Source organism: Oryctolagus cuniculus, chromosome 14 (assembly GCF_964237555.1).
Source record: "Oryctolagus cuniculus chromosome 14, mOryCun1.1, whole genome shotgun sequence".
In the NCBI taxonomy this organism is placed as follows: Eukaryota; Metazoa; Chordata; class Mammalia; order Lagomorpha; family Leporidae; genus Oryctolagus; species Oryctolagus cuniculus.
Window position 1 is genome coordinate 19,109,239 of NC_091445.1, and position 144,179 is coordinate 19,253,417.

At 43.8% G+C, this 144,179-nt stretch overlaps 1 long non-coding RNA gene across 1 annotated transcript; it reads left to right on the plus strand.

The window, feature by feature from the left end:
- Positions 1-56,119: 56,119 nt before the first annotated feature.
- Positions 56,120-110,601, plus strand: LOC138845144 (uncharacterized). The gene is made up of 3 exons (XR_011381937.1): positions 56,120-56,213; positions 92,137-92,187; positions 110,475-110,601. It is a non-coding gene; the product is annotated as an uncharacterized lncRNA (long non-coding RNA).
- Positions 110,602-144,179: the final 33,578 nt, after the last annotated feature.

The window sequence follows — 144,179 nt, forward strand, 5'->3', positions numbered from 1 at the left end:
TCCTCCCAGGTCTCCTATGTGAGTGGCAGGAACCCAGGAACTTAAGCCATCTTCTGATGCTTTCCCAGGTACATTAGCAGGGAGCAAGATTGGAAGTGGAGCAGCTGCGACTCAAATCGGTGCCAGCCCTGTATATTTTTGTAGTTTGCATTTAGATTCCAAATGCTCTTGGAGCTCATTCTTGTGTATAGTTCTAGTTTTTATAAGTGTTCAAATGTCCGCCCAGTTTTCTCAGTGCCATATATTTACAAGTCCACCATTCTGAATGTGGTGTAGTATCCGGGACTGGATCCTAAGAAGTAGAGTCTCAACCATCACATCATCTTTGGTGACGTGTAAATAATATCTTTTGAAAATACTGATATAAAATTTAAATGATGTGACCGATACATGACTGTGGATCCTTAATAAATACTAGTTTCCTTCTTAAGCAATCACTGTTTGCTCAGTGTACCAAGATGGAGTATGCCTGTCTAGGGCAGCAACTCCCAAATAATAATGTTCATAAAAATTGCCTGGGCCAGCGTCGTGGCTCAATAGGCTAATCCTCCGCCTGCGGCGCTGGCACACCGGGTTCTAGTCCCGGTCGGGGTGCTGGATTCTGTCCCGGTTGCCCCTCTTCCAGGCCAGCTCTCTGCTGTGGCCCGGGAGGGCAGTGGAGGATGGCCCAGGTCCTTGGGCCCTGCACCCACATGGGAGACCAGGAGAAGCACCTGGCTCCTGCTTTTGGATCAGCAGGCTGCGCCGGCCGCAGCGGCCATTGGAGGGTGAACCAACAAAGGAAGACCTTTCTCTCTGTCTCACTGTCCACTCTGCCTGTCAAAAAAAAAAAAATTGCCTGGGAGGGCTGGCGCTGTGTTGTAGCGGGTAAAGCCACCACCTGCAGTGCTGGCATCTCCTGTGGGTGCCAGTTCAAGTCCCAGCTATTCCACTTTTTTTTTTTTTTTGACAGGCAGAGTTGTCAGTGAGAGAGAGAGAGAGAGAGAGAGAAAGGTCTTCCTTTGCCGTTGGTTCACCCTCCAATGGCCGCTGCAGCCGGTGCATCGCACTGATCCAAAGCCAGGAGCCAGGGTATTAACCAGCTGCACTACAGAGACGGCCCCAAGACCCATCTTTTTATTCTAAAGCTAATTGAAGAAAATAAGGGATACATTGGATCTCTTATACATTATGTGTCTGTGAGCTCCAGTTAAACTAACAATAATATGTACTTGACTTAGTCATAAACTTGAATTTTCTGCCAACGAATCTCTCCCTGGGTACTGACTTCAGTAAATAGATTGATGGCTTCAAATGCACTTGGTGTTTAGAACCCATTACAAAGAACACTGTCTGTGTCTCTTACTCCAGTACTGAAATAGGCAGCAGGTGACAGGGAGACCACGGCTATGATTCATTTGCCAGTATTGTGTCTAAAAGCAATTTTTGTGGCAGCTCAGGCACCGAGTGATTTCACATTTCTAATAGATGGTAAAGTACATCGGCGTGATCAGATGCACTCCCACCAGAACGAGGGTTTGTTCTCCATCTCATCGTGTAGCCTGCACAACTCTAATTTGAGAATCTAGATGTTCAAAAACACCTGTCACACTACATTGAGTATGATTATGTTTTGAGCAATGGGGTGGGGTCTGAAAAGTGGTCTTCTTCCTCCAATAAGGATTCAACTGCCAAGGCGACATTTTCTTTTCTATTGCTTAGGAATTTTTAAGGATCCGAGATCACTAGTATGTATATTTTAAAAACTTGGCCATTCTATTCTAGTTGGGTTATCTCTCGGACTAGCTGTTTTGAAGAGTCAATTTCAAATTGAATTAAGAACTCCCCTTGTCTTGTGCCCATGGGAAAGGAGAATACATTAAGAAATAACTGTAAAGTGATGGACAAATAGTATGTGCATATGGACAAACATGTATACCTGATTTACATCAGATACTGCTTTCTGGCTTGCTGATTACATGTGGTCTTTTGAGAAATACCTCTATTGTGTAGCATCCTACACAGAGTAGAAAGGGAGACAAGGAAAAAGAGAGATCTGTATTTCATGCTCACAGAAATCTTTCAAGAAAGATGCTTAAGGGGAGGTGTGAATTACAAGGTAAGATGTGAGTTATTACGTGTTTTATGAGTCAGTGTTTCATCTTATATGTCAGATGTTTGATATCTTATGCATTTTTTAACTTTCTATTTATGGTCCTTTTTGGCAGGACCTGAGACCTCCCCACCTTCCGCTCTCATTTCTACATGCTAGGGGAAAAACTAAGTAGGTGAAAGAGAGGAGGTATCAGAATATAAGCAAACATGCACATGCACAAATACCCACTGAGAGAAAGACAGGGAGCTTGGATTTTACAAATGGTGGAATGGATGACTCATGTTTAAATCGTGTAACATAGACAAATTTGCAGAAACTATGGGACAAAAATATTGTTAGTGCCTCTCTGCATCACCATGTACTGTAGCATTAACCAAACTACCACAATAAATAAGCAGATGACTATGTAGCTGAAATAATAATAAATGTAGTCATTTACAGAAATTGTGGAATTAGGATAAAAATACTATTGATGTATCTGTGCATCACCATGTACTGTAGCATTAACCAAACTGCCACAATAAATAAGCAGATCATGATGTAGCTAAACTACTAATGAATTACAATGGAAAGACAAGGACAGAATCTGAAAATAGCATCTGTTTTAAGAAAACACTGGGTCTGTATCAATACCAGATTTCTGGCATTCAAGTTATGTATATACATGGACTATACATGAAGCTGCATGTCAGCTGGCCTTCAAGTAGAATATGAATTATGTTCTCAGTAAGCTTGGTTAATGTGCTAACTTATTTTATGAATATCAAATGTAAGGACCTCTAACAGCCCACCAGTTAACTTCATTATAATAGCCCTGAATCCTATGTGAAATTAAAGGTTTATGGATTTGCATATCTTTTCCATGTAAGAACCAAGAGGAGGCTCACCTTTTGTGAGAGCTGTAAGGTCCATTAGCAGCCTGCTTATGGTCTTGGAGCTTCCTTTAGGAGTCATTTTTCTACAGGGACAACAGAGGAAAGGAATAGATTTTAAGTAGCCATACTTCTAATGCATGTAGATATCACAAACTGATCGACTTGATAGTTTTACACTCTCAAGAGCTTAATGAGATTGAGTGCTTGAGTTTCATTTATTAAACTGATCTCAGGACCTCTTCTCTACAGAATTAAGAAGGATTCTGAGGTCGTAGAGAAGGGACATTCATTACAATAGCCCTGCAGCCAAATTAGACAAGCTCAGAGACCTTTATGACTGCATTAGGACCAGAGGGTCACAGTAGCTCTAAGGAACATGGCTGATGTCCCTAACCAGATTGAAGGCAGGTCAAATTTGCACAGCTCCATAACTTCCAAACATTGATCACTAGCTCTCAGAGCCATATTCTGCAGGTATCAGCTGATAGAGAGTAAAATATTTTCCAGAATATTTCTCATGGTCCACTTCATTGTTTTGCTGTCAAAATACAATGACAACATTAATTTTGTTTGAACAATGTGAAAAATTACCATAGGTATGGTTAGGGGAGATAATGGGATATGAACTGATGTGACATTAATATAAAAATCCCTGTTATACACAAACTGAAGAAGGAGTTAGGGTTTTGCTAGACACTGAAAACATAATTAATATCAAAACTGATTTGCTGTAGAGCAGCTGTTTCCATTGCATTCCTGACTCTCATCAAATTTTAGAGCTGGCTTGACTGCAAGCAAAGAACACTTAAATCATTAACCCTCATCATTCAAGACACTTGTCTTTTTTCAAATAAATTATAAGATCTTAATTATCCTGTCTTTTGCCTAACCAATTATTTATTACCTTTTAATAAGTCAGAAATTTATTCTTTCAGATGTTATGTATGAGTATCTGTACATGTGGAGACTCAATATATATATTTATATATATATGCATCTATATATTGGACTGAATAAGTTTAAATTTAGCTTATATTTTCTGTTCATAAACAAAGCTAAAGATATGTTTAATCCTGTATCAGCCTTATTCCAGCTAACTATCCATAGTTATTATTTTTTAATTTCCTGTAATACCTTCTAACCTCTAACTCTTTCTCTCTAAAGGCAAATGAATCTCTGATTCATAGCTGTATTCTCTGAATTTCTCGAGATTCTGATTCAGGTGGGATAATGTCCTTAACTCTTCACCTGAGCTTCAGCAGCGTTTGGTGTAGCAATGAGACAGTCTCCCTACGCAACCTGGGCTCCATAACTCCCATGGTCCCTTAGCAACAAAATGAGAAAGTGCTGTCTGCAGATGTGTGTGGCACAAGCTGTTTATGTGAAGGCCAAGGAAGAGATACACACCAATGTGGGACTGCCTGAAAAATCCAATCCTATGACCAGATCTAATCTGGAAGAATATTAAAAATATGAAAAGCTTTCAATTCCTCTATCCTGTGTTTAGGAAAGGCATGGTTAACCCATCTTAGCACTCTCCCCACTGTCAACTCTTAGGTGGGTAGAGTTCAATTGTCCACTAATTTATCTTGTACTTTCGTGTGTCACTTTATTTCCAGGACCCAGAATAGTATCTAGCATATCACATGGTAAGCATTCACTAAATAACTGGTGAATAAGTAGAATTAATAACTCAAACAAAGCTTCAGTATCCTTTGCAACACAACAACGAGATGAAATATGTTTGCCATCCTTCGATTCTGGGTTCTTACGAGCTATCTTGTGAGGAATAGAACTTGGAAGCAGCCAATTATTGGTTTGCAAAAACAAGCATACTGTCTATTCTGGTTCTGATCTACCTGCACAGTTAGGGGATCTGTTCTGATGGAAATACTAAGGTTGGGGATTCCAGCACTAGAAGGCTTGGTGCAGATCTAGGCAATGTGGGCATGCTCATTATGTTAGATTCCCAGGGCTGCTGTAACAAATCACCACCAACTAGCACGGCTTAAAATCTTAGAGATATGTGTTATCCTAGCTCTTGAGGCTATGAGTCTGAAATCAAGGTTTCACCAGTACCATACTTTGTCTGAAGGCTCAGAGTGAGAATGGTTCCTTGGTCTTTCCAGTGTCTAGAGGCCTGTGGTGTTCCTTGGCTTGTGTGAACTCTTCCTCAATAGTCATGTGGTCATCTTCACAGTGTAGGTCTCTCTCTGTCTTAGTCTCTCTTTTCACATACACAGACACCGGACGTTGGCAGCAGGGTCCACTCTAATTCAGTATGGCTTTGTATGAACTTGACCACTTCTACAAAGACCCTGTTTCCCATAAGTCACTTTCACAGGTACTAGGGCTTTGGATTGGGACATATCTTTCAGGGGGACATCCACTCTAGTCATAGTACTCATGGAGCTTAAAACTGGGAGTGAAGCTACAAATAAGGAAACAGAAGTCCATGACCAGGTGGCAATGTGTTTTCCCAGAGGAAGTAAAGATGCCGGGAGAAAAGCCAAGAAGAACATCCAATGAGATTGCCTAAGGGGCTCAGACTTGGACTCAATGGCAGAAAATGGAAATGTGACAATAGGTCATCTTAAATGACAAAGTAGACCCTTTATGTCTGGTGCAACCATGCCAGGACATCATCAAGGCTCAGCCTCCCTCTTATTCTCATGACCACACACAGACTGCTTAGACGCAAGACATCAGGTGAACAATCCATAGATAGAGACAGTGAAAGGCACAGGTGACTGTGTCCTTCTTGACTGTACAATAGGAAGCCGACTGTGTCCTAGAGGTCCCCCTGGGAGACTTCTACTTTCAGCTCATTGGCCAGAACTAAATTCATGGCCATTCATAGTTGCAGAAAGAGGTAGGGAGTGTATCTTGCTGCCTGGGCACACGGCCAGTCTGTACAACATTGAGCTCTCTTAGTAGAGCAGAAGGGACAGGAGAACTTAGGAAGACAACTAGAAGATTCTGCCACAGAAACTGCCCTAGTGGTTGTGACACCGAACAGACTCAGCGGTTAAGGCCATCCTGGTTTAAGAAGCTGAGAGCGAGCAGCTGGTGAAGGAAGGTCCAGAGGCGAGGAAAAGCCAGGCAAGAAAAGATGAGAGACTTTGCCTTCTGCATGGCTGCATTGCAGGGTGAGGAGATGCACCAGGCAGGGAGGCACGCCCCTGTGAGCCGAATGTGTCAGTCTGGGCTTTTAGATGTGATGAGCAATGAAGTTTGGCCATGGTAAGCACAAAATGAACGTATTAAAATATTCCTGATGGTGGGCATTTGGCCTACCAATTCAGATACCCACATCCCGTATTGGAGTGCCTGGGTCCCAGTCCTGGCCCTATTCCCAATTCCAGCTTCCTGCTAAAGTGCACTCTGGGAGGCAGCAGGTGATATCTCAAGCCCTTGGGTCCCTTCCACCCACATGGAGAGGAACGGAGCACAGGGCTGAGGGAGGGGACAGCCACCCAGCCTGGGGTCACGCCTCCCTGGCTTTGCCTCTCGTGGTGGCATCTTCATCTAAAAGGAATTAACAAGGATTTATTTCCATGGTGCTTTCCTCTCTCTGTACCTCAGGCACTGAAATCTCTAAATTCCACTCAGATTAAGCCCCAGCTCTGGTTTCAGGGAAACATAAATAATGAAAACCTCTGAAAATTCTCCTTGCGCCTTGCACCAGCGCATGAGACAGGAGCCTGGGTATGGACTTTGTAGCAGTTTTTCCTGTCCAACTGTAAGAGCAGACAGGAGAGCAGGTGAGATGGGTGAGAGCCAGTGCTGCTGGCTAGAACAGCCCCTGGGTTGAAGGTTTGTGCGGTCCAGTGCCCCGAGGGAGCACTCAGTTTCTGTCGGTGAATTCAGAGTCATGTGTGACAAGCAGGGCCCTGGAAGTTCCCGCACCCTCTGGTGAAGGGATGAGATACAAAGGCTGTCGGAAAAGAGCCTCTGAGATAAGGGACTAGGGGGCTTCCAGAATGGCCACACTGCACCAGCTCCAGAGTCATTTGTGCAGGGACAGAGCAGACCTGCTGTCTGCAGAGAGAAGTGAACAGCCAGAGGGTGCCTCATGCATCTAAGGTTCTGGGTGCTTGGCCACAGGGCACTGTGTTTGCCAGGACTTCATACACCGGGACTCTGCTGCCCGATCCTAAGCAGGAAAAAAGGAAGTCATCCAAAGGAGTCCATGGAGACCGTTCTCTGGGAGCTTTTGAACATCAAGGGAGGTGACCGTTTAAGCTCGGAGAAGTGGAGATGTTGACTAGCACATCTTCTCTCTGCTGCTGGGGGCTTCCCAGGTAGGATTCAGTACAAACAGCCAACAAAGAAGCCAACGTCTGAATGCAGTGTTGAAGTTAGCTACAATTCGTTTTGCACTTGAATTTATTTATATTGGTTTTTCATATCAAGAGCTTTATGTTTTCAAATGGCACCACATATATTTTGTTCATGTTTCTGCTGGCTTGCATGGCTTTAGCCATTCTTGACAACATTCACTTGGGAAGGTGCCATGTTTCTGTACTGTTGGAGCCACCACTTCCAAAGGGATGCCAGGATTGTCCAGGAAAACGTCTACCCAGAACCATGGCCAAGGATTCCCTTTACAAAACCAGGACGAAACAGCACCATGCTTGGCTTCCTTTCATCTTGTTCCTTACTTTTACACCCAAATGCATGAAACATTTTCAAATGTAAGCTCTAAGGAAACTCATAAACATGTTTCAAAAGCATCCAGTTCCTTAGCCGGCCCCTTCTCACTCCTCAGTCTGAAAGACTGGCCCTATGAGACTCCCTTACCACAGGCGTCTCGTGCTTGGCAAAATATTTAAATGCCCAATAAAGAGAAAGGTAACTATGAAATACAGATGCTTCTTTCTCGTCCTTTCTCTGAAACACACACATTCTCCAACACATCCTCCTGCATATACACTGCATGGTCACCTCAACAGGATCCGACAGCACTTGTCTTAACGTAGCCAGAAACACGTCTCACACCAGTCCTGACAGGGATGGCTAGAAATGTCTATTCTCAGGGCCTTTTTAATTAAGTCCAGGTTCTCAGCTAGAGAGCAATTCTCAATTTCCTTCAGACTTGTTGATCCAGTAAACCAACTGGCAGATCAATATGCCAAAACCCACCAAGTTTTCACTGTCTTAGCAAACCAATAGACGACTTTTATGTTTTGTGAGGCAAAAAGCAGCCAAGCCTGCTCAACTTCTTTGACCTAGATGGGATGTTTATTTTACTAGTTTAACAAAAAGTCATCAGATAATATAGAGAGAAATATGAGCAGAGTGAAATAAAGATGGAGATATGTGTGCACGATTTAGGGGTTTATGGACTCTCCTATGTGTGACCCAGTCATTTCTTCTTTTTACTTTCCTATTTAATCCATCAACCTTGGTTAACTGGTGCATTTGTAAAGCTTTCTTGTACAACAGTCACTTCTCAGGCTAATCCCACACCCACTTCACAATTCGCTTTCACAGTTATTATTATCAGCAATTACTCTGACAATAGCCATCATTATATCTTGACCCACAGGGCTTCAACATCAAATAATGGTGTCTGGGGCTCCCAGGTCAGTGGTACAGGTTATATATATTTTTGCTGCAATTCCTGGGCTACCTTAAGAGTTAACATAAAATTCTGCATGTCCTTTTTTTCCAGCTCATCATTATCCCATCATTTCTCTTGCAGATGAGAATATTCATTTTCTTGCCACGAATTGACTCAATTATCCAGGTTGCAAGTGCCAGGTTGGAACGTATAATCAAGGGCTCTAAAATGAGGATGAAGGGTGTGGAAAGGATCAGAAGTGGGAGGGCAGAAAGGCTTGCTGATTTCTCTCATCTAGCAAACCTTGGTGAGAAGGCACCTTCAGATTCCGAGGCTAGGAATAACAATGAGGCAAGAAGGCAGACACAAAAAAGTGTGCTACCTGGAGATGCAAACTAAATGTTCAGACATCCATTTTCTTTTTTTATTTATTTAATAAATGTGAATTTACAAAGTGCAACTTCTGTATTGTTGTGGCTCCCCACCCCCAACCTCCCTCCCTCCTGCGGCCCTCCCCTCTCCCACTCCCTCTCCCATCCCGCCCTTCATCGAGTTTCATTTTCAATCACCTTCATATACAGAAGATCAACTTAGTATACACTAAGCAAGGATTTCAACAGGCTGCACTCACACAACCGCACAAGGTATAGGGCATTGTTCGACTAGTAGTGTTGTTTTCAAGTTTCATAGTAAAACACATTAAGGACAGAGATCCTACATGGGGAGCCTGTACTCAGTGACTCCTGTTGTTGATTTAACAATTGGCACTTTTATTTATGACATCAGCAATCACCCGAGACTCTTGCTATGAGCTGTCTAGGCTATGGAAGCCCCTTGAGTTCACCAACTCTGAACTTGTTTAGTCAAGGCCATATCACAGTGGAGGTTCCTTCTTCCCTTCAGAGAAAGGCGCCTCCCTCTTTGATGGCCTGTTCCTTCTGCTGGGTTCTTGTTCACCAGGATCTTTCATTTAGATTGTTTTTTGCCACCGCAGACATCCATTTTCATGCCCCAATTCATACTCCTCATTTAAGCATTTCCTTTTAAACAGAGATATGTTGTCCATATAATTGATTGCATAGGGGAGCCAAAGTCTTGCTCTTCTTCTTAATAAACTTAGATCATTAATATTTGCTGAAAACTCACCACTTCTATGATTTATTGCAATCTGTCAAAACCTAGCATTAACATGTCATGCATTTTTTTCTGCATATAAATGAATGTGTTATCTATCCCAAGAAAGTTCCAGCAGGAACCAACAGTATACAAAGTAATAAAGATAGTAAGTCCTTGCTGTGAAAAATGAATACAATTAAAAATGGATGCATTTTTGTGCTTATCTTTACCTCTCGTCAAATGTATGCATCTTATGCATGCCACATCATTTGAACTGAAATTAACATTGTTGAAGTTATAGAATTTATATGCAAAGTGGAAATTGTACAATTATTTTCAGTCTTCCTGACACATTGCATTTTTGTCTTCCTGTGCTATCACTTTTCTGGAAGGTCAACAATGCTTACAATTTGTCAAAGAAAGCTTCATACCCTTTTACTCTTTGTTATTTTAACTGGTTAATTCTTTGGCTGTGAATGTAGGTGGCACTCATTATATCTTCACACAGTCTTTAAGAAGCCACATCAAAAAGACTAACCTAGGAAATGATATTCCTGCTTGTTTCCAACATCTTCATTGCTTTACCAGTTACTTATGCTGTGAATGGTGCTGAGTGTTGACTACATGTTCTGACAAGATGTATAGATGGGTCTCCACACTCCAGAAGCCATGAAATGAATGTGGACTCTGGAGGTCAAAGCACAACCTCTCCACTGAATATCTTTATGGACACAGAGTAGCCTCAGCCTCTTTCCTGTCAAATAGGCAGAGTGATGACTACTTCCCAGGATTGCTGTTGGCATCAAATGAACACATGAAGTCGTGCTCGATGTACAGTTGGTGATAATAATAGAGTCAAAAATGAAATAGGTGCTAATTCGGTGTAACTGTGCAAATAGGACTATAGTGGAAATTGAAGCAATAGGGAGTAAGCCCTGAGGAAGAACCATATAAAGCAGGATTGTGACTGACAGCCCAAACTGCTTGGTTTTCAAGTTACATAGGAGGAGAGGGTGTTAAGAAGCCTGCACGTTGCTGTGACCTTGTACAGTCTCCTTCCCAGGTGACTTGAAGACTCATTGCTGTCATCCATTGAAAGCTCAGAGGTCAATGTTAACACAAGGTTGCTGGTGGCTGTTTCTGGATTTGATTATCTGTTGGATTAAACTAAAGGAAAATCAACCTAGCAACACCAGTTCAACACTAGCAGAAGTATGCATACAGAGGACCCTTGGAAGGCAAGTTGCTGTGAAGTTAGCCTTTGAAATATGTTGAATTATTTACCAATATTTAGGAGGAACTCTACTATGGTTGAAATATGTTCCCAAAGTTCATGCTTTGGAAATGTACTCCCCAACATTGTTGAGAGGTGGGACCTATAAGAGATCATTGAGTCATGTGAGTTCTGTTCCCATGAATGGATTAACAACATTCTCATGAGAGTGGGTTAGTTCTCTCAAGAGTGGGTTCTTGATGAAAGGATGAATTTAGCCTGCCTCTCCCTCGCACTCCCTTGCTCTCCCTCACTCTCCTTCTCTCCCCCTTCTCCCCCTCTCTTCCCCACCCCCCATGCTCTCTTGCCTTTCCACCTTCTGCCATGGGATGATACATCAGGCAGGCCCTTGCTGGATTTCCAGCACATGGATATCAGTCTTCCTGATCTCCAGAACTATGAAAATTAAATTTCCTTAAGGGTTAGTCAGTGATATTTTGTTATAGCAATGAAAACTGAACTAAGAAAAGCTACCATTGGCCAGGCACACTTAAGGGTGGATATGTCCCACCTAAATGGTTCTTACTGTCTATAGAGGGGGAGGTGATTTACAATAAATTACAATAAGCTATAAGAGCAAAAATACTGAGTCCCAAAGGAAAAGCAATGGTTTATCAGACAAAGGAGGATAACAATGGCACCCCAGGCAGCAGAAACAGCACATGCAGAGACTCTGAGATAAAGCAGAGAGAGGTCTTTGAAAAAATTGTGGGGAGAAGTGATTCTGGGTTCACCAACCAAATAGGCTAGAGCAGAGGTTAAGATGTCACTTGAGACACCTACATCTTGTATCAGAAGAGTTTGAATCCCAGCTCTGATTTCATCTTCCTTCTAATGTGTACCCTGAGAGACAGCAGGTACACATTAGTACAGCTCAAGTACTTAGGTTCCTGCCAACCATGTGGGAGACCTGAGTTCAGTTCTTAGCTCCTGGCTTTGGCTTAACCCAGTTCTGGCCATTACAAGTATTTGTGAGAACCAGTGGATGTGGGAGATTCATTCTCATTCTCTCTCTCTCTCTCTCTCTGCCTTTCAAATAAATAAAATCTTTAAAAAGGGAAGGAAGATGACAGCTGGAGAATAAAAAAGCAATCAGAGCAAGTAGGTGATTTTAATTCTTGTTGTAGAGATTATATTTTATCCTAAGAGCTTTAGAAAGGCATTCATGGTTTAATGGTGAAAATAGCACAATAAAGTCTGCAATAAAGAAAGATGATCCTGGTTGTAGTGTGGAGCACGGGATAGGACATTAAGACAAGTGTTACAACAACTAGGGAACCATTGGAGGACCCCAGGTAGGGAAATCTGGCATACTGGACAACTACAGTACAATGGAGATGGAAAGTAAGGAATTAAATGCAGAAATTAAGTGCATAGGACTCCAGATAGAATCAGTGATCTGTTTTGAATTATTGTGGATAAGAAACATAGGGAAGTTGAGTGTGGATGGTTAGGGGAGACAGGATGAATTCAATTGTAGGCAGGTTGACTTTGGACTTACAATGTATCCAAGTAGGTTTGTCTAACAGGTCATTGTATCAGGGGGTCTGATATGCTAGTGAATAGGCTGAACTAGAGATAGGGAAATGGAAATTTCTTAGTACTTAATAGGAATGGAAGTGATAGAGGTAAATGAGCTCTCCCAGAGGAAGTGAGAAGTAGCCTAGGAATGAACTCTGAGCAGCAGTGACACACAAGAAACAAGCAAAGGACAAGGCTTCCACAAGAAGAGAAAGGAGGAGTAACAGTGTAGAAGGAAATCCGAAGATGGCAGTACTAGAGGAACAAAAAGGAGGAGGTATTTTAGGAAGGAGTGAATGGTATACACTGTCAAGGTCACGGACAAGAGATCGGTGGCCTTGTGAGAGCAGGTTCAGTGCACTGAATGGGCCCAAGCACAGGGAGAGAAAACAGATGAGAGAGGACAGCGAGCAGTTGGAGACAGATGGAGGAACTCTTCCAAGAGCCATGGCCATGAAGGAGAGGAGAGAATCCGGGAGGTGGTTAGAGGGGGACCGGATTCTAGATCCCAAAGAATGAGAATGTCACTGAAGCTGAGGCCATTGGGCCTAATGGATGCCTTTCATAGTCTTCTTAGCATGGAAGCAGACAGCTAAAGTGGCATGTGGAGAGAGGTTGTCAGACAAAAGGGAATACTTGGAAAGAGCAAGGTCATTCTCACCATTTCATACAGAAAAGGGCAGGTAAACTTACTTGTAAATTAGTATAGCCCCACCTTTCAGTTCTAATTTAGATAACAGCCTCCTTTTAGGTCCTTTTAGAGTAGTTCTGAGGGGCCAGCACTGTGGCATAGTAGGCTAGGCCTCTGCCTGTGGCCCCGGCATCCCATATAGGTGCTGGTTTGAATCCCAGCTGCTCCACTTCAGATCCAGCTCTCTGCTATGGCCTGGGAAAACAGTAGAAGATGGCCCAAGTCCTTGGGCCCCTGTACCTGTGTGGGAGACCCGGAAGAAGCTCCTGGCTCCTGGCTTCATATTGGCACAGCTCTGGCAGTTGCAACCAATTGGGGAGTGAACCAGCAGATGGAAAATCTCCTTTCTCTGTAACTCTGCCTCTCAAATAAAAAAAAAAAAAAAAACAGAATAGTTCTGAGAATATCTTGTGACATTTTTTGTTTGTTTTAGATCTAATTTCTATTTATTTGAAAATCAGAGTTAGAGAAAGACACAGGAAGAGGGGTCTTCAATCTGCTGGTTCACTCCCCGAATGGCTGCAATGGCCAAGGCTGAGCCAGAAGCTTCTTCTGGGTCTTCCATGTGGGTGCAGGGGCTCAAGAACTTGGGCCATCCTCCACTGCCTTCCTAGGGATATAAAAATATCCCCTGGAAGTGAAGCAGGTGGGACTCGAACCAGTGTTTATATGGGATGCCGGTGCTGTAAGTGGTGGCTTAAACCGCTCCGCCATAGTGCCTGCCCCTATCTTCTGATAGTTTATTTAAATATATTGATATCTAATTCATAACCTGAGAAAGCCAGATTTAAAATGCATCCTTGCTCACTCAGTGTAAGAGTCAGGTTGAGGTGAGTCATCTGTGGAGCTGGACTTAGCCTTTGGTTCAATCACAAACAGGTAAAATGGAAGTGGGGTGTGTGTGTTCATCTCTAAAGCAGCATTACTTCAGTCTAGCTGCAGTGAAATATTTTAGTAAGGCTATTCAACTGATTGCTCCCTTGGAACAAAGCGTTTTTTCTCATAAAAAAAAATCTGTGTAAGATCCTCGGTTTCCAGATAGACACAAACAGCTTTCCTACCTGGAGAATACATGGAAAGGTAAATAAGTGGAAAAATGCTTTTGAGATTTTCCATGGAGACATATATTTTCTGGAAGTTACAGGAAGGATGTAAGCTGATGGTGTTAAATGACTAATGACAAGACCCTGCCAGTTAAAAATTACCTGCTCATGTCTAAAGAGGAAGTAATGAAGTATTACACCCATAAAAGTGATCATCGCAATCACTGTGAGTCCACAGAACATTATTAAATATCCCTGGACAACTCTGCAAAAGCTCTGAGTAATTATCAAGCCTCACTTTAAATTAAACCCTGGCCCTGGCATCCCACGTCACTCTTACGCAGGTGTGGCAATGAAGAGACTTAGAATGCCTGTGTGTATATCGCTGCAGAAGTAGCTGGCGAGCCACCCTTACGATTTAATCTTTTCCCGCTGCAATTTAATTAAAACAGCGAAAGATCTGACCTTTGCTGGAGATTTTCTTATCCATGCCACTAAAAATATCCCCTGGAAGCAATCTGTCAATGTGATCTTTCAAACACAATCCTGCAAGTTCTGGAGAAGAGAAAGGAAATGAACACTAAAATCCAAAGAAAAGGGAGTCAGGTTAGCCCACGGTTGGTTGTCACGAAGCCGGAGTCACATGGTTCTCTGCAAGGAGAGTAAGCGATGACTTTAGCCCACTTAATTACATGAAGCAATGATGGAAAGGCGCCTATCTAGTATCCAGCATAGGATAAAGGTACAACCAATGTGAATCGCCTCCCATTCCACACCCCTTTTCCAGGAATTATCTTTGTGCCTGTTTTGGTTTGGATGACACTTAGAAGTTTTATCAATATCCATGGGCAGCTTTCTTGTCCCCATAACCCCTAAAATTCTCTGTATTCTGTAGCAAAAATGTTTAGCAATGAAGAAAGAACCAAGTTGAGGGTAACAGTTCACTATATACTACATTGTGATGATTGACATGTTCCTGTCTGATCCCAGGATAAACACTATTCATCTTCATAGCTGTGGTGAAGAAGGAGCTTTCCTCCTTTTCCCCATGTGAATGTGCATGTGGACTTCCAATCTGAACTAGAATTTGATGAATGAGGAATGGACGCACTAGAGAGAGAATATAGCTGAAGGAGAAAGAGCCAATGAGAGGCAGGAAGTCCATTAATGCCAATCACTCAATATGAAATTGTTAAAAGACCCAGATTTGAGGTCAGACAGACCACTTTCTAGTCATCAGTGCATAGAAAATTTACCAATCACTTCTGAGCCCCAGAACTGGCCTATAAAATGAGAAAAGTGTTATTGATTTTGCAAATATTTCAAGAACATGAGGACACATTTGGTACATCCTGTTTCACATATTTGATGTGAATAGTTAGCAAGGGCTTTCAACAGTCAGTAACACTAAAGAAGCACTACAGAAACCCCATGGATCAAATGAAGAAGCCACAAATGCCCCCAATGAAATATAAACTCAAGTTAGAGTCTATCAGCTAAAGTCCTATTTTCAATCAATTGAATCAAATAATAAATACACTTCAGTCAATAAAATATCATTTGTCCAATAACAAACTCGAGTCTACTCCAATTTATTCACTGTGCATTCATGCATTCTTAGCCCTTCGTGTGTGTTGACTAGGACTTCAACTATCTGCTTTAACTAGTGCCCCATACTAGTGCTTTTGAGAAATGGAGGTAAACCCAAGACTTGAGCAAGCCAAGGTTAAGAGAAAATGCACTGGGCCAGCGCCATGGCTCGCTAGGCTAATCCTCCACTTGCGCCAACAGCACACCGGGTTCTAGTCCTGATCGGGGCACCGGATTCTGTCCCGGTTGCTCCTCTTCCAGTCCAGCTCTCTGCTGTGGCCCGGGAAGGCAGTGGAGGATGGCCCAAGTGCTTATGCCCTGCACCTGCATGGGAAACCAGGAGAAGCACCTGGCTCCTGCCTTTGGATCAGCGCAGTGTGCCAGCCGCAGCAGCCACTGTGGGATGAACCAACGGCAAAGGAAGACCTTTCTCTCTGTCTCTCTCTCTCTCACTGTCCACTCTGCCTGTCAAAAAACAAACAAAAGAGAGAGAGAGAGAGAGAGAGAGAGAGAATGCACTTTCTTCGTTCTTTCACTAATAGCTGATCTTCAAAACTTATCAACCATTATGAAACAGCATCAACCCATGGGAATGGATGGTGACTGTAAATAGGTGAACTAGTGGTGACAGTGTATATTGAAAGAATATTAGTCCTGTACTGTTCTGTGATGTGTAGTGTTACACGTTGTGCAGAGTAAGTGCTCAAATAATATTATCAAACTGATTCATGCTACATTAACCCAATAATCTCACAGAAGTGAAGTTAATTAGAAAAAATTAACAATCATCTGTTTGAAGAATTATGAAAGATTAATTCTGAACTTTTTCCCAGGAAGGTTTTTTAGTGTTTATAGATGAGTTTTGATATATGTTGCCTTTGTTAAATTTGGTATGTTATAATCTTCCTTTTCATAAAACAACACATTGGATACTTTAAATGAGAGGCTTATTGTTATTGATTTATTTTTTTAATTATTTTTATTTGACAGGTAGAGTTATAGACAGTGAGAGAGAGACAGAGAGAAAGGCCTTCCATTGGTTCACTCCCCTAATGGCCACTACAGCCAGCACTGTGCCGATCTGAAGCCAAGAGCTAGGTGCTTCCTCCTGGTCTCTCATGCGGGTGCAAGGGCCCAAGCACTTGAGCCATCCTCCACTGCCCTCCTGGGCCACAGCAGGGAGCTGGACTGGAAGAGGAGCAACTGGGACTAGTACCTGGCACCCCAACCGGGACTAGATCCTGGGTTGCCGGCACCACAGGTGGAGGATTAGCCAAGTGAGCCACGGCGCTGGCCTGTTATTGCTTTATTAAAATTCATTTGTATCTTAACTCATTACATAGGAGTATGAAATAGTTCTGTCTTGATTCATAGTTTAAAAAGTGCTCTATTAGAATTCTTATGACAACTCTTTAAATTGACAGGCTTAAAGAGATTTAGAGACTAGCCAAAATCAGACAGTTTATACAGTGCAGAATCAAGACTCACAACAGAATTCTACAGTTTTAACTCCAAAGCCATGTCTCTGTGTACCATGCAATCCCTTAGCTACCTATGTGAATGCCACACTAGGCTTTATTTGGGGCAGGTTCAAGCCTTGCTTATAATGAATTCTCCTTAGTGTTGTGTCTGCCTCCCCATATTCCAGGTTTCAGGACCTAGAACAGCATCCGCACAACCATGTGCTCAAGAAGTCAGTAGATGACCATTAGTACAACTCCTGGTTCTGATGAGAGGATTGAGTTTTTCCAGGCCTGCTCCTCTCCTATGCCCATTACCTCCCAATGGCTGTGCCCACCATCTCAACTGTTTCCTGATACTCTCCAGTTATCACTCTTAAACACAACTTTAGCCCTGCTAATGACTCCATATTAATAGATTAGAGTTGTCAGAAAAGTGAAAGCCATCACATCTTCAATTGTGATGAAACACACATACTTTGCCCTTCTACATCTGTTCTTAAATCAAGTGCAGACTTTAGTAATTACACGCAGCACAGGCATCTGGAAGATATGTTGATACTAGTTGACAGCAGACACCAGATGGGTTAGTCAATCTGGAACAGATGGCAAATTGATATTAACTAATTCCAAACCTGGACTTTTCCAGCATTCATGATTCTTAGTTTCCATGAATAAGTTTGCCATTTTGTGTTCATCGCAGTTTTCTGAATTCCTCTTTCTAACCTGTATGGTTTTAAGAGGAAAAGAATAGCGATGTTTCTCTGAGGAGAAATTATCTCGAGCCATCAAGACACTCTGGAGTTGAAAAATGAACGCTGATGAGCTCATGATATCAAGGTAGAGCTGAGAGATTTGTCATTGCAATCATCAGACATAAGATTTTTCTATTTCTGCTCTTCCAATTAATGTTACCTTCTTCCCACAATCCTCCTCCCCCATCCTACATTATCAATGAAATGTGCAAAAGACAATAGTCAAATGGAAATGACGTATAACTTTATTCATAGCTGCACACATACCTAACATTCAAATATACAGCTCCCTTTCCGGCAAAGATTGTAGAAAACAAGGGAAAGTGAATCCAGAGCAGAACTTCCACCACTTTGAAAATTGAAATCATGAAGTATATGTGTGAGGTGGGGAAGTCAAAAGAGGGAAGGAGTCAGTTTTCTGTGGTGTAGCTACTGCCTCGTGTTAAGAGAAATGATTACAGAGATGGACCATGGGTCGACTAAGTCTCAAGGAGAGAAGAGTGAGAGTTGCCTTGGAGAGGACATGCTTACATGTAGAGACAACAAACATGGAATGGTCAGCATTGCCCAAGCTGACTGAGAGAGCACAAACTCCTCCTTCAAGAGTGGGAAAGAAGATAGATGGTAAATGTCCACATAGTAGTCGGCCAGGGTTCGAGAAACCCGCTACCATCCCCATAATTCTTAGTCAAATCCAATCCCATGGAATCAGGTCACGGCTTCATTTTAAATATTTTGCAGCTAATTTTTGTTAGAATTTAAAAGTAAAATTAAATGTTCAAAAAATTATCAGGAATTGATTTGGTAGCTTAAACATGAGAGTAAGGAGGCAATGGGTACCCAAGGAGGGGTATCTGGGAAAAAGAAGGAAGAGATACCAAAATCCAAACAGTTCAAAACCACTGGGAAAAAAACATGCTCTGCCTTAGGCTGTCCTCAGAAGTCTGATAAGATACAGCAGAATCTTCTTAGCAACAAACATTCTTACCAACTATTTAACTTCTCCTTTTCCTATGCAAAGTGCAGTCAGGTATTAGCAAACCGGTCCCATGGAAGGGGGGAGAGAGCTCAGACACAGTTAACCTTCAGCTCCATCCCAGCCAAGGGTTTTCACTTCTGTGTTGGAAACAGACCTTTTGGGACTGAGGGAAGTATCCTCATGTGTGACCTGATCACCTTACCAATCACTGGCCATAAACAAAGAGCACATGCAACTGAAATTACAATCTCCTTGTGCTCTCTGGGATCTCACTGCACATTTCCCCTCTAGTTTACCCAGACACAACCACAGGGGTTGGATGGGTGGTTCCTGGGCACAGCGGAGTGCCCAGGACTTGCAGAGAAGCCAGAATAAAGCAGACTGCCTCTATGAAGTCGGACAACAAAATCGGTCAGGACAGACACACTTAAAATCCACCTTAAAATAGAGGAGAGAGACAGTTAAAGATGCTGCCATATCCATTCCGGGGGTGTGGGAAGCACAGTCCAGGAAAGTACAGGCACTGCTTTCCATGCATGGAGAAAGGGTCTCAATTTCCAAGTTGGGGCATCATTCTAGCATCTGGGAGCACACGCTCAGCACAGACACATGGTGTTCTGAGACAGAGCTTGGGCCTCAGATCCACGTATGACTCTACCTGAATGAGCAGGACCAAGCGAGGCACGGGCCTATCCAACCAGCATTATTCACTATGTTCCCTAGGGTCCCATAACATCATCTCATGGTTGCTCCGAGGCGGTTAAGAACTTGAGCTGGCAAAGCTTCCCCCTCAATCTGAATCCTACCCTCTGCCTGCCCCCATCACCATTTGTAACAGTGCCACTCATTTTTAGCTTCGTACTGCCCCTGAGTTCTGTGTGGTGTCTCTTGGGGACAGATTCTGCCACCAAAACATACTGGCATGAGATGTGTAGACTTTTAGGGTCTGCTTCTTCTAAGGACTCTGTCCTGTTCCCTAGGTGGCTTCCTATGAGAAGTTCCTGGTTACAGTATCTGTGACATGGTCCTCTAAGGAAATGTCTAGAGCAAGAAGCACAATGCCAAATAATTGCAGAAAAAAAGCCAATCAGAAAGTGAGCAGCTTTTTTAAAATTTTAATCCTTGACCTTTTGTACCCAAGGCCCTCCTGTCAGTCTTAATTAAGTGTGGACCCTTCCTTCACATGGAGCATTGAAAATTAGATAAGGGTGCCTCGGCCTATCATAAGCATTGACAGCATCTTATAATCTGTATGATAATCTTGTGATATGTGGGATGGTTCTGCAGGAAGACATGATGATATGGGACCCAGGCACCCACCACCAGACTAACACCACACTTGTTCAACAACTCTACCGAGCCGTGGTCTGTTTCACAACACGTCATGACGTTTCCTTGGAGGTAGAAAGTGCACATATCTGTATTTTACAATAATGCATATGTTATACTATCACAACATAATAAAGTTTACCATATAATTAAGCCACTGCTTCCAATTCCATATGTTCTGAGTATCACTTCCCACACCACTGAAGTCTCATGATAAATTAATATGTTAGCCACTTAGTTTTGAGCCAGCTGTCTGTTTTAGACTGGAGTTAGCATGAGCTGGTCCACAAGCCATGTTTGTTCTCAGACACTAATTGAATCATGCTTCAGAGGACCACCAGCTCAAAGACAAGGATAATCCATGAAGTTTAAGCCACTGCACCGGGCTGTGGACAGCCTACTGGCCTCAAAACTTCTCAGTCCTTAACACGAACATTGCTCTTGAAGGAAGTACTCAAACAAAAGAAGATTGAAAATTCGATTCCAGGGTATGGTTTCTGAAAGTGTGTGAATGAAACTCAAGTCAGATTCTTTAATTGCTGTAAATCAGAGGGCACGAGAAAATTGCATCAAACACTGACTGCTCAGCAAAGGATTGGGATAACAACATACATTAGCAACAGAAAATGGGAACATTTTTGTGTAAGATTTGTCTCTGGCGTTCCACTAATCATCAGTAACTTTCTCCATTTATCTTAAGGAGCTATATTACTCATGGAGGTTTTATACAATATGACTAACTCATAAAATTTTAATAGAAATGGACACATAGCAAAAAAAATCACGTGTGACTGTAAGTGCTAAGCAAATTTATGCTTCCAAACAGAATCAAGTGAGGTTAGGAAAAATAGTTCCTTGGAGAAAAAGTACTCATTTGTTAATTCATTGTTTTGGAGAGTCAACCTTAACTCAACAGAGTAACAAATGGTTGTATTGATTACAAGAAACCTGGCGAATTTCAATCCCTTTTCCTAGGAATTCAGAGTTCTGTAGCATATAGAACTTATATATTTCTTCCTGAATTGTAATTATCAAGAGCATTTAATAATACCAGCATTTTAAAAAGTGACAGTAAAATCTGAGCTCTTGTAAAATGTAATTGGTGAAATAACACTTCACTCATTTTCTTTTTGTTGTTGTTGTTGTATCCTATAGTATATTTCTAATAGGAAAAAAATTCAGGGCCCCAAAATAATTGCAGCCTAACCATGATGGCCAGTTTTTTAAATTATAAGTTTATTTTCTTAGTTTTAAAATTTAACAATTTTTTTAATATTTTGCCACATTCAGTTTGAATGTAGACATTATACACCTACACATATATACACATTTGTCTTTAAAACAAATATTAATATCACAAAGTGAGGGCTTCATGGCAATGATCATAATACAGGTAAAGAAGGGTATATTGTAATTTACACTGTAAATTCAGTGAGGCAATATTTATAACTACATACCAAGAATTTATAGCATAATTTTTATATTCTCTACACATTAATTTCTACAAACAAGCCAACCTAGATGTTCATCAACTGATGAAAATGTGTAGACACACCATGGAATATTATTTAGCCATAAAAAAGAATGGAACCCTGACTCCCGACATCTGGAATGATATGGATGAACCTGGAGATCATTAGGCTAAGTGAAATAAGCCAGACTCAGAGATGAACCTCACACAGCTTCTCTTATGTGGGTGGCCAGTTTTAAAATGCTGCATGTGAACAAGACACATTGCCAAATGCTGAATGTCCGGCAGCCTGCCTAAGGAGGTGTGGTTTTTTCAATACAGAGAAGCATCCAGACTGCATGTCCAGGAGAAGGCAGCAGATCCCGCTGAGTAGATCTTCTTTGGGGAGGGAGGGGGATTCTCCTGGGCTTTGGAAGGGAGGAGAACGCACAGGGAGGGTGTGGTGACCATGGTCTTGGTTTTTCTCCCAGTATCCTGGCCCCAGGAAATGATTAGAAGTTTACCTAGAGAATAAATTATGCTCTTTTGGGGGAGAAATAAAAACAAGACCCCCCCCCCAACTCTCTCCTTTTCAGGTTCAACTCGTACATTCCCACAATGAGTAGAAGTGACAAACCAAGGATTTTAGCCAGGAAAAACGTAAAGGACCCCAAATGGCAATCTGGCTTTAAGGAGGGGGACATTAAATAAAAACCTGAATTCAGTATCAGATCCAGCAGCCTTTGTACAAACTTTGCCTCAGAAGAGGCTAACCATCTGCCAATAATTGGATGCATAAAACTCCTAGAAAACCCTTTAGCTGACATGACCCATACTCAGCTATCTGAGGCTCTTAGGGCAGACCGAGCACCCGAAGCAGAGGTTTTGAGTGGATAATTACAAATTCATGCCTTGTCTTTGCAAATGTTGATCTAGGTTTCAACAGAGACTCAGGCAAAATAATTTCTGTTCTTTTTAATGCCAGATTGAGACAGATTGGAAATGACTGGGGAGCTACTTGGGTTAGGTTTTTTTGAAGTTGATTCTTCCTCCAGGGATGAAGAAATCAGTGTTGCCATTTGCAAAACTGTGTGGACTGGGTACCGCAAAACCCCTCGTCGATTACAAAGCCAGTGGTTCTCCTGGTAGATAATTGTGTATAATTCACTACATTTTCCAAATTACATACATTATTTCTCTCTCTCTCCCTCTTCTCTCTCTCTCTCCAAACACTCTTGATGAGAGCAGAGGACCCAGAGATTCATGAATCTCCTTGGTGTACACAGTGTTAACACAATGTGAGCCCGTATGAGTCACACCTGGTGCAGATATCAATCCTAAGATCCAATTTACCAACTTCCCTTCCCCCTTCCTGTCCTTCCCAGCTTCAGCCCCTTCCGTAACCCAAGATCATTAACAGCAGCTGTCCAAGGGGTAGGGCCCTGCCTGTTTGCCAGCAGGCTGTGGAGATACCACTTAGATAACAGAGCCCACAGCCTCATGGCTGGGCTTTGAGTGGCTTGACTGTCACTCAGAGACAGAGGCAATTAAACTGTGACTTGCTAGTGCTACTTAGTTTCTGAGCAGTGAAATCAAGGCTGCAAATAAGAAAGAATGTACGTCACTGAGGTGGACTTGATGGCTTCCGAGCTCACTGCTATGTCACTTTGGGTAGCACCAACAGGAAAGTACAGTTGTAATCAGATGTGATATGAGATGACAACTGGACTTTTGTCCTCTCTGCTACTTTAGGCTCTTGCAAAGCAGGAGTGCATCCTCACAGTGCCCAACCATTAATACCTCCCCCTGTGGCAGCTTCTTGTTGAAGCAAAGCTAAAGATGCCTTATGTATTCGATTGCACCTTGTCTTATTCAAGCCCTCTTGCCTGTCCAGCCTCCTCTCTTGCCTTTCTTCCACTTGCTATACACAGAGAGTGACTATCTCCTACATGAATGATCCAGATACCCAATTCAATCCCAATCAAAATATCAGAAGTGCACATGTGTGAACTACAAACAGACATGCAGGTCCAATAGACATGTGAAAGGCAAAAGACCTAGGGGAGAGCAAGGTGGGGTCAGCCTGGAAGAACAAGCTGGCTAGAGGGGGAGTCCCAGCCACTCTCAAGCATTTCACAAAGGTACAGTAACAGTGTGGTACTGGCACAGTCATCTACAAATCAGCCAGTGAAACAGAAGTAGGGAGTCCAGAAACAGACCCACAAATACAGGGCTACAGCTGATCAGGGAAAGCACGCCACAGTGCAGTAGCACAAGACCATAATGACAGCAAACTGCTGAGTCAGTGACATACCCATATAGGAAAACAATATATCCAAACTGCTCCCCCATCCTATTCATGGAAATCAACTCCAGAGGAATTGTAGATCTAAATAGGAAGTCGAAAATAATGAAACTTCCAGAGGCAAATGTGGGAGATTATTTTGAAGAACACAAGGATTTCTTAAATAGGATACAAAAAGTATCCGAAATACAAAAATGGCAAAAACCATGTCTGTTCATCAAAAAATACCATTAAGATAGTGAACAGGCAAGTCATAAAGTGGGAATGATATTTGCAACACAAATGTGTGACTAAAGACTCCTATACATGAAAAATGTGTAACTCCTTTAAGTTAGCAATGGAAAGAAACACAAACAAGTAGAAAAACTGGTAAGAGATTAGAAGAGACACTTTTACAGGAGTGAATACAGACACATATAGAAAAGTACGCAACATCATTAGTCATCAGAGATGCATGAATTAAAATGACAATATGATATCTCTGGACACCCACCAGAATGACTAAAAGGAAAAAGCCTTGACAATACCGAATCCTGGTGAGCCTGTAGCACAACTCAAACTTTTATGTGCAGCAGGTGGTGATATAAACAGAAACAACCATGTCGGAAAACTTTTTGGCAATATTTACTTAAATTGATTATACACAGAACCTGTGACACAGTAATTCCATTTTTAGATATAAACCCAACAAGGATACAGCTATAGGAATATGAGTATAGAAATATTCACAACAGCAGAATTTGTAATAGTCTCAAACTAAAAAACAACTCAAATGGCTAGCTGTGGAGTGGATAAATAAATTGTAGTATGTTCACACAGCAGTACACTATATGCAATGAAGAGGAATAAACTAAAACTATGCTGCATAAATTGGGTGCATCTCTCAAATGTCATGTAGAGAAACAGTAGCCAAACACAAAATAGTATGCGTAATAGGATTCAATCTCATATAAAAAGTTCTACAGCAGGCAAAGCCCATGTATTGGGACAAAGGCCATGGAATGCTCAACTCCAGAGGAGCTAATGACAGAGAAAGCACAGGGGGATCCTGGGATGCTGGTAATAGTTTGTTTCTTGAGCTGAGGCTTAGTTACAAACTGGGATATACACTTATAATAGACCATTGAGGGGCTGGCCTGGTGGCACAGCATTTTAAGTTACTGCTTGGGACACCCACAAATCCCATATCAGAGTGACTAGGATAGAATCTTCCTTGGCTTATGATCCAGCTTCCTGCAAATGATACCCTGGCAACGGATGATGGCTCAAGTACTTGGGTCCTTGGTACCCAGGTGGGAGACCCAGATGGAGTTCCTGACTCCTGGCTTTGGCTTGGCCAATCCTGTCTATTGAAGGCATTTGGGAAACCAACCAACAGATAGAAACCATCTCTCTCTCTCTCTCTCTCTCTCTCTCTCTCCCCCCCTCCCTCCCCTCCCTGCCCCGCCCCGCCCCGCCCCACCCCTCTCCTTCCTCCTTTTCTCTTTCTCCCCCCACTCCCTTTCTCTCTCTCCTACCTCCCTCACTCCCTCTCTCTCAAACTCTATTGTGCTGCTTTTCAAATAAATAAAAATATTTTTTAAAAAGACCATGGAGTTACACATTAGATATGTGTGCTTTATTTATGTAATGTTTGAATAAAATTCACTTTTTCAAAAAAACATTTTTGGGAGGGATCTTCAAGGGGCTCACTTACTCTTGTTTGAGGGAGGCTTTGGCTATCTTAAAGCTTGGCACATGGAAGCTGCAGGCAAGTCGTGTTTGCAGAAGGAAAAAATAGTTCCCTGGAGAGTGCTAATTAGGTTGGGTGATAAGCACGTTTCATTCTTTACTTTTAAAGTTTTAGTTATTTATTTGAAAGGCAGAGTTACAGAGAGAAAGGGAGAAATGGAGAGAGAGAGGTTTTCTATCTGCTGTTTCACTCTCCCAAAACGGCCACAATGGCCAGGCTCTTCCAGGCCGAAGCCAGGAGCTTGGAACTCCATCCAGGCCTCCCACATGGGTGCAGAAACCAAGCAGTTTTGCCTATCTTCCAATGCCTTCCCAGATGCATTAGCAAGGAGCTGGATCAGAAGTGGAGCAGCCAGGACTCACACTGGCTCCCAGATGGGATACCGGCATGGCAGGTGGTGGCTTAACCTACTATGCCACAACACAGGCCCCTCATTCTTTGTCATATATTTCATTCTATCATTCTTTCTAGTTGTAAACATGTTTTCCAGAATAAAAGAATTTTTCTAACAAATCTATGGATTGCAAAAACCTGATTCCTATCCGTATCCCATCAGCCTCTGCAGTCTGTTCCTACTCGGTCTCTTGTGTGAATCCCCTGAGGAAGCATGGTCCCTAAAGCTTTTACTCACACGGGAAACTCGCCACTGGCCACTTGAGTCTCTGGAAAGTTCCTTCTGGTGTCTTCTGTTTCTGTCTCCTTAAACATAAAGACATTGGTTTTTCCTCCTGAGCAATCTTCCACTGACCCCAATGTTATCATCTAATGCATGAGTGCATGATGGAAATTTACTTCATTGGAGAATACACAGGAATGCAGACAAAAGCAAAACCTGTGGCTTGAAAGGCAAAGACCAGATATCAGACTGACGAGAGTCCCCATGCCAAGCCAGCTGAAAAGGAAATGGCTGATTATGAGAATGTAGCAATCGAGATGCCCCCCAAGCATTTCAGAGAAATTGGATGACTCAGGTTCGAGCCCAAAGTAGCAGGACAATTGATTTGAGAGTGTGGAAAATACTTTTTAAAACTCTGTATGTCACATACAGATGGCCCTGTTTCTACAAAAAAAATTAAGAAATGCTTTAAAAGACCAGTACCAGTAAAGCTTCAGATAATTTTGTTTTCTATATACCAAAATGTTCTTTTTAAACTGGAGGATAAAAATAGTGCTTTACAAAGCTGTCTTTTTTTTTAAATTATGGGGAAAATAGTAGCAATTCAGGAACTTACAGTTCCTGTATGTGAATCACCTGTGATTTATTTTATTTTGAAACAAACATTGTATATACTATTTTATAGCATTTCAAATGTTTGAGACACACACACACACACACACACTGAAAGAGATCCCATCCTCTTGTTCACTTTGCAAATATTACTAATGGCCAAGGCTCAGCCAGGGACATAATACAGATCCCCCACGTGGGTTCCAGTAACCCAATTGCTTGAGCCATCACCTACTAGAGTCTGCAATGGAAGAGAATCAAACTTGGGCATTGTGATGTGGCATTTGGGCATCTTAAGCTCTAGGCTAGATGCCTTCTCCTGTTTCCTAACATTTTATATCAACCTTAGTTTTTATCAAGTTGAACAATTGCTAACTTTTTCTCTTCGTCAGCCTGAAGTGCCATGTTCTCCCTGGTATGGAGCAGAGTAAAGTTTCCCTTTGTCAGGCAATCTAGTTCTGTCCACTTGCCCTTTTACCAGCAAGAGAAGAAGAGGCAATTGGGCTCAGCTTCCTCACTAAATTGCAACTCCCCAACTGGAAGTCAGGAAAACTGGAAAAATAAAGCCTTGATCGTAGCTGAGTCTCTTGGAAATTCTACGCCAGTAATGACACCCAGCAGTCCAAACCCCATGCTATGCCGAGTATTCAACAACAGTCCAGGCTTGAAACGTGACAGGGAGGAGCAGGGAATCCTTGTTTCTTTGCAGCGAGGAAATGGAGCAAAATACAGTGCAGTCTTCTCTTCTTTAGCAGCACGTGGACCTCTGCTGATCGCCCACGGCACAGGCCTGGAAGACAGAAAGGAATTGAGACTAGTCGAGAAAAAGCAAGTCCACCCAAACAGGCATTGAAACACTGGGCCTAAAAGAACAAGGAAGCCTCACGGGGGTTTCCTAGAGGTTGAATTACCCTGCAGCACTGCAGGGCAAGAAGTACAGTAACTTGTGGTAGCCAGTTTTCAGGATGTGTGTAGGACAGTTCCTTAGCTGGACTTGGAAGATATCGAGCTCTTTAAATGAAAGGTGAAGTGAGGCCAAGATTATTTTTTTTTTTCTGCAAAGGGCAGTAAAGGAGTCCTGAGATAATGACCTAGTGGTAGGAGCAGCATGGAACAACAACAGAATCAAACTGGAACTAGTCCTTTTAACTTAACCTGTCTTCCCTTTGTAAGCAGTTCCCTAGTGTGGAGGAATTATGTAAAATCAACGTCAAGGGACCAGCGCTATGGCGCAGTGGGTTAAAGCCCTGGCCTGAAGCACCGGCATCCCATACAGGTGCCAGTTCTAGTCCCGGCTGCTCCTCTTCCCATCCAGCTCTCTGCTGTGGCCTGGGAAAGCAGTAGAAGATGGCCCAAGTCTTTGGGTCCCTGCCCCTGCGTGGGAGACCTGGAGGAGGCTCCTGATTCCTGGCTTCCGATCAGTACAGCTCCAGCAGTTTTGGCCACCTGGGGAGTGAACCAATGGATGGAAGATCTCTCTCTGTCTCTACTTCTCTCTGTAACTGTCTTTCAAATAAATAAAATAAATCTTAAAAAAAATCAATGTCAAAATGAACAACTCTAAGACACTGTGCTTTCCTTTAAGTAATTATTTTACCAGAAAATGACGTTATCTGCAGTGGGTGCTACGACTTCTAAGATACTTCATGTGTGTGCTGTAGAGGACACTGGTGTATACTCACTGTAAGCAACAGCTGGGTTTGGATGTATTGCTTCCAGGACTGGCATCATCAACTAAGCTTCTTCCATAGCTCTGCTCCTCAGCGTGTTGGCTTTCACCTTCAAGGGTGTCCCCTTATGGTCACAGGATGGTGGTCACAGTTTCAGGTGTCACTTCTTGTGTGTCATCACATCCCAAAAGAGCAGGGACAATTTTCTTCTTATGTGTGGTCCCTTTTCTCAGATAAAAGTTTTCTAAAACTCCCAGAGTCACTTTGTCTAATCTTGCATTGGTCAGAACAAAGTTATATGCCTAAATTTAACATTAATAGCCAGCTTGGAGATTGGATTATAATACCTGGTCTAGACTAATTATGAGTTGTTCCTGAAGCCTGGGTCAGCTTCCTTAAACACTATGCTTTCTATTATTTAGATAAAACAGGGGATCTGCTTATCTGGGAGAAAGGGCAGTTTGTGGAGTGGGAACACACACTATATGCCACAAGGAGCATCCTAAAGCTCAGGACTAAGGAATCTACTAGATACGGTTGCACTGAGATTTGGAGACTGGGTAATAAACATTGTTTATGTCAGTGATGGTCCCATCTCCCACAGTGCAGCAACACATTCTTGCATATAAGCATTTTTTTCTGAGTAACTACTATGTTCCAATCACCCGTCTAGATAAAACAGGAAGAAGCCAGCATCTGGTCTCAAGGAACTCACAATCTAATTGAGATTTTGATCAGCAAGAAATCAAAGTGATAAAACTGTGAAATTAAAAACTTTCACAAGCTAGAATCCTCTGATCAGGAAGCTAGGGACAGCACTGATGCTAACAAATCAATTGGAAAATAATTAGATAATGCTGAAAATGAAAGATCAGGATGCTGTGGAATGCTCCACAGAGGGAAGTTTTAACTTGCTTAGAGACTTAATGGAAGATCTGAGTGCAGTTGTTATGCAACCAGATGCCTGTGGCAGAAGATGTATGACCAGGGCCTCCAGGAGATAAGCACTGTCCAGCAGAGCCACTATGGTAGCTGTTATATGTGTGACTGCAATGTGCAGAGAACCTGAATGCAGGTTGTGATGTTGTTATGGAAGCAGATGTTGGAAGAGAAACACATTTTAAAGGAACAATCAATGGTCAAGGTTTGTTGACTATGAAAGGCAGGAATGAAGAGTTCAAGGAACAGAGCCTGGATGACAAGGAGTACCTGATGACCCCTCCCAGAGAAGAGAGGGCCCAGGTACTGAATCCGACCTGGCTGCATGAGGTCACTTGGGAGAATTGGAATCAAGTGGATTGGGATGAATGGTGTGGCACTGAATGGAAATATAAACAAAGTTGATAAAAGGTCGAGTGCCTGACCGAGGTGTCAACCTGAAAACCTAGGCTGAGAGGCTGGGTCCAGACAAAGGAGAACAGATCACTGGGGTGAAGGGTATAGAATGAAAGAGCCTAGGACACATACAGAGTATGAAAGAATATGATAAAAAGCAGACCCGTCGACCACACAATAAATGTACATGGACTAAACTTATCACTTAAAAATAAGGACTGGAAGTACAAATGATCTAATCTATAAGCAATTAAAGAGACATTCCTGAAAAGTGATCAGGCTCAGATTTGTCATGCCAGTCAAATATAAATTGAAAGAACACTTGCAGAACAACATCAATGTCTGACAAACTTTAAGACAAAAAGCACCATGAGAGGTAGAAGTATAACTATATCATCATAATAGGATTAATTCAACAGAAAGGCATAAAAGTTCTTAATTTGTAATACCCCAAAAAGTGGCTGGAAGAAAATTGTTTTTTGTTTCACATCAAACAATACCAGAAGTTTTTAAATGTGTAAAGTATAGAAATTTAAAAAAAAATGCACAGAAGCCATCCCCTAACATGTCATCCAGCTCAGGTTACATTCACAAAGAAATGGGTCAAAATACCCTTACAATAAAAAATGTCGGTATACCTCTCTCAGTATTTTTTATAATCAAGAAGAATTTGGAAATTTGAGAGAACACAGTTGGCAAGTTGATCTAACAGTCCCACTCTGTGTATATAACTTTTTTCCTCCCACAAATCCTCCTCTTCATATCGATGTCACTGCCTCCTTGTCCACCAAATAAAACTGACACACAGCTCTCCAGCCTTGTCTAGCCTCCAAGGAGCAGAATATTTGACATGTATTATATTTATTTTGTGCCACTTATTTTTGTTCATATTATCTGGACCAGGCTGTAAGCTGTTTGATGGCAGAATCCTGGTTTTAAATTTGGCAGAATCTCAGCCCAGGACTGAGATTTCTTTTTAATTGAAGAGATTCCATTTTTAACAGATTCTATATGATTTTCAGATACAAGTCTAAGAATATAATGATATTCCTTTCTTTCCTCCCTCCCTCCCTCCTTCCTTCTACATTTCTATTTTTTAAGCTTTTGAGATAATGTTTTAAATTTATATTGCAGTAAAAAGATTTAAAATTTCACCAAATAAGAAGATTAACATGGAAAAAAGTAAAAGGTTCCTAGTTATTGGGGATATAGACAATTTTTATAAATAATAATTGATTGGAATATGACCATTTCACTCATATATAGTTTTTTGGTCTGACATTCATCATTTCTTTCAATGAAATAGAACCAATGACAATTTAACATCTAAATATTTCCTGTGTGGTTATAAAATAATAATTAACTCATTTAGACTCTAAGCCATTGCCTTTCAACAGTTTATGCACAGGAATAATTTTATGTAGATTTCAATGCAAATAACTATACATTACATTTTTTATACTCTATAAATTTCCAGAGATCAGGGAAAACATATGGTATTTGTCTTTTTGGAACTGGCTTATTTTACTAAGTATAATCATTTCCAGTTGCATCCATTTTGTTGTGAAAGATAGGATTTCATTCTTTTTTATGGCTGAGTAATAGTCTATAGTATGTGTGTGTATATATATATATATGTATATATATATACACATACACATGTATGTGTGTGTGTGTATATATATATATATATACCACATTTTCTTTAGTCATCAGTTGATAGTCATCTGGGTTGATTCATTTCTTAGCTATTGTGAATTGAGCTGCAATAAACATAGGGATACAGATAATTTTCATATGCTCATTTCATTTCACTTGGGTAAATTCACAAGAGTGAGATTGCTGGATCATATGATATATCCATTTTCAGCTATCTGAGGAATCTCCATACTGTCTTCCACAATGACTGTACTAGTTTACATTCCCACCAATAGTGGGAAATAAGGGAAACTTTTTCCCTTCATTCTCACAAGTATTTTTTTTTTAATTTCTGTATGAGAGCCAATCTAACTGGGGTGAGCTGAAACCTCAATGTGGTTTTTATTTGCATTTCCCTGATGGCTAGTGATCCTAAGCATTTTTTCATGTGTCTGTTGGCCATTTGAATTTTATCTTTTGAAAAATGCCTATTCAAGCCTTTTGTCCATTTCTTAAGTGGATTGTTTACTTTGTTGTTGTTGTTAATTTTCTTGAGCTCTTTATGGATTCTGGGTATTAATCCATTATCAGTTGCACAGTTCACAAATATTTTCCCATTCTGTGGGTTTTTTATTCACTTTGCTGAGTGTTTCCTTTGCAGTACAGAAGCTTCTTGGCTTGATGTAATCCCACTCCTCTATTTTTGCTTTAATTGCCTGTGCTTCTGAGATCTTTTCCAGGAAGTCTTTGCCTATGTCAATGTCTTGCAGAGTTTCCTTAATATTCTCTAGTAATCTGATGGTATTAAATCATAGATTTACATCCTTGATCCATGTTGAGTAGATTTCTGTAGAAGGTATAAGGTAGAGGTCTTGTCTCATACTTCTGCATGCAGAGATCCAATTTTCCCAGCACAATTTGTTGAAGAGTTGTCCTTTCTCCAGGGATTGATTTTAACTCCTTTGTCAAAGATTAGTTGGTTATAGATGTGTGGATTAACTTCTGGGGTTTCTACTCTGTGCTGTTGGTCCATACATCTTATTTTTGTGTCAGTACCAGGCTGCTTTGAAGACATACTGCAGGCCAGTTATAATCAAATCCAGTATTGTGATGCCTCTGGCTCTGTTTTTGCTGTTTAAGGTTGCTTTAGCTATTTTGGGGATCTCTTGTATTTCCATTATAAATTTTAGCATCATTTTTTTCTAGATTTGAGAAGAATGTTGTAGGTATTTTGATTGGGATTTCAGAGAATAGGTAAATGCTTTCAGTGACATGGACATCTTGATGATATTAATTCTTCCAACCCACAAGAGTGGGAGATTTTTCCATTTTTTGGTGCATCTTCTTGTATTCCTTTCTTTAATGTTTTGTGATTTTCATCATAGAGATCTTTCACCTCCTTAGTTCAATTTATTCCAAGGTACTTAAATTTAGATTTGAGGAAGGGACTGGGAGTTTATTTATTTGGTTTTTACTAAATGCTGGATCTACTACACACATGACTCAGAAACATTATTCACATAACAACTTGGGTAAATATTTCCAGATTAACAAACATGGCTGCAACTCATCACTTTTAATATTTACAGGACACTGTACCAAGCGAATGCACCATCACTCTTCACCCTTCCTGGATGCATGGTTTTAGTTTCGTTCCACTTTTTCTGCTGCCCAACGTGCTGATGCTTTACATTTCTGTAAGGTAAGTTACCACAGGGCGATTAGAAGTCTTATTTTTCAAACTTTAAAAAGTTGCCTACCTAAAAGACTGCTGCAATTCACGTTCCCACATGCAATCAACAAAGGGTAGCTCCCTCCCTTGTGAGTATTAGAGCACCTTTAAATTTTTATCCATCAGAAATAGAATCAGAGGCAGGTGTTTGGCTCAGCAGTTAAGATGTTGTTTGGGATGCCTGCATCCTACATTGGTTCCATTCCCAACGCCTCTGCTTCCATTCCATCTTCCTACGAGTAGGTATCCAGGAAGGTAGCAGGTGATGGCTCAAGCTCTTGGGTCCCTTCCCCCTGCACAGGAGACCTTCAGTCCCAGTGGTCACAGGCATATGGGAAGTAAACCAACAGTTGGAAGATCTCTCTCTATTTTTCTGTCTCTGCTTTCCAAATAAAGTGAAAAGTCATTAAATTTTTTTAGAAAGAAAAATAAATGTTTAAAAAGATTTTAGGCCAGCGCCACGGCTCACTAGGCTAATCCTCCACCTTGCAGTGCCGGCACACCAGGTTCTAGTACCGGTCGGGGCGCCGGATTCTGTCCCGGTTGCCCCTCTTCCAGGCCAGCTCTCTGCTGTGGCCAGGGAATGCAGTGGAGGATGGCCCAAGTGCTTGGGCCCTGCACCCCATGGGAGACCAGAAGAAGCACCCGGCTCCTGCCATCGGATCAGCGTGGTGCGCCAGCCGCAGCGCGCTGGCCGTGGCGGCCATTGGAGGGTGAACCAATGGCAAAGGAAGACCTTTCTCTCTGTCTTTCTCTCTCTCACTGTCCACTCTGCCTGTCAAAAATAAAAAATAAAAAGATTTTATTTATTTATGTGAGAGGCAGTGAGAATGTAACAGCTATTATATTTCATCCACTGGTTCATTCCCCAAATGGCTGTAACAGCTGAGCTGGGGCTTTCCAAAGCCAGGAGCCAGGAGCTTCTTCCGAGGCTCCCATGAGTGCAGGGGCCCAAGCACTGGGGCCATCCTCCATTGATTCCCCAGGCTATAAGCATAGAGTTGCATGGGAAAAGGAGCAACCAGAACAGAAACCAGCGCCCATATGGAATGCCAGCGCTACAGGCAGAGGCTTAGCCTACTATGCCACAGAGCCAGCCCCAGAAAAGGAAAGTTTAAAACTGGTATCTCACTGTTTCTTTGGTTTTTGTTTTTGGTTTTGTTTTTTAAAGATTTATTTATTTATTTGAAAGGCAGAGTTATAGAGAGGTAGAGGCAGAGAGATAGGGAAAGGTCTTCCTTCAACTGATTCACTCCCCAGATGACTGCAATGGCCGGAGCTGCACCAATCCAAAGCCCAGAGCTTTTTCCGTGGATGCAGGGACCCAAGGACTTGGGCCATCTTCTACTGCTTTCCCAGGCCATAGCAGAGAGCTGGATTGGAAGTGGAGCAGCCAGGACTCAAACTAGCGCCCACATGGGATGCCAGCACTATAGGCAGAGGCTTTAACCCACTATGCCACAGCACTGGCCCCTGTTGCTTTGACTTGCATTTCCTTAGTAACCAGTGGGTTTGAGGCTTTTCCTATGAGAGGACTCAGAAGTTCTTGGGAAAACTAAATTAAACAACAAGTTTCTTTGGGGACAAAAACTTTTGAAACCCATGCATCGTCTTTTCACAGTACATGTTTTGTTTACCCCATTGTACGCTGAGTCTGACTTACCTGTCCTTGTTGGTGAGTTGTTTCTTTACATTCTGGGCTCATTTTTGCTGCCTTTTGTCTCAGAAACACTTGCTCTCAACACATCATCCTGTGCAGGTAGAGGAGAGAGAGGGTGACCAGCGTGGAACCTCTGTGGGCTGAGTGAGTCGCTTTTGCCTCCAACCCCCCTGCCTTTTTTTTTTTTCTTTGACTGTGAAGATGTGACTCCATTTCTTTGGGAGGCTGGGTGCTTCCCTTAAAGGGAAAACGAAAAGAGAAGAAAAGGGAGGCATGAACAGTCCTCCCCCCTCCCCATAATCCTCTTTGCTCTCCACGAAGCCTGCCGCTGCGGCACAATTCAGGTCGGATTGATATTCCAGACAGCAGCGAGCACCGCATAATACCCGCCTGCAGAGAGCCTGCAGGCTGGAGTGCCGGTGTTCGGGAGCCATCACTTACAGTCCCGCTGCTCTATAGAAAAGCCTGGACGTGTTCCGATAGTCTCACCCGAGGGAACAGAAGCCCCAAGCGTGGCAGCCCCAGGCCAGGGCCCACGCCTCGCCCTGCACGCTGCTTTCATCCGCCTTTCCAGACACTTCCACCGCCGTTTGACTTCCCTTCACTTGCCCTGCACCCCAGCTGTCATATCTCACAAGAGGGCCTCACGCATACACCTGACAATAATGAGCTTCAAGCTGGCTTTAAAAAAAAAAAAAAAAAAAAAAAGGTACAAGAGGCAGAAGAAGCAAATAGAAAAAAGAAATCTCTCACCAGGCAATATGCATCTAGCAGGTTTTGCCACAGAGGCTCCAGGCGGCAGGGACCCTAGCACGTGGGGAAGGAGGCAGCTGTGTGCTTTTACGAAAATGCCACCTTGAGCACAATTGGAGTTCTTTGCAGGCCACTTGAAGATCATTCAGACATGGGACTGGGGAGCGCCTTCAGCATGGGTGTGGGGAAGAGAATAGAAGGCTTCCTGCCTCTCATCCTCTCCCCCACGCCGTCCGGCCCCCACCAGCTCCTGCAACGGCGCCTCAGCCGCACACGGCGTCCAGCACCGCTTCTGGTCCTCCCCTTTCACATCTCCCTAGCATCCGGGCCGTTTATCCTCCGATCCTGCCAGAAAGAGTCCTCCAGAGAATTCCGAGAGGAGGGTGACACGGCTGTGCTTGCGTATTGCAACCCACACAGGAACCAGCTCGAAATGTCAGATGATAGCTGTGTTTGAGCAAATATTAATTTCTTCATAAGCAGATTTTAAATGCTCAGTCATATCCCAAGAACATCGTTCATGCTGGGAATACATCTTTTTCTTTAGCTTCATGCATATTATTTTTAGCTTACAAAAAGACCACTGCATGAACACCTTATTCCTCTTCCCCTTTTGGTTTGGGAAGCATAATTTGTTCATTAAAATTCACCCATTCTAAGTGTCCCGTTTGGCAAGGTTTGGTAAATGTTCACAGTTGCCACCAGCACCACAATCCGGTTTGTGGAAAAGCCCCTTGCATCAAAATTTCCCCCTTGATTTGCTGTCGAGCCTTGCTCCTTTTGCTAGCCCGGGCAACAACCGATGTGCTTCCTGTCTATGTAGTTTTGTGTTTTCTGGAAATTTCATGCCAGTGGAATGACGCAGTACATCGTCTTCATTTCTGTCTTCTTTCACTTAGCTTCATGTTCGTGAGGTTCATCCATGTTGTCGCACGTGTCAGCATCTTGTTCTTTTCTTTTTTATTTATTTATTTTTTTAACTTTTATTTAATGAATATAAATTTCCAAAGCACAGCTTATGGATTACAATTGCTTCCCCACCCCATAACTTCCCTCCCACCTGCAACCCTCCCCTCTCCCGTTCCCTCTCCCCTTCCATTCACATCAAGATTCATTTTCAATTCTCTTTATATAAAGAAGATCAATTTAGAGCCGGCGCCGCGGCTCAATAGGCTAATCCTCCACCTAGCGGCACTGGCACACCGGATTCTAGTCCCGGTCGGGGCGTCGGATTCTGTCCTGGTTGCCCCTCTTCCAGGCCAGCTCTCTGCTGTGGCCCGGGAAGGCAGTGGAGGATGGCCCAAGTGTTTGGGCCCTGCACCCCATGGGAGACCAGAAGCACCTGGCTCCTGCCTTCGGATCAGCGTGGTGTGCCGGCCGCAGCGCACCAGCCATGGCAGCCATTGGAGGGTGAACCAACGGCAAAAGGAAAACCTTTCTCTCTGTCTCTCTCTCTCACTATCCACTCTGCCTGTCGAAAAAAAAAAAAAAAAGATTTCAACAGTTTGCACCCACATAGAAACACAAAGTGAAAAATACTGCTTGAGTACTAGCTATAGCATTAAATCACACTGTACAGCACATTAAGGACAGAGATCCTACATGAGGAGTAAGTGCACATGACTCCTGTTGTTGACTTTACAAATTGAAACTCTTGTTTATGGCGTCAGTAATCACCCTAGGCTCTTGTCATATGAGTTGCCAAGGCTATGGAAGCGTTTTGAGTTCGCCAACTCTGATCATATTTAGACAAGGCCATAGTCAAAGTGGAAGTTCTCTCCTCCCTTCAGAGAAAGGTACCTCCTTCTTTGATGACCTGTTCTTTCCACCGGGATCTTACTCGCAGAGATCTTCCATTTAGGTCTTTTTTTTTTTTTTCCAGATTGTTTTTGCTTTCCATGCCTGAAATACTCTCATGGGCTTTTCAGCCAGATTGGAATGCCTTTAGGGCTGATTCTGAGGCCAGAGTGCTATTAGGACATCTGCCATTCTATGAGTCTGCTGTGTATCCTGCTTCCCATGGTGGATCGTTCTCTCCCTTTTTTATTCTATCGGTTAGTATTTTCAGACACTAGTCTTGTTTATGTGATCCCTTTGACTCTTAGTCCTATCATTATAATCAATTGTGAACAGAAATTGATCACTTGGACTAATGATATGGCATTGGTACATGCCACCTTGATGGGATTGAATTGGAATCCCTGGTATGTTTCTAATGCTACCATTTGGGGCAAGTCAGCTTGAGCATGTCCCAAATTGCACATCTCTTCCCTCTCTTATTCCCACTCTTATATTTAACAGAGATCACTTTTCAGTTAAGTTTCAACACTTAAGAATAACTGTGTATTAATTACAGAATTCAACCAATAGTATTAAGTAGAACAAACAAAAAAAATACTAAAAGGGATAAAGTATTAAGTTGTTCATCAACAGTCAGGGCAAGAGCCAATCAAGTCACCTTTTCTCATAGTGTCCATTTCACTTTAACAGGTTTCCTTTTTGGTGCTCGGTTAGTTGTCACCGATCAGGGAGAACATATAATATTTGTCCCTTTGGGACTGGCTTATTTCACTCAGCATGATGTTTTCCAGATTCCTCCACTTTGTTGCAAATGACTGGATTTCATTGTTTTTGACTGCTGTATAGTATTCTATAGAGTACATATCCCATAATTTCTTTATCCAGTCTACTGTTGATGGACATTTAGGTTGATTCCAGGTCTTAGCTATTGTGAATTGAGCTGCAATAAACATTAAGGTGCAGACAGCTTTTTTGTTTGCCAATTTAATTTCCTTTGGGTAAATTCCAAGGAGTGGGATGGCTGGGTTGTATGGTCTTTTCTTTAATGACCAAGTGATATTCTGGCCATTGTGAGCTGATGAGCATTTGGGATGGGTCTAGTTTTTGATAAGAGTGTCCCTTCTGTGGACATGGGCTATGTCCTTGTGTGGAGATATGTTCTCATTTCTCTTGGGTGAATATCAAGGAATGGAATTACTGGATCATACAGTCATTTTTTGTTGAGCTTCAAATTCTTATGCAAAATATTTACTTCTCATGTTCAGGGTTGTGTTTGCCATGAAATCATCCGACCTGAATGAATAAATGAACATTCTCAGCATCCTGTAGCAGAGGGTTTAGAACTAGTGTTACAGACAAAGAAAGCAAAGGAAAGGAATATTCTTGGATCCTTTTCCCTCCTTGCCCTGTCTTCGGCCCTGAGGGAGGGGCTTTGTCTGGAACTGGGTGCCCACATAAAACTCCAGAACCCCCCCAGGCTCTCTGCTCTTGTGCTACCCTTTCAGGCCCTGCTTCCATGCCTCTGGTATTCAGTTCCCAGGACCCTGCTGAGGTTCCCCCCGCAGGGAGGGAACGGAGGCATCCCAGACGCACTGGGCTCGCCAGTCACACAGCGGATAGCTGGATGGAAGCCTCTAGTAGACTCTTCATCCACGGGCCCCCTGTGGGCTTGCCACAGCTCCTGCCAACAGCCTTTCCAACGTCTGGGAGACAGCACAAGGTGCCCCTGACCTTGTAGCAGCTGTGGAATCTGGATCCGTGGGATCCGAAAAGAAGCTAAGCTCGGCCCTCGTAGTTTGGGATGACAAGGCCGTGGCCCTCTAGGAAGGAGAGCTTCCTTTAAAACTCCATTTCTGCTGCTTTCAAGTTTTATGACTTCATACAAATGATTAACCTTCATACTGTTGTATTTCTTCTGGGCATGATTGCCAAGAGGATGAAATAATGCAGAGAACGTGAGCTCTTTGATGCCAATGATCTTGGTGTGGATCCCAAGAGCCCAGAACAGTGTAGGGTGCACAGTAAGTGCTCAATAAATGTTTATAGAGTGACTAAAGTACTTAGCATAATGCCAAGAGAGCTCCTTCGTTAGTTCATCTCGGGGGGGCAGATAGGTCAAGGGCTAGAAGTGGAAACGAATGGAGAGTAAGGAAAAGCATCTTTCCCTTACGAGGTCTCCAAATAGAGATGGTCTGGGCAAGGAATACTGAGACCTGTGGGAACCTGGCCAGCCAGGGGAGCTGCACCCTGGCTGCACTGCCCTCAGAGGCTGCTGTCGCGCTGCGCCCACGTCTGGTGCAGTCTGGAAAATTGCACAGAGGTTTGTAATTAGCAGCCTGACCCCTCAGTGTGGCTGTGACAAAGAGGATACAGCCTCTGCCCTCACCCAAGTGTTCCGACTGTTGATGAGGCAGACCTAAACAAAGCAATAAATATCCTGAATCATGGAAATTGGGACAGGAACCAGAGCCACCCGGGAGAGAGAGTGACCAGGTGTTCCCACAGTGTCTCCTGGGCTCTAATCGCATCCTCAGGAGGAAGTCCGATGGGACCGAGCCATGGGGAGGGCAGGGGGAAGAAGAAGGAGGGGAAGAATACAGAAGCTGCACGGCCTCTGCCCATCCCACCCTCTTCCACCATGCTCGGCCTGATTAGAACAGCAGCCCTTCAGGGTGGCAGTGTGACTTATGCCGGAGTTCTTCTAAATTGGGTAATAATCCCTGACTTGATAACAAGTTTTTCTTTGATGTATGAAGCCAGTGATTCCAGTTGAATCTTATCTGTGGTCATGCAGATCACAAATACATATGAGTCAGATGTTCCCAGGATCTAAAACAATCTGCTATAAATTGGATGAACCCACAGGGCACAGCAGTATGGGAGCGCTGAACGAACAGGCTTAGCTGAAATACCTCGGTCTTCCTGGACACGCTGCAGACACCAGTACCTGCGGTGAGCATTTGGTGCAGCACTCACGAGGCTGCTAGGGATGCCCACGTTCCATATCGGAGTTCCTGGTTTTGAAATCCCAGTTCTTCTGACCCCAGCTTCCTGCTATTGTGCAACCTTGGAGGCCACAGGTGATGGGCTTAGCTAATTGGGTCCCTGCCACCCCCATGGGAGATTCATGCTGAGTTCCTGGCTCCTGGCTTTGCCTTGGCTCATACCCAGCTATTGTGGGCAGTTGGGGAGTGAATCAGCAGGTGGAAGACCTTTCTTTCTTTCTCTGTCTCTCACTACCTTTTCAAATAAACAGATTGAATGAATAAATAAAGAGAAACCAGCCCACACTTGTGACCTTTGGGGACAAAAGACATACATGTCTGTGCCTGGGTCCTTGCTGAAGGAGGCTCTGGACACTCCTCACGGTGTCCTGCCCTCCTTGACCGTACCACTTAAGCCTCAGACACAAAGTTCATCATCAACAATGGGCTGGGAATCCCAGTAAATTATGAAAAGTCATCGGCACACAGTGAAAAGAGACCAGCAGTTATTGTGAATTTGGTTGTTTCCCACAATGTCTTCTGTGCTTTTCAAACAACAACAACAACAACAACAACAAACAAACAAAACAAACAAACAAAAAAAACACCACCTACTCCTTCCTTTTCATTGTTCTTGGTCAATTCAAAGGTGCCCTAACATTGCACACCTGCATTTTCAAACCTTTGTCTTTAGAGCTGCTTTGGGACTTGATTGGATTGAGGTGCTGTGTTATTTACATCCTTGTTTTATTATTTGCTTAAAAGAAAAGGATGCTAGGGCCGCCACTGTGGGCAGTAGGTTAATCCTCTGCCTGCAGCATCAGCATCCCATATGGGCTCCAATTCTAGTCCCGGCTGTTCCACTTCCGAACCAGCTCTCTGTTATGGCCTGGGAAAGCAGTAGAAGATGGCCCAAGCCCTTGGGCCCCTGCACCTATGTGGGAGACCCAGAAGGAGCTCCTGGCTCCTGGCTTTGGATCAGCTCAGCTCCAGTCATTGAGAGCATTTGAGGAGTGAACCAGCATATGGAAGACCTTTCTGTCTATCTCTCTCACTGTCTGTAACTCTACCTCTCAAATAAATAAATAAAATCTTAAGAAAAAAAGAAGAAAAGGATGTTATGAAGGGAAAATAGACTGAGTTCCTTTTTTAAAAAAAGATTTATTTATTCATTTGAAAGTCAGAGTTACACAGAGAGAGGAGAGGCAGAGAGACAGAGAGAGAGGTCTTTCGTCCGATGGTTCACTCTCCAGTTGGTTGCAACGGCCGGAGCTGCGCCAATCCGAAGCCAGGAGCCTGGAGCTTCTTCCAGGTCTCCCGTGAGGGCGCAGGGGCCCAAGGACTTGGGCCACTTTCTACTGCGTTACCAGGCCATAGCAGAGAGCTGGATTGGAAGTGGAGCAGCCGGGACTAGAACCGGCGCCCACATGGAATGCCAGCACTTCAGGTCAGGGCATTAACCCACTGCACCACAGCACCAGCCCCTAGGCTAAGTTCTAATCTAGACTCTGCTTCTTCCCGGCTCTGTGGCTGTGGGCACCATCCTTGCCCTGATCTGCATTGGTTTCCTCTTCTAGGATGCTGTGAAGATGAAAGACAATTCACTCAGGGGCCCTGGCACAGAGTATGTGTTAAATAAATGTAGCTACTAGAGTGAGTGAAGTAGGGTGTTTCTCACCCTCCTGCATCTCAAAACAAAGTAAATTCTCAGCATTTTAAAATGGGAGGTAGTGAGCTGCAGGGTTAAGCCACCACTTATAACCCCATCCCATATTGGAGCACCAATTTGAATCTTGGCTGTTCCGCTTCCTGTCCAGCTCCCTGCCCATGTGCCTAGGAAAGCAATGAATAATGGCCCAAGTGCTTGGGCCCCTGCCACTCATGTGGGAGACCCCAGTGGAGTTCTTAGCTTCTGGCTTCTGCCTAGTCCAGCCCTAACTATTGTGGCCATTTGAGGAGTGAATCAGCAGATGGAAAATTGCGCACGCTCTCTCTCCCTCCTCTCTCTCTCTCTCTCTCTCTCTCTCTCCTCTTTCTCTGTAATTCTGCCTTTCAAATAAATAAATGAATCTTTAAAAATAAATAAAATTTGATGTACCAGGTTAAACTTGGAAGAGTCCAAGTTTCTGGAATTTTATTTAATTCTCTTTACCTTAATATAAGAATATTTTAAAATTTCTGTAGAGAAGTAAATTAAAAGTTTATTTGGGGGGCTGGTGCTGTGGTGCAGTGGGTTACAGCCCTGGTCTGAGGCTCTGGCACCCCATATGGGTGCCGGTTCTAGTCCCAGCTACTTCTCATCCCATCCAGCTCTCTGCTGTAGTCTGGGAAAGCCGTGGAAGATGGCCCAAGTCCTTGGGCCCTTGCACCCACATGGGAGACCCGGAGGAGGCTCCTGGCTCCTGGCTTAGGATTGCGGCCCTCTGGGAAGTGAACTAGCAGACAGAAGACCTTACTTGCTATCTCTACCTCTCTCTGTAACTGGCTTTCAAATAAATAAAATAAATCTCTAAAAAAGAAAGAAACTGTAAACTTTATAAAAATAAAAAATAAATTGAAATATCTTATAAAAACATTTATTTGGAAGCAAAAATTTCAAAATTTTGGGTTTTTCTTAAAATACAATTTCCATTAACTTTTTGAAGACCCCCTTATGTGTGATTAAGATGCCACAGTTGGAAAGTAAAAATTCTCCTTGGTTTGGGGGGCACTTGGCCTAGATGTTAAGATGCTGTTAGGACACCCACATCCCATATCAGAATCAATACCTACGTTTGATTCCTGGCTTCAGCACCTGATTCCAGCTACCTGCTAATGTGGACTCTGGATGACAGCAGAAAGGATTCAAGTCATGGGGTTCTTGCCACCCACATAGGAGCCCTGATTTGAGTACCCAGCTCCTGGCTTCTGCCTGGCCCTACTCCAGCTCTTGTATGCATTTGGGGAGCGAAGCAGCAGATGTGAGCGCTCTCTGTCTCTCTGTCTCTGTAATTCATTAGTTAATTAAAAAGGACTTTTAATTCTCGGAAAGGCCCATGGATGGCCTGAGGTGGGACTACTGGTGTAATAAGAGTTAGAAGGTCCAAGAAAAGTGTGATCTCCTGCCATCCCTTCTGAGAACTATGCCTCCTTCGGGCCTGCCTGTGTCTTAACCACAATCTTCTAAAGAGGCGGGCATGTGGCCTGCAGTTAAGACAATGCATTCTGCATCAGAGTGCCTGGGTTCTCCGCTTGGATCCAGCTCCTGACGCCAGCTTCCTGCTGATGCAAACCTGGGAGAGAGCAGGTGAGGGCTCAGGTAACTGGGTCCCTGCCAAGCAGTTGCATGACCTGGATGGAGTTCCTGGCTCTTGGCTTTGGCCTCAATTAAGTCTTGGCTGTCATGGGTATTTGGGAAGTGAATCAAGAGGTAGGAGTGCTCTCTCTCTCTCTCTCTCTCTCTCTCTCTCTCTTTCCCTCCCTTTCCCTCTCCCCCCCATCCCCTTCCTCTTCTCCCTCTCCCACTTCCTATCATATAAACAAATAACTAATTTTTAAAAGCGGAAGCTGGCAGAACAGCTAAGAGTGCAGACTTTGCAGTCAACTGTCAGAATCAAAATCTGCCTTTGCCTCTTACTGGTCACGTGACTTGGACTAAGTTGCTTACCCACCCTGGGCCTCCCTTTCTTTGTCCATAAAAAAAGGATCCGGGGTGGTAACGTCTTCTACCTCAGAGTATTGTTTTGAGAAAGCCCTGGCTTAGTTAGTAAATGTGCTTAACCCTCTATCAGCCCCCAGGAAAGTACTCATATTATCACAGTACCAAATTCCCCTTCCAAGCGAATCCCAACAGGTTTCCCACTGAAATTTTGCACGTTCTAAGTGTGAAATTTACAAGGCATCTCTATCAGGCAAAAGCGCAACAGCAGCAAGGCCAGTGAAGAAGGGGCTGAGGATGGGGCCACGCGGGCTGTATCCAAGGAATGACTTCCCTGCAGGCGATGGAGACCGGACCGATCCACACTCGCAGGGAACACGGAAGTGTCGGGGTTAATGCCTGTGTACCACCTGGTGGTGGAAATCCAATTTGAAATGTTCTGGGTGCTTTATGAAACCTCAGTTTTTAATTTGTCTCTGAAGAAGTGCTATCTCAATTTTTAAAATCCCCCTGAGCTCTGTGACTCATATCATCAGAAATCTGACCTTTCAACAGAAGGGGGAAAATCTAAGTTGTTACCTTGACAACAGAAGGTAAGCAGGATGCTTTGAGCTCTGGTGCTTCTGCTATAAATAATCCATCCTTGGCCAGTGAAATACATCGTGAGCAGGGCTGGCGACGGCGAGAGTCTGCATTTCAAGAGATGGTTTTCATCCCCACTTTTAGGACTCATTCCCAGAGGCACTTTTGTAGCAATTAACCAATAAACCAATTAGACCGAATGATCTCAATTTCTAAAAAGGAGAATTTACACAAACGAGGCCTGATCCTGCCTTTCCAGTGAGACATCTCTCTCCACTTGTTTGTGCCATTGTCCAAATTCAGTTGCTGTCCTAGAGAACATCCTATGCTGGTTTCCCAACAACCTTTGAAATAGAACAAAAGGAAACTGCACCGTGAACTTTGGACCTTTGACCATAATTTCCATGGTGCTATCCTGAGCAGGAGCAGGAAAGGAGGAGCCATACAACAGGCTGACTTTGAAGACATTACAGAGTATTAAAAAATGAAAACACAAACAAAATCAAAGTCCTCTCTGGGTTGGAAGTAAGAAAATACTATTGAATTTTTTTTTTGAAGCCAGCTTCACTCATGGATAGGTTTAAGATTTATGGCTGTGATTATCGTTTTGCTTGCTGACGTAAATTAGTCTTCTGGGAAGTCCAAGTTATTTCTCAATAAGCTTTAATAGTGTGTGAGTCAGAGGAGGTGCCGCTGATAATGAGCCTTGCAGGATTTATAGGAAAGGCCGTGAGGACCAGGTCCACACAGTGGCCTTTGGCAATAGTGCAGGACCTTATTTCTTGAATAAAGCCTCCACTCCAGTAGGTTCTAGCTGCTTTTCAGTAAATAGAATTCACCGAGGAAATTTTCCTAAAACAACCTTCCCATCCAGGAACCCTCCACATGTCTTATTGTTCTGTTGGGGTTGGAATGCACGCATGTGGAGCCAAGGAGCACAAAACTCAGTGGCTGGATTTCTCTCTTCCAAACACTCTTGTTTTGTTCTTAGGCTCCTGCTCTCTGCAGGATTGCAGGACTGCTGCAGACCAAGTCACGGAAGAGACTTCACAATCCAAGGCAGTGCAGCGTGCCTATCAGGCCCCAGTTCAAATAGCCAGTTCCAGAAAGGCACTTTGAGGGCGTCAGAGACTTCCCATGCGCACTGCATGGTGGATAATCCCTGAAATGCTTTGAGATTGTTTAAGGTGTGATGAGAGCATTGTGATAGTAGATGAAGTTGCCTACCTTTTTTGATATGAGTACTAAAGTCTGTAGGGATAGAATGACATTATGTCTGGAATTTACCATAGTTTTGTTTTTTTTTTTTTGTTTTTTTTTTTGTTTTTTTTGAGAGGTGGAGATAGCAACAGAGAGAGAGAAAGAGAGAGGGAGAGAGAGAGAGAGAGACTCCTAAGCACTGGTTCACTTCCTAATGTCTGCAACAGCTGGGTCTGGGCCAGGCTGAAGCCAGGTGCCAGAAACTCAGTCCAGGTCTCTTGTGTGGATGGCAAGAATACAGTGTCTTTAAAAAAAAAGATTTATTTATTTATTTGAAAGGTAGAATTACAGAGAGGTAGAGGCAGAGAGGGATGTCTTCCATCTGTTGGTTCACTCCCCAGTTGGCCACAATGGCTGGAGCTATGCTGATCCGAAGCCAGGAGCCAGGAGATTCTTCCAGGTCTCCCGTGAGGGTGCAGGGGCCCAAGCACTTGGGCCATCTTCTACTGCTTTCCCAGGCCATAGCAGAGAGCTGGATTGGAGAGCAGCCAGGGCTCAACTGGCACCCATATGGGATGCCAGTACTGTAGGTACCCACTACGCCATTAGCAGGATGTTGGAGTTGGGAGCAGGAGCTGGGAATGAACCTCAGGCACTCTAATACAAGATCCAGACATTTTAACCAACGTCTTAACCACTGAGCCAAACACCTGCTCCTGCTATACAATATTTTATCAAAAAAAGGAAAAAGTGGGCTGTAAAGGAAGCAAAAGTGACAATAGCCTGGAATGTGAATGACAAATATAGACAGTTCATGATACTATTCCATTCTTGTGCATGTTTGAAAATGTTCATAGGTTTTCAAGTCTCCTCCAGCCGGAAACAGTTCTCTCTCCTCTTTTGCAAGGCACCTGTAAGGCAGGGGTGAAGATCCCTTTTGCTGCCAGGGGCTATTTGGATATTTATAACATCATGCACTAGCTGTACAAAAGTATCACCTTAAAAATTAGCCTGCTGTAGAGTTATTGAATTTCTTTCTCTTTAAGCTTTATTTATTTGAGAGGCAGAGTTACATAGAGAGAGAAGCAGAGACAGAGGGAAATGTCTTCCTCCGCTGGTCCACTCCCCAAATGGCCACAATGGTTGGAGCTGAGCCAATCCAAAGCCAGGAGCCAGGAGCTTCTTCCAGTTCTCCCAAGCAGGTGCAGGGGTCCAAGCACTTGGGCCATCTTCAACGGCTTTCCCAGGCCATTAGCAGGGAGCTGCATCAGAAGGGGAGCAGCCAGGACACGAAGCAGTGCCCCTGTGGGATGCCAACACTGCAGTTGGAGGCTTAGCATACTATGCCACAGTGCTGGCCCCAGATTTATTGAATTCCAAGTCCCCCCTGCAATTGCCTTGGCCAGCCCAAATCATTTCACAGGCCTTACAATGCCCATAGGCCAGATGTTCCCCACCCCTGCTAAAGGGATGAGACAGCAGGGGAGGCACAGAGTGTGCTCCCCATGACGTTCCCTGGGCCCTCAGTGGGTCTGCCTCTGACCTGAGACAGGTTAGCCCATCATGGTTGAGGCCCCAAGGTCCTCTTGTGCCTATTTGTTTCTTAGCTTCTGTTGGTACCACGGCTGCTTTGAGGCCTGGTTCTAATGCGTACTACATCCCTGGCTTGGATGGTCCCTCTGTGCTTCTCAGCTACAGAGTCACATGGCCCCTTCCGCAGCGGCCCCGCCTGTGCAGTGAGCTCGCAGCCATCATGCCAGCCCTCCCTAGACACACGGGACTTCTAGATCCCCAGCGCTCCAGGAGACAGCCATGGAGAATCAGTGGGGCAGAGAAGACGTTCCACAGGATCCTTCAAGTGTTCCTCTCTGCCACCTTGCCTTTGCTGCCAAGTGACTCGGTCAGTGTACCAGCGACTGCCGACCTCAGAACTTCTCCAAGAAGCAGGCGGTCTCTTTCCAGAATGAGCCTAGAAATCACCCTGGACATACGAGAGCACTCCTCTGCCCCGTCTTCCGAAGCTTAGCCCTAGGGTAGGGGGCAGCGAAGACCCTCTCACATCTAATTTCTGGACCTTCTCTTTTTTTTCTTCCCAGACAGGTTACTTGGCATGCAAAGGCTCCCAGATGGAAATGGCACTTAACCATATGACGCTGTCTCACTTGAGTGTATGCTTACTGTGTTTTTCCCACCAAAACGAAGCTTCTTTGAGGACAGACACCTGACTGCTGTATCCCTAGCACCAACAGCAGTGTTTGTCATACCTTAGGTGCTTAATAAATACATATTGAATAGTGGGCCATCAATCACTGTATACAGTTTTCCATAGTATGTAGTTTGCAGAATATACACACATAGTGTAAGCACTTAATGGCAGTCTCGCCTACTAAAACGTTTTCTGATGCTTGCCTAATAAAAATGAACCTGAGCGTTTGGTAAACACAGGATTCTGGATTCTTTCCTAAAGACTCTGATTCTGTAGATTTGATAGTGTACACACTTTGAAAAGCATGGTTCTAACACATAGGCTGTAGAACAGTAACTACCTTTTCTGGTTTTAGCATCAGAGAGATCAGACACACAATAGGACTTCATTACATTTTTGTTGAGTCAATGAAAGTGGCAAACATGGGTTAACTTCTCCATGACTTGATTTTCTCTCTTTTCCATAATCAGAGAGAAATTTTCTACTGAAGCTGTATGGGTTGGTTAATGAAAAACTATCATTTGAATTCCCAGCCTCATATTCTGTTCCAAGCCTTGTGGGTACAATGTAGTTGGTTTTATTTTACTACCTCATTAATAAGAAACATGAAATGTGCTTTCAAGAAATCAGATGCTTCCAGGCTAAAGTCAACAAGCAAACTTAGTAAAGGTAACAATTAACTCTTTAGTCGGAGGAATCACGAAAGGGCCAGTAGATCTCCTGTCACATTCTCAGATATCAGGAACATAAGCAGATTTTTTTTTCCAATTTTGTTCTGAAAACATGGAGCAGATAAGTAATTAAATTTAACACATAAAAGCATTTCTCTGTTACCATGTTGATGCTTTAGATCAAAACATTAACTCAGTGAGCAGGGAGGCAGCCTGGAGCCACAGAGTGTTACTGCAACAGGGGGCCAAAAATCCTGGGTCCTGATCCTGGCTTACTGAGCTCTCATGGTCCTTTGACCTTTGTGAGGTCACGCTCCCTCTCTCTGCTTTGTTAGTTTCTGGCAGAGTTGAAAAAAGGGAGTTGGGGCAGGCATTCAATGCAGCAGTTAAGAGGCCACTCAGGATACCTGCACCCAGGATTAGAGCGCCTGGGCCTGAGGCCTGGCTCTGCTCCTGATTCCAGCTCCTGCTAATGCACACCCTGGCAGGTGGCCAGTAATGACTCAAGTATGTGGGTCCCTGCCACCCACATGGGAGGTCTGCCTTGAGTTCCTGGCTTTGGCTTGGTCCAGCCTCAGCTTTCACATACATAACGGTGGAGGGGGGTTGAATTAATTGATTTCTTGGATCTTTCGCCTATTATTTCTGTATTCACAGGTGAGGTACTGCTCTAGGCATTGGGGCACCACAATGAACAAAACAAACATCTCCCCTGTGGGGATTCATAACCTAGCAGAAGGAGACAGACGGTAAAAGTAAAGAAGTTAAGGTAAATAGGCAGACAGACGGGCAGAGATGGATACTATGGAGAGAACGAATGCAGAGGAAAGAGTGTGAGGTTGCAAAATTCAATAGAACGTTCAGGAAAACTGCCCTGAGATTTGGTTAGAAGACCCGCTGTCCTTTGACAACACAGAATTCCTTGGGGAAGTCCATAGGGGAAGTCTGTGATCAGAAGCACAAAACAGCAAGAGATAGAAGTGCACATTCTACTTTGCTGGAAGAGCCACGGGGAAGCAAGCTGGGCAGTGGCTGTCCCTGGAGAACGGAGCAGTCACTGGGCTCTACCTTCGCTGTCGTCTGAGATGTGTGTCCCACATTGCCAGATCTGCTCTCTTCCAAGACAAAATGAAAATCTGCATTTTGACATTATAGCCTGACCCTCCTCCAGTACATCCTCACCTTGACTGCACCTGCTATGACCCTATTCTGAAATAACGTCTCCTTATGAGATACTGGGGATTAAAGACTTCAACAGGTATTTTTAGGCACAATTCCACCCCTGATAACAGCTGGCAGCCAGTTTGTGTTTTCTTCACACTGCACAAGTGAACATTCTACAGGGCAAATCATGTATGTAGCTCATGGGTTGTTCATTTGTGATTTCTTGCCAGCAACTGAGGAGTCTGCAGAAAGCAGTGGAAGCTTGGTGAGAGCTGATCTGGTTCTGTCTGTTCACCCCTGTGTCAAGCAGTACCCGCCCAAGTATTTTCTGGAAGAGTGAATGAATGAATGGATGGATGATGATATTTCTATTCTGTACTCAGATATGTCTCTATTTTATTTATTTATTTTTTATTCTTTTTTTTAGAATAATAAATTTTACTGTGAAAACCAGAGCAAAGGGCCTTCCGGGCCAAGGTCGAAACTGGAAGCAAGTAAGTGAACGACTCATTCCACGGAAAAGTGCCCCAGTTCTGGCTCTAGTTCTCCGAGCACCGTAAAACCAGATCCTTAGCAATCACAACGGAAAAAGCAGTGAACTTGAAATAAATGATTCCCAGCTCTGTCTTAATCAGAAAACATGATGCAACCCCAAAGCCCAGATGTGTCTCTGTTACAGGAGAGAATCTGACCTTACCTTCGTTGATTAGAACTACACTTCAAGTTCAGTTCTTTCCATAGGATTCTACTCAAATTTGAACAGGGCTACATAAACAGAACCACCAGTCCACCTACCTCTTCCTGGGATCTCTCTGCATTGTGTGACACAGGCTTGTTTCTGAGATGCTACCCAATCACTATACTGTCTGTGCAGATTTTTAAATGGGTCATTGGATCCATTGTTCTATGATAGAGATTGCCTGTGATTTACCCAGTCCTCAAGCTTCCAATTCCTTGATACCAGGCCAATTTGCTCCACTGAAAAATAACACTTTTAACCTAGTTTGTCAACAGGAATAGCTCATCAGATCTAAGTAGTAGGCCTGGGGCAAGGCTTGTAGGAAGCCCTTTTTATCCTGTCCATCTAGCTACTTCCTGTTCGAAAGGTGAATGTGATAAGTGAAGCAACAGCAATCATTTTGAACCATAAAGTGACCTTGGCAGTGGAAGCTACACACTAAGAATGGTAGAGCAGAATGGCTTCTGCTAGTATCTTGGAGCCGCAGTCTTAGTATCAGCTTATTCGCGACTCCCTTTGGGTGAGAGGAAGAACAAGCCCCCTCATCTGTTTTAGCCACAGTGCAGGTAATATTTCTGTTTTCTCCTGGTCCCACTCCTGCCATTTTCAGTTCGATTCTGTATTTTAGGAAATGGCATTTCCCAGGCTGCTTTGCCTTCTGCCTTCCACTGACAGTCAGCTTATGGGCTGAAGGCGAGAGGACAAGAAGGGGACCCAGCACTCACTTTGTCTCTTGCAAAGCGATGACTGTGGCTAATCAACAGGCTTCCTCCCTGAGTCATGTTCAGCTTCTCAGCTCTTTCTCAAATGCGGAGACTGGTTGCCATTCCCAACTGGCCCCCAAAGGACACCATCACTGAATTTTGCAGAAGGAAGGGAACGTGGGTTTCTCCCAGCAGCACACAGGGCCTGACTGGTGCATCTTCCTTCTGAATTCACTGGGATAGCAGTGAATGGATGGTTCTCCAGTTTGGCCAGGATCCTGACCCTTGATGTCTTCTACCAGCCAAATTTGAGCCTTCTCTGCTCTGTGCCTTATTTCACAAAACAAAACTGAAAGGTCTTTCATCTTGTCTCAGCTGCCTAAGTGCTTATCGCTTGCTTCCTTGACCATTATATCTCCACCCACGACTTCCTTTGGGGGTCAAACCACCCCATGTGCACCCTGTTACTCAGATTTGCCCCTTGGACCAAATGGACAGTGGGGCCCCTCTGAGCTCACCACAATGTTCTTGGAAGCTTTACCTGCTACACCACAATGCCAGCCCCATCTTCTTGTTTTTTTATATGCCCCAGATTGTCCATTACCACAGCAATGCCTGGCTGTATTCAGATTCTTCCTCTAGTACTTGATCTACAGCCGCTACAAATGTCACCATCTTGTATTTTCTGAGACCTGATGCTCTGAAGCAATCAGTTTTCACTGATTTCCAACTTCTTGTCCTGGAGTCCTGGCACACATGAGCTACAGGAGGGAAAGCGGATTTGATGGTGATGGTCTCCTTCCACAAAGTCCAGCATTATTCCTCTTGGACGTTTTCCATCCTACCCAAGGACCAATTCAATCTTTAAATTCTGTATTCAACTACACAAGGTCTGTAGTCCCCATTCCTGAAATATCTTCTGTAGGAACTCTCTGGTGGAATCACTGGTAAGCCCTCACATGAAAGCCTTGCTCCAGGTCTCCAGCGAGACATGGTCTATGCTGTCATCCTTTAGCCTCATACCACAGGCTGGGCTTGGTCACCTCTGTCCTCTTGAAGCTGTTCACTTTGTAAGATGATAAGAGCCCCAGTAACTCCGACTAGGACTGAAGGTAATTTTTCTGCAGTGGCACGATGACCTTGACTTTCTTCATCTGGCATGGTCAGTTTCTGTACTGTAGCTCACTGAAGCTCCCCGCTCCCATTTGTAAGATGGAATCAGTTTGCAAGCATGCACCCACATTTACTAGCAAGTGATCGTAAGCATATGTGGAGTTCAAAGAATGGTTCAAAATATCTTTATTAGCCCCCATGGAGGGTCACCTTCAGACTAAACAGAATTAACCAAGCTGTCCACTATAAAGTTCTTTTTCCCTTTGCCACTCTCTGCTCTTTCCTTGGGCAATGGGGCCATCCTTTGGGATTACAGCCAGCCAGGCCTGTCCCTGTTTCTAGCCCAAGAAAACAAAGATGCAGCCTTGAATTCTTCAGCTTGTAGCACCTACAAAAGAAAGCTCTTAACTGATATGGATCTCTTCTCCTCTGACATAACCACATGTATGCATGCTCCAAAGACATCCTCATCTCTCCCAGAACAATAATGGGGAGAAAAACAGAAATTAAAGGAGACAAAGACTCCATCCTGCACCAGAAAAGAATAAGCAATGGACTGATTTCATAATAGTGAAGAAAAACCAGTAAGGTCAAGTTTGTAAGCCTTAGGGAGGGGTAGACATTTGACCTAGCTGTTAAGAGACCAGTTACGACACTTATGTCCTCTATCAGAGTACCTAGGTTTGTTCTTGACTCCAGTCTGGCGCCTGACTCCAGCTTCCTGCCAATATGGACTGTGGGAGGAAGTGGTGATGGCTTAAGTGGAGTTTCTGCCACCTACGTGAGAGACCTGGATTGATTTCTGGCTCCTGGCTTCAGCCAAACACCCAGCCATTGCAAGTATTCTGGAAGAGAACTAACAGGTAGCAGATGTGGTTGGTTTCTCTCTCTCTCTCTCTCTCTCTCTCTCCCTCTCTCCCTCTCTCCCTCTCTCCCTCTCTACCTCTACCCCTACCCTTAGCCCTACCCCTACCCCTACCCCACCTCTACCTCTACCTCTACCTCTACCTCTACCTCTACCTATCTACATCTCTCAAGTAAATATTTTTTAAAGTCTTACAGAAAACGGAATTGGAATAAACAAAGATGACTAAGTTAAAAGGATTTCTAAGAAAAATCCTTATAACTAAGGAGTTTTTTCTCCTTTAATCTTTTGTCTGCATAATTGTTGTTTTCTAAACAGTATTGTTCAAGGCTGTTGTGCCACAGTGGTTTTTAAATAATTTCTCTGAAGATAAATAATGGAACAAGGAAATGGTGATAAGTAGACAGCCAGGTGGATAAAACAGCCATATACTCCCCAACATAGTAATGTTAACTTCGCATCAGTTACCAAGTTTCATAAGAATTATTTGTAAAGAAAAAAAGCATCTTATATGATGGCCATGCAGACCAGGGAACAGAAATGATCATATATACCTTCTATACATATATATTTACTTTCTACAGAAGCAATTACTTTTCTTCAGCTAGAAATTGTTGCAAGAGGCCTACAAATGCTGTGAACCAGAACAGCACAACCAGTGTTCACAATATCTCTGCTGAACTCAATCAATCTCCCACACTCTTGAATAACATGGTGAAACTCCCAGTTATGTGAAAACAAGAATTCAGACTTGTTGGGAGCAGTTCCTGACATTTTTGGCATGTTGCTTCTCCTTTGCCATGGAACAAAGAGCTACATTAATGCATCTTCTAATATGCATTCTCATTTCTCATGCAGAATAAAGAGGGTGCAGAAGCCTGCACGTTAGTGAGCTGCTTAATGGTGGTTAGAGAAGTTTCCAATGGCAGAATGATATGCCCTAAATGACATGTTTTTTTTTTTTCCTTTGGGAAAAGAAATGCAACTCACTCTCACCTCCTTCCCTGCCAAATTTCTTTGCTTTGTGATAATGTTGGGGTAAGAAAATAAGCTGCATGTGTGTGGTTAAGTCAGTTGCCCGGAATTCAAGACTCAACAAGTCACTGATTCAATTGTTTCTAAGCATAGTTAACTCTAAAAGAAATGCCCTCTTCTTCCCAACATGCTTTGTATCTGGGAAGCGAGAACAATATAGCTTCCTCACTATTAACCAGGATACTCCTGGGAAAACATCCAGCTCGACTCTAGTCACAAAATAGTTCTGATTGTCTTTAACTCTCGGATGAATAAAGGAGATTAGGAGAGAGGCATCAGTGATGGCTTTATGTTTGCACACTAGGGTAACCAACCATCCTAGTTTCATCACGTTTGGCCTGGCTTTAACACTGAAAATCTCCTGTTCCAGGAAAACCCTCAAATTAGGTCCGGATTCCATGTTTTCTGATTACCAGCCCAGTGATTGGGTGTTATCATATACCTTTGCTTGTTACTAAGAATTCAGTTCTACTGAGAACAGATAATTTATAAATACTAAGTACACATTCCCTATATACTTAGATATGAATCTAAACTTTTGTTGTTTTGATTTCCCACCGAATTTTTAGAGAGTTAGTTTAGATATGTCCCAAATATTGTTTTTAAAAGGTTTTGTTTATTTGAGGGGTAGAGTTACAGACAGAGAGAGAGGGAGAGACAAAGGGAAAGGTCTTTCATCTGCTGGTTCACTTCCCAAATGCCTGCAATGGCCAGAGCTGGATAAATCCGAAGCCAGGAGTCAGGTGCTTCTTCCAGGTCTCCCATGCAGATCCAGGGGCCCAAGCGCTTGGGTCATCTTCCACTGCTTTCCCAGGCCACAACAGAGATTGGAAGAGGAGCAGCTGGGACAAAAATGTACCCATATGGGATGCTGGTGCTGCAAACGGAGGCTTGGCCCACTACGCCACAGCACCGGCCCTATCCTAAATATTATTTTACTTCATTCTCTCTCCTGTCTCTCCTTTCCTTTTATTCTTGGAAAGAAGTAGATTTATGTTGTTGTGCACAGCTTAGGCTGATAAATCAAATCAGCAGACATTTCAAATAAACAAACAAAATGAATTTGAGAGGTTATAAGTGTTTGCAAGTGTCACCGTGGAGACCAGAGAATGGATTGTCACCATGGAGACTTACATAAACACTCTGCCTATGACTATCATTTCCATGTGAAATCAGATATGGAGATTTGGGAAGAGGATATATGAGATGGAGCTGGCATTCAGTGTGGCTGGAGACGAGTTATATAAAAAGCCTGAGGGAAGCCATAGCAAGTTGACAGTCTGAATGTGTCTGGTTTCCACCAATGCTCCTTCTATGAGCAGGAAGAAACCTTCAGGGAAAAATCTCAAAGTTCAGAAGGCCAGTAGAGAGTGCCTCATCAGCCCTGAAATACTACAGGATTGGAGATGATTCCCAACCCCTCTTCCACTCTCTTGTTCATGTCGGCTGTCACTGTTAGGGGAAGGAGTTCTATCACACTGCAAGGACTAGGATAAGTCCTTTATGGATATGAAGTCATTGAAGTGGACCAATACTTATAAGGAAATGTAAATATTATTCCCAGTATACCAACAGAAGAATCAAGGCACAAAGAAATTATGTCGCTTGCCCACGGTCACATGGCTAGAAAATGGTGAGGCCAAGATTCAGTCTGGTGGTGGAGCCTTCATTCTTAAATCCTGCACTCCGACAAGAAGATGATCTCCTTATCTCTGAGGTATTTCCAGCGTAAATAAGGAAATAAGCAGAGCTATGAAGAATTGGAGCAGCCTGCATTTCTAGTACATACATGCATTCTAGTTAGTATTTAATTATATGTCCGTGTCAGCGTTAGCCTAGGACTCTTACCTCTTTTTTTTTTTTTTTTTTTTTTTTTTTTTTTTTTTTTTTGACAGGCAGAGTGGACAGTGAGAGAGAGACAGAGAGAAAGGTCTTCCTTCGCCGTTGGTTCACCCTCCAATGGCCGCCGCGGCCAGCGCACTGCGGCCGGCACCCCGCGCTGATCCAATGGCAGGAGCCAGGTGCTTTTCCTGGTCTCCCATGGGGTGCAGGGCCCAAGCACTTGGGCCATCCTCCACTGCACTCCCTGGCCACAGCAGAGAGCTGGCCTGGAAGAGGGGCAACCAGGACAGAATCCGGCACCCCGACCGGGACTAGAACCCAGTGTGCCAGCACCGCAAGGCAGAGGATTAGCCTAGTGAGCCATGGCACTGGCCAACCTTACCTCTTCCTCCTCTGTAGATCCTTGAGATTCTTAGCTACAGAGAACAAAAGCCACATTAACTAACAACAAAAAAAGGGAGATATTACAGGATGTCTATTAAGTTATAGAATATCTGGGAGCTCAGAGTCCTGTTTAAAGGGTCCAGAATTCAAATGACACCACCTTTGTGATCCAATGTATACACAACTAATAGCAGAAATTCAAGTACAATTTACTCAAAATGCATATTTAAGCCTTCAGATGAATTGACTCAAATACCTAGGTTTTCATGGCATGTTTTTTTTTTTTTAATTTTTTTTTGACAGGCAGAGTGGACAGTGAGAGAGAGAGAGAGAGAGAGAGAGAAAGGTCTTCCTTTGCCATTGGTTCACCCTCCAATGGCTGCTGCAGCCAGCGCGCTGCGGCCAGCGCATCACACTGATCCGAAGCCAGGAGCTAGGTGCTTCTCCTGGTCTCCCATGCGTGTGAAGGGCCCAAGCACTTGGGCCATCCTCCATTGCACTCCCTGGCCACGGCAGAGAGAGAGCTGGCCTGGAAGAGGGGCAACCGGGACAGAATCTGGCACCCCAACCAGGACTAGAACCCCGTGTGCCAGCACCGCAGGCAGAGGATTAGCCTATTGAGCCATGGCGCAGGCCAACATGATTCTTTAGACATTGTATGCCCAGTTTCATCTTACATTTGAATCCCTATTTTCTCTTTCTCTCTTTTTAAAACTATCAACTTGTATCTACTATATGGATGTTTGATGTGTGTTAAGTCTTTGTCTTTAAAGAATTGGCCCTCTTACTTGGCTACCCGATGACACCCTGACCGACCCTTCGGATGCTGGAAGTTCCCTCTTGGTCTCCATGTTTGCAGGTTCTGGACTTGAGGCTCTCTCAAAACCAACTCCACTTTTGCCTGGGTTTTAGGGTGGCTGGCGTTTTCTTCTTCATCTTTCTGAGACTGCTCATGATTCTTTGTCACTGAGATTCTCCCAGCCTTTTCTGAAGTTGATTTTTTTTACCCTGGAACATACCCTTCTAGAAGTGGGAGGGGGAATAGAGAATGAGATCACTCCTCCATCTGCCTATGGTGTCCCCTGCTCCGTTCTTCCATGCACGTCTCTGTGTCCAGTAGTCCTCTGAACGTGTGCTCTCAGATACCCCATAGGAGCCTCAACTGGTATTCCAGCAGAATTTATGTCGGCTAAACCTGGCTCTGTGTGGGTGTCCTCCATAACCAAGAAAGAAACATATTGTATCTTGACTCCACCCACTCTCATATCTCTCATGCTTGATAAATACCCAAGATTCCAATTACCCAGCATGCTCAATATTCAGATCCATCCATTGCTCAGCATCTTCTCTTTGTTTTCGTTTAGCAGAATCCATCTACCATGCACAGACACAATTCCAGACACTGCAAAAACATTACTCCATGCTCTCATTAAAAAATATGTATTTCATTCAACAAAGACTTGTATAGTGGGTACCGCATGTCAGGAACTCCTCCAGACCTCGATGAGACCCTTCTGCCCCCCAGAAGGAAGCACACACTAGCTCTGAGAGTCCTTAAGGTTCAACTTATGTACTCATGGATCCTCTCCTCAGTCTTCCAGGCTAAGTCCAACACATCCTGTACAGATTTTACCCATGTGTATGTGGCTTGTTTGTGTATGTGGCTGCCGTGACTTGGAACTGTCACTTCTCCAATCTGGGCTCCTCCTTTTATCCCTGGACTTGTGTTTGACACCAAATAGAAGCTTGGTGGAAAACTGATTGAACAGCTGGTAGACCAAGCCACTTTGCTCGTGCCATGAGGCTTACGGAGTTCCTGCTACTGAGAGTTGGGTCCACATTCCTTAGTAGGCACACCGTGACTCTCCGGCTCACCTGCTACTCCTTCCAGATTCACTTTTCCCAGTCCCAAGTTGTGCCCCTCTTGCTTCACCCACCCCAACCTATTCCTCATATTCCCCAAAGAATGTTCTCTCCCAAACAAGTACCAACCAGGCCTGACCCTGCTTAGCTTCCAAGATCAGACGAGATCAGGCATGTTCAGGGTGGTATGGCCATAGACACCCAGATAATGTTCTTCAGGATTCCTCAAGCTAGAAAATACTAGAAAATACTATCCCTGGGGCCAGTGCTGTGGCGCAGTCGGTTAAAAGCCCTGGCCTGAAGTGCCGGCATCCCATATGGGCACCAGTTCTAGTCCAGGCTGCTCCTCTTCCAATCCAGCTCTCTGCTATAGCCTGGGAAAGCAGTAGAACATGGCCCAGGTCCTTGGGCCCCTGCACCTGCATGGGTGACCCAGAAGGGGCTCCTGGCTTCAGATTGGCTCAGCTCTGGCCGTTGCAGCCATCTGGGGAGTGAACCAGCAGATGGAAGACCACTCTCTCTGTCTCTACCTCTTTCAAATAAATAAATAGTATAGAGAATAAATAAATAAAAAGAAAATGCTGTCCCTGGCTTTTATGCCTTCAATAAAGTCTTACTCATAGTTCACGATGGGGCTAGCTCCCAATACCTCAAAGCAGTGTACTTGGTCATGCTGAGTCCTTTGACCTAAAGAGATTAGAAGGGCAAGGAAGCAAGGTCTGTCTAATCTCCTGTCCTGTCTCCTGCCTATCTTTCTCCCCCTAAAGAAATTCAGAGAAACTGGAAACCCTTTAGATCACTCTCTCTCTTCTCCCCTTGACCTTGACACTGGAGCAGTCCTGCCCCATCTCTGAGAGGGAAGAATGTTAGAGAGAGGCCAAGAGGAATCTGAAAGAATAGGCCTTGCCCTATCCCTTCCACCTTCCCTCTGGCCTGTGACCATTAGATTATAGGCTTTTGTCCAATCAAATTTCTACCCAGCTGTCCATCCTTCATGGAACCTAAGAATAAAAAGAGACAGTTTTCCTTGGTTCTTTGAGTCTTCCTTTCCAAAGGCTCTTGTGTCATGTAAAACTTTGATGGAATAAATCTTTATGGCTTTTCTTTCTGCTCCATCTTTGTTAGCAAGACTATCAGCCATGACCCATAGGACAGGTGAGAAAGGCATCACACTTCCCCACCCCTGCCATGACCAGACTCTAAGGTGTCATATCCCCACGTGGAACATGTCCTCCACAGGACTTGTCACTCTGGAACCCACACAGTGGCTTAGACTCACTTATCACATAACACAGCAATGATTGATCTATGTGTGTCTATCTCCCTCCTGATTTACGCTATGGGCTTTGAGCTCTTCAAGGTCAGAGCTCCATTTTCCTCATCTTTAAGTTCTCTCTACCTCCATACAGCTCCTGTCTCAGCCCCTAGAATATAGCAGATGACCACATAACATTTGATGGAATGGATTTATGATGAGTGACTGGATTCGTGCAGCTCCTCATTGGACTGTGTGGGAAGGCTTAAAAAGCATTGACCTTCTCTTCATCTGATGTTTCTGCCCAACGTAGGATCCAAGGTCTTATTCTCAAACCAAATTAGAGACCTTTATTTTCAAGTGCCTTTTCTACATAAAAGCACTTGTTTACTGGTTGGCCACCCACTCTCCATTTGCGTTCCCTTTCAAATATAAAATCGCATGTGTCCTTGGAGTGCTTACCATTTCTGGTTACGTTGGATGTCAGTGTCATCAGCTCCTTATTATCTCCTACACAGCGTATACATTAGACAACATTTGTTTCTTGATGGTAACGCGCTACTATCCAATTTAAAATAGCTTTAGGTGATGGTTGGAAATTGACCCTTTTAGCCTGTGACCGTTTTTCTCTGACTCAAGCCCATTACATTGTTCAGACGGCTGTTACACAGTGAAAAACAGCCGTAGTCATCTCTAAAAGGACTTAAGGATGTGTAACCTGTGTTTCCCCCAGAGCCACATGAACCCCAGGGTGAAAAGGAGTCCCATTCATCCTAACTTTCCCCAGCTGTGACCCTCACTTAATATTGCAGGAGTTCTAACACTTCATAAAACTTTCTATTCCATGCTCAGCTACTTCTGAAAGGCACAAAGAAATACCTGAAATATTTAAAAATGAATATCCGTGTGGCATCTACCATGTTTCTGCTGCCACCCACCCCCACCCCACTTCGACCTGGCTCCTGTTGTCTGGGTTGATGATTAAAGGACAGCTGTGCCGCCTCCATCACTCCCAATGCCACTGCAAACCTGCAGCCGCTAGCACCGCCTCCTTGCTTTCCTCGCAAGTGAGCGTTAAGGATGCCTTGAGATTTCACCTGGTCAGCACGCTGGCCCAATGCCGCTACGGCCGTGGTGCTTTGCTATAAGCCATATAGGATGTGGTCCCAATCTCACCCCGTCTAGTAAGGGGCATAGCAATTTTCATTTTAACTTTCAGACTCTTCTCATCTTGCTGCTCGAATCCAAGCAAGTCAGGTTTGGAAGCAAGCTGAGTTTGACATTTTCACCATCCTTCACCTGTGCCTCGAGCCCAGGGACCTCTCTAGGCTTCTGCCTCTGACTCCCTCTTCACTTAGCATGAGTTTGATCCCAGAGGCTCCTCAGTCACTTGTGCATGTGAGAGTACTTCAGAAATTTATGGAAAACTGGAATTGATAAGGTTATTTTGATGCAAAAAAATGAAATTGTGCATAATATACGTGTTGCATAAACTGTTTGAGGTCCCTCATATGCGCTGGACCCTACCTATGGCTGCACCCTGCAAACTCCCTTTTGTTTGGCTTCCCTTCTACAAACATCAGTAAATGCATGCAAACATACATTTCATTATTGAAAATAGCAGAACCTGAGGCTTACCTGTTGCCTCTGTTATGATGGAGTTAATGTACTTTTCTATGGTATTGTAAAATTCTTCTAGAAAGATAAAGCTTTTTACTACCTTAATTGCCTGAGGACCACCAGCTGGGGCAGGCTTACAATAACACTGTATTTTAAAGATTTCCAGGGGAGGTCACTTATGTCTTGGAGGCAGAAGCCAGGAAGTGGCCAGTGCAAGGCTGCTTGTGATGCTTTGTGAGGTAGTCGGGGTCTTGACTATGTCAGTCTTGCTGATTTCCCATCCTTACTTAGCCTGCAATAGCCAGCCACCTCAAGGTCCTGGATGGCTGCTGAAGCCCCAGGCACTCTAACTGCATTCCAGCCATCAGGAAAAGAGAAGGATAAAGGCCATGCCTCTTGGACTTGATGACACGTTATGTACATAGAATGTACATACTTTTCCACTTTCCTTCTGTTGGTCAAAACCCAGCAACAAGGCTATATTTAGGCCAGCACCGTGGCTCAATAGGCTAATCCTCCGCCTTGCAGCGCCGGCACACCGGGTTCTAGTCCCGGTCGGGGTGCCGGATTCTGTCCCAGTTGCCCCTCTTCCAGGCCAGCTCTCTGCTATGGCCCAGGAGTGCAGTGGAGGATAGCCCAAGTGCTTGGGCCCTGCACCCCATGGGAGACCAGGAGAAGCACCTGGTTCCTGGCTGCAGCGCGCCAGCCGTGGCGGCCACTGGAGGGTGAACCAACAGCAAAAAGGAAGACCTTTCTCTCTGTCTCTCTCTCTCACTGTCCAGTCTGCCTGTCCAAAAAAAAAAAAAAAAAAGGCTATATTTAGCAGTAACAGAAGTTGGAAATGTAGTCTTTTTTCTAACTATCCAGATTTTCAGCTTAATCAGCAGTCCTGCTAGCCAGCAAGAAACCAAGACTATTTCTGAGGATAACTGGGCATCACTCCAGCAAAGATACGGCTTTCTTCTGTCCCATCTTTTTATGGATTTAAACTGGTACATGGAACAGGAACAGATTGCTGAATTTCTTGTGCCACCCACACCAATGTGTTACAGGACAATGTATTGAGAATTTAATTCATGTTTCAGTCCCACCACTGTTAATGCGTTTCCTTTCTCCATATGGGAAAGAGATAGCTAAGTCTTTTGTTCCCATGCTTGATGGGTTCTTGTGCTATAGGGTCAAAAACAGATGTCGCCAGGTCCCCAGAAGGCAAATCCAGCCTCACCTTTTGTTTTCAACTCTTAAATTCAGTGGCAGCAAAGTATCTGAAGAGGAAAGGGAGCTCCAAAGCTTGGAGAAAATGGAATTGGGTTAACATGAGGAGAGCAGCTTCAAGGCTTCCTTGAGGCTGAGGGGCACCTGCTTTGGCCATTACCGGGCAGTGGGGACAAGTGTCAGGCTCATTCACAGAACCGTGGGACACACACGTGTCTTGCTTGACAATGGCCATGTGTTGTAGCTCAAAGAGCTTACATGGGCCTCAAAGCACCTCCCAACCTTGACAATGTTCCCTAGGCCCAAGTTGCCCACTTCCTAGAGAGCAGAGCCAAAGTGACGCCAACACCAGTATGAGCGTCCCTGTATTCTGGATTCACCAGACAACTGAGACTACAGTTTAATTCTGGAGAAGTAGAAGTGTCTCCCCAGAATAAGACCCTAACCCTAACCCTAACCCTAACCCTAACCCTAAGACCAAGAATGTATTCCTGACTTTCACAGGCAGACAGAATCTTCTAGAAAATCTTATTTTCAGTGTTTTTTTTTAAACTCAGGTGTTGTTGGTTAATATTTATTCCTGGGCCGGCGCTGCAGCTCACTAGGCTAATCCTCCGCCTAACGGCGCCGGCACACCGGGTTCTAGTCCCGGTCGGGGCACCGGATTCTGTCCCGGTTGCCCCTCTTCCAGGCCAGCCCTCTGCTGTGGCTAGGGAGTGCAGTGGAGGATGGCCCAGGTGCTTGGGCCCTGCACCCCATGGGAGACCAGGAAAAGCACCTGGCTCCTGGCTCCTGCCATCGAATCAGCTCGGTGCGCCGGCCGCAGCACGCCGGCCGCGGCGGCCATTGGAGGGTGAACCAACAGCAAAGGAAGACCTTTCTCTCTCTCTCTCTCTCTCTCTCTCACTGTCCACTCTGCCTGTCAAAAAAAAAATATTTATTCCTGCTGTGAAGGGTAGAGTTCTCAATAGAGCTCAGGTCTCCTGGTATCCACCTTGTGCCCTATTCATGTGTAGCATTGCTGTCTCTGAGGGTCAAGGGTACAAGTGGGAACAACACTGATTACTAAGGAGTGACTCATCTCAGCCCCTCATCCAGCTTCCTTGGTGCATCATTTATTTTGCCAGATGGATTTAATACTATGCAGCCACTACTTAGGCTCTCAGCTCCTTGAGGACTGGTATCTGGCTATTCTGTGAAATGGGCCGCAGGTGTGTTAGGTGGTTCATAGATCGGTTATTTCATCGAACTTTTGTCAGAGCACCAGGGCTGCTGAAATGCATTAGCCAGGATTTTTTTTTTTCTGGGGGAGCTGGATTACTCAGAATTCAGACCCAGGAAGAGAGCTCTGTCGGGCTGTGGGTGGTGTGAGCAGGGGGATTATTTCCTCCTGGCTCTCACCATGGTTCTTTCTCTGTGGCTGAGGCTTGTTACAGATTCATTTGCCAGGACCAGGTCTCCAAGGAAAATCCAAGGTGGTACAGCCTGTGATACTGATGATTTAGTCGACAGTGTTCTTTTCTGAACTTCAAATGAAACCAGGGGTTTATGAGAAACAGTCCTTCAGCTGAGTCATAAAGGCGAGTTCCTGCCCTGTTGCAGTTAAAAATTCATGAAACATTTTCCAAAGGGCTGTTGTGAGCCAGGCTTGGTTGGGTTCTCTCTCTGTCCCTACCTAACTGTTACAGATCCGACGAGCACCTTTAGAGGGCTTCCTTTTGCCAGTGAATTGTGGTCTGGTGTTTTCTGGTTAGTCAAAAACAAATGTTGGGCCTGGTTAGTTGAAGGATGCTCCAGAAAATGATAAGCATTGCAGAAACCCAAACAAGCTCTAAAAGCCAGTTAGCTTTGCTGAAAAGCTTGGCACCCTTTGGAAACTGGCACACCAGGGTTGTCTCCCCAAGGCAGAGACACCTCGCTGCCAACATGAGGCCAGAGACACTTGCCAGCTGCTGCTTCTGTTGTCTGATGACAGCTCTTTCAATGAAAACAAAACTGTGGTCAGGCAGTGGGCTGAAGGGACAGGGAGTAGCTGACAGTGGACACCCTGACGATGAGATCTTGTATGTGTTAACGTGACTGGCCCACATATCATTGGTTGCTGGTGTTGCATCAGTATCTCATAATGAAACGGAACCCTACACTGTGCTTTAAATGTGGAAGCTGCTTAACCATCAGGTCCAAGCCTCCCAGTCCCCCAGTCTCCCTCTCATAGCTTAAAGTCTCCTTGTCCTGTTTATGGCTGCAAATCAACTTCTTTAAAATAAGCTCTCTGAATTGAGGAAGTTGTGCAGCTGGCCCTAGAATCACTGGACTCATGGGGTCACTTAGTCCCCTTTAGATAACATCTTTTTTTTTTTAAGATTTATTTATTTATTTGAGAGGCAGAGTTACAGAGAGAGAGAGACAGACAGAGAGGTCTTCCATCCTGTGGTTCACTCCCCAAATGGCCACAACAGCCAGAACTGAGCCAATCCAAAGCAGAAGGTAGGAGCTGCTTCCAGGTATCCCTTGCAGGTATAGGGACCCAAGCACTTGGATCATCTACTGCTTTCCCAGGCCATCAGTAGGCAGCTGGATTGGAAGTGGAGCAGCCAGGACTCAAATTGGCGCCCATATGAGATGCCAGCACCACAGGCAGATGCTTAACCTATTACTCCACAGCACCAGCCACTATAGATAACATCTTGATGTCAGACTTGTCTTGTGTAGTTTCCGTTCCAGGAACCCCAGGCCCAGAACAGAAGTAACTACTGGCGTAAACAGAGCCCACTTTGCCATCCTCAAAATTCCCTGCAAAACACCATGTAGCCAACCAGCTGGAGGACCATGACCACTGCAGACCAAAGAGGAACTTGGCCATGAGCTGAACTGGCACCTCCCAGCCGTAACTTCATTCTGTAAGAACCTTCACCCCTGACCCCTCAGGCAGCCTGTGAATTCTCATAGCTGCCTGGCTCCTTGCTCTTCATGTTGCAATAGGTAACCTACTTTCTTTTACCACCTCAGTGTCATCTGTTGGCTTGCTTTGTGTCGAGAGAGTGGAGCCAGTTTTGCGGTGATTCTAAGCAATCCCTCCAACCCTTTAGGGAGGTGCCCTAATAATAGCTGGGTTTCAAACAGCAACTGTTTTGCAACCACAGTATTCTCAGCGATGCTACCACTTTTGCTCTTAGGAATGTATGAAGTCACTAGACCATCTCCCTCTGTGGTGGCCTCATGGTTGCAAGAAAGTCAGGAACCTTCCAGAACTTGCATTTTCCAGATTATTAACGTGATGGGGGGGCAGGGGATGTTATTACTTCAACTGCCCTTCTAGGTGCTGTGGCTCCTTTCAGAATTGACATAAGACAGAGTAACCGAAGACAAACATACATCACATGTGTGTGCCAGGAGTCCACAGATATATGAGACTCCAGGAAGCACTGATGACTGAAACTTACACATCGTCCTGAGATACAGCAGGGAGCAGGGGTTTGGGATTTCTGGTGGGTGTGGAGAGTAGAAAAAATTATTGGAAAGAGGGGGCAGAATATGTGTGGTGAACAAAGGCTGCTTTGATACCCAACTAAGAGCCACTGCATTGATAAATGTCTCCCAGGAGCGCTACTCCTATTAGAGATATCTTTACTAATACAAATGTCCTGTTCAATGTAAATTTCCTTTACCAAGGGAGAAATTTGTATCTTATTTTAAGCAGTTGAAGGAGGAGAAGACATGAAAAGCTTTTCTGCTTGGCTGGTTCTTAAACTCTCTTAGCTCTAAACAATTGCTATGCCAAAATGGCGTACTTGGGGTGGCGTGTTCTGAACCCCTTCAGTCACATGACTTGTTTCCCTCTTATAACTGAAAGTTCAAGAAGCACTTTTAAAAGGTCCCTTTTAAAGATTTATATTTCATTGAAAGGCAGAGTGACAGAGAGAGAGGGAGGGAGAGACAGAGAGAAAGATAGCTTCTATCTGCTGACTCACTCCCCAATGACCGCAGCAGCCAGGGCTTGCGCAGACCTTCTCAGGGTGGGTTTGCAAACCCAGACAAGAACAGGGTAGCTTCCAAGAGAAGGGGAGTGAGTGATGGGAAGATGGCCACAGTGTCCATAGCAACTGTTAATATATGTGGACTACTCACATCTCCATGGTTTTAAGAACATGTTCATTTTCTCTTCATCAAAAAACCCACAAAGAAAGATTCCAATCTGAGGCACATTTTCAGATGAGAATACTGAAACTCAGAGAGGCTACATAACTTGTTAAAATCACACAGCTAGGGGTGGGCTTTTGGTCCAGCAGTTAAGATGCCAGACCTACATGGGGGTGCCTGACTTCAATATCTGCCTCTGGCTCCAGACTCCAGCTTCATACTAACACACACCCTGCAAGGCAGCCATGGTGGCTCCATGGTTAGGTCCCTGCCACCCACACGGGACATTTAGATTAGGTTCCCAGATTCCAGCTTCGACTTTAACCTGGTCTCAGCCTTTGCAGGCATTTGGGGAGTGAGCAACAGATAGGATGGATCTCTCTCTCCCCGCACTTAAATCACACAGCTAGAAGCTGCTATGTGCATCTAGGTAGTCTGAATTCAAAGTTCAAATGCATCAGTCACACTGATGGAGGCAGGTGTCATCCTGGGCTCAGGAGACCAAGGAAGATGCAGTAAGAGCCAATTAATTAACATGGCTTCTTCCCTTCCTGTCTGTCAATAGCCAACTCTCCTGGCAACCATTGGCCTCCCCTCCACTGGGCCCCTTGATTTTATTTAAACTTCCCCTGAGACCAGAGGAAAGCAGTGCAAGTTGAGTATAATTTCTTGAGACCCATTTTACATGGGACAGGAGCAGCCTGCAGGAAAATGATAAAAATGCTTCAAGCGTCTTACCAGAAGTGGGGGCCGAGACCTGATAGCCTGCCCTAGCAGCTGGTTTCTCTTGGATGTGATAAGACAAGCTCTTACTACTACGCCAAATATCAGCGTATGTCAAAAACTTCTTGGAAGAGTGGGCATGGTGATACAGTTGCTTCAGCCACCACTTGGGCTACCAGCATCCCATACTGGAATGCCAGTCCAAGTCCTAGCTCCTGCATGTCTGATGCAGCTTCCTACTAATGCCCCCTGGGAAGCAACAGGAAATGGATCAAGTGCTTGGATCCTTGCCACCCATGTGGGAGACCCAGAAACAGTTCCTGGTTCCTGGCTTTAGGCATTTGGGAAGTGAGACAGCCAATGGAAGATCTCTCTCTCTCTCTGGTGCAAAAAACTTTTAAAATCCATGCATACAAGATATCTTCTAAATCATGAAAAATATGTGATATGCCTGGAGCATGCATGAGTTTCAAAAATATTGCACCAATATAAACTTGTCTTTAAGTCCATTTTCCATGAACTTTTCAAAGAACATGTTTATTACTTCAGAAATTAAGTAAAATTATAATTCCTGAGACCTTTTCCACTAAAACCGAGAATTACAGCATTTAAGACATAAGCTAATAGCATTCATAAGGTTGGCCAGAGTGACTATTTCTGTTACCAAGAGACATTAGATGGCTGCACTGGGCCACATGACACATCCTAGTCATTAATAACATCCTATTCTGTCTGTCATTCTCAAGTGTTCGCTCTCCACACAACCTGGTTTGCACCTCTGTTTCTTCCCTGGAGAAGTAGGTGTTGGGAGACAAGCCAAGAATCCACAGCAGGACAATTGACATATACCCGATGAACGCGGCTCCTCTTGACAGTGAGATCTTTGCGATTCGTCTGATCTATTTTTTGACATTCGATTTGGCAAGCTTACAGGGGGGAAATAGAGCTGTCTGGGCTTAGCAGGAAAGTCTTGCCTCTTTATTATTCCTGTGTTCTCAGGTGGTGTCACGATTCATAATTCATTTCGAACTGCATTTTCTTGGCCCTTATCAAACAAATCATGTTAATTTCATGAAGCTGGGTCAAGTAAGGATAAAGGGAAAGGTTGAGAGAAAGATTATTTGGTGTTACAAGCCTACAGATGGTTAGAAAGTCCTCCAGGCAAGGACCTAGGCCAGGTAAAAGCAACCCACACAAGGGGGCTTCGCAAGGTCCATGGAAAATTCTCTTTGAAATCCACTCTTCCACACACTTTTTGAAACCCCAGCAGGTGTATTACTTTCTGTATGAAGCCATGTTCACAAGCATAATCGTCACTAAACCTTCCATTGTGCTCGTTGGTTGGCCGGTTTTTTGGGGTGTAACTGACAGATTCAGACGTTAAGCTCGCGTGGGGCTGTGTTTTCAGGTTTCATGTACCTTTTTAAAATTCAGTAAGCGGCCAGTTGTTACAGTATTTCAAGGTAAGGCATTCTTCAGCTGGTAAAATACAACAGCTTTTTTGAGGTGCCAGCTTCCGTTTAAAAGGGTGTTGATCCATTCTGTGTATATTTGATAGTTACTTCCATGTGTGGATAGCAGTGCTACCCACAGAATTGGAGCAGCAATAAACCAGGATGGCTCAGTCCCCACCTGCGGTGGCCCTCACTACCTAACAGGAAAGAGAACATTAGCAGAAGGAAGACGTTCAAGTTTGAAAAGCCCTATGAGCCTTATTAACAGAATGCCAAGGGAAAGAACAGTACTTAAAAAAGTTTGTGGAAAATGAAATTAAAAGTTGAATTTATTTTGTTGCAAAAAAAAAAATTGAAATCTATACCTACAAGAGCTCTTCAAAAAGTTGATAAAAATGCCTATCATGAAAACAAAAAAAACTGCATGGATTCCAACAGTTTTCTGCATCCCAGTCAAGTTGCCTTCTAATTCTGCTTTCTGCCAACGTTTTGAAGTTTGGTTCCCAGGAGAGAGGCTTGAGGGCGCGACTTCGGGAAGGGCTGTCAGGGACGGCGTCTCCTGTGAGCAGGCTCTTGAAGGGAGGTCACAGGCAGAGCGGGAGGCGAAGCCACGCAAGCAGAGAGGAAAACACGAGTCCCCGCGGAGGAAGTCATGCAGAAAGGCCTGGCGGAGAGAAAGAGCCCTTTCCTGTGACTGGGAAGCGAATTGCGAGGGGGTCGCTGGAAACGAGTATCTGAAGCGCCAGGGAAATGCTGAAGTGGAGATTTCAAGTAGGCAGGCGGATGAAGAGCCGGGCGTCCAGTAGTGGGCTCAGCGCGGGAGGCGCTTGGGGTTTCAGCATGTTTGCAAACAGCACGGTGCTTCTGGTTGCCTAGGATAAGAGGGAAGCGCGAGCCTCCAGCTGTCCCTGCAAAAAAGAGCCCACAGAGAGAGTAGCCCAGGGGCAGGAAACCGGGGACCAGAGAGAGGGAGGCAAGTCCCGTGCAGAATGGTGAGGTGACAGAGCCGCAGGACACCGCACCCCGTGAAATTCGCCAGGCACAGGAAGACGGGAAACCAGCTCTCACTCGGGTGGGGCGGCTGAAAACGCTGATTTCATGCAAGCGTGTAGCTGTGCAGGGCACAGAGGAGAGTGGGCCCCGAAGAGCGATGTCCTGCAGGACGAAGTTGCCAGGTTCCACAGCACCGGCGGAGACTAGTCTGTAAACATCTATCACCTGCTTTGAGAGCACTGAAAGAGAGGAGTCTGCAGGTTACCAACACAAAGAAATGATTAATGTTTACCGAAATGAGACGCTAATTACCTTGATTGGATCATTACAAATTACATTCGTGTGCTGAATTATCCCTGTAACCCATCTTTGTATGGGCAATTATTACGGGTCAATTTTAAAAAATTAAAATAATTCAAAAATACAAAAGAATGGCAAGATGATGCATCGCTCCCCTTTCTAAACCAGGATCGTTGTAAATGACCTCAAATAGATGTGTAGAGAAGATGTAAACTCACAGCAGCCAAGTTGCCAGGGGAAGAGCCATGGTCCCTGGCTTGCTGTCAGGCACTTCAGTCACTTCTGCAGGAGAGCCGCAGCAGGAGGAGCAGCTGAGTGTGACAGAGGATACCCCAGCTCAGCGCTCCCGGGGGTGGGCTTACCTGGAGCCCCGGCCTGCCCTGTGGGATCCTGCAGCAGCCCAGGCTCCACCAGGTGTGAGATGGCAGTGGGGCATGTGGCTGAGAACAAGGCAACAGATTAAAGCACATGTATGCACCTGCTGATACACACTCACATTTGTTGTCTGAATTTCTGGAAAAAAAAGAAAGTCTCTATAGAAATTCTGGAAGCCTATTGTGTCCAGCCTCTAAGACAGTGTAAAAATGTCAATCTTCCTAACAAGTACCTGCAAGTAAATTCTGTGAGTTGACAGGTAGTCTGTGAGATCAGACCTAGTTTCATAATAATAATCCCTTACACACACACACACACATATATATATATAAATCTATACTATATCTTTTTCAGTGCTGTGATATGTATACTGATAATGCAAAAGCAATGGTTGGGGTAGGGGGAAGCTATTGTAATCCATAAGCTGTACTTTGGAAATTTATGTTCATTAAATAAAATAAAATATATTAAAAAAATGGTGGGGAAAATTGCTTTTTTTTTTAATTTTTTTCATTTGACAGGTAGAGTAATAGACAGTGAGAGAGACAGAGAGAAAGGTCTTCCTTCCATTGATTCACCTCCAAATGGCCACTACAGCCGGAGCTATGCCGATCCGAAGCCAGAAGCCAGGTGCTTCTTCCTGGTCTCCCATGCAGGTGCAGGGCCCAAGGACTTGGGCCATCCTCCACTGCCCTCCCGGGCCACAGCAGAGAGATGGACTGGAAGAGGAGCAACCAGGACTAGAACCTGGTGCCCATATGGGATGCTGGTGCCACAAGCATAGGATTAACCAAGTGAGCCACAGCACCAGCCTGGAAAATTGCTTCTTAATGCTTCAGTGTAAACCAGGGTTGTGGTACCAAACACTATTAAAAGGCAAGGAACTCTTCTTTGCCAGGCACTGTGTTGATTTATAATATAATAATAATAATAATACAGGGGCCGGTGCTATGGTACAGCAGGTTAACGCCCTGGCCTGAAGCGCCAGCATCCCATATGGGCGCCGGTTCAAAACCCAGCTGCTCCACTTCTGATCCAGCTCTCTGCTATGGACTGGGAAAACAGTAGAAGGTGGCCCAAGTCCTTGGGCCCCTGCACCCATGTGGGAGACCCGGAGGAAGCTGCTGGCTCCTGGCTTTGGATTGGCACAGCTCCTGCTGTTGTGGCCAATTGGGGAGTGAACCAGCAGATGGAAGACCTCTCTCTCTCTCTCTCTCTGCCTCTCATCTCTCTGTGTAACTCTGACTTTCAAATAAATAAATAAATCTTTAAAAATTTAAAAAAAAAGCTACAAATGCCAGTTTTATGGAAGAAGCTCATATCTGACACAGTTAGGATTATTAATTTTTTTTTTACTTTTCTATTTTAATTTTTAATTAGCTCGTAACAGATTGTCAATGTGATATTTAGATTCAATTCTAAGAACATGATGATATTCCTTCCCTCTCTCCTTCTTTCTCCCTTTCTTTTTTGGTAGTTTTTGAGATAACATATTTTAAATTTACATTACACTAAAAAGGCTTAGTACTTCACTGAATAAGAAGCTTAACAAGTAAAAAGACCCTAGTTTAGTGAGAATGTAGACTAATGGCTATGAATAAAATTGAATGGAAAAATGACCATTTCACCCATGTACAGTAGATTTTAAAGTAATCACAGATCATTAAAAGTATAGTAGTACAACATTCTTTTTTTTCTCCAAAGATTTATTTATTTGAAAGTCAGAGTTAGAGAGAGGAGAGGCAGAGACAGAGAGAGGTCTTCCATCTACTGGTTCACTCCCCAATTGGCCACAACAGCCGGAGCTGCGCTGATCTGAAGCCAGGAGCTCTTCCGGGTCTCCCGTGAGGGTGCAGGGGCCCAAGGACTGGGCCATCTTCTACTGCAGGCCAGGGCATTAACCTGCTGCACCACAGCACCGGCCCCAGTAGTACAACATTCTTAACCATTCTTTTGACAAAGGTACAGAACAAAGTTTTACAAAACTGTATTTGCAGTAATACTAGTACACATAGACATTTCTTCCTTTTTTTGTTTTTAAATTTTAGCTCCCACATTTAAGGGAAAACATGCAGTATTTGTCTTTCTGGGTCCGGCTTATTTTGCTCAACATAATGTCCTCCAGTTACATCCATTCTGTTGCAAATGGTAGAATTCCTTTCCTTTTTATAGCTGAATAATATTGCATTTTATGTATGTGTGTGTGTGTGTGTGTGTGTGTGTGTTTATCACATTTTCTTTATCCATTCATCTGACTATGAACACCTTGATTGAATCCAAATTTTGACGATTGTGAACAGTGCTGCTATAAACATGGTGGTGCAGGTATCTCTTTGACACATTGTGTTCAAGTCTTTTGGGTATATAGCCAGTAGTGGAATTGCTGGGTCATATGACAAGTCTATTTCTAGTTTTTTAAGAAGTCTCCACGCTATTTTCCACAGTGGCTGCACTAACTTACATTCCCATCAACAGTATGTAAGTGCTCCCCCTTGTCCACATCCTTACTGGCATTTGTTACTCTATGTTTTGGATTTTAGCCATTCTGACAGGGATGAGGTGATATCTCGTTGTGGTTTTATTTGCATTTCTCTGATGGCTAGTGACAGTGAGCATTTTTTCATATATTTGTTGGCTATTTGTATTACTTCTTTTGGAAACTGTTAGGAGACATTGCAACTGACACCGCTGAAATTCAAAGGATCATAGGAAATTTCTATGAAAAACTATATGCTAATATACTGGAAAACTTTGATGAAATAGATAAATTCCTGGATTCATATCACCTACCAAGATTAAGTCAAGAAGCTAAACAGGCCCATAACAAACAATGGGATTGAAGCAGTAATCAAGAGTCTTCCATTAAGGAAAAACCCTGGACCTGATGGCTGTACTGCTGAATTCTACAGAACAGGAGAAGGTAACTTCAGTACTCTTCACACTATTCCAAAATGCTGAACAGGACGGAGCTCTGCTGCTCTGTTTATGATGCCAGCATTGCATCAATACCAAAACCAAAGACACAACACAAAAATGAACACAAATGCAGATTCTCAACACAATGCTAGCAAATTGAATCCAAAACCACATCAAAAAGATCACCCATCACAATCAAGTGGGATTTATCCCAGAAATGCAAGGGTGGTTCAACATTTGCAAATCAATTAACATCACAAATCACATCAATAGAATGAAGAACAAAAGCCATATGGTCAGCTCAATAGATTCAGAGAAAGCATTTGATAATATTCAATACCCCTTCATGATAAAAATCCCTGCACAATTTAGATGTGGAAGGAACATTCCTTAAAATTGTGAAGTCTAAATATTACAAACAGCCAATATCATACTAAATGGGAGGAAACTGAAAGCATTTCCCCTCGGATCTGGAACAAGACAAGGATGTCCACTTTCAACACTCTTATTCAATATAGTACTGGAAGTTTTAGCTAGAGCAATTAGGAAGGAGATAAAAAATAAAATACATCAAAATTGGAAAGCAAAAAGTCAAATTATCCATGATAGTAGATGATATGTTATACATGGAAAAACAAACACTCCATCAAAAAGCCATTAGAATTGATAAACCAATTCAGTGAAGTTTCAGGTTATAAAATAAACATACAAAAAAACAGTAGCTTTTTTGTATACTAATAATGAACTTACCAAAGAGAAATCAAGAAAGAAGTCCCATCCAAGCTAGAGACAAAAAAAAAATCAAAAGTTTAGTAATAAATTTAACCAAAGAAGTGAAAGATCTCCACAATGAGAATTATCAAACACTGAAGAAAGAAATTGTCAACGACCCAAAAAATGGAAAGATATTCTTTGTTTATGGATCAGAAGAATCAATATCATTAAAACATCTGTACTACCTAAAGCAATCTACAAATTCAGTGCAATCCTTATCAAAATACTAGTGGCTTTCTTTACAGCTTTAGAAAAAAAAAATTCTAAAATTCATATGAAATCATGAGACCCAGAACAGCTGAAGTGATCCTGAGCAAGCAAAACCGAGCCGAGAGACATCACAATACCAGATTTTAATGCATACTATAAAGTTATAGTAATTAAAACACCTTGGTACTGCCATAAAAACCAATACATAAATCAATGGAACAGAATAGAGTCTGGAAATTACTCCACCTACATATAGCCAACTGATTTTTGACAAAAGTGCTTAGACCATACAGTGGAGTAAGGATAATCTCTTCAACAAATGGTGCTGACAAAACTGTATGTATGTAGAAGAATGAGATTAGATCCATACCTCTCACCCCATATACAAAAATCAACTCAAGATGGCTCAAAGACCTAAATTAAGACCTGACACTATGAAGTTGCTGAAAGAAAATGTAGAGCAAACATTCTAAGATATTAGTGTAGGAGCAGGCGCTGTGCATAGTGGGTTAAGCCTCCCTTGTGGCGCCCACATCCTAGACGGACGACAGTTCATTCCCTGGCTGCTCCACTTCCAATCCAGCTCTCTGCTTACAGCCTGGCAAAGCAGTGGAGGGCAGCCTAAGTGCTTGGGCCACTGCAACTATGTGGGAGACCCAGAGGAAGCTCCTGGCTCCTGGCTTTGGATGAGCCCAACTCGTGCCCTTGTGGCCATTTGGGGAGTGAACCAGCAGGTGAAAGATCTCTCTCTCTCTCTCTGTCTCTCTCTCTCTCTCTCTCTCTCTCTGTAACTCTATCTCAAGTAAATAAATAAAATCTTAAAAAAAAAAAAGATGTTGATGTAGGGGATGACTTCTTGGTCAAGACTTCCAAAGCACAGGCAACAAAAGCAAAGCTAAACAAATGGGACTACATCAAACAGAAGCTTTTGCACAGCAAAAGGAAACAGTCAACAGAGTGAAGAGACATCCAACAGCATGGGAAAAAAATACTTGCAAACCACCCATCCGACAAAGGATTAAAATCCCAAATATATCAGCAACTTAAGAAACTAAAAAAAAGAGAGAGAGAGAAATGGGCAAAGGACTTCAATAGATGGTTCCTTTTAATTTTGTTAATCTTGACCCTTCAATACTTATCTTTTGAATATTTTGTGTGTCAAAACAAGAAATACACATAATCTTCCCTTTACTCAAGTGTGTAGGCATCCTTGGGGATTGTGCAATTGTTTGAATTGGAGCTGAATTGTTAGACACTTTTGCTGTGGATACCATTTTCACTTGACTGAACAACTGATGGACAAACTATGGCTATGCAAGCTTGGAGTCTGAGTAGACATTTCCTAAAATGAATTCAATGAACTGTGGCTGCAGTGAAAACAGCTGATAATATTTACTGCAAATGAAAAAATACAAACTTTCAAGCAGAAATTAGAATTTGGAAAACTTTTAAATCCAACATTCTGAACCTGACTTATTCCCACTACTAAAAGACTTTGCTGATGAAATCAGAAGTTATATCAACAAATATTATCTTTGTTTTTTAAATTTTTATTTATAAACCAGAAACATGTATTTCATATATACAGTTTCACACGTTATCATTTGATATGGTAAAATGAAATGTGTCAACATTCAGAAGATCTGAATAATATATGAAACCAACATTTTCTAAATAACCAATGCTTGATGTTACTAAATCATACATAAGTGAAAAGCTGTTTAAAGCATGAGACAATAGAGTTTAACACAACAAAGTATAAAAATTACAATAATAGTATGTAAGACTCTCCATTTCAATAACATTTAGGAAATAGTTACTCAACTTCTTTTAGAAAAAGAAAATTCACAATAGGCATTATCACTCTCCAGTTAACACTACTTACAAATTCACAGCCATGAAAACATTTCACTGATTTGCAATTTTTAAAATGAACCCATAGGTTTAATTATTGTTATATACTTGTGGTATCAACCTTGTGGATTCAAATAAAGCAACTACAGAAGGCAGAAAGTGGGAGGTAGACGTGGAAAAAAGAGAAAGCACAGGTCAGGAGAACTACTTCCCTCATCTTAGAAAAAATCTAGAGATATCACCTATCATTCATGAAACAACAAATGAAAGTGTAAGCATTTTACTAAATGTTATAAGGAAACAGCAATTAACATAGCTAGTTAATTCTATTGTGAGAATGAGAAAGTCATGGGAATAATAAGAGGGAGCTAAATGCTCATTTATCATCATAGTAGCAAAAAGATAATAAGTCAGGAACTTTGAATACTATATTACCTAGAAATATGGAGCTATCAGAAGAAATAGATTTCACAAATTAGAAATTAAGGATTGGCCTTGTCAACAGTGGGTTAAGCAGCTGCTTGGAACACCTGCATCCCATATTGGAGCACTGGTTTGAGCCCAGCTGCTCCACTTCCATTCTGACTTCCTGCTACTGCCCCTGGGAGGGTAGCATATTTGATGACCTGGCTCATTTGGGCCCTTGCCGCCCACATGGGAGACCTGAATGGAGTTCCTGACTCCCAGCTTTGACCTGACTCAGCCCTGGCTGTTGTAGCTATTTAGGGAGTAAACCAGTGGGAGGAAGATCTCTCTGTCTCTGTCTCTGTCTCTGTCTCTCCCTCTCTGTGTGTCACTCTGCCTTTCCAGTAAATAAATCGTTGTTAAAAATCAGAAGTCATTGCCTCCAGAAATGATGAGGATAGGACAGGGGGCATGTTAACCCGAGTTGCCAGATAAAACACTGGAGACTGCTTCCAATTTAAATTTCAGAGAAACAACAAACACTTTTTTAAAGTAAAAAATGTTCTCACTATTTCATGGGCCATACTTAAACTAAAAAATTGTTTTTATCTGAAATGCAAATTTAGCTGGCTATCCTATTTGTTGAATATGACAACCGAGGAGACTTTTTTGTGATGCACTCTTTGATATATTTAAACCTTTTAGCAATATATTAAATAACCATTTGGTGAACATTGAAGGTAGTTTTAAAAGGGAAGGAGAGGTGGAAGAGCCAACCGTATCCAATGCTAGTGAGAGGTAGAACAAATGAGGTGGTAGACCTGTCAATTATATTTGGCCGTATGGAGATCAATGGTATCTTTGACAGGAATAGTTTTAGTGGAATGATGCCATTGCAAGTTAGACTGCAATGGATAAATAGAAGGGAAGGAGATTTCATTATAGAAATGGGAAAGACAAATGTTAGATATAGCTTTGAAGAAAATCTATGAATTTCAGATGGCCAATTTTTTCTCCATGTCCATCACATATTTCTAGAGTAAAGGAAAATTATAGTGATTTACTCATATGTTGTTAAGCCAGATACAGGTCTAGGATGGAAGCCACCAAACCCATCCACACTGATAAAAACAACCAACCTGTCTTCTCCTATGACAATATGGAACTGTCACATAATTTAAACGTGCTTAGAGCTTGAATTTAGTGCATAATATGCATAGGGCCTTGGAGAAACACAAAAATGACTTGCATGGACCCTGCTTCCAACGTAGAGACGCCTTCAGTGTAGTGGCTGTGATATTCATGCTGGCTCGGCGGCTCCATGCAGAGAAAAGCCTGCCCTTGCTCTGCTCCGCCCCACAGGCAGCTAGCCCTCATGACCATGCTTCCCTTCCCCCAAAAGCTCCTGTCACTTAGAACAGGGTTTGAACTGCCAACTGAGTTCTGTACCAAGAGGCATAAAACCAACTTGTCTCTTTTCAGTAATTTTATTAAAATATCTGACCACATCGCTGTCAAGTTGAAACAATTCACAAGCCCCCATTTGAGCTTTCCAAGTACTCTCTGTTCCTCTTCACTTGTTCCATGGTTTGCAAAAGCCATCTAATTTGGATTGCGGGAGTCACATATGTGTATGATGAGCTATCAATGGCCTTGAGCTGGGACCTTGTTATTAAAGCACTTTAGTTATTTCTGAGAGCAACACAGGAAGAGGAGAGAAAAAACCCTTCTTTTTCAACTCTCATGGCAAATGACTCAACATTTCCTCTCCAAAGAGGATGACCTCATCTCATGTCACCTTCCTCCACATTACCTGTAGACTCTGCCCTCTTGGAAGCAGCAGAAAAGTCAAAGAGGAGTGGCAGAAAGTAGACAACTTGCTCTGCTTTGCTTTAGAAATGCTGCTTCCGGCAGTGATCTGAATGTCACTGAATCCCTTGGGCCCTACCTCTTTCTCCCTGGGGCCAGTCTCAGCCCATCCCCCACCCAACACACACACACACACACACACACACACCCCATATCAAAGCCATAGAAGTCTAATGGATATGTTTGCAAATGTTTCTGAAAGGAGGAGCAGATAATACAAACATTGCATATCATGTAACAAAAGCATCTTTTATGTCCATGCTGATCAGCTCAGCTCTAGTGGCTTCTACTCTTCCCAGCTGGTCTCTTTGAGCCTCTCTCTCCCTCTCTCCCTCCCTCCCTCCCTCCTTGTCTCTTTCTCTGCCTCTCAAATAAATAATAAATAAGTACACAAAATTTTTTAAAACTTAAAGCAGGCTCAAATTCTGTGGATGGATTCTTTGAAGAAATAACATGATCAGTTAACTTGAGGCGTCTAGGAATAGGAGTGAATAATGATTGATACGCATTAGAAACTACAGGGATGGAGAGATGTGATCATTATAGTATGCCAGTGAGTCGGAGAATTCTGCCTCTTCTGTTCATGTTAGGAAAGGAGTGTTTGGAAAGTGCTTTAAAAACCATCTTTCTTTGAAAATCATTTCCAATTATGTGGATTTATAACAATAAACAATGGGCAGGCAAAGTCAGTGACCAGTTACCTAAAAAGCACTGGGGAATAGTAGAAAACTTTGGAGCATTTCTTGATTTTCCAAAGAGATAATACTCATATGATCTTAATGAATGGGAAAATCTGGTGTTCAAATAGCTAAAAACTGGGCCTGGGTATTTAAATCCTCAAATTTTGGTAATATTCTTTTGAAATCAAAAAGAATGGAAAATGTAAAGTTGAAACACTGCAAATCAGTCAAACATGAGACTCTGATACCTCCTTCCGTTACCTGGTCTTCTGGCCGGAAATGGAGTCACCTTTGGGATACTATCCCTGTATCACCACTGGATATAGGAATGGGCTACCACGCTCAGCAGTGTGGAGTTTGAAGAGAATTTCTTGAGAAGTGAAGATCAAAAATCAATACCAGATGATTCATAAAAGTACTATTTTAAATGGTTCTGCTGCTATCCGGTCACCCTACTAGAAAACTCTTCATGTTTGGTCAATAGTGTAACAGTACGTCATTCTGAATTTTATGAAATAGAACACAGAACTTTCATTGTAATGATTTTGCTAGATCAATGACTAACATCTACAACTAAAACAAATCCAGACTCTCTTCCCTCCTGTTTTTATTTTCATATAAATATATGCATGAAGACAATCACAGCAAATGTCAAGATAGCATTATTTATTTCAGTACTACTGACTCACAGTGCTCAAAATTGAGAAATATATTGAGTGGTCCAGAAAACCAGCAAAATATGAGTCAAAGTCTTAGAACACTAGAAGTTTGTTCCAATGGACAGTGCAACCCTTATCTCATGCTAATTATTTGAAAGTGAAAAAGTGGATGATGAGGGCTTATATTCTGTAATTAGGTAAATAAATGCTTAGAATTGTGTGTCTCCTTAGTTAATTGACCTTGTTATTATTGTGAAGTGATACTCTTTATCCTGAATAATATTTTTCTGTGAATGCTAGCTTAATATAGCAATTGCAGCTTGCTTTCTTTTTTAAAACTTTTTAGTTTTTTTTTTTTTTAATTTGTGAGGTAAAGAGACCAAAAGATGGACAGACGGTGGTCCCATCCACTTGTTCACTCCCCAAACACCTGCAACAAGGGGACTAGGATAGATCTGGAGACAGAACCTGGAAATTCATCCAGGTCTCCCACGTGGGTGGCAGGAACCCGACCACTCCAGTTACTAACTGCTACTTCTCAGAGTGTGCACTGACAGGAAGCTGGAGCTGAGGGCTCAGTACTCAACCCAAGGCACTCCAGTATATATGGGCACCTGAACCGGCACCTTAACCATTAACTCACACGCCTGCTGCTCCAACTGTCTTTCAATTGCGTTCATGTATCAGTGCTTTCCATCTTTTTGCTTTTAGTTTGTTTTTATCTTTGTAGCAAAATGGGTTTCTTATAGATAGCACATTGTTGGGTTTTCCTGTTTCATCTAATCTGACAATCTCTGCCTTTAATTGGTGTGTTTACACCATTTACATCTAATGAATATTGATATAGTTGGCTTTAAATTGACCACTTTGCTTTCTCTTTGGCCTGTCCTTTGCTCCTTTTATTCTGCCTTATCACAGATTAATTATTTTTATTTTATCTTTTCTTCTTTGTTGGCTTAATAGACATAGCTTTGTTTTTACTTTACTGGCTATTTTAGGATTTACAATATACATCATTATCTTATCACAATTTTCCTTCCAATATGAGCCTTAATAAACATAACTCTGTTATTTTAGTGGCTATTTTAGACTTTATAGTATATGACTTTATCTTATCACAGTGTGCCTTCCAATATGGGTAGTATAAAAATCTTAAGCCGGCGCCGCGGCTCACTAGGCTAATCCTCCGCCTTGCGGCGCCGGCATACCAGGTTCTAGTCCTGGTCGGGGCGCCGGATTCTGTCCCGGTTGCCCCTCTTCCAGGCCAGCTCTCTGCTGTGGCCTGGGAGTGCAGTGGAGGATGGCGCAAGTGCTTGGGCCCTGCACCCCATGGGAGACCAGGATAAGTACCTGGCTCCTGCCATCGGATCAGCGCGGTGTGCCGGCTGCAGCGCGCCGGCCGCAGCGGCCATTGGAGGGTAAACCAACGGCAAAGGAAGACCTTTCTCTCTGTCTCTCTCTCTCACTGTCCACTCTGCCTCTCAAAAAAAAATATCTTAAAACACTATACTATCATTTCTCCCCTCCTGGGAGTTATGCTATTGTTGACATACAATTTATTTTTTAACATTTATTTATTTATGCATAAGAGAGAATTAAAGAAGGGAGAGAGTGGGGGGAGAGTGAGAGAGAGGGAGAGACAGAGACAGAGAGATAATTATCCTCTATCTGCTGGTTTAATCCCCAGATGGCCGCTATGGCCAGGGCTGGGCCAGGCTAAAACCAGGAGCCTGGAACTCGATCCAATTCTCCCACAGGGGTGTCAGGGTCCCAAGTAGTTGGACCATCTTCCACTTCTTTCTCATGTACATTACCAAGAAGCTGGGTTAGAAGTTGGAGCAGCCAGGATACCAATTGGCAGGGTGCCAGCATTGTAGGCAGGAGCATAACCTGCTGTGTCACAATACTGGCCCTGACGTTCAGCTTATGTTTACACATAATATCCACAATACATTGTTTTTATTTTTGTTTGTTTCCTTCAATCACTCAAATTTTATTTTCATGTATTTGAAAGGTAGAAAGACAAAGAGAGATCTTCCATCCTCTGGTTCACTCCCCAGATGTCTCTCAAAAGCTAAGGCTGGGCTGGGATGAAGCCAGGAGTAGAGAATTCGCACATCACCCACATGAGGAGCATAGACCCATGTACTTGAGCCGTCACCTGCTCCCCTCCGGAGTGCACATTAGCAGGAAGCTGGAATCCGAAGCACAGCCAGGACTTGAACCCAGGCACTCTGATAAGCAATGCAGGCATTGACATCTTAACCACAATGCCAAATACCCACCCCAGTCAATTATTTTTAAAAGCAATTTAAGTAATAGGAGAAAGAAGTCAGTCCACACAGTTACCACTTCCAATGCTTTTCCTTCGTGTAGACCCAGATATCCATCTATCATCATTCTCCTTTTTCATTTACGTTCTCCCTATAATTTTTACCAATTATTTTATCTTTTGAACAGCTTTTAGATATACAGGGGACCAAAGAGGTTTTTAAATTTCTTTGAGACAGAAACGGGTGACAGATATACACAGACTGGTTCACTACCGTGATGCTCACCATGGCCAGGGCTTGGGCAGGCCATATTCAGGCACTGGAAACTCAATCCACATCTCCTGCCTAGGTGGCAGGGGCCTGACAACTTGTATCACTGTTGCCTTCCAAGATTTTGCATTAGCAGGAAGCTGGACTCAGGAACTAGAACTGGGAATCCAACCCAGGTGCCAACCCCAAAATAGGGTCCTTATATATCCCCACATATACAGTATCCCTATTATTAACATCTTACATTAATATGATGTGTTTGTTGTGATTAATGAACCAATGTGAACACCCTTTGTTACAAGATGCATTTATTTATTTGAAAGGTAGAGTTATGGGGGAGGGGGACAGGGAGAAAGAGTTCCATTTGCTGGTCCAGCCCCCAAATGGCCTCAACAGCTGTGTCTGGACCAGGCTGAAGCCAGGAGCCAAGAGGTTCATTCTGGTCTCCCACGTGGATGCTGGGGCCCAAACACTTGGGCCATCTCCTGCTTTTCCCAGACCACTAGCAGGGAGCTGGATCAGAAGTGGAGCAGCTGGGACACAGGCTAGCACCCATATAGGATGCCAACATTGTAGATGGCGGCTTTTTCTACCACAACACCAGCCCTGATACCCCATTTTGGACTGAAATCCATAGTTGGTTCAAATTTCCTGAGTTTTTATTTGATGTCTGCATTTTTTTCAAGGTTCTGATCAGGGTACCACATATATGGCTTCCAAGTTTCCATGGGCCTCTCTTAGCTGTAACAACTTCTCAGGCTTTCCTGGTTTTTTATAACCTTGACAGTTTAGAGGAGTGTTGGTTGGATATATGGCAGGCTGCTCCTCTATTGGAAATTACCTAATATTTTTCTCATACTAATACCATGATTATTAAATGCCATTTCTATCATGTCATATTGGGGGAGCCTACTGACCTGTAGAGCCCCCAATTCTAGTGGTGTTTGTCAGGTTTCCCATTGTAAGGGTACACTTTCTTCTCATTTTTCACACCATGTTCTTTGACAGGGAGTCATAATGCACAAAACATACCTAAGGAGAGGAGAGTTATGCCCCAGCCCCTGTCAGGTGAAGTGTTCATGTAATTTACTTGGAATGTACCTTTATATATTTTATTTATTTACTTTTAATTGCACATATTTTTGGAGTACAATGTGTTTTTTTTTCCTCAATAATGCGTGCAAGGTGCAATGCTCTGATCAGGGTGAGTGGCTTATCCACCACCTCAGGTGTATATGACCTCTCTATGCTGTGAACACTCAAAATCCCCTCCCCCAGCTCTCCTGAAATACTCAACTTGTTGCTGTCAGATAGTTACCCTAGTGTGCAATAGAACAGAAGTTATCCCTCCCATGCAGCTGCACCCCTGCAGCCGTTAGCCATGCTTGCTCAGTTCCTCCCTCCTCCACACCCTTCGCTGGCCGTGAAAACCACTGTTGCACAGTCTACATCCCTGAGATCAACTTTAGCTCCCACACGTGAATAAGACTATCTGGTGTCCCCAAGCTATGTCACTTCACATAATCTTCTCCTGTTTCATCCATGTTGCTGCAAATGAAATAATTTCATGCTTTTTATGACTGAATAATATTCTGTGGTGTATATTACCAAAATTTTTTGCCCATTTACCCACCTAGATTGATTCTATATCTTGGCTATTGTGAATAGCACAGCAATAAAATTGTGAATGCAAATCTCTCTTTGGCATATGAATTTTATTCTCTTTGGATATATACCTTATATTCTGGAAATTAATACCTTGTCAGCTGAATAGTTTGCGAATAATTTTTCACATTATGCTGTCTCTTTAATCTGTTGATTGTTTCCTTTGCTTTATGGAGCCTTTTTGTTTTTTAAAAAATTTATTTTAATTTTTAATTCATTTTTAACAGATTCAATGTGACTTGTAGATACAATTCTAAGAACATTATCATATTTCCATCCCTGCTCCCTCCATCCCTCCCCCTCTGTCCCTTTGTACAGGAGCTTTTTAGTTTGATGTAAAACCATTTGTCAATTTTTGCTTTTGTTAACTGTGCTTCGGGGGCCATATCCAGGAAAATCTTTGTCTAACCACTATCCTGAAGAATTTCCCCTGTATTTTATTTTAGTAGCTTCAAAGTTTCATGTTTCTCATTTATGTCTTTGGTTCATTTTGAGTTGATTTTTGTGTATAGTGAGAGAAAAGAATTTGTTTTTATTTTTCTGCATTCAGTTTTCCAAGCACCACTTTTTGAAGAGATTTCTTGCTCAAATATATATTCGTGCTCCTTTTGCTGAAAATTAGTTGGCTGTAGATACATAGATTTACCTCTGGGCTTTCTAGTCTGTCCCATTGGTCTTTATGACTTTTTTATTCCATTACCATGCCATTTTGGTTACTGTCACTTCATAGTATACTTTGTTTTTAGAGATTTATTCCATTTATTTTAAATGCAGAGTTACAGAGAGGGAGAGGGAGAGACGGAGAGAAGGGTCTTTTATCTGCTGGTTCATTCCCCAAATGGCTGCAATTGCTGGAGTTGGGCCAATGTGAAGCCAGGAACCAGGAGCTTCTTCCAGGTCCACCATGCAGGTGCAGGGGCCCAAGTACTTGGGCCATCTTTTAGTGCTTTCCAATGTCTTTAGCAGAGAGCTGCATTGGAAGTGGAGCAGCCAGGGCTCTAACTGGCACTGCTGGCAGTGACTTTACCTGCTACACCACAAAGCTGGCCCCTTAGTATATTTTAAAATCAGGTATTTTAATACCTCCAACTTTTCTCTTTTTGCTTAGGATTGCTTTTGCTTTTTGAGGTCTTCTATGGCTCTATATGAATTTTGTAATTTTGCATTTTCTTTTTCTTTTTTTAACTTTTATTTAGTAAATATAATTTTCCAAAGTACAGTTTATGGATTACAATGGCTTTTCCCCCCCATAACTTCCCTCCCATTCGCACCCCTCCCATCTCCCGCTCCCTCTCCCATTCCATTCTCATCAAGATTGATTTTCAATTATCTTTATATACAGAAGATCGATTTAGTATATATTAAGTAAAGATTTCATCAGTTTGCATTTTCTAATTCTGTAAAGAATGCTATTGCATTTTGATGGGAATTGCATTGGATCTGTAAATTCCTTTGGATAATATTGACATTTTAATAACATTAATTTTCCCAATCCATGAACATGGGCTATCTTTTCCAGTGTGTGTGTGTGTGTGTGTGTGTGTGTGTGTTCTTTTCAACTTCTTTCATCAGTGTTAGGAAATTTCCTTGTAGAGCTCCTTCCTTTCCTTGGTTAAATATGTTCCTAGATTGCATGTGTGTGTGTAGCTATTTCAAATGAAATTGCTTCCTCGATATCCTTCTCAGAAATTATTCGTGTATTAACTGATTTTTATGTTTACCTGTGACCCTACTAACTTTACCAGTGTAAGGTTTCTTTGGCAGAATCTTTAGGTTTTTCTATATATAAAAGCATGTCATCTGCAAATTGAAATTTGACTTTCTCTTTTCCTATTTAGATGCCCTGCATTTCCTTTTTTTTTTTTTTTTGTCTAATCTGTGGCAAAAATTTCCAACATATATTGAATAAAAGCAGTGAAAGTGAATATTCTTGTCTTATTTCTGATCTTAGAGACAAAAATGATTTCAACTTTTTCACCATTCAGTATGTAGACTATGAGGTCTACAGGTTTGATATACAGAACCTGTACTGTGTTGAGTTGCATGCTTTCTATAACTAATATTTTGAGGATTTTTATCATGGTGGGATGTTGAATTTTTCTGGCTGCTTTTTCTGCACCAGCTGAGAGGGTCACATGGTTTTTATCCTTCATTCTGGTGATCTGATCTAATACGTCATATGTGTCAAATCATCCCTGCATCTTTGGGATGAATCCCACTTGATCATGGTTAGTGACCTTTGTAATGTTCTGTTAGATTCAGGTGGTTAGTATTGTAAGGATCTTTACATCTGTTTATCAAGGATATTGGTCTGCAGCTTTCTTTGTCTGCTTTTTCTAACATGGTAACACTGGCTTTGTAGAATAACTTTGAAGAAACTCGCTTGATTCTAATATTATAGAACAGTATAAGAATTCATTTTTCTGTAAAAGTTCAATAAATTCAGCAATGAAGCAATCTGCTCCTGGATTTCTGTTTGTTAGGAGACTTTTTATTACTGATTCAAATGTACTACTTGTTATTGGTCTGTACTTGTCATTGATCTGTTCAGGTTTTCTATGTCCTTATAGTACAATTTTGACAGGTTATATTTGTCCAGAAATTTATCCATTTCATTTTAGTTTTCCAGTTATGTTGATGCATATTGATCAAAATAGTTCCTGATGATCCTTGGTAACTCAGAGGTATCAGTTATAATGTCTCTTTTTCTTTTTTTTTTTTTTTAAGATCTATTTATTTATTTGAAAGAGTTACACACAGAGAGAAGGAGAGGCAGAGAGACAGAGAGAGAGGTCTTCCTTCTGCTGGTTCACTCCCCAGTTGGCCGCAACAGCCGGAGCTGTGCTGATCCAAAGCCAGGAGCCAGGAGCTTCTTCTAGGTCTCCCTCGTGTATGCAGGGGCCCAAGCACTTGGGCCATCTTCTCATGCTTTCCCAGGCCATAGCCTAGAGCTGGGTTGGATGTGGAGCAGCCAGGGCTCAACTGGCACCCATATGGGATGCCAGCACTGCAGGTGGCGGCTTTACCCGCTACATTACAGTGCTGACCCTGTCCCTTTTTCATATTGATTTTATTAATTTGGGTCTTCCCTTTTATTTATTTGTTTATTTATTTATTTTTGGCTAGTCTGGATAAAATTTGTCAATTTTGTTCTTTTTTAAAAAATAAAACTATTTCATTGATCTTTTGTATTGGAAGAGGTGTCTCCATTTTTTTAATTTCTGCTCTGATCTTTTTTTTTTCTTCCACTAATTTTGAGTTTTGTTTGTTCTTGCTTTTCTGATTCCTTGAGTTATATAATTAGGTTGTTTATTTGAATCTTTCTCTTTCCTTCCTTCCTTCCTTCATTTATTTTTGGTTTTGATTTCTGGTTTTCTTCCATTGTGACAAGAAAGGACATAGACTATGATTTCAGTTTTTTAAATTTACTGAGTCTTGTTTTGTGGCCTAACATATGGTCTGTCCTGGAGAATTGTCCATGTGCTTATGAGAAGAATGTGTACTCTGCAACTGTTGAATAAAATGTTCTGTAAATATCTAATAGGTCCATTTTGTCTGTAATATAATTTAACTCTGAAGTTTATTAGTTGATTTTTTTTTGTTCTGGATGGTCTGTCCAAGGATAAAAATGGTGTGTTGAAGTCCTCAACTATTTGTTGCATTCGATTACATATCTCTTTTCAGATCAATAATGTTTTCTTTATATAATTGCATGCCGTGACATTGGTTGTATACTCATATATATATTTAAAATGGTTATTTCTTATTATAGAATTGACCTCTCTATCATTATATAGTGACTTTCTTTGTCATATTTTATCATTTTTTAATTAAGTTCTATTTATATGTTTAGCTACTTTGGCTCACATTTGGTTTCTGTTTGCATGGTGTATCTTTTTCCATCCTTCACTTTCAATCTAGGTGCATCTTTACTGGTGAAATGAGTTTCTTGCAGGCAGCATAGTTGGGTGCTATTTTTTCCAGTCAACCAGTCTGCCTATTTTCAGAGTTTAATCTGTTTACATTCAAGGTTATTTCTGATAAAGACACTCCTGCCATTCTGTTATTTTTTTCCTTATTTTTGCTGCTTATCCTTTGTTGCAGTCCTCCTCTTATTCACTTTTTGTAGTTTAGTGGTTTTATGTGTTCACAAGGTTGTACTCTGCTCTTTCTGCTGCTAACTTTTGTGCTTTTGCCTTTTTTTTTTTTTTTTTTTTGACAGGCAGAGGCAGTGAGAGAGAGAGACAGAGACAGAGAGAAAGGTCTTCCTTCAGTTGATTCACCCCTCAAGTGGCCTCTACAGCCGGCGCACCACGCCAATCCTAAGCCAGGAGCCAGGTGCTTCCTCCTGGTCTCCCATGCGGGTGCAGGGCCCAAGCACTTGGGCCATCCTCCACTGCCTTCCCGGGCCACAGCAGAGAGCTGGACTGGACTGGAAGATGAGCAACCGGGACAGAATCCGGTGCCCCGACCGGTACTAGAACCTGGGGTGCCAGCGCCGCAGGCGGAGGATTAGCCTAGTGAGCCGCGGCACAGGCCAACTTTTGCCTTTTTTCATGATGACAGTTATCCCTTCACTTTTTTTTTTTTTTTTTTTTTTTTGACAGGCAGAGTGGACAGTGAGAGAGAGAGACAGAGAGAAAGGTCTTCCTTTGCTGTTGGTTCACCCTCCAATGGCCGCCGCGGCTGGTGCGCTGCGGCCGGTGTACCGCGCTGATCCGATGGCAGGAGCCAGGAGCCAGGAGCCAGGTGCTTTTCCTGGTCTCCCATGGGGTGCAGGGCTCAAGCACCTGGGCCATCCTGCACTGCACTCCCTGGCCACAGCAGAGGGCTGGCCGGGAGGGGCAACCGGGACAGAATCCGGCGCCCCGACCGGGACTAGAACCCGGTGTGCCGGCGCCGCTAGGCGGAGGATTAGCCTAGTGAGCCGCGGCGCCAACTAGTTATCCTTTCACTTCTAAAGTAGTTCTCTATTAAGCATTTGTAATGGAGCTGGTCTGGTGGTGATGAATTCCTACAATGCTTGTCACGGAAGGTCTTTGTCTCTCCTTCATTTATGAATGATAGCTTTGCTGGTTAAGATATTCTTGGTTGGAATTTTTTTTTTCTCTTTTAGAACTTTGAATAGTGCATTCTATTGTCTCCTGGTATCACATAAGGCTTCTGCTAAGAAGTCCGTCATTAGTCTAATGGAAATGTGTTCGTAAGTAAGTGGGTGCTTTCTCTTTTACTTTTAGAATTTTCTCTTTGCTCTGTATTTTTGGCATTTTGGTGATCATTTGCCTCAGTGGTTCTCTTTTCTGGTCAGTTCTAATAAGGGGCTCATTTGGGCTGCCCAGACTTGGGGATCTGCATTTTTCCTAACATTTGGAAAGTTTCAAGCAATTATTTTATTGAAAACGTTTTTCTATGGCTTTCCCCTTCTTCTCTCTTTTTGGAATAGCTGTGATGTAAATGTTTTCTCACTTGATGGTGTCCCATAAATCCTGAAGGCTCTCTTTGTTAAAATTATTTTTCTTTTTTAAAAATCTGACTTGATTATTTCAAAAGACCTATCTTCACACGTACAAACCTTTCATCTGCTCACTTCTGCTGTGGAGGCCCTCAACTGTATCTTTATTTCATTTTCTGAGTTCTTAAGCTCTAACACTTCTTTTGACCTCTGTGTCTACTGAATTTCTTTTTCCTGTCATGAATTATCTTCCTAATTTTGTTGAACTCTCTGGCTTATTCTCTTGGACCTCATTAAGTTTCATTAAAATCATTCTTTTGCATTCATTGTTGTGCAGTTTGTAAGTTTCTCTTTTTTTGTGGTCTGATGCTAGAGAAGTACTATATGCCTTTGGAAGCGTCATGTTACATTGTCTTTCTGACACTTCCTGTGTCACTGCATTGGTTTTTGTTCATCACGAGTCAGTTGCGTCTACCAGTTTGGCAGTCCCCTTCTACAGTAGGGTTACTTGTAAATGACTAGCTGCTGCAGATGTGTCCTAAAATACGGATAGGATATGCTGTGGTGTTTTGGCTCCAGATGAGTGCTATAATATAGTGTCCATGTAGCTTCTTCAGCTGCAATCAGCATTGGCGATGTTGCCCGTGTATCACTGGCCCAGGCTGCAGGAATTGTGGGATTGAACCTCCAGTTGGGATGCAGCTCCCTTAGGTGGGGCAAGTTTCACTGGAAGCTCTGGCTGAGGGGAAGAGGTGTGTTGCAGGGTGGGGGGTGGGGGGAGGTGGAGGGCAGGGTACTACACCTTCCTGTGTGCTTTGTTTCAAGTCTAAGGCTTGGACTTAATACCAAGAAGACCTGGTACTGGGTTCCAAGTCTAAGGCCTCCTCCAAGCAGGAAGCTTCTCTCTCCACAATGTGCAGCCAGGAGTTGGAGATGGGGTAACAAGAGGCAACTGTTTTCCTTCCTGCCTTCTTCATTGATTTTTTTCTTATTACTGTAGTAAGACCAGCCTTTGTGCCCTCCCAATTGGCTTACCCAAGTCTTGTAAAGATAGATTGATGAGGGCCGGCGCCATGGTTCACTTGGTTAATCCTCCGCCTACAGTGCCGGCATCCCATATGGGCACCAGGTTCTAGGCCTGGCTACTCCTCTTCCAGTCCAGCTCTCTGCTCTGGCCTGGGATAGCAGTGGAGGATGGCCGAAGTGCTTGGGCCCTGCACCCGCATGGGAGACCAGGAAGAAGCACTGGCTCCTGACTTCAGATCAGCATAGCGCCGGCCTTAGCAGACATTTGGGGAGTGAACCAACGGAAGGAAGACCTTTCTCTCTGTCTCTGTCTCTGTCTCTCTCTCTCTCTCACTGTCTATAACTCTAACTGTCAAATAAATAATAAAAAAAAAGGATGGATTGATGTGTGAATAGCTGCTCACATTGGTGTCCCTGTGGGGAGACTGATCAATGGAGCACCTTAGTCACCATCTTGCTGTGCTTTCTGGATTCTTCCAAATGAGAGATTTGTCTCCACTCTCTCATTTGTTAAGTCATTAAACCATTCACTGATAAGATCTACTCATTAATACTTATTTTATATTTCAGATTATACAATGTTTATACTTTATTAATTTTGTTGCTCAAGTTGTTCCAGCTCTCTCAGTTGGCTCCAGTGCCATTTTAACTTCTATCAATTTCTTTTTCATTTTGTCTTTAATACTTCCTTATTTTTTATAGCTTTCCTTTTTACACTAACATCTATGATGTATTTGGATTTTGTCTGTGTTTTTTTTTTTTTTTTTTTTTTTTTTGAAAATGGGCATCCAGTCATTGTGGCGCCATTGAATTGAATTGCCTGTGCTTCTCTGTCAATGCTTGCTGTGTTTGTGTGGATGCTTCTGGATTCTCTGTTTTGTTCCATTGATCTATATATCTATTTTTTCGCCTGTATCACACTGTGTAGGCCATGGTGGCTTTATGGTAAATCATCAGTCCACCCTAGTCCTTCTTCATTGCTGAGTGGGCTGTTTGGGGTTTGCGGCCATAAGCTTTAGAGTCAGTGTGTCAAGATCCTGAAACTAGCCAGCTGGTATTTTGATTGTGATTACTTTCAGTCTGTAACTCAAATTGTCAAAACTGACATCTTGACAGTATCAAGTCTTCCAGTTGATGAACATGTAACATCTCTTCAATTCTTTAGATCTTTTTAAATTTATTTCATTGGAGTTTTTAAGTTTTAAGGATGTGAAAGAACTTATTTTATTAGATTTATACCTGTTTCACTTTTATGCTAATATAAGTAGTATTATATTTTAAATTTCAAATTCTATTATCTGCTAATATAAAAGAAAGCAATTGCTTTTGTATATTAACCTTAAATCATGCGGCATGACTGTAGCCACTACTCCAGGTATACTAGAACGAATCTGATTATGATTTCTTGGGATTTTTTACATAGACCCTCATGGCATCTGCAAACAAATACAGTTTCAGTGCTATCCACGAAGTGGTATGTATGTATGTGTGTGTGTGTATATATATATATATATATATATCTAACATATCTATATAGTGTTATATATCTATATAGTGTTACATGAAGGTAGTCTTATATATATATATATTTTTTTTTTGACAGGCAGAGTGGACAGTGAGAGAGAGACAGAGAGAAAGGTCTTCCTTTTTGCCGTTGGTTCACCCTCCAATGGCTGCCACGGCCAGCACGCTGCGGCCGGCGCACCTCACTGATCCGATGGCAGGAGCCAGGTACTTATCCTGGTCTCCCATGGGGTGCAGGGCCCAAGCACTTGGGCCATCCTCCACTGCACTCCTGGGCCACAGCAGAGAGCTGGCCTGGAAGAGGGGCAACCGGGACAGAATCTAGAGCCCCGACTGGGACTAGAACCCGGTGTGCCGGCGCCGCAAGGTGGAGGATTAGCCTAGTGAGCCGTGGCGCCGGCCCGGTAGTCTTATATTAATTGTAATTTTATTTGTAAATTCTAAGAAAGTTATTTTAAATTAACAAAGAAAATACAAGGCCAGAATTGTGGTGTAGTGTGTTAAGCCGCAGCTTGTGGTGCCAGCAAGTTTTATGTGCCCGGTTCAAGTCCAGCTGCTCCACTTCTGATCTGGCTTCCTGCTAATGGCCTGGGAAAAGCGTCAAAAGATGGCCTAAGTGTTTGGGCCCTTGCCACCCATGTGGAAGACCTGGAAGAAGTTCCTGGCTTTGGCCTGGCCCATCCTCAGCCATTGTGGCCATCTAGAAAGTGAACAGGAGGATGGAAGATATCTCTCTCTCTCTCGTTCTCCCCCTCCCCCCACTTCTTGACTTTCAAATCAATAAATAGATCTTTAAAAAATTAATGAGGGAAATATAGTTGCTAAATTAAGTAGGAATTTGAAATGGAGTCATATAAAGTGTGCAAATCAAAAACTACAAAGGGCCAGTGCCAGCTCTACGGCATAGCCGGTAAAGCCTCTGCCTTCAGTGCCAGCATCTCATATGGGTGCCGGTTCAAGTCCCAGTTGCTCCTCTTCTAATGTAGCTCTCTGCTATGGTCTGGGAAAGCAGTAGACAATGGTCCAAGTCCTTGGGCCCCTGCTCCCCCATGGGAGACCCAGAAGAAGCTCCTGGCTTCAGATCGGCCCAACTCCAGCCATTGTGACCATTTGGAGAGTGAACCAGCAGATGGAAGGCTTTCTCTGCCTCTGCCTCGCTCGACTCTGCCTTTCAAATAAATAAATATTTTAAAAAAATACCAAAGGCCAAAAAAAGTAAAGATTTAAAAAAGAACATACACAATGAGAATAAAACAATTACAAATATGGTAAATATTAACTTACCATTATTAATAATCATTTTAAATATGAACAATATTAATATACCAATGAATAAACAGTTTCAAAGTGGATTACAAAATGACATGCAACTCTATGTTACCTACAAGAAACTCACTTTAGAAGCTGGCATTGTAGCGTAGCAGGTAAAGCCACCATCTGCGATGCCAGCAGCAGTGCCAGTTTGTTTCTTGGCTGCTCTACTTCAAATCCAGCTCCTTGCTGATGGCCTGGGGAAAGCACTTGGGCCCCTGCAATCCACATGGGAGGCCTGGATGAAGCTACTGGCTCTTTGCTTCAATTTGGCTCAGCCCTGGGCATTGCTGCCACATGGGGAGCGAATCAGCAGATGGAAAATACCTCTCTCTCTCTCTCTCTGCCTCTCTCCCCTCTCTATAACTCTTTCAAATAAATAAAAATATAAATATTTAAAAAGAAAAAAGAGACACATTTTAAATATAAATGCACATATAAGATAGAAGTAAAAGGATGGAGAAAGATATACCATAGTAACACTAAGCAGAATAACATGGGAATAGCTATGTTAATTTCAGAAAGCAGACTTTAGAATAATGAAAGTTACTAATATCAATGAAGAATATAATATCACATAATAATTCTCCAAGGAGACATAGCCTGGAGATTATTTCTAGCCAATAAGACAAGGCAGTTGTAGAATTGACCTAATTTATTTCTCAAAGATCATGGTCCTTTGCTGTCTGATGTCCAATATCTTAGAAAAAAAAAAAACAGCGTCTTACATATTTTATCTGGTCTCTTGTGTCATGTAAGAGAGTAAATCCAGTCTTTGTTACTCCATTTTGTTTGGAAGCCGAAATTTCCTAAGTCTTCAGCAAACCATCCCACTTTGCAATAAGACTTTTAATTCCACGTGATGGGTATGTGAAGATCATAGTTACATGGACTGGGCCTCATCATTGGACTTTCCTGGATGTGAAATGAAGCCTTGATATGGGGACCGCCTTGAAGGTGGAAAGAGCTCTCTGTGAGTTTACAGAGGATAGCGCTTCCAGAATCATCACGTGGAGACACGGAAGATCCATACACAGACTTTGTTTCTACCCCAATGGAAACAAATGCCTCCCTTCCATGCTGGAAGAAGTCCACTGTAATCAGTGTGCCACCAAGTGGTTTGCTGGCTCTTCCAGGAAATGGTTCTTGTACCAGGAATGTGTTGGTCTCTGCTGTTGGCACATGATTGGCCAAGTCAGGCTTACTAAGAAGAAGTGCATACTGTCAGTCCCATACATAGCCTTTATTAACCCTTCCATAACCCTTCCTTCATAGGCCTCTGGGGCAACCACTAAAAAGGCTGGGGAAAGACACTGACATGCACATTTTTCTTCACCTGAGTACAGGGCCTGCTTTGAAGTGAATGCTTTCGCTGACCACTTATGTGGGATGCAAACATCGTTAGTCTCTGTGCCCACGCAGTACCTTTAGTCCAATCACCAGTTTCTTCCCCAGACTTCTTTGTGACTGATCTTCCAATCTTGTGCCTTCCAAGTCTCCCACCATCCATGCAGGCAATTAGCCACTGCCTATGTAGACATCTGGCTTTGTTCCGGCTGTTTCTCATTACTGATAAGGTGGATAATTAAATGTAGTGCTTAGCGTTCTGCCCACTGGGAGGATTTTCCCTTCACTTTTGTCCTACACGGTTACCTTGGACTGTGACTGGGGCACTGCAGGTGTCCTCTTTTGGTTAGTATCCACATAAAATCTTTTTCTTCCTCAGCTAGTTGGTCATTAGAAACATCCCAAGAGGCAAAGTGACAAACTGAGAGAGGAGATGATGCAACAGTAGCCAATGAGAAAGGGGTGTGAGTCATCTTGTTGGTGTGCTTGCTGGCTCTGCTTGATCTCTTATATCCCACTTCCTCTTGGTGATGTGTTGCTTCATGCACACTCAGCCTGACAGTTAGGTGGGTCAAAAATACCCAGTGCGTGGTTGAAAGTTCAGAATGCAAGATTACCTGGCTTCCCATGACCAAAAATTTTAACTCTCTTCCAAAGCTTAGTGAAAGGCAGAATCTATTTCTCAAAAATGGAAATAATTATCTTTTTAAAAACATGCTCCAAAATCCTAGAGATCTACACTGTAGTTCTCCCATTAGTGCCCACTAGAGGATCCCTACTACATGTCTGTGGCCACATACACTTGGCAGTATTGTTGAATCTGATGGACAAACAGGCCTTTTAAGGGACTCTGCATGGATCAAAGAAGCATACTCAAATGGGGCATAGATGGCCTTCAAAAATACAAAAAGGTCCATTAACTATGGCAACTCCTTCTCCATGCTAGTGTATATAGGAGCAGCAACTTGTCTTTCACCTTGAATTAGATTTCTCAACACCCTCAAGATCATCACATTTCTAGAAATTTCACTGAGATTGTGGGTCCCTGAATTCTTGCGATGTTTGTCTCACACTGTCTAGCTCTCATATGCCTTCCTAAGGCATCTAAAATGCTTGCTACTTCCTGCATATCTGATCCAATTTGCATAGTGTTATCAAAGTAGTAGACCAGGACAATGTTTTGTATAACACCAAAATAATCAAAATCTCACCAGACTGTATTACTGCCAAGAACAGGGAACTTATATGGCCTTAAGACATGACCATGAAAGTGAACCGTGCAATATCAGGTAAACGCAAACTGTTCCACTTGACCTTTGTAGCTTGCTACAGAGAGAAAAGCATTTACCAGGCTACAGTGGTAAACCAAGTGTCAGAGACCGTATTGATTTGATCCAGTTGAATATCTTATAATTGGGGCAGCAACTGTGTATTACTAAGGGTTCTCGAGATGGACACAGAACCAATGAGAGGCATAAAGATAGAAACTGATTATGGGAGCTGGCTGATATTATTATGGAGACTAAGAAGTCCCACAATCTTCCATCTGCAAACTGGACAACCAGTGATGTGATTCTGTCCAAATCAACAGAGAGCCAGTGGTGGTACATCCAGCTCAAGGCTGATGGTCTGAGAACCTGGAGGAAGGCAGATGTCACTGGTGAAAGTCCCTGAGTCTGAAGCATCAGAAGGGTAGCAAATAGAAGCCACAGCTCAAAGAGAGATTTTGCCTTCCTCTTTTTGTTCTGTTGGGCCCTCTGTGGATTGGACAATGCCCACCCACATTGGTGAGGTTGGGTCTTCTTCACTCGGTCTCCTGGTTCAAATGCTAACCTCTTCCAGAAATGCCCTCACAGACACACCTAGCAATAATGATTTGCCAGCTTTCACAGCATACATGAGCTCAGTCAAGTTGACACATAAAATCAACCATCACAAACTGCAAATGGAGTCTGTCCCTTCTCAATTACATGATGATCCGTAGTCTTTCTACAAGATCTGTCCAGCTTCTGATAGGCCAGTCAAGTGAGTAAATGGAATTGTGATTGATCCCAGCCTTACTTTTGTCAAGTCTTTGATGGTGGTGTTTGTCTCAGCAGTTTCCTGGGGGAGCCAGTGTTGCTTTTGGTTCACAATCTTGGTAAGACACAGAAGGAAGTTTCGTAGTCTGAGACCAAATCTGGATTTGCTGACAGGCACCAAATATGACAACTTCAATTGTACTTTCAAAAGCCAGCCAAATAAACACAAGATGGATCCTCAAACCAACTTGGTCCACTGTTTTTTTAAATATTTTATTTGAGAGCTAGAGTTATAAACACAGAGAGGAAGAGACAGAACATCTTCCATTTGCTGGTTCACTCCCCAAATGGCTGCCATGGCTGGAGCTGAGCCTATACAAAGCCAAAAGCGAGCAGCTTTTTCTGGGTCTCCATGCAGGTGCAAGGGCTCAAGCACTTGGGCCGCCTTCTACTGCTTTCCCAGGCCATAAGTAGAAAGCTGGATTGGAAGAGGAGCAGCCGGGACATGAACCAGTGCCCATGTGGGATGCTGGCACAGCTGGTGGAGGCTTAGCCCACTACACCACAGTGCTGGCCCCCAACTTGGTCCACTTTTAGTCAGATTTGAGTCAAGCCCCAACTTTGAAAGACTACAAGAAATTTGGGTCTTCAGAAATTTGGCAATTGAAAGTCAGTGTACGCAGGAATTTGCCAAAGATCTGAACACTTCCTTTTTCACAGTACAAAAATCATTCTAGGTCCTTCCTTTGGGAAAGGCTTGGAGAAAGACTTACATTATCTTCTCTTGCTTCTGCTGTAGTTTTAATGTATCCCCCAAAATGCGCTTGTTGGGAACACAATCATCAATAGAGCAGTGTGATTAGGACATGAGGAACTGATGAATAGATTAATATCATTATCCCCAGAGTGGTTCCTCACTATGACAGTGGGTTTGTTATGAAAGTGAGTTCAGCCAATTGTGACTCCTCAGATTTGGACATCCCAGCCTTAAAACCACGAGCCAGATAAATCTCTGTTCATTATAAGTTACCAAGCATGTGGTATTCTGTGACAGCCAAGTGAAAAGGACTAAGACAACTTCCAGTCCTCCAGGAGCCAAGATCTGGACTCCTCTTCCAATCGAGAGATTCGAGGTCATGAATTTTCTTAGGTGAATGCAATTCTCACTGTGAAAACTCAAGTCAGTTTCTTTTTTTTTAAATAGCCATAGCTTTTTTAAAATGTTGCATAGATTAACCAATACTCTAATAGGTTTCCCATCTATTTTGTTCCTGGAATCACTGTGATCAATTAGCCACCAGCAAAGATCCTGAAGAACAAATCATTTGGTTGAGAGTCCTTTCCTCTACTCTTTGTATCAGAGACACACAAAGCTCAGTGCTACCAGTAGCCTCTGCTGCTCCGGGTTCTTAGTATCCTCATGGAAGTCGGGGATCCATCTTAACGACCACACCTTGCCCACAGAGGGGAGCAAGCACCCATCGAGCCTTCAAGAAGGAAGGTATTCCTCTCTCCACCACTTCTCTCTATGCCTTGGTAAAGGAAGAATCTTCCAAGTAACGCACCAGATTTAGAGACAAAATAAACAAACTCATAATAAGATTCCCAGTTAAATTTGCAAGTCAAAAAAATTTTAAAAGTTAGTGTAAAATATGTGTCTGCTGTCTTGCCCTGTTTTCCCCAGGCCAGAGCTGCTTCTCAAGGGTGAAAGCGGAGTCTGGAAGACAAGGCAGAGAGAACAAGGCCCAGGGCTGGTGCGCAGTCTTCTCTACTGGTATACCAGCAGGCTGCACTGGCCAGTAGGGAGCCACAGATCAGGCCTGGCAAAGAGCGTGAACATCACTGGGTGACCTACCTGCTGCTGGCACCTGGGAGAGACCCGTGAGGAAGCAGGAAGAGAAGCCCATCCTCCTCTGGTGACCTTCCAGCACCCTCTACTGGCCACAGAGCATCTATTGGTTTACAGCAGGCTCCAATATGGCTAGCAGGGCAATCAATGAGGGGTAAATATTGAGCGAAGAGTCAGCTGGCTTTGACTGGCACAAACACAAATTCTGTGTGATACCATGTGATCCATACATGATCCTTAGAATCGGGCATGGGGAACCTTTTTTCTGGCAAAGGCCATTTAGATATTTATAGCATCATTCATAGATCATATAAAATTATCAACTTAAAAATTAGTTTGCTATAGATTTACTACATTTCAAGTCCCACCTACAACTGCCTTGGCAGGGCCAGCCCAAATGATTGCCTAGGACTTATGTACCCGCAGGCCAAATGTTTTCCATCCCTGGTACACCAAAACTCCAAAGCAGATCCAAACAAATTCTGCTATTTGGCATATGATAAATGAGATATCTCAAATAAGTAGGAAAAAAACAAATTATACAAAATTGGTGTTTTAAGAAAAAATCTTCTGTTAAACATAAAAGTAGTCTTTTGCTTTTTATAGTAAAATTCTACATTGACCAAATTAAATAAACATTTAAAATATAAAATGTAGGAAGGATATCCATGTATAAACAAAACAGCAGAAAATTCAGAAGCCATTAATGAAAGATTTTCCTCCCATTAAAAATTCATAATGGAAATATTGTGAAGTCAAAAGAGAAATGAAAACTGAACAAATATTTGCAACTTATATCACAGGCAAATGAGTAAGAGACCAATAACCTATGAGGTTATTATCAAAATTACATGAACAAATATTGCATAGGAAGAAAAACCAATACAAACGCCTGTTTAGTGTATGAAAAACACCTCAATTTAACTGACCAGTAAGGGGATTTTAAATTAAAACTACAATGAAATACATGTCTTTGCTTCTCAAATTAAGCATTAATCAAAAAATTTGATAAAACATTATGGTAGTGAGAGTATGAGGAAACAGAAACAGCCTCATGTGGTGGGTGAGGGTAAAAAATCATATAACCTGAATCACAGGCAATTTTCCAAAACTGGCAAAATTCATGGATTCACTCCTTCAAACAGCACTTGCATTTCTACAAGTTTTATTGCAGATGTACTTACATAGGTGAGCAATGACATGTGGTCACCAATACTTACTGCACTGTTGTTTATGATGGCACAAGATTGAAACTGCTTTCAGCGTTCATGAAGATGGGATTGGTTAAATGCTGATGATAACTCCTTTCAATGGTCACTCTGTGGCTTATTAAAAGTACTAGAGCAGGGGCTGGCACTGTGACACAGCAGGTTAAGCCACCGCCTACCTATGACACCAACATCCCATATCAGAGCACAAGTTCAAGTCCCAACATCTTTGCTTCCAATTCAGCTCCCAGGTAATGTTCCAGGGAAAGCAGCAAAAGGTGGCCCAAGTACTTGGACCCCTACCATCCACATGGGAGACATGGATGGAGTTCAGGCCACCCTAGTCATTTGGAGAGTGAACTGGCAGACGGACGATACATCTGCCTCTCTCCCCCTCCCTCTGTCTTTGTTGTCCTTTAACTATGTCTTGAAAAGCACCTACTAGGGTAGCTCATTTGGAATATGGCATGGCAGCTGAAGGGCTTCAGGATACACTACCCTGCAAGATTTTTGAGCAAACAGCAGAAGCAGGAAGTTTTCACCCTCCCCCACCCTTCCGCCAGGAAGCAGATGCTAAAATCTAAGAAGTATTTTCCAAGCTCCCCCTGAAAGGGTCTTAAGACTCTCCTATGACAGGTGCCCTCCCTCCGCCCATTTTTATCTCTGAAGACAGAGAGATTGGAGGAAGGAGCTGAACAAACAGACCCTGCTAAGTCCACCCCAGATCATTCCTGGTAGTTGGGTCTTTTCCTTATGAAATGTTCTGTGTCGCATGCCACTTGTATTAAACCCACTTGTATGCTTTTCTCTTGTTAATGCGTCTTTGGTTACAGAGATCTTAGCTATGAACCTAGGGCAGGTAGAAGGAAAGACATTTTTCCTTCCTGCACATGTTCAAGAAATATTTGAAATGAAAAACAAAAAATCTAAGTGTGCAAAGTTTACATCACATTCCACCATTTCCACCAATGTTTACATCTACCTGTAAGAGACACAAGGAACACAAAGGTAGTTTTTCTCCAGCAAGGTCAACTGCTTACTGAGGGGTGGAAACAGGGATGAGACACACGTGTCAGGGTGCCTGCCTTTAGATGGTTCTTGGATTTTCTACCATTGTCACACGAATGACACCAATACAAAAATGCAAGTGTGCTTTCTTTAAAAGTAATGTAAAGGTTCCAGTATGCTGGTGATGGTCAGTGCCAGGATGGCTGGATTCCTCTGGTCACTGGGTTTTCAGGAGCACAGATTGGCAAGGAACCTCCACTGCCCAACCCTGCTGTCCTCCTCGCTCAAGGATGTGCAGAGAGCATTGATGAGGTCACTTGAGCCCATGCAGACTCCGCGTCCAGCCTGCTGTGTCGACACAGTGACGCACGTGTCTCTTGTGTTTTGCTGACGATGTCGGCGAGACTGCTGTAAGCAGCAAGGGGAGAAGCTTTTATCTCAGGAGGTGCTGCTGGAATTTCTGAGCTAAGCAGTGAGGCAGGCTCAGTAGGAAAGGACTTCCCCAAGCTGTTATAAATGTAATTTTGGTTCCATCACAAGGCCCTGGATCATGTCACATCTCATAAAGAACCCTGCCCTCCACACAGTGGCTTCACTGGGCTCTTCTGCCTCTCAACTTGATTGATGTGCAGGACATGTATCTGCTTTTATTAACCCTGCAGGGACACCAAAGACCTTGACTTCCTAGAAAGGAGGTAGAGCAAGGGATATTTATACCCCACCAATGGGAGGAGCACAGAGCTCCTGGATTCTGTGTCTTTTTGGTTCACTCCAGAGATGCTACGGATGCCTGTGACCACGAGTTGATTCCAAGGAAAAGGTTCGCTGACAAAAACATCTTCAAATCAGCTTTTTCGCTTGGGACTGCGCTGATTCCAGAAATAATTTTCTGCAGCTTATTTTGGTTTTCAGAGTTATTTTTTCTTTCTCTTTTTTAAACAGAACCCCATTCTGACTGCCAAAAAAATGTTTTTGCATTAAAGAGGATTAATACACATTTAAAGAGCAAGCCGACTTCCAACCACATAACATTTTGCTGCAAAAAAAGTCTTTCCCACAAACTCCAGCTCAGAAGCACAGAGGCATTCAACTAGCGAGCCCATCTGTTAATGATTCCAACTCCAGTGTCACTTATCCTGTGAAGTGGCTACTGACGCACCCAGGCGGAGTTCCTCTCTCCCTCCTCTGAACTTCCAAGAAATGCCCCAGGGCCAGCACTGTGGCATAGCGGGTAAAGCTGCTGCCTGCAGTGCCGGCATCCCATATAGGTGCTGGTTCAAGTCCCAACTGCTCCATTTCCCATCCAGCTCTCTGCTACGGCCTGGGAAAGCAATAGAAGATGGCCCAAGTCCTTGGGCCCCTGCATTCACGTGGGAAACCCAGAAGAAGCTCCTGGCTTCAGATTGGCGCAGCTCTGACTAGTTGGGGAGTGAACCAGCAGATGGAAGACCTCTCTCTCTCTCTCTCTGCCTCTTCTTCTCTCTCAGTGTAACTCTTTCAAATAAATAAATAAATCTTTAAAAAAAGAGAGACATGCCCGTACCTCAATTAAAGCATGTTTCACAGAGGAGTCTAAATGTTCTCACCATAAAGAAATGATAACCATTTAAAATGATGGCTATGCTGATTAGCCCAATCGGATTATTCCACAATGTATCTAAACATCATATTGTTCTTCATAGATGCATAAAATTATTTGTCAATTAAAAATAAAATGAAGGGCAGACATTTTGCCAAGCAATTCAAATGCCCATGTCCAACATCAGAGTACTTGAGTTCAATACCCAACTCTGGCTCCTGACTCCACTATCCTGCTAACGCGGACCCCAGGAGGCAGCAGTAATGGTTCAAGTGATTGGGTTCCTGCCACCCTCATGGGAGACCTGAATTGAGTTCCCAGCTCCAGCCCCAGTCTTGTCCTATGAGGACATTTGGAGAGTGAGCCAGTAGATAGGAGTTCTCTCTCTCTGACTGTGTGTATGTCTGTCTCTCAAGGAAGCATTTAAAAAATAAAATTAAACTTTAAAAAAAGCCTGCATTCCATGGTACTAACATCGATTCATGCACCTTTCTCTCCCTCGCCATCTCTCCCCTCCCCAAATTAGACTGTGAGTGGCCAATGAATGAAAGGGTGAATGAAGGAAGTGGTACTGAGTCCCCTTGTAGGAAGCATTGAAGAGGTAAGGTTCTGCCCAGCGCCGTGGCTCAGTAGGCTAATCCTCCGCCTGCAGCACCGGCACACCGGGTTCTTGTCCCGGTCGGGGCACCAGATTCTGTCCTGGTTGCCCCTCTTCCAGGCCAGCTCTCTGCTGTGGCCAGGGAGTGCAGTGGAGGATGGCCCAAGTCCTTGGGCCCTGCACCCGCATGGGAGACCAGGAGAAGCACCTGGTTCCTGGCTTCGGATCAGCACGATGCGCCGGCTGCAGCACGCCAGCTGCGGCGGCCATTGGAGGGTGACCCAACGGCAAAAAGGAAGACCTTTCTCTCTGTCTCTGTCTCTCACACTGTCCACTCTGCCTGTTAAAAGAAGAAGAAGAAGAAGAAGAAGAAGAAGAAGAAGAAGAAGAAGAAGAAGAAGAAGAAGAAGAAGAAGAGGTGAGGTTCTGCCTGTGTGAGAGGGAGGCACTGAGACTTGGCTGCCCCATTTCTCCAGAGTCAGCCAGCCAAGGCGCGCCCGAGCAAATCCACACGAAGACAGCAACTTCCCCTGGAACGCACAGAGCAGAGGGGAATACCTGTCCCCACCACGGGGTAATTGGTGCTCAGATCAACCTAGCAGGCCTATGTTCACTCTTCCTTTTAGTGGGAAGCCTCCGTGCCCGGCTAGGATTTCAGCAGACGTATTGCCAGCTGGCTTTATTATCATGACCCAGATATAAATATCATGGGCAGGAGCCCACGAGGTGGGAGCACAATTTATCCTCACTGAAAATAGAGGCACAGCGGCATCAGTCCTGGTATCCCTGAGCCTAGAGGGGGGTTGCCATGGCAACCAGCTGAGTCACTAATGAAAAAAGAACAGTTGCACTATGACTAGGCTGACATTCTGTGACATTCTCTCATTTTACTGTAGCTCTAATGATGTCTTCAGTAGGAGTGACAGAGAGAAAAGGCTCTGACCTCTCTATTAAACCAGCAGCTGGCCTGACACGTTCTGCCTTTCGCCTAATGAATGTGAATTTCTGTGTGCAAATGCTGCCTTGGAGAAAAAGCACTTTAGGAATCTGAGTCATATATTAGACTTGTTGATTTCCTTGTTCTTTTAATGTAGTCCTTTACTTTCCAAATTAAGATGGCTATGAAGCAGATGAGCCCCAAAAGCAAAACAGGAAGGGGAAAGATTAGTGAAAAACCTTGACAAGGATGCATCACTGGATGCGACACTGGGAGAAACACCCAGAAGCGGCGACGCGTCTGCCCCTTCTTCAATCAAGATGGACCACAGGCTGCTGAGCAAGAAAGCAAAGACCCTGTGGAAGACAGAAGGTGCCTGCAAAGTCTGCAAACTTCACCTCCCTCAGTTCACTTGCAAATCTGTGTGTTCAGAGTCCTGAGCTAGGAACCTCAGGAGTTACAAAGAAGGCATTTAAAGTCCACAGCTAAAGGTAGAATGCAATGAATTAGCAACTTAAATTGAATACAAAGTACCCGTGATGGGACACCTACTAACACCAAGAAATATGTGAAGCCAGCAACCTGATGATCTAAGTGTCAGAAACTGAAGTTAATAAAATTAAAAAAACTGCCACAAATGTGAATATACAAATGGAGTTTAAAATAGAGTTAATCAAAACACTATCATTGAGTTTGTAAAACACCAGGATGCTTTCTTTATATTTGAGTTAGTGCTTTCTGCTTTTTCCAAATGGGCTGTTTGCAGACGCATGAGCTTATTTTAAGCCCAGCCCTGGGTTGCTTCCTTCTGCACGAGAAGGGCCACCAGGCTGGTGTCAGCATCTGCTGCAAATTCTGTGGGCGTTTCTGGATTGGCGCGGAGACATATGCATCTCCTTATCGGCAAGAGAGAAGAGAGCTCATTCATTATTAAAGCAGCCTTCTAGCTCCTCTTTCGTCAGCACAGCACTGCCAGACGAATGTTCTTAGTCTACAACTTGAATCATGCTGTTCTCTCCTCCAGATCTCAACTTGCCATTTTGGCTGGGTAGTTCTGGTGAAGAGTGCATGCCAGGGGTGGTGCTGTGGCAAAGTGGGTTAATGCCCTGGCCTGTGGGGAGCAACCCGGACTAGACTAAGTTACTGGAATTAAGACTTATTCTATGCATATGCTCTCCCACAATATGGCGCTGAGAAGGGAGAAACAGCTTCTACGCAGCTGCCTCCAGTTCAACCAATAAACTGTAGGACTTGCTCCTGATTGGAGGAGAGCAGCGTACTCGGCGTGTGGGTAGCAGAGTTGGGATTGGTGGAAAAGGACTATAAAGGAGGAGAGAGACAACATGCACCAGGAACACTTGAGGAACACCTGTGCAGCCCCCGAGAGAGCCGGCCGGCGGTGTGCCGCTCCCCCGCGGAAGTGGGGAAGGTGGCAGGGGGAACCGCCCTTCCACGGAGGTGGAAGGGACGGTAGCCAACCCGGGAAGAACCAGCAGCAAACCCGGGGAGGGCCGAGCAGACAAAAGAACAGCGCAGGGTCCTGTGTCATTCCTCCACGAAGAGCGGGAGCGACATAATGGTGCTGTGACTCGGATATGAAGCCTAGGCAGGGTTTAGTGTCGTTCCTCCACGAAGAGGGGGAGCAACACTGGCCTGAAGCGCCGGCATCCCACATGGGCGCAGGTTCGAGACCCAGCTTCTCCACTTCCAATCCAGAGCTCTGCTATGGCCTGGGAAAGCAGTAGAAGATGGCCCAAGTCCTTGGGCCCTGCACCTGCATGGGAGACCTGGAAGAAGCTCCTGGCTCCTGCCTTCAGATCGGCACAGCTCCGGCCATTGGGGCCAGTTAGGGAGTGAACCATCGGATGGAAGACCTCTCTCTCTCCCCCAATGCAAATCAAATCACCCCAGATTCTGCTGCCCGATGTATAATGCCCTTCACAGCCTTGCCCCGGTACACTTACCCCACACATACCTGTACTGCCTGCTCCTTTCCTCGTACTAGTGTTCTCCTGTGCACGATTCTCCTCCCCACTTCTGTACAACTGGAAGAGCTTCCTCTCTACTTGCCCAGGTGTAACCACTCTTCCTTGGAGGAGGTGTGAATGTCACTTCCCCTGTGTGTGCTTTCTGAACTGTGAACAGAAATGTCCACTCAGTTGACCCCTCACCGTTTCCCTAACCATGGCTTGTTTTTCTGTTGACTCAATTGTTGCCCCTGGAGAAGACTTCTCACTCATGTCTGCATGCCCATAGTTCATTTGCAGTCAGTCAAGCAAGCATGTGTTAAATCAATGAAAATCTCTGTGACTTCGGGCCAGGGGAAGCTACAGACCCCTAGGAGTGTTCATCTGGACTTTTAGAGGGTGTGAAATCAGCGATGTATTGACAAGATGCTGCAGGCTGGGTGGTTTGCAAAGCGACAGAGTAGACATTGTGGAGCCACCTAAAGGTTTTGGCCTCTTCCCAAAGCCTGCTTTGTGGAGCTTCAGAATCCCATAGAGAGAAGGGGGGCATCAGAGGAAGGGGACAGGTGACATTCTTTTCCCTAATCAGAACAATTTTGCTTTCATCTGTTCTGTGGGTTTTTTTTTTTTAAGATGTATTTATTTGTTTGAAAATCAGAGTTACAGAAAGAGGAGAAGGAGAGAGAAGTCTTCCATTTGCTGGTCCACTCCCCAGATGGCCACAGTGCCCAGAACTGGGCCAGGCTGAAGCCAAGATCCAGTAGCCTCTTCCAGGTCTCCCACATGGGTGCAGGGGCCCAAGCACTTGAGCCATCTTCTGCTGCTTTCCCAGTCCATTAGCAGGGAGCTGGATCAGAAGTGGAGCAGCTGGGACATATGGGATGTGGATTGAGGTTTAATCCACATCAGAGCAGCACTAGATTTCCTGATCCTCCAGCATCCGGGAAAGCACCAAATGCCCCTGACAATGGAAGTTGATTTGTATCTTCAATACTGAGAGGGTTTAGAAATGTCCTAGCCGGCGCCATGGCTCACTAGGCTAATCCTCCGACTGTGGCGCCAGCACCCTGGGTTCTAGTCCCGGTCAGGGCACCGGATTCTGTCCTGGTTGCTCCTCTTCCAGTCCAGCTCTCTGCTGTGGCCAGGGAGTGCAGTGGAGGTTCTGGGGCCCTGCACCCGCATGGGAGACCAGGAGAAGCACCTGGCTCCTGGCTTCGGATCAACGTAGTGCACCGGCCGCAGCGTGCCAGCCGCAGAGGCCATTGGGGGTGAACCAACAGAAAAAAAGAAAGATCTTTCTCTCTGTCTCTCTCACTGTCCACTCTGCCTGTCAAAAAAAAAAATGTCCTGGCATTATATTTTTTACCTCCAGGTACCAAGAAGTAAAGATGCTTTCTTCTGTTTTCTGTGCATATTTCTTTTGTTTCCATGGGAATGTTGACTTTCTTTGCCCTGTTGGATGATGGGGATTATTTAAAGGAGTGGGAAAAGACAATTAAAATGACTGACTCTCTACCAACAAGCAAAAACGCAGAATCTATGCATCTGCAGGATGTCGTCAGAGAAAGCCAGGCAGGAGGCACGGCGGAAGTTTATGGAAAGGAAACAACGTATGGGTGAGAAATCGGCAGAGAACAGCCTTTGTTGTGTGTCAGAGCTGAAAATAGAAGAGTGGGCCGGCTGGAAGCCACAGCTGCCCTCTCTCCTCTGGTCTCGCTGCCACCTCCTCAGCTGCTGCCGTTACACACTTTAGGATAATGAGTGGAAGAAACTCCCCAAGGGTTTGTGGGTGCCAAGCCAGTAGGAACACGCTTCATTTAATGGAATACCTCCCTGCTGAAACAGATGTTCAAAAAGCATCCCCAGTGCCCCAGCTCTTGGCAGAAAAGGGCAGTAAGGGACCTCCCCAGTCACACATCTGTTTCTGCCACTAAGGATGATGTGATAGTTGAAAAGGTCATGTCGGACTGGGAAGCTTATGAGTCAGACAGATCTGCGTTCAAACTCGGCCTGGGCCACTGGAAGATAGATGAGCAGTGAATGGGAATAATCATGTATTTCCAGATACATGCACAGAACGTCTCCTGGGGAACCTGCTGAAGGCACTGTTTCTATGATCCAGAGACCAATCCCATGCTCCCGTGAGCCACACATCCTTGTTCCCACTGCCAGTGACATTCCTCATTCCAGACACACCAGACTCTCTAAGCCCTGCTCCCCTGAGTTCCCATTACACCTGTCGATTTCCCCATCAGTCTCCAATCCCTCCTTTGGGATTCTCAGCTCTTGTTTAACTGCTAACTTATTAGTACTTGACTAGGAAGGCTTGACTTGAAGGGAGTAAAAAAATCTCAAAACAGCACTAAGCCAGTTATCCATAGTGACAACAGGATCACTCCTCCAATATAATAGCTTGTGGTGCCTATAAAAACACCCACGGGTTGTTGCATCCCTCAGCACTGCTTCACTGTTTGAGTAGAACTATTTACTGCCTGCCTATCCTCTTCTCCAGGCATAAAGCAAATTTTTCCTATGAGTCAGTAAGCTAGACACCTGGTTCACTCCTGTAGAGCAGGTGGCACTAGCTCTCAACCACAATTCTCCGCCTAGGACCTTCTCAGTCTAACTCCGTGGGACTGACATCACAGTGACAGGTTGCATGCTCAGATATCCTGATCTCAAACTGGTAGCTCACTTAGGAATGTTTCACAGCCACGTGTTTTGGAAGTGTAAGTTTATGCATGTGTCGGTCTTCCCCACACGACTCTAAGATCCTCAATATCATTGGGAAAAGAACTTGAGTTTTGTTCGTCACTGAAGGCCATGGTGCTGAGCAGAATGGGCACACAGAAGGATTTGTGGAATGAATTTCTGTAGCAATAAAAATAGCATTTATGTATTCATAGCTTCCCTCCCAGGCTGGCTAGTGAAGAAGGAAATGAAATGTTCCTTACCCATTGTGGAGCTATGACCTAGCTTTCTATTGTGGAGAGCAAGGGAAGTGTCGTTAAATTAGAAGGATCAGGGGAGAGCTAGATGGGCTAACATTAGAAGGGGCCTGGAACTCCAAGAAGGATCATCAGTAATTATCAAAGTGAAATCAGGATAGAAAGGGAGGGAGGGAGAAAAGCAAATGTCCAGGAAGGGTAGAAGAGAAAAATGAGATTTAAGGAGAGCTCTTTCTGTAATGCATGCAATGGAAAAACAAGCGAGCTGAAGAAGACCTTTGAGGCATGCGTAATACACCCTAAAATGAGCTTCCCCCTCTTAGTGTAGATTTAAGTTAATTTTCACTACTTTGGGGGAAAACCTTAGACCGATATTTTTTTGAATGCGATACAATGCTGAAGCTGAACCCAAGACAACCCAAGTTTATTTGGACTATACAGACAGAGGAATAATTTCCTTGTTAAGTGGAAGGTGAACCTGGGTCACCCTTAGACTCACGCTACCACAAACCAAAACATTCACAGTCAGCACTCACTAGCAGTGTCTGTGATGCCCCACCAGTTTGAACAACGTGAGGAATTCTGGGCCTTTGCTCAGGACACCAAGAACAGGTGTATGTTCAGAGGAGCAGGATGTAGCCAGAAGAGCTTCCCACTGGTGAACGGCTATAGTTTTCTTCATCTCTGACAGAGTTATGCTTTGAGGAATGGGTCAGGGATCCAGAGCTATCATCTGTAGTGGGCCAAGCTCAGACCATCGTGGAAGTATTCAACTCTGAGTCTCTTTCTGCTCTACAGGCATGTTCACTCCAGCAGGGAGGTGGGCAGTGCGGGTGGGGCTCAAGGTCAATCAATCAAGTAGCTCAGTCTATTGATGCTAAAAATACCTTTAATTAATACCTTCCCACATTGACCAGAAATAGGAGAGGAACTGCTTTCGCTTCTTCACACAAATCTTCTCTGCGCTTTGATTTATCTTTTTTTAAATTTTTTTAAATTTTTTTGACAGGCAGAGTGGACAGTGAGAGAGAGAGACAGAGAAAAAGGTCTTCCTTTACCATTGTTTCACCCTCCAATGGCCGCTGTGGCCGGTGCACTGATCTGAAGCCAGGAGCCAGGTGCTTCTCCTGGTCTCCCAAGCGGGTGCAGGGTCCAAACACTCGGGCCATCCTCCACTGCACTCCCGGGCCACAGCAGAGAGCTGGCCTGGAAGAGGGGCAACCGGGACAGAATCTGGCACCCCGACTGGGACTAGAACCCGGTGTGCCAGTGCCGCAGGCAGAGGATTAGCCTATTGAGCAGTGGTGCCAGCCTTGATTTATCTATTTAACAAAATTTGTTTGAAATTTTGTTTAAAAAATATTTGCCATACCAATATTCTTCATTTTGAAAACAATTCATGTAGCTATTGATGGGAGTTATGAGAGAACAAATTGACAAAGAAATTCTCTTTTTCTGATTTAGGTCCATTCACCTAGAACAAGCACAATCTTGTGGGCAGAGCATTGAAGGAGGCCGGCATACTGGACAAGTTTTCTGTTCTCAATCATCCTTCTAGGAAGACAGGTGGAAAGGAGCCATGGATTTATAGCGGGTTGCTCCCTCACATCAGCCGGGTCTGCACTCAGTAATAACCTCCCCAGCAGTTTTTGTTCCTCCTCCTACCTCTACCCGTTTGACCGTCCTTCACAGCCCTGATCTCATCACTGTCATTATACGAGGTGCTTCTTCCCTCTCTCGTTTATTGCTTACCTCCCCAAATCAGGGGAGGAACTTTGCATTTGTGTGTTCATTCATTCATTTATTCATTCATTTGATAGACAGAAAGAGCAAGATAATTAAAGATAGAGAGAGCACACATGCCTATCTGCTCACTTACTTTCCAACTGCCTGCAACATTCAGGACTGTGCCATGCCAAAGCCAGGAGGCAGGAATCCAGTCCAGGTCTCCCACATGGGGGCAGGGATGGCGAGTGCAGGAACCCAGTTACTTAAGCCACCACCACTACCTCCCAGATGATGCATTAGCAGAAAGCTGGACTCAGCAGCCAGAGCCTGGTATCAAACCCAGGCATTTCAGCGTGGTGACATGGGGCATGAGCATTCTAAACAATGGCTTAATAGCTAAGTCAAATGCCCGCAAGGGCAGATACTTTCTTATGTTTACTTCTACATGCTAAAACAGTGCCTAGCATAGACAAAGCCCTCAGTGTATATTGCTGATATATAATATTTTAATATTACATTAAATGAATTACCAAATGAAATTTGGAATGAATGTAGGAATGGACACATACCATGTGCCAGCAATGGTAAACAAATGCTTGTTTACAAATATTACACATTTAAATCCAGTGCCAGCTCTGTCAAATAGTTGTTGATTTCTAGATTGACAGGTGTTGGAAACTGATGCTCAGAGCGGTTAAACTTGCCCAAAGGACATGCATGCCCTAAGATGCAGATCTAGAGTTTGATCTGAGTTCTTTCTGATTATGAAACTTGTGCTATTTTTGTATATAACACTTCACTTCTTGTACCCAAGCTGGGAGTCATGCTGGTTTAGTATCCTTCAAATACGTAACCATGGAGAGAGGTTTTAAGGGAAACCACTCAGTAACACTTGGACGTTTGGCCTGGGATCTCCTGGTCTTCCTTTTCGTTTCTGTCCCCTTCCAATTGTATCTGACTCAGGCCTCAAAACAAAGCTTGCAAGGGTCTGTTGGCTAGGACCACAGCTGGGTTGCTGCAGGTCTCTGCGTGTTGGGCAGGCTCCCTCTGTCCTCAGGCATGTGAGGACGGAACAGCTGGGAGCCTGGCAGAGCTGAGGGGAACTCTGTGTTGGTCTCCCAAGCATCCATAGTTAGGCAGTATGACTCAGACCATCCTGCACAACCTGGGGGAACTTGGGGAGGCGAAAGGAAGGTTAAATGAGGAACAAGTGTGTTCAGGACCAAGTAGAAGTAGACTAGGCAGGGAGCTGAGCGCTGGCACAAGCAGGTTACTTGATGACTAACTGAGGGAAAGACAGAATCTGTGAAGTTGGAGGACGAGGAAGAACAATAGCTGATGTAGGTACCTGCTGTGGTTGCTGAGTTCATCCATTGGGTGATTTTTTTTTCCCCCTTTTATGGCTCATGCCCTTGGATTGTGCATCAAGTGTGATGACTCAACCTGGTAAGAGCCAGATGGTTCTCCCCCATATCTTTATGGGAGTCCATGGAAGGACAGAAACTTGAAGACATCTTCAGTTACCATGAAATTTAATTTTTTCTTCTTGGATTTTCATGCTTTACTGTTGAGCTAATTTACATCAAACAGCATGCACAGATCATAAATACGCAATCTGGTAGGTGTTGACAAATGTGCATACCCACATAACACCATCCTACGAACAAGACAGAAAATGTTTAGGTAAACTTGGAAGTTTCTTTTGTGTCCCTTCCCAGATAATCCCTCTTACAACTTCCTCAAACAACAACTCATCTCTCTCCATCTGATAGATTACTTTTGCCTGTTCTACCGCATCATAGAAACATTCTGAGTTTCCATCTTCCTTTGATCACTATGATGTTTTCCAGAGCTTTTGTGGCTTATGCTAATAGGATTTCACTTGTTTTTACTCCTGAGTAGTATTCCTTTGTTAAGATCCAAAAGATTTTACACAACCTTCAAACATTTGGCCATTTTCTAATTGGATTGAATGGGTTTTGTCATGCTGGGTTTCGATGGTTCTTTTGTACTTAAATATCTTAGGCAAAAGTGATTTATAGAATATGTGATTTGCAAATATTTTTCCTAATCTGTAACTTGTCTTCTCATCTTTTTAACATGGATTTCCACAACGTAATAGTTGTAATTTTAATGAGATGCAATTATCAGTTTTTCCTTTAATGGAGGGTGTGTTCTGTATCACACTGAAGAATTTTTGCTTAATCCTAAATTCCTACATTTTTTGTTTTATTTCTAGAAACTTTAAATATTTTACATTTTACGTCCATGATCTATTCTTGGTTAATTTTTGTGTAAGTTGTGAAGCTTAGATTCAGGTTCATCATTTTTGCCTACGAAGCCCAGTTGCTACAGCATCATTTGTTGAAAACACTACATTTCCTCTATTGAATTGTTTCTGCCCATTTGTCAAGAACTAGGTCAACATATTTATGTGAGTCTATTTCTGGATTTTCTATTATGTTTCACTGATATATGTGTCTGTTTCTCCCACTGTGCCTTTCCAAATGAATTGTAGAATGAGCCGGTCTGTGTCATAAAGAAATACATAAATAAACTTGTTGAGATTTTTTTTATATAAATTACATTAAATCTCTAGATCAACTTGACATAGTTGGAATCTTTAGTCAGATGATTATTCCAATCTAGAAACATAGCCTATCTTTCCATTTGTTTAAATTGCTTTTCACTTCTTTCACCAGCACTTGGTGATTTTTTTTTTCAGGACATAGATTCTATATTTTAAGTGTGTAACTTAAACACTTTGTTTTTTGAAGGAATTACAGTGGTATTGTATTTTTCCTCTCAGTTTCCTGTGTTACTATTACTATTAAAAATGAGATTGAGGACCAGCACTGTGGCTCACTTGGTTAATCCTCCACCTGTGGTGCCGGCATCCCATATGGGCACCGGGTTCTAGTCCCAGTTGCTCCTCTTTCAGTCCAGCTCTCTGCTGTGGCCCAGGAAGGCAATGGAGGATGGCCCAAGTGCCTGGGCCCTGCACCCACATGGGAGACCAGGAGGAAGCACCTGGCTCCTGGCTTTGGATTGGTGCAGCGCCGGCCATAGCGGCCATTTGGGAGGTGAACCAACGAAGGGAAGACCTTTCTCTATCTCTCTCACTATCTATATCTCTACCTGTCAAAAAAAAAAATGAAATTGGATTTTGCAGGCCAATTTTGTGTGCTGTAGGTTATTTTGCTGTTATAAATTTTATTTAATTGCTGGACTCAGTCCCAGCAGGGCGGGGAGGGCATTTCTTGGGAATTTTCCACATTGACAACCATGTCATTGGCAGACAATAATGGTTTTACTATTCTTTTCCAATACTGAGCTTGTTGTTATCTTTCTTAGCTTGTTGCAGTGGCCAGAGGTTCTGGTCCTGTGTTGACTGTGAGTGGAGAGATTGGATATGTTTCCCTTGCTCTTGATCTTGCATAGCTGGGGAATCTTTTTTCTGCCAAGGGCCATGTGGCTATTCATGGCATAATCCTTGGGCCTTACAAAATTATCAAGTTAAAAACTAGCCTGTGTAGATTTATTGAATTTCGAGTCCCACCTGTGGATTTCTTGGCAAGGACAGACCAAATGATTTCATGGGTCTTATAGGGCCCACAGGCAAAAGTTCCCGATCCCTATTAGGGGAAAAGCATTGTCCTTCACTGTTAAGTGTGAGTAACTAGAGCATTTTTTCCTTTTTTTTTTTTTTTAAAGATTTATTTATTTATTTTAAAGTCAGAGTTACACAGAGAGAGAAAGAGAGGCAGAGAGAGAGAGGTCTTCCATCTGCTGGTTCACTCCCCAATTAGCTGCAACGACCTGGGCTGCACTGATCTGAAGCCAGGAACCAAGAGCTTCTTCTAGGTCTCCCACGCAGGTGCAGGTGCCCAAGGACTTAGAGAGCTAGATCAGAAATGGAGCAGCTGGGACTCGAACCTGTGCCCATATGGGATGCCAGTACTGCAGGCAGTGGCTTTACCTGCTTTGCCACAGCACTGGCCCCAACTGTAGCATTTTTGTAGATGCTGCATTTCAAAGGGAAGTCACTGCCCTCTGTTGCTAACCCGTTAGAAGTTTTTTTATTATTATTATTGTGAATGGACTTTGGATTTTTTCAAACATGTTTTTTATGTCAGTTGCTAAACCAAATGACTTTTCGTGACCATACTGACTGACTTCAGAATGGTAACTCAGCCTTGTGTACCTGAATAAACCTTACCTTGCTGTGGCATATAATTCTTCTAATCAATTGTTTTGTGAGAGTTAGTTTTCTTGCCTTTTTTTTTTTTTTTTGTCTAAGTTCTTCAGAGATATTGACCTGTGGCTGTTGTGTTTTTTTATTTATTTTTACTGTCTTTCATTTTAATATCAGGGTTATACCAGCCTGGTAGAATGAGTTTGAAAATGTTCTTTTGTTTTCTCTTTGCTGGGAAAGGTGGTATAAAAACTGAGCTAATTCTTCCTTGAATACTTGATAAAAGTCTCCAGGTAAGCCATCTGGGTCGGGAAATTTCTTTTTGTAAACTTTTTCATTATGAACTCTATGCTTAAAATTGTTACAGGGCTATTCATATATCCTTTTTCATCTTGAACTTTGGTAGTTTGTGGTTTATCAATAAATTAACTTCTTCCAAGTTGTTGAAGTTATGATCATAAAGTTACAGTATTTAGTTATCATCTTTTAATGATTACAGGCTTTTTCATGATATGCTTTATCTCATTGCTAGTATCAATAACTTGTGTTTATCTCTTTTTGTTTTTATCAGTTTTGGTGGAGGTTTATTAATTTGATGAATTTTTTTAAGAATTAACTTTTTTCTCATTGAGTCTGTTACTTTGCTGTTGTAAATGTCATTTGATTTTTCTCTAATCTTTACTGTTTTCTTCCTTCTGCTTGTCTGGGTTATTTTTCTTTAATTTTTCTACCTTCTCAAAGCAGAAACTTGTAATATTGATTTGAGACTTTTGCCTGTTTATAATATAAGCACTGAGTGCTGTAACCTTCCCTCATAGTGCTAACATAGATGCACCCCACGTATTTTAATGTGTCATGTTGTCATTTTCATTCAGTTCAATACGCTTTTAGTTTCCTTTGAGCATGTGTTTTTTATTTATGGAGTATTTAGAAGCGTGTTGTTCAACTGCCCTTAAAGATTTTCCAAGTTTTTATTATTTATTTCTAGTTTGATTTCATTATGGACAGAGAACATGCTATATGATTTCTTTCAAATTTGTTGATGTCTGTGCAGTATATAGCCTATCCTGTTATATGTTCTGGAAAAGGACTTGATTACATTCATGTCTATTTCTCCTTTCAGCTCTTTCAGCTCTTGTGTGTGTTTTTTTTTTTTTTTGAGGTTTGTTGCATGGTATGTAAATACTTAGAAGCATTATGGTTTTCTGGTATATAAATTTTGTTATCATAATGCAATATCCCTCTTGGCCTTTAACAATTTGCTTTACTCTGATGTCTAGCTTACTGGATACTAATATTGTCAATCTTGTCCTTTGGGTTAATGTTTACATGCTATTTTCAATACAGCTATGGAGCCAAATTTAAACTGAGTTTCTTGTGAACAGCAGAGTTGAGACATGTTTTTTAATCCATTCCTAGTCTCTTCTTTCGATTAGTTTATCTGAACTATGTGCATTGAAGGTGATCATTGTTGGAACTTAATACTTCTTTATAAGAAATCTTTTATTCTGGAATAGTCTTAAATTTATAAAACAGAGCATATGATGCTGTACAAAGAGTTCCCATATAGCCCACACTCAGCTTCCCCTATTACTAACATCTCATGTTGGTAAAATATATTTGTAATAATTAATGAGCCATGCCCCACTCCCCCTAGTTTTCTTTCACCCATACTCCCTCTATCTACCACAGCCCTCCCAGTCTCTAGTTATCAACAATCTGTGTTCAGATTGAGCTTTTTGCTTTTTCAGGTTCCACATATGAGGGAGAACATGGAACATGCAGTGTTTGTCTTTCTGTGTCTAGCTTCTTTCACTTAACATGATGTCCTCCAATTCCACTTTGCTGCAGATGACAGGATTTTACTATTTTTTACAGCTGAATAATATTCCATGTGTATATATTTTCTTTATTCATCTGATCATGGACATTTTGGTTGATTCCATATTTTGGGGATTGCAAACAGTGTTGTAATAAACATGGTGGAGTGGGGTATTTCTTTGTACAATGATTTCATGTCTTTTGTATAAATACAAAATATATAAATAAATATATTTAATATATAAATATATAAATAAATTGCTGCATCCTATATCAGTGCTATTTCTAGATTTTTAAGAAATATCCATACTGTTTTCCATAGTGGCTGTACTAACTTACATTCCTACCAACGATGTATAAGAATTCCCCTTTCTCCACATCCTCACCAGCAGTTGTTATTTTTGCTTTTTGATAATAACCATCATTATCAAAATTATTGTGAGAAGGCATCTCATTGAAGTTTTGATTTGCATCTCCCTGATGGCTAGTGATATTGAGCATCTTTTTACATACTTGTTGGCCATTTGAATTTCTTCTTTTGAGAACTGTCTGTTCAGGTGTTTTGCCCATTTCTTAACTGGATTGGTTGTTTTATTATAAGGCTTCTTTTTTTTTAATGTGTTTTCAATTTGTTTCTTCTGATTTTCAGTCTCTTTCTCCTTCTCTCCTTTTTAAAGTGTTTTTGTTTTCCTGGGAGTTTAGCTTAGAAAAAGAAAACAATTCCAAATTGATTTATTTCTTTGCTGAGATTTTCTACATTTGTGTTTGCAGTTGTTGAGTATTTTATGACCATTGCTTTTAAATCCATGTCAGATGATTCTAGTACCTGACTCGACTCATGTTGGTGTCAGCTGATTGTCTTTTCCACTGAAGTTGTGTTTGTCTCTGTTCTTGGTATGACAGGTTGTGTTTTTATTGTGTCTTGGACATTGTGTCTATTTTCTACATCTCCTATTTTGTCAGGCGAGTACCCTGTTGAGGTTTTTGCAAGCAGGTCTTGTTCCAGTTTTGTAGACTGTGTCTCCAGAGGCAGTTGAATTGTCAGGGCCTTTGTTAACTGTTTGGTTTGCTTGCTTTGTCTGGAGGCATTGGAGCTTTCCCTGGTGCCCGCTGGTGCTGGCTGAGGAAGGTGGAGACTCTGGAAGGGCCCATGGGACCATAGAGGCTTCCTGGTTGGGCCACTTGTTGTAGGTGCACCTCTCCTGGCCATCCTAGTACCTCCTACTAGCCTTGGCATCTTCCAACAGGGGAGTACAGACCCCACCTGGCAGGAAATAGGGCTGTGCCCATGCACTTGTTGTTTGCTGGAAGGAGTTCCAGCTCCCTTTCTCTTCCTTTGGTATCAGAATGGAGCCAGAGAGATGTTTTCAGATGGAAACCTGTTGATCTGGGGAAGGAATGAGGCTACACAGCTGCCTTCTATTGCCAGATAAGGAGTCAGAAAACACCATTGTGAGTCGCTTTTTCTGCCCTTCCCCTGTGCTGTTGCTCTGTACGGGCTCCCAAACAAGATTACCTTCTTCTTACCACCTTTCGGAGTTCTCATTTGGCTATCTCTTGAGTGACTTCCAGGCTTTAGAATGAGTTGTACTTATTGAGAATGAACAAGGAGAAGCAGGTCTCCATCCTCTGTATAGACTAAGTGGAGTCAACTTCTAAAAGTGGAACAGCCTTTAGCTCTCAAATGCCTTCTCATTGTGTTTATAAACCTAGTCCTTGCAGGGGTCATGGTCACTGTAAGGGGTGATAATGATTCCACTGAATGGAATTAAGAATTGAAGACAAGTCAACAGCAAGATCACAGAAGACTAGTCACAGACAATGAATGAACAAGGGAAAAGATGCCTGATCTTAGCAGTCATCAAGTAAAATGACAAGCATAAATCACTTTTCAGGCAGCAGATAAAAAAAGGTTGAAAGTTTGATCAAATTAAATGGGAAAATAAGTATTGTCCTATGTCGTTGATAGGATGTGAATGGGCACAACCTTTTCGAACAGTCATCCACCATTAGCTACTAAGAGTTTTTAGAATGCACACATGTTCTTTGGCTCAGCAGTACCATGTGCAAGAGTCTTCCCTAATGGAACAAATGCAGAGTTTCATTTATATACACAATGACATCTACTACGCCATCATCTGTTGTGATGAAGTCTAGAAACAACCCACATGCCCATTCACTATTGACTGACTAATCTATGGCTCATGCAATGTGAGGGAGAATTTTTTTTTTTTTTTGGGACAGGCAGAGTGGACAGTGAGAAAGAGAGACAGAAAGGTCTTCCTTTTCTGTTGGTTCATCCCCCAATGGCCACTGTGGCCAGTGCGCTGCAGCCGGCGTACCATGACGATCTGAAGCCAGGAGCCAGGTGCTTCTCCTGGTCTCCCATGTGGGTGCAGGGCCCAAGCACTTGGACCATCCTCCACTGCACTCCCTGGCCACAGCAGAGAGCTGGACTGGAAGAGGGGCAACTGGGACAGAATCCGGCGCCACAGGCAGAGGATTAATTAGCCTATTGAGCCACAGCGCCGGCAAGAACTTTCTTTAAAAAAAAAAAAAAGATTAGTTGATTGAGTTGAAAGGCAGAGTGACAATGAGAGGGAGAGAAAGAGAGAGATTGAGATTCATTCTGGTTCATTTCCCAAATGGCTGAGGCTGCTCCAGGCAGAGGCCAGGAATGTGGAACTCCATCCAGGTGTCCTACCTCTTTGGGTGGGTGGGTGGCAGGGGCCCAAGAACATGAACCGGCTGGCACCGCGGCTCACTAGGCTAATCCTCCGCCTTGCAGCGCCGGCACACCAGGAGAAGTACCTGGCTCCTGCCATCGGATCAGCGCGGTGCGCCAGCCGCAGCGCACCGGCCAAGGCGGCCATTGGAGGGTGAACCAACGGCAAAGGAAGACCTTTCTCTCTGTTTCTCTCTCTCACTGTCCACTCTGCCAGTCAAAAAAAAAAAAAAATCCAGGAACATGAACCATCACTTGCTGCCTTCCCAGGTGCATTAGCAGGGAGCCGAATCAGAAATGGAGCAGCTGGGGCTCAAGGTGGGCCGATACAGCATACTAATGTTACAAGCGATTGCTTAGCCCACTGTGCCACAATGCCAGCCCCTGCGAGGGAGAACTGTCTATAAACACCAGTCTTCCAAGGGTGGAGTGATAGGGCAGTAAGCTCCTTGTACTAGAATGTTCCGTCAGAGGCCTTAAGAAATGCCACTTCGGGAATTCTCATGGAGGCAAGACATCTGTTTGCATTGTTTCCTCCTGACTGTATGATTCTATGGTTCTTTTTTTTCTTTTAAATATTTATTTATTTATTTGAAAGTCAGAGTTACACAGAGAGAGAAGGAGAGGTAGAGCAAGAGAGAGAGGTCTTCCTTCCGTTGGTTCACTACCCAAATGGCCGCAACTGTGGGAGCTGCGCCAATCAGAAGCCAGGAGCTTCTTCTAAGTCTCCCATGTGGGTGCAGGGGCCCAAGCACTTGGGCCATCCTCCACTGCTTTCCCAGGCCATAGCAGAGAGCTGGATTGGAAGTGGAACAGCCGGGACTCAAACTGGCACCCATATGGGATGCCGGCTCTGCAGGCGTGGCTTAACCCGCTATGCCACAGCGCCAGCCCCATCTATGGTTCTATAAATTGGCCACGGTGACCCTCTTACAGTAAAGAAAGCAGAGGGAGAGGAGCAAGGTCTCTGCCCCCTCCTTATCTGCTCTCCTGCTTTGGTACTGAGTCTTTAAGAGTGGGTATACAGGTGTGGGATATTTTCATGAGCGCGCCTACAGAGGCCACAGGCTGAAGCTGTTTTGTTTAGATACTTAATAAGTGAAGACAAATGGTTGTTGGTTTCTCCATCCCTAATTGTTCGAACAAGATTCCTGTTTCAGAAAATGCCTCCTTTATATTCATAGTCACTAGCGGAAAGTGACTAATTTGTGACTGGGCAGGAACACAGCGTCAAAGACCCTGAGCATATGGGTAAGTGACTCTGTGTGTGTCTAAGATCGATGGAGCCTGACGCCTGCTCCTTTGCCAGGAGCGTGGGCCGGCATAAATGCACTCAGGAAGGGGAGGACGGCGGCTCATTAGGGACTGGGCTGGGAGTGGCGGGACGCCTGCATCTCTCTCCATTAGCAGCTTGCAAACTGTGACACTTCCTCAGAGGTGCTTCGGGGGCTCAGCACGCACTTGTTCGGAGCATTTAAAATATGCTTAAATAATTGCTTTCAAAACTAATTAAAAACTAACCAGAAAACCCATCCAAATGTAGTATATGTCATACGTGAACACCGTCGAAATGCCCAACTTACCAATATTCAGTCTTGTGAATTGGCTGTTTAGTAAATACAATGAATGCTGAAACAGAAGTTTGTGTAGAAAATACTGCTTTGCCTGTTTTTCTTTTTAATTCATGATTTTTATATTGTGGCTTCCTTTGGGGGAAAAAAAGAAATTATGCTAAAAATTTTTGCTAGCCACTGCCTCCAAATCACAAGAAAAAACAGAAAAGTGAAATTAAAATGACGATAGCCTGAGAAATTCTATTAGAATTGATATAGACAACCCAAGACTGGTCAGAGGCATTGCTGTAGAACTCCCAAAACTGGACCCATGTGCCCAGCATGCAGAAAACCAATCACTGAATCAAGGCAGTGAAGAAAGGAGGTGTTCATTGCAAAGCACAGAGTGAGGAGTAGGGCAGCTATGGCTAATTCCCAGGCTCCCACAGGGGTTAGGAGTAAATGCTTTGTGAATCGAAGCTGAGATAAGAGATATGCGTTCAGCATGTATCCAGGTTCCTGGTTAGTTGTTGGAACCCATAGCCTGCCTTTGATTGGCTGGCAGTGTGTGTTCTTCAGAGAATTTTTATGATGATAGAGTAGGTGTCTTTCATCTAGGGGCTACATGCAGGTGGTAGCTATTTTCTGTCCCAGATCTGGAATTCTCTAAAGGAAACCCCTGGAGACATGACTGACCCCCCCCCAAGATGTCATCTGTTCGAGAAGCAACAACCTCATGGGTCCAGTGATTAAAACCTTGCAGGAACAGGTGCACCTGTTAATGCTCATAAGTGATTTGCTATCAAAGGGCAGGGCAAGAACACTTCAAGCTTCCGGAGGGAGGCTAGGAGACTAGGCTTGGTGGTATGTGGGGACTGCCTTCTAGGCACTCTTTAGGGGTTCAGTGTCTGAATAGTTAGCCTGTCTCCCGCACTGCTAATACTCTCATACTCTTCACATGCTACCCTTAATAAGCTCTTTACTCCACATTCAAGCATATAAATGCTCTAAAACACCATGCCCTCCTTCCCTCATTCTTATTTTCTATAGTCTTTTTGGAGGAAGAGTGGTGTTAGGAGTTGGATTTGGTTGAATTTTGGTGATAAGCTTTAATGTGATGATTTGTGTGATAGTTTCTTTTCAAAGGAGGGACTCTCAAAATGCTCGATTTATTTTTCTATTGCAAACATATTTTGAAGAATTAAATAGGCTGGGAAATTTTCCAGGGTCTGGAACACAGGGTCTGGAGGTTAAGCATGTAGGTTCAAATTTTAAATCTGCCTTCTTTAAGTAAAGCTTAACATGGGCACATTTCTAAGCTTTATCTTGGATTCCCTTTGTGTAAGATGGAGATGATAATAGTATTGCCACCATAGAGTTCTCGTAAGGGCCAAAGAAACCAATATGTGTAAAATATTTAGCATGGGGCCTCACACACAATGAGCATCCCAAAAACATTACTGGAATTTTATTTCATTTTCACACAATTTTTTGCCCAAATTTACCATAGGAACTGTTAAGTACCAAACAGAAAAATTAAAATTAAGAGCAAGGCTGGAAGTAAAACGGAGATACAACATGAACGTCCATTTATGCCAATACTTATATATAAAAAAAAAACTTTGCCTTTATATTTGATTCTTCAGTAAATCTGTGCTATCTCCCTAAATGGGAACCCGTTTCTGAGACACGAAGACTCCAAACAGCAAAAGGTGATGGTAGAGGGGGTGGCTAGAAATAAGGGCATTTAAGTTCAGTACCCTTTCTCCCATGGTGTTCCCATGTTGTGGTTGTGTCAACAATAATAGTACGGGATTTAGGCAAATATGGGAGATAGGCATTGAGACACAGGCATAGAACCTGGGCCTCTCCAGAGCTTGTTTTTTATAGGATGTTTCACAAGAGCTTATTTTGCAACCTTGTTCCCAGAGAGGGTCCAGACCACCACAAACAAGGCATAGTTGAAGCTGCAAGAAACCAATTTGAGGAACCAGTGTTGGTACAGTGGGTACAGCTGCTGCCTGCGACACCAGCATCCCATATGGGCACCAGTTCAAATTTCAGCTGCTCTGCTTCCAATCCAGCTCCCTGCTAATGGCCTGGGAAAGCACTAAAAGATGACCCAAGTGTCTGGGCTCCTGCCGCCCATGTGGGAGATGTGGAAGAAATTCCTGGCTTCAGCCTGGTGCAGCCCTGGCCATTGTGGCCATGTGGGCAGTGAATCAGAAAACGAAAGGTCTCTCTCTCTCTCTCTCTCTCTTTCTCTTTCTCTCTAATCTCTCTCTCTCTCTCTCTGTCTCCAACACTTTCAAATAAATACATCTCTTAGAAACAAACAAGCCAGTTGGAGTCAGAGCTTTATGACCTAAGCGGAACTTTGCCCATTATAGAATACTAACTTCTCCACCTGGCAGAGAAATTTGCTACCACGTGTTGAAGACACAAAGTACGAAGGTGCAGGTTGCTTGCAGGTATGAGCAAGATGAGCCTTCCCCCTTCTTTTGCTACGTCTTAGCCCTTGCTATAAGTGCCCCAGCAGGCCTGAGGTCAGGGGGGCAGTTTCTTTGGGTAACTCTGCCCTCGCACTCGCTCCTCTACTTGTCACAAAAAGCTTCCCTGTGAGCAGCTCCCGCTTGAGGCTGGATCGTTGGTGCCACATCAAGCAAGCAGATCCCTTGTGTCTGGTAACCATTCAAGGTAGAGTTATTGACGTTAACAAATAGGCTGCCCAGTTTTTGTTCTCTTCATTAGTTACACTGGATTTGGAATTCTGATGTCCCCTAAGACGGTTAACATTCCCCCTTTCACTCTTGTACTGTCTGCTTGGTGCACATCTATAAAACACTGGGCAATGCCCAAACGGAGTGGAGCAAAGGATTACAGACTTCCACAAAGCTGTTGTAGCAGTCAAGAAAACAAAGCTACATCACTCCAGTCGTCTTAGCAGCCAAGATGTCCTAGAGAAAACTGGTTGAACCAGTATTGGAGGGCTCAGAGGGCTAAGAGAGAGGGACGCCGAGGTAACACAGACGCAGTGAATGTGCGAAGCCCTTTCACCTCCAAAGCAGTGGGAAACACCAGGAAGAGGTCGGGATCATAGGACCTAGAAATTTGGAGGAGCCCCTTGGAGCCTAGAAGGAGATATGGCCAGGGGGGGTTTGGTGCTTCTGAAAGTGTACGAGGAGGCTGCTTCTGCAAGGGAGGAATACAGCAAGAAGCTGGACGCAAATCGGACTTCCAGGGCTGCGGAGACGCTGTAGGAAATGCAGGCACCCATTCCCTTCTCTTGCGGGGGATTTGCTGTTTCCCTCTAGCGCCTCCTCGTGGCAGAGCCTAGTATGGAACCAGCTGGCCAAGAGGACACGCGGTTGGCAGAATCCCAGCCCCAGCATCGCTTGTGGGTTTGGAAGGAGACGGTAACAGTTTCATTACCAGCACAAACGCAAGCACACACTGTGATGGCTAATTGATACTCGTGTGTAAGCTGTGTGACAGAGCAAGAAACCAGCATTTTTCGCTGCAAGTCTACTACACTGCATTACATCTGACTGGACCTGGGTCCTGATTTACTGATCTTACATTATCTCAACCCTCCCACTGCCCCAGGTTAGACCTTTATGTTTCCTGTTTGATTTCCCTGCCCCCAGCCCATCCTACCTGCCAACAGGTTCATTCCTATGACTCCTCTGCTTAAGGGCTTCTGTTCGTTTCCTCTAACCCAAAGAATAATGTCCAAAGTCTTGTGTAGGGAACACAAGCTCCCTCTCATCCCTCCAACCTCCCCACACCCCACTTGAGATCCCGTCCAGGCTAGCACTGCTCAGTGCCCTTGTTTTAATACCACACCATGGAATAGCAAGGTAGAAAAGCAGGCGCATAGAATAAAAGAAGTAACACAATCAACCCAGTCTCTGATAAACCTGGCCCAGCCTCATTTCTGGCAGAAGCTTTCAGGGTTAAGAGAAAGACGATCACCCAGTATCCAAGTGCTCCTTAAAAATCTGCCCAGGACTAGAAACCATATAGAAACACACATCCATATTTTAAAACTTGTAGATGTTAATATTTCAATCACATAAATAATAGCTGAGTTACACCTCTTGAAAAAGCAGAGAGAAGGGAAGAACAAGATTTCTCGTCCTTGGTACTCAAGGATGGTGCCATTAGAAACGTCCTTAGACATGAAGTGGAGAAAGTTGGGAAATTTTTTCTTAACAAAACGCTTTTTAAACTGTTGGAATATCTCTGGTAAAATGAAATGTATTCTCAAAAAATAACAAATAATAGGTGGCATATATTGTCACATACTACTTGAGGCACTTTCCTGTCATTTCCCACCAGTTCCCTATAAAGTGAATTTTTTATCTCCTCATTCTGGAGTGAGGTATGAAGCTCTGTGAAGCGGATTATTTTGCCCAAGGTCACACAACTACCAGATGGTGATACCACCGGCTCTTTAAGGACAAGTAGATTGAACGATCAGTAAATTTTTGAAAATAGCTTTTGTTTGTCTCCGTGGCTAGAGATACCTTTTCATACCTGGTTTCAAACTTCCTTTTGTTTAAATGGATTTTTTAAAAATCCATTTTAAAAAGAGCTTTCAAATAGCTTGTGCCAGACCACAATATCACCATGGCAGGGAGTTTTAAATGGAGTGGTTTCTAAGAACTGTTATGAGGACAATTTTGCTCTGATTAAGCAAAGAAAAGTTGTAGCCAGAGACAGAAGAGAAGCCACATTTCCTACCCTGAAAGTTCAATGTCAGCGGAAACCAGGAATCACAGACAAGGTATGATAGTAGCCACAGTGTGCTGACAGCTGGGAAACCAGAAACCATTTGACATAGACTGCAATTCACAAAAGCAACTGTTGGCTAAAGGCAGCCACATCAGTGACAGACCTGATCCTACAACCAGGGCCAAAGAACTGCTACCAAGTAGAGGTTCTGGTATAATTCTCCTACCTACCATTAGTTCATCAGAGGTTGATTTAGAAAACATGGAGAAAAAGAAAAATAATAGCTTCTATTTACCTGTATCTATAAGGTGCTAGCCAATAACTGCTAAGCCTTCTGCACATGTTATCCCATTCAAATCTCAAGTGAACCCCATAGAATATTTTTTATCTCCACGTTATAGACGAGAAAACAGAAGTAAATTAGACTAAGCGATTCTATTAATCAGATTTGTATAAGCTACATACGGAGGCAAGAGAGGCCTATTTTGGCTCTTGGCTCTGAAAGTTCAAGATCAGGTGGCCCCATTGGCTGGGCATCTGGTGAGGTGGTGGATGGGGAAGTGTGCAGAGGAAGGATCACATGATGAGAATGGAAGCAAAGAGAGTGGCTGGGCCAACCTCACACTTTTATAACCACCCAACAACACATCCCCAGGGACCCAAGGACATCCCACTAAGCCCCACCTCCTAAACACCATAATTGGATTAAATTCCCACAATGTTAATACCATTAACTTCTGACTTTGAAGTTTAAAGGTCCCCTTGTGAATTCAGGTGCCAAATTTAGGAACACACTCATAACCACTGACGTAGGAAAACCACCTTCAAACCCAGATTTATCAAAGCCTCCACTCGCTCTACCACCTTACCGCTTCAGCTATCATTGAATAGAGAGTCTTGTTTGTGTCTATAATTGCTCTGGTTATTTAAGCAGTAGGGTTTTGTTTTCGGAAAATAAGATGCTTCATTCTGAATTCGTCACATCAGTTAGAAAGATTGGTGTAGCAATTCTTCCCTGCAAAAAACAAAATTGGCTTCATTTAACTGCAACCATTACGGCTGCTGGAGCCGTGGTCCCTGAGCTCGGAAGGTCTATAGCGGGTTCCTGACATTTATAAACCCTACACGCCAACATAACAATGCATTTTATCATTTAGAGGGTAAAAATAGCTAAGATTAAAGGTAGTTAGGTGGGGAGAATGGGCGGAGATTCCCTGAGTGGTGCAGGCAACTGTGTGGGTAAGAAGACAGAGGACTGATAGGGTGTTTTGATCGGCTGTTAATGTCCTAATACTGGCGTGAATATTTAGGATCTGGTCTTCGTGAGGAGAGTGTTGCTAAGCACAGAAGGACAATGACTGTTTCCTTAATTTGTATACAGTATTTGTTTCTTAAGCAGAAAGGCCAACAGGAAGTTGGTAACTAATATTTATACTGAATATCATTAATCATGACAAGTAGAGAAGCCATTGCTGATGCCAGCTCTGTGGACATGTTCCAAGGAGTCTCACTCCAAGAAACACTCAGGGGGCCGGCGCTGTGGCGTAGCAGGTAGGGCCACTGCCTGCAGTGCCGGCATCCCATTTGGGTGCTGGGTTGAACCCCGGCAGCTGCACTTCCAATCCAGCTCTCTGCTATGACCTGGGATAGCAGTGGAGGATGGCCCAAGTCCTTGGGTCCCTGCACCCGCTTGGGAGACCAGGAAGAAGCTCCTGGCTCCTGGCTTCAGATCAGTGCAGCTCTGGCCATTGCAGCCATCTGGGGAGCGAACCAGCAGATGGAAGACCTCTCTCTCTCTCTCTACCTTTCAAATAAACAAATCTTTTTTTTTTTTTAAAGTACCATTTAAAAAAAAAAAAAAAGAAATACTCAGTTATGTTTAAGTCTGGAGGAGGTATAGACTGAGAAACAGAAGTGTGACAAATTCCACATAGAATTAAGGAGACAGCATTCTGTACCATGTTTCAGTTATGCAGGGTGTTTTGGTAAAGAATATGCAGGGGGCTGGTGCCATGGCTCACTTGGTTAATCCTCCGCCTGCGGCACCAACATCCCATATGCGTGCCGGGTTCCAGTCCCGGTTGCTCCTCTTCCAGTCCCGCTCTCTGTTGTGGCCCGGGAGGGCAGTGGAGGATGGCCCAAGTGCTTGGGCTCCTGCACCCGCATGGGAGACCAGGAGGAAGCACCTGGCTCCTGGCTTCAGATCGGCGTAGCTCAGGCCGTAGCAGCCATTTGGGGGGTGAACCAACAGAAAGAAGAACTTTCTTTCTCTCTCTCACTGTCTATAACTCTGTCAAATAAATTTTAAAAAAATAAATAAAGAATATTCAGGAAGCTTGGCTTAGCTATTTCAGAAGAGCTTCTGTTTTATAAAAAAAAAAAATTATCTTTCTTACAACTAATCCTTCTGATGAGACCCCAAATGCTAATTGCCTTAGCAGTGCCGCCCACCAGGAGGGCTGGGGTGGCTCAGTGGTCTCGTCTCTATTGAAATCCACACTGTGTTGTTGTGTGTGCTGTGATCCAACCGCCCCTCAGCGAGTGACTACCTCAGCTGGAGTCACTTCAAAGGACACAACAGCATAGTGCTCTTGCTTTTATAAACCAAATCTCTGAAATTAAAGCCGATGTTTGAATTCATGATAAATGCATGTTTTCTGCATAAAAATACCAGGTCATCTGGCTTTGTTCTCTAATGGCTTTGATGCGCTAAGTCTAATTCCTCAGAGTCAGATAAGTTTTGCAACAGCTGCTTTTTATCAATTAGATGAATATGATTTATGATCCCACACCAAGAGAGTCATCAATTTACACTCTGAGGCATGAAACCCGATTGCCCTTTTCTTCCACGTAAAACTCTATGTTCTACAATTTATTGGTCATAAAACTACTCGACCGTAGTTGAAGCATTTTGTTCCACAATTTCTCTTCAATCTTCAAAGAAAGGATTAATGTGAAATTGATGAACTATTTACTTCCTAGAAAGAAAGGACCTGCCCACCTTTTCCCACTCTGCTTAAAAGGGAGATTGTCGGGCTGGCGCCGCGGCTCACTAGGCTAATCCTCCGCCTTGCGGCGCCGGCACACCAGGTTCTAGTCCCGGTCGGGGCACCGGATTCAGTCCTGGTTGCCCCTCTTCCAGGCCAGCTCTCTGCTGTGGCCAGGGAGTGCAGTGGAGGATGGCCCAAGTGCTTGGGCCCTGCACCTGCATGGGAGACCAGGAGAAGTACCTGGCTCCTGCCATCGGATCAGCGTGGTGCGCCGGCCGCAGCGCGCTAGCCGTGGCGGCCATTGGAGGGTGAACCAACGGCAAAGGAAGACCTTTCTCTCTGTCTCTCTCTCTCTCACTGTCCACTCTGCCTGTCAAAAAAATAAAAAAGAACAAAAGTTGAAGTTTCTGATATATTCGATGTGTACGACTGAAGCAAGACCAGTTCAGGCACATAGGAGTGTTAAATTTTACCTACAATTCAACAGAGGCTCTTTTGCATTGCTTCCAGTATTCTGGCAACTAATTTTTTAAATGAGAAAAAATGTTCTATGACTTGAGATCTTGCATGCTTCCTGCAGAGCAAGTTGTGTTAATGCGTCAGCCTGTTCTTTGGTACCCAAGGTATTGTCCGTGCACCACACTGGCAGCACCGGGGAGCAGGTTAGGAACACAAAGCCTCAGGCTTCCTGAATGGGAGGATGCATTTGTACTGAGATTCCCCAGGCAATGCATAAGCGCATTAAAATTCAGAACACACTGTTAGTTAACACAGCTATTGGGAAGGGCTACAGAATCTCTATCATGGAGCCTCCCAGCCTTATGCACCAAGGCAATTTAAACCTCAAACTCTACACCACACTACCTGGGTTGCAGGCGCACTCACCTGACTACCCCTTCAATCCTGAGAACAGGTAGGTGGGGACTGACTCAGCCAGCAGCCCCCAGAGCAGTCCCCTCCAGCTGCACATGGCTTAGTCCCTTAACCTCAGTGTGCCACACAGATGCCACCACTTGCTGTGTGTGCCATTACATGGGGAAGTAGCAAAGTACCTGCCTTGGTGATTTCAATTTGTAAAATTATTTGAGAGAGAAACAGGACTCCCATCTACGGATTCATGGCATTGTGCTTTCATTATTTTTCAGTCAACAGTTGAATTCTCATTGATACTGTTCTGCCTTCCTTAACTAACATTTTTTTTCTGAGAAAAGAAAATTAAAGAATCGCACAGTCTTAGCTTTTCACTTGTAGTGTAGCAATAGCTTCAGATCGGTTCTCTTGCTACGGTGAGCCTCTTCCCAAGTCATCATCCACATAATTACTAGAGAGTTCCTTTGAGAACACAAGTCATTTTATGCCATTGTTCCGCTTACATTGCTCCAATGACATCTCCTGGCTCTTTGCGTAGTTTCAGTTCCTTCATTTGGCATTTTCATCCCTGTAGGATTTCTGAAGTCCCAACTTCCTTCGCTGCTCTGCAGCCATCTGCTGTGCTTCCCCGAACATGCAGTGTTCCATGGTGCCTCTGTGCCTTTGCACCTGCTGTCACCTTTGGCAAATCTTTCCCACCCTTGAAGCTTCAGCTCCAGTGTCACCTCCTGGAGAGAGAACTGCCTCTTCTCCCTTCTGCTGCAGTGTTCTTGCGAGACCCTGAGCATGTCTTTATCATGAAATTTCTCCAAAGGCACTATCACCAGAACGAGCTGTCTGGGTGCCCAACCTGTGTGGGGGCAGTGAGCCCTTCACCCTTTAGGTAATGTTCTGCTGTCACCATCTTCCAATTCTTAATAACGGTATCTTTGTAAATGAAGTATAAGGGACTATGGAATACGCCCATGAGTAGAGCAGGTGCATGCAATATGCGTGCAATGGGCCGAATGAGCAGAGGACATACAGGCAGCAAGCATATGATGAAATCCTAGTGCCCAATGTGATACTATCAGGAGGTGGGGCCCATGGGAGGAAATTAGGTCGTGATGGTGTTGTTCTCTTGAATGGCACTAATGCTCTTATAAAAGGGACTCCAGGGGCCGGCATTGTGGCACAGAAGGTTAAGCTGCCATCTGCAACAGCAGCATCGCATATGAATGCCAGTTTGAGTCCCAGCTGCTCCAGTTCCCATCCGGCCCCCTGCTAATGGGTCTGGGAAAGCAGCAGGAGAGGCCCCAAATGCCTGGACCCCTGCCACACACATGGAAAACCTGGATGGGGTTCCAGGTTCCTGGCTTCAGCCTGGCCCAGCCCTGGGCATTACAGCCATTTGGGGAGTGAACCAGTAAATAAATGGAAGATCTCTCTCTCTCTCTCTCTCTCTCTCTCTCTCTCTCTCTCTCTTTCTCCCTCCCTCCCTCCTTCCCTTCCCCCGCTCCCTCCCTCTCCCTGTTTTTCTTTCTATATATGTAAGTCTGCCTTGCAAATAAATAAATAAACCTTACAAAGAAGGAAGGACTCCAGGGAGCTCTCTCACCCCCTTTGAACCATGTGAGAATACAAGGACATGCCATCTCATCAGAACCTGACTGTGCGGGCATCCTGATCTTAAACATCCAAAGTTCACAACTGCGAGGAGAGAATTTCTGTTGTTTATACACCACCCTGTCTAGGGTTCTTAGTTACAGAAGCCCAAACTAAGACAATGTGTGTCAGCCGTTTCTTACTATCCCATTTGCAATGACCAAGAGCATTGCATTTCGGAGGGCCCACAACGCAAGACTCAAAATGAGTACAAGATCAGCTTGTGACACTTGCTGCCGAGTAAGCCATGGCACTTACAGCCCTGCAAGACCACACTTTACATTCCAACCAGAACCTTTCTGTGAGCGCAGGAGGAAGGCAATGATGTGGTAAGGATCACAGATGAGCAAGCACCCCATCTTCGTTTCCCACTCTTACTGTTTCCCTGCACTGGCCAATGATTTGCTCTGAAAATCACACAGAAGAAAAGGAAGTCTAGGGCAACCCACAGTTTCTTTACTTTGAGTCCTTCACTGCTCGACTCTAAGCTAAGGTAGAGAGTGTTAGTGAAAGGAGCCAAGAGCCACCATAAAGAAAAAAAATGGGGCTCTTGAGACAAACTGTTCCAGAGACGGCCTTGGAAAATGGGGAGTAAACCGGTTCACAGAGAAAGCAGTCAGCTACTGACCGGAGATACGCAGAACACCTGCCTTGTAGATAAGCCCCCCTTCCTTCCTCTTGCTCAAGGTTAACTAAGAAAGTTACAAGGCATGTAGCAACCTACTCCTGTCTCCTAGAAACCCCCTCCCCTAATGTATCCCTTTGACCTAGTACTTTTCCACCGACATTAGCACTTCAGACTGCCATAAAAGGCCCGCTACTGAAAATTATCCAATGAACTTACGCCAGCCTATAATATGTTAATTTTGTGGTTTTGCCCTTTAAAAGCTGTGTGAGATAGCTGCTCGGGGCTCCTCTCACTTGCTTGCTGCTTGCAGCAGTAGGGGGCCCATTTGTACAAATGAAATAAATTACCTCCTGTTCTATTGCATCGTTTGGTCCGGAGTCTGTGTTTCTGGGGTCGTCACAAGAGGACACCGCTTTTGGGGTCCTACATTAGTAGAATGCACACCTATCAAGAAGTAAAATAGAAACAATCAAGTTAATTTTATGCAGCATTTCCAGCATTCCAGTGAAACATAATACTACAATCATGTCATTTTAGTGATTCCACATGAGTTGAATGCTGTCATATTTAAATTTACAACTAATATAATACAAGATAAAGATGGATGACAAAAACCATGCCAATAGATGAAGATTTTTCATTTTCCTTAACTTAGCATGATATTAAACATCACATAAAAATGCTATGCCAAGTCAGGAGAGACTGAAAAAGAAAGGAAAAAGTTTCAATTTTTAGTACAGTTAGCAGCACCTTTCTCCTGTTTTTTCCACAAGAGGTTTCACACTTTCATGTTGCACTGAATGGCACATGTTATATTGCTGTGTATGATTGTAATTTCTGTTTTAGTTGTCAGTCCACATAAGACTTTTCTTAAAAATTGAGTCTGTGTTTCTCATCTTCTCGCTCCTAGTGCTCACAAACAATAAGCTCCCAAAAACTGAATTTCCAACAGTCATTGTAGGTAAAGTCTCTAGAAGGGAGCACCAAGAAAAATCAAAAACCTCCTTCCAAAATGTGTCTCCAACAAAGAATATTTTCTCCTGATTGTGCCTGCATGAAGCATGGAGAATAAAACCATTTTCCCGATCAATTGGCACTACTTTTGAATCCCTGCTAGGTTTGTGGTAGGCATTGTGGGAGATTTGCTTTGTATTTTGTACTCACAGAAACATAGGACCAAAGATCTAGAGGGATAGGACCAGTAGTAGACATACACATGATGAACCCCAGTGAGCTTCACAGAGGAGTCGTCTCCATAGTGTGCCTGGGAATGTGGGTATGGGGAAGAGCAGTGTGATAGGCTCAACAACGTCCTACTCCACGGATATCCATTTCCTCATCTCCAGAACCTTTGGATATCACCATAAGTGGACAAAGAAACCAAGCAGATGGGACCAAGTGGTTGAGCTGGATAGAATGATCCTGGGTTTCTCTCTGTCTCTCTCTCTCTCTCTCACTGTCCACTCTGCCTGTCAAAAAAAAAAAAAAAAAAAAAAAAAAAAAAAAAAGAATGATCCTGAGTTCCACAGGTGGATCTGCAGTGATCATGATGCTCCTTAGAGGGAGGCAGGAGGAGCCAGAGTCAGGGGGAGATAGTGTGATGGTGGCAGCAGGGAGGGAAGAGACGGGCCTTGAGGGGGGAGGCAGCAACTATAAGCCAAGGAACACAGGTGGCCACAAAAGGCTGAAAACAGCAGGGACCCAGAGTATCCCCTGAGAACCTCCAGGAGGGACCACCCTGTCATCAAGTTAACCCTTTTAGATTCATGTCTTTACTTCCGACCTCTAAAACTGCAAGAGGAAAAAGCTGCATTGTTTTGAGCTTGTGCATGGGTGGTAATTTGCCGCAGCCACCACAGGACATTAATGCTGGAGGAACACGGACCAAGGGGAGGGGCTCTTTGTGACGCTGTGGCTGGGCAGATGAAGACCTGAGGAAGCAGCAGGGTTGACTTCGGGGAGGGCCTCCCTTCCTGGCTGTAGACACCTGCCTTCTCAACCACACCCTCGTCTCTCCCTCCTCTGATATGGACACCAGCGCTTCATATTAGAGCCCACCTGGAGGACCCCATTCAACCTTGGCCATCTCCTCAAAGACCCTGACTCCAAATACGAGGGTCCTTCATGAAAAAATGGAATGAAAAACTAAGTTTATTTTGGGAAAAAAAAACATTTTGAAATCCTTGTGTAAGTTATTTCTTAGTGCCTATTTTCCATGAATTTTCAGAAGGCCTCTTGCGCAGTTATTTGGGGGGGGGGGACAGGTCCTTGACAAATGGGGCGAGGATACAGTTGAGTCCACAAGAGATGATGCTGAGCAGAATGGGACTGCCCTGTGCCCTCAGGACCCGTGACTTCATATATATCATTCTTACTAAGACCACATCAGGAAACATTCTGAAAAATGTTTCCAGAATATTCTTTAATTGTCATGTGTCCTCAAGATGTTCCATCTGCCACAATCTGCCCAGCAATTTGTCCATCTGTCCTACAAAAGAAAAAGAGACCAGGTTGGATACCGAGGCCTTTTTCTCGTTCACCCATGCATAATACTAATTACAGGAGGTACAATAGAAAAAAAAATTTTTTTTCTTTGTAAAAGACCCATGCCACTGGGGGCCTGCTGTTAAGATATAGTTATATAAACTACAATTGATCTCGGGCAGAAAACAAAGGTTACCAGCCTAGCTTCAGAAAGTGCCAGGGAGCTCCTCTAATTGCCACCCACTAGAGATTTGGTCTTCCATCTCTTTCCAATAACAACAACAGAGACCGCTGCACCTTCCAACATCGCACTCCTCACTAATCTCTTCTGACTCACCCTCCTTCCATCCTACCCCCAGATGAACTTTCCATCGAGTGATTTATCTTTCCGTGTACCCAGAGCACTTCAGCCCCAGCCTTGCTTCTTCCTTCTGTATTTCCTACTAAATAATGATTGCGCATCTCCATGGGCAATGCCATTCATATATGCTGCTTTATTCAGGCCCTGTTGTAATCCTGCTTAGAAGAAACCGTGGTAAAGTGAGATCCAAGTGGTTATGTGACTCGGCATCACATCACCCCTGTGGGCATCCGGAGTGGAGAAAGGGGACAAGAGAGGGAGCAGAGGGGTGTGGGCAAGGGCTGCAGCAGTGGGAGATGGCAGCCAAGAAGTTTGCTGAATCCCACCCGTGTCCTCTCTCTGGGTCCATGTGATCCTTCTACGTTCTCCAGTGGCTCTAAGCCCAGAGACTGATCTCCAGGAGCTTGGACACCTGCTTGATGAGACTTGGTTGGACTTATTGCCCAGACGTAACTCAACTGCAGTGTTGTTCTAAAAATAAACTCTGGCTCCTGTGCCTAATGAGAGCTTACAGTCAGCCTGAAGGAAAATGAATTCCACCTTTGCATCAGTTGCTTTCCATCCCCGGTGCATGAAAAAACATTCTTTGTCTCTCTGCAGTAGAATTGTCCCCATCCAAGTGTGCACAGGGCTCCCAAACCTCCCTACTGCCAGCCAGGCCCCTGAACCACACAACCTCAGCCATGATCAGGCCCAGGAAGGGCTGTCGTGTCCACCTGTGCAAGCACTGTGGGAAACAGGCCCTCCCTCAGCTGCTCTGTCTCTAGACCCACGATAGCCTTGATTTTCCTAAGGGTGAGGTGCAGTGGCCTTGCTCTAGGTCCCTTCTTCCTCCTTCTGTCCTCCCTGTTGGGCCACAGGGACCACAGGACAATCCAATCCGCAGTGTGCTTCCTCTTGCCTGGGGTGCCCAGGTATTTGGTCAAACATTCTGGATGTGTCTGAGCAGGTGTTTCTGGGTGATGGTAACATTTGAATCAGTGGGCAGAGCAAAGCAGTTTGGCCTCCCTAGTGTGTGTGTCCCTCATCCAATCAGCTGAAGGGCTGAATAGAACATAAAAGGCTGACCCTCACTCCAGTAAGAGGAGGCTCCTCTTGATTTCATTGAGCTGGACATTGGTGGATTTTTTCAAAGTGAAGCATTGGGTCTCCTTGGGTATTGAGCCCACAAACTGTCAAGCTGGACCCATGGACCCACACCAGGGACCCTTCTGGTTCTTAGCTCATTGCACATGGGCTAGAACCACAGCACTGGCTGTTCTGGGAGTCCTGCTTCTGACTGTAGATCTGTTACCCCCATAATCCTGTGAGCTCATTCCTTCTCACTAATCTGCTTATGTCATGTTCTGTGTCTCTGGAGAAACTTGACTAATACAATTACTGGTAAAACTCTGTGACACTTTTAGAGCATGGCTATGTTTATGGAGAAGGTTCCAGTTGTCGGACAGACGCATGATGTGAAAACCATGATTCGACCAAGACCCAGCTTCATTCAAGGGATGAAAGAGAAGGGGGTACAGTGATTAGTGATCCAATCTGCTCTCAGACTGATTTCATTCACTGTCAGCCCCTGGGGCTCAAATCGATGCACATGGTATGACACATTTCTCCAGGAATAAAGACATATCCATTTCTTCATTTTCTCAGAATCAAAAAGAAGATGAATTCGAGCAGACATGTAAACAAAGAGAAATTGAAATTGACAACTCACCTTGAGTGACATTGGAGCTGGCAGCCTGTTGGGGTCTGATGAGATTGGGAAGGCTCATGTGGTGATCGGGACCACCTATACTCTCCATCTGCCTTTCTGGGGGCCATCGTGGAGGACATTGTATCTGCACTTCCTAAGCCTCAGTCCCTCGAACTCTAATATCTGGAAGTCCAGTCTCCATCTGACAGGTACAGAAATGCTTGTAGAGGCTGGAATAACCCCCTCACCACCACCTCTGACATTTTTCCTTCCCTTGAGACATAGATCTCTGCTTCTTGTGGCCTGCAGAGCTCATTCACACCCATTTAAAAGAAAGCATTCAAGGCTTAAGGATTGGGACAGTTACAAGCAGTAAAGAACGATGTATGCTGCCGGCGCCACGGCTTAATAGGCTAATCCTCTGCCTTGCGGCGCCGGCACACCAGGTTCTAGTCCCAGTTGGGGCGCTGGATTCTGTCCCAGTTGCCCCTCTTCCAGGCCAGTTCTCTGCTGTGGCCAGGGAGTGCAGTGGAGGATAGCCCAAGTGCTTGGGCCCTGCACCCCATGGGAGACCAGGATAAGCACCTGGCTCCTGGCTTCAGATCAGCACGGTGCACTGGCTGCAGCAGCCATTGGAGGGTGAACCAACAGAAAAGGAAGACCTTTCTCTCTGTCTCTCTCTCACTGTCCACTCTGCCTGTCAAAAATAATAATAATAATAAAAAAAGAACGATGTATGGATTAACTTTCATGCAACAGGTGATGGTTTCTCCTGACGTTTGAAGATCAAACGATCCTAGAGAAACAACCACTAATGAAGACGCCTCACAACCCACTCACCCCCGCTCCCTGCTCCTCCTGCTCTGTGCTTGATCTCCCTTGGTGTTCTTCCTGGTTTTCTTCTATTTTTTGATCCCACTTCCCAGCTCCTCCTCCACCCTCTGACTTTCTCTGCCATGACCACCCTTGCTTCTCATTGCCTCCTCCCTTTGACTTCCTCTCTCTGGTCTCTTTCCTGTGTGAATGTCTCCCTCCCATTCCCCTTCAACATCTCTCTCTTTCTTCCCTGGTGCCTCCCTCCACTACCATCCCCCTCTCATTACTTTCTTTATGAGCATGCTTCAAAGACCACAAAATGGAAAGGAAATATATTTATTAGAATCTATTGTGATGAGATGCAGTCTTTGTCCAATTTTTCTTGTGGCCAGGGCAGAAAATAAATGCCCTCTATCCCCAGGGCTCTGCATTCAAGGTGACCTTGGAAGTAATCCATTCTCTGATCTGTTTAAATATGAGAGGAATTTTTAATTTCCTCAGTATTCTTTAAGCTGAAAAGAGAAAGATGCAATCAATTATTTATTAAATTCAATTATTAATCCAAAAGGTACAGGGATGTTATTACAGTGAAAGTAGTGACTTAAGCTTCGTGACCTAAAGATATCGCTCCTGGGGGTGCCCTGGCCCTGACAGGAGTCTTTCCACCTCTGTGTTTTAATGTTCCCATGTTGCACATTTCCTTTGTGAATCTGGAAGAGCAGTTTTTCAGAATCTATCTCACTCTTCACAGACCAAGGCCGAAGCCCTTATTGTAATTCTTATCATCCTATCGCGTGATCAAAATTCCCGTACATGTAATATCGACAGAGGAAGTTATCCGATATCTAATTACCGCGGCAATACCAATCAACGCCTGTTTGTATCCAAGAACTTAGTCATCCGCCACCTAGTGTCTTAACAGAAACACTGCAGCAACTGATCCATTCTGCAAGGTCTCCCAGGCTCCCGCACCACTCCAGAGGTTTAGCTTCAGACTCTTCGGGATAGCAGGCAACTGTCTCTGTGGGAGGCCCTCTGAACAGCAGAATCCCTGCTCTGACAGCCGGCCAGGGTCCCTCTGGTCTGTGTCGGAGAGACTTTTTGAAAAAGCAAAGGGTGGTTGAGGATAAAACATACTGTGACATGAAAAGGTACCCAGGTTATGTTAGATTGTCATCGCGGTAACAGCTCAGCAGCGATTGCGCTGAGATGTCCATTTTGCATTTTGCAAATGTTGTGTGCCAGGGAGAGTCGGAAGAGGGCGCTGCGCCTGTGGAGCTGATGTTCTAGAGGTAGCATTTAGCCTCGTAGTTAAAACATCGCACCCCGCACTCCAGTGCCTGGCTTGGATTCGTCGCGCCCCTCCGGCTTCCAGCTTCCTGCCGTTATGGGCCTGGGAAGCAGAGATGATGGCTCAGATAACTGGGTTCTTAGCACCCATGTGGGAAACCTGGATGGAGTTCCCAGATCTCAGGTTCAGCCTGGCCCAGTCCTAGCCAATGCAGCCATTTGGAGAATAAACCAGCAGACAGAAATGTGTTTTCTCTCTCTCCATCTCTCTCTCTCTCTGCCTCTTGAGTAAATTTTAAAAAAATAACTTTGGGGGGGGGGGGGGACGCCGTGGCTCACTTGGTTAATCCTCCACCTGCAGCACCAACATCCCATGTGGGTGCCGGGTTCTAGTCCCAGTTTCTCCTCTTCCAGTCCAGCTCTCTGATGTGGCCCTGGAGGGCAGTGGAAGATGGCCCAAGTGCTTGGGCCCTGCACCCGCATGGGAGACCAGGAGGAATGCACCTGGCTCCTGGCTTCGGATCGGCACAGTGCCGGCCATGGCAGCCATTTAGGGAGTGAACCGATGGAAGGAAGACCTTTCTCTCTGTCTCTCTCACTGTCTATAACTCTGCCTGTCAAATAATTTAAAAAATTAAAAAAAAAAACTGGTACAAGTTATTCCAAGGGGCAGATGGGAGTGTGTTTTTTCTCCATATCTCTCTCTCTCTCTCTCTCTCTCTCTCTCTCTCTCCCTCTTGAGTAAGTATTTTAAAAAAATAGCTGGGACAAGTTATTCCAAGGAGCAGGATCAGAAAAGACTTGGAAAATGAAGGGGCTTCTGTGCCCAAGGACAAGAAAGAAGGAAAATGGTGTGTTGAGTGACAGAATGATGTTTGTTCTCCAAACTTCGTTATACAATAAGAAATGAAATTGCTCGCCAAGATTTACATTTTGGAATTAGTCCATAGTAGAGCATATATTTTTTGGTTGCAAGTGTCAAAAATCCAAATTAAACAAAAATAAAAAGAAACAAGGTTATTGGGGGGAATTTTTTTTAGCTTTTTTTTTTTTTTTTTTGAAAGGCAGAGTGGACAGTGAGAGAGAGAGACAGAGGTCTTCCTTTGCCGTTGGTTCACCCTCCAATGGCCAGCACGGCCGGCGCACCGCGCTGATCCGAAGGCAGGAGCCAGGTGCTTCTCCTGGTCTCCCATGGGGTGCAGGGCCCAACCACTTGGGCCATCTTCCACTGTACTCCCTGGCCACAGCAGAGAGCTGGCCTGGAAGAGGGGCAACCGGGACAGAATCCAGCGCCCTGGCCGGGATTAGAACCCGGTGTGCCGGCGCCACTAGGCGGAGGATTAGCCTACTGAGCCGCAGCACTGGCCTTTTTTAGCTTTTATAACCGTAAAGGACAGGAGTTTATCTGGGGATGCTAGAGGCAGTGATTCTTTGTCACTGGCTTCTCTCTCATTCTCTCTCTGCTTCTCTGGATGTTGGATTCGGTCTCCTTGTGTGGCTAGAAAGATAGCTCCTGGCAGCCTTACCCATACACACTGCATTCTAATTGCAAAAGCAAGCAAGCTTCTCAGAGTGGAGATTTGCCCTGATGGTTAAACTGCTCACATCCCACATCAGAGTGCCTGGGCTCAACTTCCGACTCGGGCACCTGACTCCAGCTTCCTGCTAATGTAGACCCTGGAGGCAGCAGTGCTGGCTCAGATACCTGGGTTCCTGCCACCCACATGGGAGATCTGCATTGATTTCCTGGGTACCTGGCTTCTACCTCAGGCTAGCCCCAGCCATTGCAGGTATTTGAGAAGTGAAAGAGCAGAAGGCAGCATTTCTCTCTCTCTCTCTGTCTCTTATCTCTGCCTCTCAAATTAATTACTTTAAAAAAAATAAAGTTTATCTCTTGCACACTCAGTTTGAAAACCCTGGGGAAGGACTGTAGTTACACTGACTTTTTGTTCCCTCCTTGTGCCAACCGCCTTGGGCAGGAAGTGAGGGCCTTTGACTCACCTCCCTTGCATCACTGCCCCTCCCAATGGTCAGGACAGCTACTGCAAATGCAGGGGAATATCTGCTAATACAAGTCTGGCCCCTGCAATTGCAATGCTACCCTAATTTGTCTATTACAGTTGAAAAAAAGATGTGCTAAATCATATGAAGGCTGGCATGCCTATAAGATATTTCTTTAGGTTAAAAAGCAAAAGGGAATAGAAGGGGTTTAGTGACATTATCCAACAAAGATTGTATTTCTGGAGGAATCCTAGTCAGCTATTAAATACAGACAGGGGCAGGCATTTGTCCATTGGTGGAGGTGCCAGTTAGAACACCCTTGTCCTACACTGGAGTAGCTGAGTTTGAGCCCATCTCTGCTCCTGATTCCAGTTTCCTGCTGCAGTGTACCCTGGGAGGCAGCAGATGATGGCTCAAATCACTGAATCTCTGCCACCCATGGGACTACGCTCCTGGCCCCTGGTTCTGGCTAACTTCACACCAGTTGTTGAGTACAACTGGGCAGTGAACTAGCAGACCAGAGTTTGTTCTCTTTCTCTTTCTCTAATAAATCAATGAAAGCTAAAAATAAAATAAAACACAGCAAATTGAAGTCACTGATTTGAAGCTTAGAGATTCTCATCAAATGCTACCTGCAATAGAAGACAGTCCTGGCTGGCAGCTCTATAGTAAAACTGTACTGGGCCAGTCTTTCCAAGTGAGACCTATGGTGGCTCATTTGATCTTAATTCACCAGGATCAGTAAAGTTCTGATGTTAAGGTGCATCCATCCTCATGGAGGAACTGAAGGATTTTGAGTCCATAGCCAGCAATTTCCTAATTTTTCTCGACCAGATTTTTTATTCCATGATCCTTGTTCTGTTGATGTGCTTCTTTGCCTTATACCCCTTCCACCAGGGTCTTGATTTCTTGCAATATTGTCAACAGGAAAATCCAAGTCTCTGCATCAAGTATTTCTGTTAGCTCACATTGAAGTCAACATCTTCACCCATTGTATTAAAGAGATACTACTTCTTCCTAAAGGGTTCTACCAAATGCCTCCTGCTGGTTACTTGCTCTAGGAAAATAGCTTCTGTTTCATTTTGCTACAGCCCAGTTCTGTGTGTGTCGGTCCCACTGCTTCTTAGCTGTCTGATACTCAGCATGACCACCATTAGCTTCTGCAGAGAGGTCGTTATTCCATTGCTTTTAACATAAAAAGGAACAACTTCTTAAAAAAAGGATTCACTTATTTGAAAATCAGAGTTTTTACAGAGAGAAGGGGAGACAGAGAGAACTCTTCTATCCACTGGTTTACTCCCCAAATGGCTGCAAAGGCCAGAGCTGGGCTAGGCCAAAGTCCCATATCAGTAGCAGGGCCCAAGCACTTGGGCCATCTTCCACTGCTTTTCCCAAGCCATTAGCCAGGAGTTGGATCAGAAGTGGAGCAGCCAGGACACAAACCGACACCCATATGGGATGCATGTGTCACAGGCAGCTGCTTTACCCACTACACTACAACGCTGGTCCTAAAATGTAACATTTGACCCTGCTAAAAATGCATTCAACATTGGGCAAAATTAGGAATGACAATGAAGTTCTAATGCAAAATGGGAAACACCAGATGCTAGATGGCAAGAACTTTCTTTTTAATGGTTTCTTTTTCTTTTTTTTTTTTTTTTTTTTTTGACAGAGTGGACAGTGAGAGAGAGAGAGAGAGAAAGGTCTTCCTTTTCTGTTGGTTCACCCCCCAATGGCCACTGCGGCCAGCACACCACGCTGATCTGAAGCCAGGAGCCAGGTGCTTCTCCTGGTCTCCCATGGGGTGCAGGGCCCAAGCACTTGAGCCATCCTCCACTGCACTCCCAGGCCACAGCAAAGAGCTGGACTGGAAGAGGAGCAACCAGGACAGAATCCAGCGCCTGGACCGGGACTAGAACCCGGTGTGCCGGCGCCGCAGGCAGAGGATTAGCCTATTGAGCCGCGGCACTGGCCAATGATTTCTTAAATAGCGGTTATTGAACTCCACCATATGCTAACACACTGGGAACCCAAGAGCGAATGAAATAGGATCCAGAACCTCATGATGGTCACTCATTCACTTGATTCCCAATAATGTGGGGTTCCTCAGCACCTAGAACGAGAAGATGCATAAGAGGCCCCTTCTTCAAGACCTTGGAAATTTGGGACTGGAACAGATAGTCACGGTCAGCACTGCATGGCCATTTTTAAGCAGTGTGGCAGCAGTAGTTGATTAGAAAGTAACTCATCCTGATTGGGAATATTTATTGGGGTGGTGGTAGGACAGGAAGTGTGGAATCGGTATAAAATTAGGCTAGAAGTCCTAGAAGGCAGGAAGGAAACCGCCTCATTCCTGTGCGTGGGACTGAGATGTTGTTCTGTGCAATGGCAGCCCATTACAGGGTGTGTGGTGCTTTATCAGCAGCTCAGAGTGTAGGCTCAATAGGCTGGGGTCAGAGAAGGCCAGAAGGGACGTTGTCCCTTAGGCCTTACCCTGTCACTTGTGCAGGCAGACAGAAGTGAAAACCTGACTTATGGTGGTGCCTGTGGAAGTGGAGAAAAGCCGGCCCACAACTCCGTGATGGACAAAGAAAGGAAGAAGGAAGGGGACACTGAGGGTGACCCCAAGGACTCTCGCTGTCCAGAGGCTCCAGCGATGGTGACATCACACACGGACTTAGAAAACACAGAAGGATGCACTATAGCTTCGCACCCTGTGAGTATGAAATCCCAGCAACACACCCGGGTGGAGCTACTCCAGCCCATGTCACTCTACCGCACGCACTAATAGCTGCCCCTCAGAGCCGCCCGCTGTGTGCTGTGTGCTGTGTGCTGTGTGCTGTGTGCACAGCCCCCTGACAGCTGCTGCAGGCGGACTTTGCAGATAAGAAAAATCACCACTCAGAGACATTGAACTTGTCCAAGTTCACGCAGTCAGCTGGTAATAGGCAAAGCAGAATTGGGGTCCAGCTTTGCTTGATTCTAAAGCCCTCTTGGGAAACTGGGTGTTTAGCCTGGTGGTGAAGACACCCACAACTCACCCCAGAGTACATGCGTTCAATTCCTGGCTCTGGTCCCTGACTCTAGCTCGCTGCTATTGTGGACCTTGGGATACTTCAAGTAATTGGGCCCCCACCCTCATCGAGTTCCCAAATCCCAGCTTTGGTCTGGCTCAGCCTGGCCATTACAAACATTTTGGGAGTGACCCAGTGAATGGGAGTGCTCTCTCTTCCTCTCTTAGCCTCTCATATAAATATAGAACTATTTTAAAAAATAAAAATATAAGGCCCTCGTATTTTCCAATGCATTTTGCTTTCTCCTGCTCCTACAGTGTTTTTCCCTTACTCAATTTGTTTTAATTCGATATATAAAATCTGTCTCAGCCTGAAAAGGAAACTTTAGGCTACTCATTTATTCTTAACCAGGGTAGAGGGCAAAATGAGAACACTTGGCAACAGCTCGTGCTCATGGGACACACGGCTGAATTCTCCTGCAGGGTGGTGAGTCCCAGTGAACAGAACCGAGCTATGGGAGCTGGACACTAGAAAAAGCCATCACATCTCATGGGGCACGTCTCATTTCATTCACTGTTGCATCTCGTTCAATAAATTACTTCTTTTCTTCTTGGCTCAATAA